The sequence below is a fragment of the Chlorocebus sabaeus genome, unplaced genomic scaffold (genome assembly GCF_047675955.1).
Source record: "Chlorocebus sabaeus isolate Y175 unplaced genomic scaffold, mChlSab1.0.hap1 unalloc_scaffold_576, whole genome shotgun sequence".
Lineage (NCBI taxonomy): Eukaryota > Metazoa > Chordata > Mammalia > Primates > Cercopithecidae > Chlorocebus > Chlorocebus sabaeus.
This window is the reverse complement of record NW_027327899.1, coordinates 1-125,202: the sequence shown is the minus strand read 5'-3', so window position 1 is coordinate 125,202 and position 125,202 is coordinate 1. Positions and strand designations below refer to the sequence as shown.

General features: G+C 50.9%; 1 protein-coding gene and 1 pseudogene across 18 annotated transcripts; one reads left to right on the top strand and one right to left on the bottom strand.

Annotated features, from left to right (window-relative positions):
- Positions 1–48,617: 48,617 nt before the first annotated feature.
- Positions 48,618–103,972, bottom strand: LOC119621356 (presequence protease, mitochondrial-like). Of its 18 annotated transcripts, XM_073014276.1 has the most exons (8): positions 64,208–64,223; positions 62,441–62,581; positions 62,051–62,229; positions 61,756–61,858; positions 61,505–61,594; positions 60,990–61,072; positions 60,589–60,786; positions 48,618–48,851 (listed from the first exon to the last, which is right to left on the bottom strand). In XM_073014276.1, exons 4-8 carry the CDS (start codon positions 61,854–61,856, stop codon positions 48,778–48,780), a joined length of 546 nt encoding a protein of 181 aa, XP_072870377.1. In that variant the 5' UTR covers positions 61,857–61,858; positions 62,051–62,229; positions 62,441–62,581; positions 64,208–64,223; the 3' UTR covers positions 48,618–48,777. The 18 variants fall into 18 exon arrangements, 15 of the variants coding, with proteins under 15 accessions (XP_072870377.1, XP_072870370.1, XP_072870378.1 ...); XM_073014269.1 differs by lacking the exons at positions 62,051–62,229; positions 62,441–62,581; positions 64,208–64,223 and adding exons at positions 66,918–67,030; positions 102,567–103,968; XM_073014277.1 differs by lacking the exons at positions 62,441–62,581; positions 64,208–64,223 and adding an exon at positions 102,567–103,966.
- On the top strand, positions 48,852–60,292 carry LOC140711308 (ATP-dependent 6-phosphofructokinase, platelet type-like; annotated as a pseudogene).
- Positions 103,973–125,202: the final 21,230 nt, after the last annotated feature.

Genomic DNA, 125,202 nt, shown 5'->3' with positions numbered 1-125,202 from the left:
CGCCATCTGAATGGTGTCCAGGGCTTGTTCCGCCGGAGAGGTGATGCGCGTAGAATGGGGGGTCAGGTCGCAGGCTCCGAGGTTGTTTGGAATCTGTCAACGGACTTCCTAAACACACAGGTGCTTGTTAAAGAGATGTTCCTGATTGGCTAAAACATCTCAACAGGACGTGATAGCTGGTGGTGGTTTCAAGACTACCCCCATTTTTCTGTTCCTTTTTCAATGCCTGTTGGATAGGGGAGGATTGGCATACTTTTCCTGTCTGCGTACTTGACACTTTGTTTATTTGTGTGCTTATGTGGGTGTGCAGTTGACAGGATTTCGAAGCGGTCTCAGCCCTGGGGAGGCTTCAGGGCAGCCTCAGTGAGCGCTGAAGGGAGGCAGGGATTTGGGGGCTACCTCCTCCACAGGACGGACACCAAGGGCCAGAGGTCAGCAATCTCAGTGAGGTCACACAGACGGGCACACCCAGCACCCTGGCCCCTGTGCCTCTCCTTCACGTTTGTCTCTGCTCCAAGCTGCTCTCCTGGGTCATCACGGGCGATCTCTAGGCGCGTGCTTGGTTCTTGCAGAAGTGGTGTCTGGCTGTGGTCCGTGTGGGCTCTCAGGACTTCCATGTTTTTGGCTCCCATCAATATTGGGCAGTGTGGTGTATGTTTGTTTTGGAGTGGTAGATCCGGGTGGATTTTGGCTTTGCCAACTCATTTAATACCTGTTTCTCCTGTTTCTGTATCGGGTGTTCTCTGGTTAGAAGGGGGATGACGGTGTGGTGGAACGGCTTCTGGCTGTTGAGCCCCTGCTGAGAGCTGTTTGGCGTGCACACATCCGTTTCGGCACAATCTCATGAGCAGCCCTGGGCAGTGCAGAAAGCGAGGCCCAGGTGAGGCTGTCGGACCCAGGAGGGCCCTGACCTGTGTGCTTTCAGCCTCTGAGCCGCCCCTCTCCTGACTGCTTACCAAGCTGTATCGATACTGCAATCTGAGCATTGAAAAGTCACCAGGGGAATGCCGTTTCCGGGGATCTTACTGTGAACCTTCTGTTAAAGGTTGGATGTCGAATAATGACTTGCCTTTGAATGCAGGTACCAAACGGGCTCCCTGGGATAACTCATTCCATAGAAACGTTTTAAAATAATGCTCCCAACTAGCTATCCTTTACATGCTTTCTACTAAGAGGTGCTCTGCTCTCCTGTGCGCTTTAGTGATATGCCGTGTTTGCTTTGCATGCACTTGGGTTTTCAGAAGAAAACCGTGTTTGCAGGTACACTTGGAGCACGACATTCTTCTTCCTGTTAGTGTAGATGCTCCATGAGAGGAGATAATGCTCATGCATTTCTGTGTGTTTTGTGGGGAATAAAAGTAGCCGCCGGCTCTAGCAAACCTAGAAGATGCCCAAAAGGTGATACACGTGAAAATATGCGGCCACTGCCATAAACCGCCTTGTATTATGTGTGGCAAAGTGCTGTGTGTGCGCTGTCTATGGAGAAAATGAGTCTTCCCTATTTTCCCAAGAGGTAACACTTGAATAGACTTCAGAAGTTGTCTTATCTGCAAACGGTACCCTCCTTCCATTGTTTTGAGACGTTGTCATAGGAACTCACACATGTCATTGTTTTCTCAGTTAGAACCTCCAGGGTTTGTCATAGTCCCTGTGTGTCATCACAGCGTCTGGCTCCACTTGATTTAAAGCAGGAAGAGGCCAGCCACGTGGCCTCGCTGGTGCTTCCCAAGCACAGGGTCTCATGAGGGCGGGAGCACTTGGTTGGGAGACGTGCTGTTCTTCCTGATAGAAACCCTGTGGTGCCGTTCGCTAGTCTCCTGCGGCGTTTCTTCCACCCTACATGCACCCAGTTTCTGTTGGTTTTTAGTTTATTTATATTTTCCGAGACAGGGTCTTGCTCTGTCACCCAGGCTGGCATGCGGTGGCGTGATCCCTGGCTCAGGCGATCCTCCCCCCTCAGTCACCCGAGCAGCTGGGACCTGGGGCACGCACCAGCATGCCTGGCTAATTTTCTTTTCTTTGTTGCAGGGATGGGGGGTCTCGTTGTGTTGCCCAGGTGTGGCTCTGTTTTCTGGTGAGTGTACAGTGGGTTTTTATGGGGAACCTCTGTATTTGGGTCGGGGGGTGTGGCATCCTGGTCAGGAAATGGCCCTCAGGCTTCCTTCCTGCCCAGCCAGGGTCACGAGTAGTGTCTGCACCTGGGCTGGTGTGTGTGTGCTGGCCAGTAGGGCTTAGTCCTGGACTGCAGACTGGTGCTGGTCCATGGTCTGTTAGGGACCGGGGTCATAGCCGGAGGTGAGTGGCGGGCGAAGTGAGCATGACCGCCTGAGCTCTGCCTCCTCTTGGATCAGCGGCAGCATTTAGATTCTCCTAGGCGCTGGGACCCTATTGTAAACGGCATGTGAAGGGATCTCGGAGGTGCTCCTTATGAGGATCCAATGCCTGACCTGAGGTGGAACAGTTGCATTTCAAAACCACCCCTCAGAAAAATTGTCTTCCGCGATACCCATCCCTGGTGTCGAGAAGGCTGGGGTCCTTAACCATCTGGAGGGATGTACCGTGTCAGACTCACTGTGGTCGACGGGCTGTAGGCCAGGTTTCGTGAGGTCACGTGTCGGCTTGTAGGACTTTCTCTGGCAGAGGTGCGAGTGACTTCTGTTCACTGTGAGAGGCTCATCTCAGGGGCTTCATGGCCTGGGGGATGGCAGCCTGTTTGAACTGATCGAGCAATCTCACGCTACCCTTATTTTCTGAAACACCCGTGAGTGACTTTTTCACACGTTCTTTGAAGCGGCGTCATGCCCGTGCTCCTTGGTAATGAGCGAATGCTTTTGTTGACCCCTCATCCCCTTTCTTTGGGGTGTGTTCCGGTCTCGGTTCTCACGCGTTCTGCTTCTACGGGAATCTCTGAAGCTGCTGAGTGTAGAAAGCACTGAGGAGGCTGTGCTCCCACCCCCGTGAGCCTTCCAGGCATCGTCCTCTCCCCTCAGCGAGGCGACGTCCATGGCACACCGAGGAGGCTGTGCTCCTGTCCCCCGTAAGCCTTCCAGGCGTCCTCCTCTCCCCTCCAGGGGGACAGGAGGAACCTTTCAAACCCTTCTTAAACTTGTTTCCATGTCTTTGTTTTAACAGATTTCTTTGCATCTTCTCCCTTATCCAGAAGTGAGGGTGTGAACGCTGAGTTATTCCCAGGAGTCAAGAAACCACACACAGCCCAAAGTGACATTTGTTTCCCCGAAATGATTTGTGTGTGTTCACCTTAAAATGCAGCTCAGTAAAACAGGTGTGTGTTTTGAGGAATGACTTGAAATTACCCTGGTAAAGATGTGACAGTTCCATTTCATCCAGTCTGTGCAGGTGTCCACAACCCCCTTCAGTGGTTGCGTGTGAGTTTATGTGACTTGGGGTTATTTATTTATTGATCTATTTACCTTTTATTATTTTTTTTTTTGAAGAACAAAAATCTTGTTGCTGGGGACTTCAGAGGGTGTGCTGGGATTGTGTGGGGCGGACATCGGGGGCTTCAGTGTGTGGCCTCCTTGAAAAGACGTTCAAATTCAGGCTGAGCGTCCCTACTCCAAAATGCTCTGAAACCTGAACCATTCCGAGCTCTCCCTCATATGACACTCGCAGGAAATGCTCTTCGGAGCACTTTGGATTTCAGGCTGGGGATGCTCAACCAGAAAGCGAAATACTGCAAGAGCCTTCTTGCCCCAGGAGCTTGGATGAGGACATGTGGCCTGTGCCGGGCATCCGTGGCGTGCGAGGCAGCCTGGGCTCGCTGCACTGGTTTTTGTAGGAGCCACAGAAGGGAAGAGAGGGTCAAAGTGGCCACGCCTCGCTCCTGAGAAAGGCGGAGCAGAGGGAGGTGGGCGCGGAGGGCAGCAGTGGAGTCCCCAGCGTCCGGGGCTCCTGTCCCTGGTGGAGTTGAGAGCCTCCTCTAGTTGTGGCCTCTGCCCTGTCAGCAGCCACTGAGGTCTGGAGGGAGCTGGGGGCTGAGGGGGAGGAGGAAGGGACAGGCCTGCTTCTGGAGAGGGCTGGCGTCAACCTGTGCTAGCCTCGTGTGCTACTCCTGCGTCCGGTGTGCACGGCCGTGCCTCGTGCCTCGTGCCTCGTGGCGCAGCGGTTCCCGGGGTGCGCAGCACTCTTGTCTTGCAGTAACGGCTTTGTCTCCAACCCTTGGAGGCAAGTTACCTTTTCCCCCTCCCCCCTCCCCCACCCCACACCCAGTGAAAAGAGGTAGAGAATCTTACAGAAATGCATTTGCTGGAATGTCTATTTTCCGATAAATCTGAAAGTATCTCCTAGTGAGTCTCGTGTGTAGAGTAAGGACAGTTCATGCATATCTTAAAGCAGGTACATCTAGCAACGGAGAGCATCCCGGTGCTAGGATGGAGTTTCCCACTAACTCTGGGAGTGGAATCTGTAGAGCCTCGGGTGCTTGCACCATGAGGTTAGCGAGGGTGCAGGTGCACCCACAGCCCTGCCTGTGCCGCGTCCCTTCTGCTATAGAGCATCTGCCGGGGCCTGCGGGGGTCGCCTGAGCGTTGCTGTTCCCTTTTTCACGTGAGCCTTTTTATCGAATACTAGGATAAACTTGACCTCACATACTTGGTGGGGAGAGAGAAAAGTATATATGGGACCTCTTTAATTCTATGTTGGAAAATAGATTTGGGCAAAATATTTCTGCATATGCGTGCTTGGTGGGCGTGGGGTTCCCTGCCGCACCCTGGGGCACGTTCGCCCGCACATTGTGATTTAATCTTGGGTCTATGGCAACAAAACTGTAGAAGTTGGCTATGACTGACTTTCTCAGATCTAGAAACAAACATACAATTGGAATCATCATCTATTGGACTTCTTTGTAAAACCTGATTTGAGCTATCATTTTTGCTTGGTATGTTAACAGTTTCAAACTCAAATGTCACAATGAGGAATTGTTACCATTTTGTTTTCGTATCAACATATTGCTTCGCCAAGTTTCTTCTCACTAATAGTTATCCTTCCTCTGAATGCGGCGTAATTGTTATAGAATTAAGAAAAAGGTTGGTTGGGCACGCTGGCTTATGCCCGTAATGTAATCGCAGCCCTTTGTGAGGCCAAGGAGTTCAAGAGCAGCCTGGACAACAGAGCAAGACACCCCATCTCTCTCACAACAGAAAAATTAGCTGAGTATGGTGGTGCGTGCCTGTGGTCCCTGCTACTCTGGAGTCCGAGGTGGGAAGAACACTTAAGGCTACGGTGAGCTGTGATTGCTCCACTGTACTCCAGTCTTGGTGACAGAGCCAAGACCCTGTCTCAGAAAGAAAAATGTAAAAAAAAAAAAAAAATCCAGAAATGTCATTTTCTTCTTTAATCATCCCAAAAGAGAAATCGGTTTTTTCTAAGCGTGTTAAAAGGGTAACTGATAAGATTCTTTCCTTGCATTGTTTCTCCTTTTCAAATATTTCCAGTATTCTGTCCACATCGTCTCTCATCATCTCGTTACAAAGGTGTCTTCGAGGTTAGTGGTGTTTCTGTGTTGCACCTTGGAGAACAGCCGGCATGAAACCTCTTACCACCACCGTGCGCATTGTAGTCCCAATTAAAATCCTCTCCAGAGACGCCTGTGCTGCTTATGAAAGCAGAACTTTGGTTGTGCTAACATGTGCATTCAGCTCATGGTTTTAAGTTCATATCTGAGATGATGCTGTAGAATTCATTAATCATATGGGATCAGTAATGATGGCAGGTAATTCTGGCTGATGTCATTTAGAGGATATTTTTCACTTCAAGTTACAGCTTCCTTTGTGATAGTCATTTTGGGATTCATTGAAATGTGTGCTTTATTTCACAGCTCAGATTTTCATTAGACATTTCATAGCATAGGATTTTGAAAGCCGATTTGGCAAAATCTTTCTAGCGAAATGTCTGACGTCAGAAGGAACAGCACTCAGAATTACTGGTAACTGTGGTCCATTTTCAGGCTGATGATAGAAGTCACTTGAACGGTCAGGGCTGCTTTGTGAGGCGGATGATGGGGTTTTTGAACCCTGACCCTCCTGACACGCCAGCTCTGGCCCTGGCCCTGGCCTTCTCTCCTCTCCACTGGGAGAAGAGAAGGTGCCAGCATCCACCTCACAGGCCATCGTGAGAACCCGGGACTAAGGGTTTGTGTTCCTCTTGCAGGTGGCGCCGCAGATGTGGGGGCCTGACGATATATACACACTGCAGGCTGCCAGTGTCGGGGTAATCCAGTTTTCGTCAAAAGGTGGGATTTGCTTTGCTCCCCTGCGGACCAGGTGCGGTGCTGCTGTTGCAGCAGGTGTGTGGATCCTCTTGGGTGGTCCTCAGGTGGACAAGGAGTCACCGATTCCGATTCCCAGGGTTAGATGTGAGCGGGGACCATGGACCTCATGTGTTCAGAGGGGAGAAGTAAAAAAGCTTCCCTTGTAATTCCAGGACCGTCTATCCCAGGAATGCCAAGCCCCACTGGCTTTCACCCGACGCTGTCGTAGGTGACGCCGCATGGAAATGAGGACCCGTGTGCCGCATACCTGAGCCAGTACCCGTCTCCCTCCAGGGCCGTGGCCGAGCCCTCCTGATTTCGCTGGGTTGCCAGCCTGGGGATCTGTAAGCCCAGCGACGCCTGCGGTCTCGGCCCCCCCTCCCCGTGGGGACAGGAGAGGTGGCTTCCAGGGGCTGGTGATGAATGCCTGAATGAAGCCGACTTGTGACTGCAGTTCTGTCTAAGGGCCTCCCCGGGTGTTAGATGTCAGTAAATGACACGTGTGTGTGTGGATCTCATGTGATGAGAGAAACAGTGGGGGAAACCAAAGCTTGTGGAGTCTGCAGGTGCTGGACTTGGGGATGTGTGCACCTGTGTACTTGGTGAGGGGCGTGAGGTCTGGAATGAGTGTGCACGTGTGTCACGTTTGTGCGTGTGTGGTGAGTGTATTTAGCAGGTGTGTGTGGAGTGAGCGTGTTCATGCGTGTGCCGTGTATGTTGGAGGGTGTGTGGAGTGTGTACACGCATCACATTTGGTGAGTGTATTTGAGGGTGTGTATGGAGTGCATAGAGGCGTTTGCGTGTATAGTATCGGGTGAAGGGGTGGCATGTGTGGAGTAAGCATGCACACGTGTGTGCTGTGTGTGGGGTTTCTACCTGCTCCTCCGCTGAGCCTGCTCCTGGGCCCTGCTGTCCTGGCAGCTTTACAGTTGGGTGTGTCTTTGATTCCGGAAGATTCTGGAACCCGATTCTGAAGCTGTGATCGCAAACTTGCAGCCCTGGGGGACGCTGGCCCGTGGAGCCGGCACGAGGATCTCTGTGCTGGCCTCTCCCTGGGCTGGGCTCCTCTGTCCACAGCAGAGCGTGTCCGATGATTGAACTGTGCGGGTCTGTGGCTCCCCAGCCTCGAGTCAGCCCTCGGTTCTGATCCCGCCTCTGTTTTTCTTGCTGAGGGGCTCCGGGAAGTGGTGCCTGGGATGACGTTTTCACCCTGGGGTTGCTTCGCCTGCTGCCCAGGTGCTGGCTGCCTGAGCCCTGCTGCCGTCCTGGGTGGACGGGGCTGGCGCGGGGACATCCCTGAGCACCTGCGGGAAGGCAGGTTTAGGAAGTGCCAGAGGTGAGGGGCTTCCTCCCAGGCTTGATTTTCTGGAAAGTTCTGGGCCTCCTATTTTTCCCTAAGGGAAGTTAGAAACTGAGTTTCTCTTTAGGGGAACGTCTTTGCAGCGTCTGTTGTTAGAATGTTCTCCAGGTGTGGAATACCCGGGGCCGTGTGTGTTTGGGAACCTCCGTGTCCTGAGCGAATTCAGTAGGGGATGGAGAGAGGCCTCCCTCCTGTCAGCTTGGCCTCTGTTTCCAGCTTGTGAGTTGTGAGGGTTGGCGGCTGCTGGCATCCCAGGGAGAGTCAAACACTGGGTGGCGTGGGATGGGAACGTTCGCTCTGACAAGGTCAGTGGGAAAGCGTCTAAGCAAACGTCGCTGTTCTCCGGGCTCCTCGGGGTCGAGCTTGTTTGGTGGTGGTGAGGGAAAGCTACCCTTGCTCCTGTTCCTCGCCATCTGAATGGTGTCCAGGGCTTGTTCCGCCGGAGAGGTGATGCGCGTAGAATGGGGGTCAGGTCGCAGGCTCCGAGGTTGTTTGGAATCTGTCAACGGACTTCCTAAACACACAGGTGCTTGTTAAAGAGATGTTCCTGATTGGCTAAAACATCTCAACAGGACGTGATAGCTGGTGGTGGTTTCAAGACTACCACAATTTTCCTGTACCTTTTTCAATGCCTGTTGGATAGGGGAGGATTGGCATACTTTTCCTGTCTGCGTACTTGACACTTTGTTTATTTGTGTGCTTATGTGGGTGTGCAGTTGACAGGATTTCGAAGCGGTCTCAGCCCTGGGGAGGCTTCAGGGCAGCCTCAGTGAGCGCTGAAGGGAGGCAGGGATTTGGGGGCTACCTCCTCCACAGGACGGACACCAAGGGCCAGAGGTCAGCAATCTCAGTGAGGTCACACAGACGGGCACACCCAGCACCCTGGCCCCTGTGCCTCTCCTTCACGTTTGTCTCTGCTCCAAGCTGCTCTCCTGGGTCATCACGGGCGATCTCTAGGCGCGTGCTTGGTTCTTGCAGAAGTGGTGTCTGGCTGTGGTCCGTGTGGGCTCTCAGGACTTCCATGTTTTTGGCTCCCATCAATATTGGGCAGTGTGGTGTATGTTTGTTTTGGAGTGGTAGATCCGGGTGGATTTTGGCTTTGCCAACTCATTTAATACCTGTTTCTCCTGTTTCTGTATCGGGTGTTCTCTGGTTAGAAGGGGGATGACGGTGTGGTGGAACGGCTTCTGGCTGTTGAGCCCCTGCTGAGAGCTGTTTGGCGTGCACACATCCGTTTCGGCACAATCTCATGAGCAGCCCTGGGCAGTGCAGAAAGCGAGGCCCAGGTGAGGCTGTCGGACCCAGGAGGGCCCTGACCTGTGTGCTTTCAGCCTCTGAGCCGCCCCTCTCCTGACTGCTTACCAAGCTGTATCGATACTGCAATCTGAGCATTGAAAAGTCACCAGGGGAATGCCGTTTCCGGGGATCTTACTGTGAACCTTCTGTTAAAGGTTGGATGTCGAATAATGACTTGCCTTTGAATGCAGGTACCAAACGGGCTCCCTGGGATAACTCATTCCATAGAAACGTTTTAAAATAATGCTCCCAACTAGCTATCCTTTACATGCTTTCTACTAAGAGGTGCTCTGCTCTCCTGTGCGCTTTAGTGATATGCCGTGTTTGCTTTGCATGCACTTGGGTTTTCAGAAGAAAACCGTGTTTGCAGGTACACTTGGAGCACGACATTCTTCTTCCTGTTAGTGTAGATGCTCCATGAGAGGAGATAATGCTCATGCATTTCTGTGTGTTTTGTGGGGAATAAAAGTAGCCGCCGGCTCTAGCAAACCTAGAAGATGCCCAAAAGGTGATACACGTGAAAATATGCGGCCACTGCCATAAACCGCCTTGTATTATGTGTGGCAAAGTGCTGTGTGTGCGCTGTCTATGGAGAAAATGAGTCTTCCCTATTTTCCCAAGAGGTAACACTTGAATAGACTTCAGAAGTTGTCTTATCTGCAAACGGTACCCTCCTTCCATTGTTTTGAGACGTTGTCATAGGAACTCACACATGTCATTGTTTTCTCAGTTAGAACCTCCAGGGTTTGTCATAGTCCCTGTGTGTCATCGCAGCGTCTGGCTCCACTTGATTTAAAGCAGGAAGAGGCCAGCCACGTGGCCTCGCTGGTGCTTCCCAAGCACAGGGTCTCATGAGGGCGGGAGCACTTGGTTGGGAGACGTGCTGTTCTTCCTGATAGAAACCCTGTGGTGCCGTTCGCTAGTCTCCTGCGGCGTTTCTTCCACCCTACATGCACCCAGTTTCTGTTGGTTTTGAGTTTATTTATATTTACCGAGACAGGGTCTTGCTCTGTGACCCAGGCTGGCATGCGGTGGCGTGATCCCTGGCTCAGGCGATCCTCCCCCCTCAGTCACCCGAGCAGCTGGGACCTGGGGCACGCACCAGCATGCCTGGCTAATTTTCTTTTCTTTGTTGCAGGGATGGGGGGTCTCGTTGTGTTGCCCAGGTGTGGCTCTGTTTTCTGGTGAGTGTACAGTGGGTTTTTATGGGGCACCTCTGTATTTGGGTCGGGGGTGTGGCATCCTGGTCAGGAAATGGCCCTCAGGCTTCCTTCCTGCCCAGCCAGGGTCACGAGTAGTGTCTGCACCTGGGCTGGTGTGTGTGTGCTGGCCAGTAGGGCTTAGTCCTGGACTGCAGACTGGTGCTGGTCCATGGTCTGTTAGGGACCGCGGGGTCATAGCCGGAGGTGAGTGGCGGGCGAAGTGAGCATGACCGCCTGAGCTCTGCCTCCTCTTGGATCAGCGGCAGCATTTAGATTCTCCTAGGCGCTGGGACCCTATTGTAAACGGCATGTGAAGGGATCTCGGAGGTGCTCCTTATGAGGATCCAATGCCTGACCTGAGGTGGAACAGTTGCATTTCAAAACCACCCCTCAGAAAAATTGTCTTCCGCGATACCCATCCCTGGTGTCGAGAAGGCTGGGGTCCTTAACCATCTGGAGGGATGTACCGTGTCAGACTCACTGTGGTCGACGGGCTGTAGGCCAGGTTTCGTGAGGTCACGTGTCGGCTTGTAGGACTTTCTCTGGCAGAGGTGCGAGTGACTTCTGTTCACTGTGAGAGGCTCATCTCAGGGGCTTCATGGCCTGGGGGATGGCAGCCTGTTTGAACTGATCGAGCAATCTCACGCTACCCTTATTTTCTGAAACACCCGTGAGTGACTTTTTCACACGTTCTTTGAAGCGGCGTCATGCCCGTGCTCCTTGGTAATGAGCGAATGCTTTTGTTGACCCCTCATCCCCTTTCTTTGGGGTGTGTTCCGGTCTCGGTTCTCACGCGTTCTGCTTCTACGGGAATCTCTGAAGCTGCTGAGTGTAGAAAGCACTGAGGAGACTGTGCTCCCACCCCCGTGAGCCTTCCAGGCATCGTCCTCTCCCCTCAGCGAGGCGACGTCCATGGCACACCGAGGAGGCTGTGCTCCTGTCCCCCGTAAGCCTTCCAGGCGTCCTCCTCTCCCCTCCAGGGGGACAGGAGGAACCTTTCAAACCCTTCTTAAACTTGTTTCCATGTCTTTGTTTTAACAGATTTCTTTGCATCTTCTCCCTTATCCAGAAGTGAGGGTGTGAACGCTGAGTTATTCCCAGGAGTCAAGAAACCACACACAGCCCAAAGTGACATTTGTTTCCCCGAAATGATTTGTGTGTGTTCACCTTAAAATGCAGCTCAGTAAAACAGGTGTGTGTTTAGAGGAATGACTTGAAATTACCCTGGTAAAGATGTGACAGTTCCATTTCATCCAGTCTGTGCAGGTGTCCACAACCCCCTTCAGTGGTTGCGTGTGAGTTTATGTGACTTGGGGTTATTTATTTATTGATCTATTTACCTTTTATTATTTTTTCTTTTGAAGAACAAAAATCTTGTTGCTGGGGACTTCAGAGGGTGTGCTGGGATTGTGTGGGGCGGACATCGGGGGCTTCAGTGTGTGGCCTCCTTGAAAAGACGTTCAAATTCAGGCTGAGCGTCCCTACTCCAAAATGCTCTGAAACCTGAACCATTCCGAGCTCTCCCTCATATGACACTCGCAGGAAATGCTCTTCGGAGCACTTTGGATTTCAGGCTGGGGATGCTCAACCAGAAAGCGAAATACTGCAAGAGCCTTCTTGCCCCAGGAGCTTGGATGAGGACATGTGGCCTGTGCCGGGCATCCGTGGCGTGCGAGGCAGCCTGGGCTCGCTGCACTGGTTTTTGTAGGAGCCACAGAAGGGAAGAGAGGGTCAAAGTGGCCACGCCTCGCTCCTGAGAAAGGCGGAGCAGAGGGAGGTGGGCGCGGAGGGCAGCAGTGGAGTCCCCAGCGTCCGGGGCTCCTGTCCCTGGTGGAGTTGAGAGCCTCCTCTAGTTGTGGCCTCTGCCCTGTCAGCAGCCACTGAGGTCTGGAGGGAGCTGGGGGCTGAGGGGGAGGAGGAAGGGACAGACCTGCTTCTGGAGAGGGCTGGCGTCAACCTGTGCTAGCCTCATGTGCTACTCCTGCGTCCGGTGTGCACGGCCGTGCCTCGTGCCTCGTGCCTCGTGCCTCGTGCCTCATGGCGCAGCGGTTCCCGGGGTGCGCAGCACTCTTGTCTTGCAGTAACGGCTTTGTCTCCAACCCTTGGAGGCAAGTTACCTTTTCCCCCTCCCCCCTCCCCCACCCCCCACCCAGTGAAAAGAGGTAGAGAATCTTACAGAAATGCATTTGCTGGAATGTCTATTTTCCGATAAATCTGAAAGTATCTCCTAGTGAGTCTCGTGTGTAGAGTAAGGACAGTTCATGCATATCTTAAAGCAGGTACATCTAGCAACGGAGAGCATCCCGGTGCTAGGATGGAGTTTCCCACTAACTCTGGGAGTGGAATCTGTAGAGCCTCGGGTGCTTGCACCATGAGGTTAGCGAGGGTGCAGGTGCACCCACAGCCCTGCCTGTGCCGCGTCCCTTCTGCTATAGAGCATCTGCCGGGGCCTGCGGGGGTCGCCTGAGCGTTGCTGTTCCCTTTTTCACGTGAGCCTTTTTATCGAATACTAGGATAAACTTGACCTCACATACTTGGTGGGGAGAGAGAAAAGTATATATGGGACCTCTTTAATTCTATGTTGGAAAATAGATTTGGGCAAAATATTTCTGCATATGCGTGCTTGGTGGGCGTGGGGTTCCCTGCCGCACCCTGGGGCACGTTCGCCCGCACATTGTGATTTAATCTTGGGTCTATGGCAACAAAACTGTAGAAGTTGGCTATGACTGACTTTCTCAGATCTAGAAACAAACATACAATTGGAATCATCATCTATTGGACTTCTTTGTAAAACCTGATTTGAGCTATCATTTTTGCTTGGTATGTTAACAGTTTCAAACTCAAATGTCACAATGAGGAATTGTTACCATTTTGTTTTCGTATCAACATATTGCTTCGCCAAGTTTCTTCTCACTAATAGTTATCCTTCCTCTGAATGCGGCGTAATTGTTATAGAATTAAGAAAAAGGTTGGTTGGGCACGCTGGCTTATGCCCGTAATGTAATCGCAGCCCTTTGTGAGGCCAAGGAGTTCAAGAGCAGCCTGGACAACAGAGCAAGACACCCCATCTCTCTCACAACAGAAAAATTAGCTGAGTATGGTGGTGCGTGCCTGTGGTCCCTGCTACTCTGGAGTCCGAGGTGGGAAGAACACTTAAGGCTACGGTGAGCTGTGATTGCTCCACTGTACTCCAGTCTTGGTGACAGAGCCAAGACCCTGTCTCAGAAAGAAAAATGTAAAAAAAAAAAAAAAAATCCAGAAATGTCATTTTCTTCTTTAATCATCCCAAAAGAGAAATCGGTTTTTTCTAAGCGTGTTAAAAGGGTAACTGATAAGATTCTTTCCTTGCATTGTTTCTCCTTTTCAAATATTTCCAGTATTCTGTCCACATCGTCTCTCATCATCTCGTTACAAAGGTGTCTTCGAGGTTAGTGGTGTTTCTGTGTTGCACCTTGGAGAACAGCCGGCATGAAACCTCTTACCACCACCGTGCGCATTGTAGTCCCAATTAAAATCCTCTCCAGAGACGCCTGTGCTGCTTATGAAAGCAGAACTTTGGTTGTGCTAACATGTGCATTCAGCTCATGGTTTTAAGTTCATATCTGAGATGATGCTGTAGAATTCATTAATCATATGGGATCAGTAATGATGGCAGGTAATTCTGGCTGATGTCATTTAGAGGATATTTTTCACTTCAAGTTACAGCTTCCTTTGTGATAGTCATTTTGGGATTCATTGAAATGTGTGCTTTATTTCACAGCTCAGATTTTCATTAGACATTTCATAGCATAGGATTTTGAAAGCCGATTTGGCAAAATCTTTCTAGCGAAATGTCTGACGTCAGAAGGAACAGCACTCAGAATTACTGGTAACTGTGGTCCATTTTCAGGCTGATGATAGAAGTCACTTGAACGGTCAGGGCTGCTTTGTGAGGCGGATGATGGGGTTTTTGAACCCTGACCCTCCTGACACGCCAGCTCTGGCCCTGGCCCTGGCCTTCTCTCCTCTCCACTGGGAGAAGAGAAGGTGCCAGCATCCACCTCACAGGCCATCGTGAGAACCCGGGACTAAGGGTTTGTGTTCCTCTTGCAGGTGGCGCCGCAGATGTGGGGGCCTGACGATATATACACACTGCAGGCTGCCAGTGTCGGGGTAATCCAGTTTTCGTCAAAAGGTGGGATTTGCTTTGCTCCCCTGCGGACCAGGTGCGGTGCTGCTGTTGCAGCAGGTGTGTGGATCCTCTTGGGTGGTCCTCAGGTGGACAAGGAGTCACCGATTCCGATTCCCAGGGTTAGATGTGAGCGGGGACCATGGACCTCATGTGTTCAGAGGGGAGAAGTAAAAAAGCTTCCCTTGTAATTCCAGGACCGTCTATCCCAGGAATGCCAAGCCCCACTGGCTTTCACCCGACGCTGTCGTAGGTGACGCCGCATGGAAATGAGGACCCGTGTGCCGCATACCTGAGCCAGTACCCGTCTCCCTCCAGGGCCGTGGCCGAGCCCTCCTGATTTCGCTGGGTTGCCAGCCTGGGGATCTGTAAGCCCAGCGACGCCTGCGGTCTCGGCCCCCCCTCCCCGTGGGGACAGGAGAGGTGGCTTCCAGGGGCTGGTGATGAATGCCTGAATGAAGCCGACTTGTGACCGCAGTTCTGTCTAAGGGCCTCCCCGGGTGTTAGATGTCAGTAAATGACACGTGTGTGTGTGGATCTCATGTGAGGAGAGAAACAGTGGGGGAAACCAAAGCTTGTGGAGTCTGCAGGTGCTGGACTTGGGGATGTGTGCACCTGTGTACTTGGTGAGGGGCGTGAGGTCTGGAATGAGTGTGCACGTGTGTCACGTTTGTGCGTGTGTGGTGAGTGTATTTAGCAGGTGTGTGTGGAGTGAGCGTGTTCATGCGTGTGCCGTGTATGTTGGAGGGTGTGTGGAGTGTGTACACGCATCACATTTGGTGAGTGTATTTGAGGGTGTGTATGGAGTGCATAGAGGCGTTTGCGTGTATAGTATCGGGTGAAGGGGTGGCATGTGTGGAGTAAGCATGCACACGTGTGTGCTGTGTGTGGGGTTTCTACCTGCTCCTCCCCTGAGCCTGCTCCTGGGCCCTGCTGTCCTGGCAGCTTTACAGTTGGGTGTGTCTTTGATTCCGGAAGATTCTGGAACCCGATTCTGAAGCTGTGATCGCAAACTTGCAGCCCTGGGGGACGCTGGCCCGTGGAGCCGGCACGAGGATCTCTGTGCTGGCCTCTCCCTGGGCTGGGCTCCTCTGTCCACAGCAGAGCGTGTCCGATGATTGAACTGTGCGGGTCTGTGGCTCCCCAGCCTCGAGTCAGCCCTCGGTTCTGGTCCCGCCTCTGTTTTTCTTGCTGAGGGGCTCCGGGGAGTGGTGCCTGGGATGACGTTTTCACCCTGGGGTTGCTTCGCCTGCTGCCCAGGTGCTGGCTGCCTGAGCCCTGCTGCCGTCCTGGGTGGACGGGGCTGGCGCGGGGACATCCCTGAGCACCTGCGGGAAGGCAGGTTTAGGAAGTGCCAGAGGTGAGGGGCTTCCTCCCAGGCTTGATTTTCTGGAAAGTTCTGGGCCTCCTATTTTTCCCTAAGGGAAGTTAGAAACTGAGTTTCTCTTTAGGGGAACGTCTTTGCAGCGTCTGTTGTTAGAATGTTCTCCAGGTGTGGAATACCCGGGGCCGTGTGTGTTTGGGAACCTCTGTGTCCTGAGCGAATTCAGTAGGGGATGGAGAGAGGCCTCCCTCCTGTCAGCTTGGCCTCTGTTTCCAGCTTGTGAGTTGTGAGGGTTGGCGGCTGCTGGCATCCCAGGGAGAGTCAAACACTGGGTGGCGTGGGATGGGAACGTTCGCTCTGACAAGGTCAGTGGGAAAGCGTCTAAGCAAACGTCGCTGTTCTCCGGGCTCCTCGGGGTCGAGCTTGTTTGGTGGTGGTGAGGGAACGCTACCCTTGCTCCTGTTCCTCGCCATCTGAATGGTGTCCAGGGCTTGTTCCGCCGGAGAGGTGATGCGCGTAGAATGGGGGTCAGGTCGCAGGCTCCGAGGCTGTTTGGAATCTGTCAACGGGCTTCCTAAACACACAGGTGCTTGGTAAAGAGATGTTCCTGATTGGCTAAAACATCTCAACAGGACGTGATAGCTGGTGGTGGTTTCAAGACTACCACAATTTTCCTGTTCCTTTTTCAATGCCTGTTGGATACGGGAGGATTCGCATACTTTTCTTTTCCTGTCTGCGTACTTGACACTTTGTTTATGTGGGTGTGCAGTTGACAGGATTTCGAAGCGGTCTCAGCCCTGGGGAGGCTTCAGGGCAGCCTCAGTGAGCGCTGAAGGGAGGCAGGGATTTGGGGGCTACCTCCTCCACAGGACGGACACCAAGGGCCAGAGGTCGGCAATCTCAGTGAGGTCACACAGACGGGCACACCCAGCACCCTGGCCCCTGTGCCTCTCCTTCACGTTTGTCTCTGCTCCAAGCTGCTCTCCTGGGTCATCACGGGCGATCTCTAGGCGCGTGCTTGGTTCTTGCAGAAGTGGTGTCTGGCTGTGGTCAGTGTGGGCTCTCAGGACTTCCATGTTTTTGGCTCCCATCAATATTGGGCAGTGTGGTGTATGTTTGTTTTGGAGTGGTAGATCCGGGTGGATTTTGGCTTTGCCAACTCATTTAATACCTGTTTCTCCTGTTTCTGTATCGGGTGTTCTCTGGTTAGAAGGGGGATGACGGTGTGGTGGAACGGCTTCTGGCTGTTGAGCCCCTGCTGAGAGCTGTTTGGCGTGCACACATCCGTTTCGGCACAATCTCATGAGCAGCCCTGGGCAGTGCAGAAAGCGAGGCCCAGGTGAGGCTGTCGGACCCAGGAGGGCCCTGACCTGTGTGCTTTCAGCCTCTGAGCCGCCCCTCTCCTGACTGCTTACCAAGCTGTATCGATACTGCAATCTGAGCATTGAAAAGTCACCAGGGGAATGCCGTTTCCGGGGATCTTACTGTGAACCTTCTGTTAAAGGTTGGATGTCGAATAATGACTTGCCTTTGAATGCAGGTACCAAACGGGCTCCCTGGGATAACTCATTCCATAGAAACGTTTTAAAATAATGCTCCCAACTAGCTATCCTTTACATGCTTTCTACTAAGAGGTGCTCTGCTCTCCTGTGCGCTTTAGTGATATGCCGTGTTTGCTTTGCATGCACTTGGGTTTTCAGAAGAAAACCGTGTTTGCAGGTACACTTGGAGCACGACATTCTTCTTCCTGTTAGTGTAGATGCTCCATGAGAGGAGATAATGCTCATGCATTTCTGTGTGTTTTGTGGGGAATAAAAGTAGCCGCCGGCTCTAGCAAACCTAGAAGATGCCCAAAAGGTGATACACGTGAAAATATGCGGCCACTGCCATAAACCGCCTTGTATTATGTGTGGCAAAGTGCTGTGTGTGCGCTGTCTATGGAGAAAATGAGTCTTCCCTATTTTCCCAAGAGGTAACACTTGAATAGACTTCAGAAGTTGTCTTATCTGCAAACGGTACCCTCCTTCCATTGTTTTGAGACGTTGTCATAGGAACTCACACATGTCATTGTTTTCTCAGTTAGAACCTCCAGGGTTTGTCATAGTCCCTGTGTGTCATCGCAGCGTCTGGCTCCACTTGATTTAAAGCAGGAAGAGGCCAGCCACGTGGCCTCGCTGGTGCTTCCCAAGCACAGGGTCTCATGAGGGCGGGAGCACTTGGTTGGGAGACGTGCTGTTCTTCCTGATAGAAACCCTGTGGTGCCGTTCGCTAGTCTCCTGCGGCGTTTCTTCCACCCTACATGCACCCAGTTTCTGTTGGCTTTTAGTTTATTTATATTTTCCGAGACAGGGTCTTGCTCTGTCACCCAGGCTGGCATGCGGTGGCGTGATCCCTGGCTCAGGCGATCCTCCCCCCTCAGTCACCCGAGCAGCTGGGACCTGGGGCACGCACCAGCATGCCTGGCTAATTTTCTTTTCTTTGTTGCAGGGATGGGGGGTCTCGTTGTGTTGCCCAGGTGTGGCTCTGTTTTCTGGTGAGTGTACAGTGGGTTTTTATGGGGAACCTCTGTATTTGGGTCGGGGGTGTGGCATCCTGGTCAGGAAATGGCCCTCAGGCTTCCTTCCTGCCCAGCCAGGGTCACGAGTAGTGTCTCCACCTGGGCTGGTGTGTGTGTGCTGGCCAGTAGGGCTTAGTCCTGGACTGCAGACTGGTGCTGGTCCATGGTCTGTTAGGGACCGCGGGGTCATAGCCGGAGGTGAGTGGCGGGCGAAGTGAGCATGACCGCCTGAGCTCTGCCTCCTCTTGGATCAGCGGCAGCATTTAGATTCTCCTAGGCGCTGGGACCCTATTGTAAACGGCATGTGAAGGGATCTCGGAGGTGCTCCTTATGAGGATCCAATGCCTGACCTGAGGTGGAACAGTTGCATTTCAAAACCACCCCTCAGAAAAATTGTCTTCCGCGATACCCATCCCTGGTGTCGAGAAGGCTGGGGTCCTTAACCATCTGGAGGGATGTACCGTGTCAGACTCACTGTGGTCGACGGGCTGTAGGCCAGGTTTCGTGAGGTCACGTGTCGGCTTGTAGGACTTTCTCTGGCAGAGGTGCGAGTGACTTCTGTTCACTGTGAGAGGCTCATCTCAGGGGCTTCATGGCCTGGGGGATGGCAGCCTGTTTGAACTGATCGAGCAATCTCACGCTACCCTTATTTTCTGAAACACCCGTGAGTGACTTTTTCACACGTTCTTTGAAGCGGCGTCATGCCCGTGCTCCTTGGTAATGAGCGAATGCTTTTGTTGACCCCTCATCCCCTTTCTTTGGGGTGTGTTCCGGTCTCGGTTCTCACGCGTTCTGCTTCTACGGGAATCTCTGAAGCTGCTGAGTGTAGAAAGCACTGAGGAGGCTGTGCTCCCACCCCCGTGAGCCTTCCAGGCATCGTCCTCTCCCCTCAGCGAGGCGACGTCCATGGCACACCGAGGAGGCTGTGCTCCTGTCCCCCGTAAGCCTTCCAGGCGTCCTCCTCTCCCCTCCAGGGGGACAGGAGGAACCTTTCAAACCCTTCTTAAACTTGTTTCCATGTCTTTGTTTTAACAGATTTCTTTGCATCTTCTCCCTTATCCAGAAGTGAGGGTGTGAACGCTGAGTTATTCCCAGGAGTCAAGAAACCACACACAGCCCAAAGTGACATTTGTTTCCCCGAAATGATTTGTGTGTGTTCACCTTAAAATGCAGCTCAGTAAAACAGGTGTGTGTTTAGAGGAATGACTTGAAATTACCCTGGTAAAGATGTGACAGTTCCATTTCATCCAGTCTGTGCAGGTGTCCACAACCCCCTTCAGTGGTTGCGTGTGAGTTTATGTGACTTGGGGTTATTTATTTATTGATGTATTTACCTTTTATTATTTTTTTTTTTGAAGAACAAAAATCTTGTTGCTGGGGACTTCAGAGGGTGTGCTGGGATTGTGTGGGGCGGACATCGGGGGCTTCAGTGTGTGGCCTCCTTGAAAAGACGTTCAAATTCAGGCTGAGCGTCCCTACTCCAAAATGCTCTGAAACCTGAACCATTCCGAGCTCTCCCTCATATGACACTCGCAGGAAATGCTCTTCGGAGCATTTTGGATTTCAGGCTGGGGATGCTCAACCAGAAAGCGAAATACTGCAAGAGCCTTCTTGCCCCAGGAGCTTGGATGAGGACATGTGGCCTGTGCCGGGCATCCGTGGCGTGCGAGGCAGCCTGGGCTCGCTGCACTGGTTTTTGTAGGAGCCACAGAAGGGAAGAGAGGGTCAAAGTGGCCACGCCTCGCTCCTGAGAAAGGCGGAGCAGAGGGAGGTGGGCGCGGAGGGCAGCAGTGGAGTCCCCAGCGTCCGGGGCTACTGTCCCTGGTGGAGTTGAGAGCCTCCTCTAGTTGTGGCCTCTGCCCTGTCAGCAGCCACTGAGGTCTGGAGGGAGCTGGGGGCTGAGGGGGAGGAGGAAGGGACAGACCTGCTTCTGGAGAGGGCTGGCGTCAACCTGTGCTAGCCTCGTGTGCTACTCCTGTGTCCGGTGTGCACGGCCGTGCCTCGTGCCTCGTGCCTCGTGCCTCGTGCCTCGTGCCTCGTGCCTCGTGGCGCAGCGGTTCCTGGGGTGCGCAGCACTCTTGTCTTGCAGTAACGGCTTTGTCTCCAACCCTTGGAGGCAAGTTACCTTTTCCCCCTCCCCCCTCCCCCACCCCCCACCCAGTGAAAAGAGGTAGAGAATCTTACAGAAATGCATTTGCTGGAATGTCTATTTTCCGATAAATCTGAAAGTATCTCCTAGTGAGTCTCGTGTGTAGAGTAAGGACAGTTCATGCATATCTTAAAGCAGGTACATCTAGCAACGGAGAGCATCCCGGTGCTAGGATGGAGTTTCCCACTAACTCTGGGAGTGGAATCTGTAGAGCCTCGGGTGCTTGCACCATGAGGTTAGCGAGGGTGCAGGTGCACCCACAGCCCTGCCTGTGCCGCGTCCCTTCTGCTATAGAGCATCTGCCGGGGCCTGCGGGGGTCGCCTGAGCGTTGCTGTTCCCTTTTTCACGTGAGCCTTTTTATCGAATACTAGGATAAACTTGACCTCACATACTTGGTGGGGAGAGAGAAAAGTATATATGGGACCTCTTTAATTCTATGTTGGAAAATAGATTTGGGCAAAATATTTCTGCATATGCGTGCTTGGTGGGCGTGGGGTTCCCTGCCGCACCCTGGGGCACGTTCGCCCGCACATTGTGATTTAATCTTGGGTCTATGGCAACAAAACTGTAGAAGTTGGCTATGACTGACTTTCTCAGATCTAGAAACAAACATACAATTGGAATCATCATCTATTGGACTTCTTTGTAAAACCTGATTTGAGCTATCATTTTTGCTTGGTATGTTAACAGTTTCAAACTCAAATGTCACAATGAGGAATTGTTACCATTTTGTTTTCGTATCAACATATTGCTTCGCCAAGTTTCTTCTCACTAATAGTTATCCTTCCTCTGAATGCGGCGTAATTGTTATAGAATTAAGAAAAAGGTTGGTTGGGCACGCTGGCTTATGCCCGTAATGTAATCGCAGCCCTTTGTGAGGCCAAGGAGTTCAAGAGCAGCCTGGACAACAGAGCAAGACACCCCATCTCTCTCACAACAGAAAAATTAGCTGAGTATGGTGGTGCGTGCCTGTGGTCCCTGCTACTCTGGAGTCCGAGGTGGGAAGAACACTTAAGGCTACGGTGAGCTGTGATTGCTCCACTGTACTCCAGTCTTGGTGACAGAGCCAAGACCCTGTCTCAGAAAGAAAAATGTAAAAAAAAAAAAAAAATCCAGAAATGTCATTTTCTTCTTTAATCATCCCAAAAGAGAAATCGGTTTTTTCTAAGCGTGTTAAAAGGGTAACTGATAAGATTCTTTCCTTGCATTGTTTCTCCTTTTCAAATATTTCCAGTATTCTGTCCACATCGTCTCTCATCATCTCGTTACAAAGGTGTCTTCGAGGTTAGTGGTGTTTCTGTGTTGCACCTTGGAGAACAGCCGGCATGAAACCTCTTACCACCACCGTGCGCATTGTAGTCCCAATTAAAATCCTCTCCAGAGACGCCTGTGCTGCTTATGAAAGCAGAACTTTGGTTGTGCTAACATGTGCATTCAGCTCATGGTTTTAAGTTCATATCTGAGATGATGCTGTAGAATTCATTAATCATATGGGATCAGTAATGATGGCAGGTAATTCTGGCTGATGTCATTTAGAGGATATTTTTCACTTCAAGTTACAGCTTCCTTTGTGATAGTCATTTTGGGATTCATTGAAATGTGTGCTTTATTTCACAGCTCAGATTTTCATTAGACATTTCATAGCATAGGATTTTGAAAGCCGATTTGGCAAAATCTTTCTAGCGAAATGTCTGACGTCAGAAGGAACAGCACTCAGAATTACTGGTAACTGTGGTCCATTTTCAGGCTGATGATAGAAGTCACTTGAACGGTCAGGGCTGCTTTGTGAGGCGGATGATGGGGTTTTTGAACCCTGACCCTCCTGACACGCCAGCTCTGGCCCTGGCCCTGGCCTTCTCTCCTCTCCACTGGGAGAAGAGAAGGTGCCAGCATCCACCTCACAGGCCATCGTGAGAACCCGGGACTAAGGGTTTGTGTTCCTCTTGCAGGTGGCGCCGCAGATGTGGGGGCCTGACGATATATACACACTGCAGGCTGCCAGTGTCGGGGTAATCCAGTTTTCGTCAAAAGGTGGGATTTGCTTTGCTCCCCTGCGGACCAGGTGCGGTGCTGCTGTTGCAGCAGGTGTGTGGATCCTCTTGGGTGGTCCTCAGGTAGACAAGGAGTCACCGATTCCGATTCCCAGGGTTAGATGTGAGCGGGGACCATGGACCTCATGTGTTCAGAGGGGAGAAGTGAAAAAGCTTCCCTTGTAATTCCAGGACCGTCTATCCCAGGAATGCCAAGCCCCACTGGCTTTCACCCGACGCTGTCGTAGGTGACGCCACATGGAAATGAGGACCCGTGTGCCGCATACCTGAGCCAGTACCCGTCTCCCTCCAGGGCCGTGGCCGAGCCCTCCTGATTTCGCTGGGTTGCCAGCCTGGGGATCTGTAAGCCCAGCGACGCCTGCGGTCTCGGCCCCCCCTCCCCGTGGGGACAGGAGAGGTGGCTTCCAGGGGCTGGTGATGAATGCCTGAATGAAGCCGACTTGTGACTGCAGTTCTGTCTAAGGGCCTCCCCGGGTGTTAGATGTCAGTAAATGACACGTGTGTGTGTGGATCTCATGTGAGGAGAGAAACAGTGGGGGAAACCAAAGCTTGTGGAGTCTGCAGGTGCTGGACTTGGGGATGTGTGCACCTGTGTACTTGGTGAGGGGCGTGAGGTCTGGAATGAGTGTGCACGTGTGTCACGTTTGTGCGTGTGTGGTGAGTGTATTTAGCAGGTGTGTGTGGAGTGAGCGTGTTCATGCGTGTGCCGTGTATGTTGGAGGGTGTGTGGAGTGTGTACACGCATCACATTTGGTGAGTGTATTTGAGGGTGTGTATGGAGTGCATAGAGGCGTTTGCGTGTATAGTATCGGGTGAAGGGGTGGCATGTGTGGAGTAAGCATGCACACGTGTGTGCTGTGTGTGGGGTTTCTACCTGCTCCTCCCCTGAGCCTGCTCCTGGGCCCTGCTGTCCTGGCAGCTTTACAGTTGGGTGTGTCTTTGATTCCGGAAGATTCTGGAACCCGATTCTGAAGCTGTGATCGCAAACTTGCAGCCCTGGGGGACGCTGGCCCGTGGAGCCGGCACGAGGATCTCTGTGCTGGCCTCTCCCTGGGCTGGGCTCCTCTGTCCACAGCAGAGCGTGTCCGATGATTGAACTGTGCGGGTCTGTGGCTCCCCAGCCTCGAGTCAGCCCTCGGTTCTGGTCCCGCCTCTGTTTTTCTTGCTGAGGGGCTCCGGGGAGTGGTGCCTGGGATGACGTTTTCACCCTGGGGTTGCTTCGCCTGCTGCCCAGGTGCTGGCTGCCTGAGCCCTGCTGCCGTCCTGGGTGGACGGGGCTGGCACGGGGACATCCCTGAGCACCTGCGGGAAGGCAGGTTTAGGAAGTGCCAGAGGTGAGGGGCTTCCTCCCAGGCTTGATTTTCTGGAAAGTTCTGGGCCTCCTATTTTTCCCTAAGGGAAGTTAGAAACTGAGTTTCTCTTTAGGGGAACGTCTTTGCAGCGTCTGTTGTTAGAATGTTCTCCAGGTGTGGAATACCCGGGGCCGTGTGTGTTTGGGAACCTCCGTGTCCTGAGCGAATTCAGTAGGGGATGGAGAGAGGCCTCCCTCCTGTCAGCTTGGCCTCTGTTTCCAGCTTGTGAGTTGTGAGGGTTGGCGGCTGCTGGCATCCCAGGGAGAGTCAAACACTGGGTGGCGTGGGATGGGAACGTTCGCTCTGACAAGGTCAGTGGGAAAGCGTCTAAGCAAACGTCGCTGTTCTCCGGGCTCCTCGGGGTCGAGCTTGTTTGGTGGTGGTGAGGGAACGCTACCCTTGCTCCTGTTCCTCGCCATCTGAATGGTGTCCAGGGCTTGTTCCGCCGGAGAGGTGATGCGCGTAGAATGGGGGTCAGGTCGCAGGCTCCGAGGCTGTTTGGAATCTGTCAACGGGCTTCCTAAACACACAGGTGCTTGGTAAAGAGATGTTCCTGATTGGCTAAAACATCTCAACAGGACGTGATAGCTGGTGGTGGTTTCAAGACTACCACAATTTTCCTGTTCCTTTTTCAATGCCTGTTGGATACGGGAGGATTCGCATACTTTTCTTTTCCTGTCTGCGTACTTGACACTTTGTTTATGTGGGTGTGCAGTTGACAGGATTTCGAAGCGGTCTCAGCCCTGGGGAGGCTTCAGGGCAGCCTCAGTGAGCGCTGAAGGGAGGCAGGGATTTGGGGGCTACCTCCTCCACAGGACGGACACCAAGGGCCAGAGGTCGGCAATCTCAGTGAGGTCACACAGACGGGCACACCCAGCACCCTGGCCCCTGTGCCTCTCCTTCACGTTTGTCTCTGCTCCAAGCTGCTCTCCTGGGTCATCACGGGCGATCTCTAGGCGCGTGCTTGGTTCTTGCAGAAGTGGTGTCTGGCTGTGGTCAGTGTGGGCTCTCAGGACTTCCATGTTTTTGGCTCCCATCAATATTGGGCAGTGTGGTGTATGTTTGTTTTGGAGTGGTAGATCCGGGTGGATTTTGGCTTTGCCAACTCATTTAATACCTGTTTCTCCTGTTTCTGTATCGGGTGTTCTCTGGTTAGAAGGGGGATGACGGTGTGGTGGAACGGCTTCTGGCTGTTGAGCCCCTGCTGAGAGCTGTTTGGCGTGCACACATCCGTTTCGGCACAATCTCATGAGCAGCCCTGGGCAGTGCAGAAAGCGAGGCCCAGGTGAGGCTGTCGGACCCAGGAGGGCCCTGACCTGTGTGCTTTCAGCCTCTGAGCCGCCCCTCTCCTGACTGCTTACCAAGCTGTATCGATACTGCAATCTGAGCATTGAAAAGTCACCAGGGGAATGCCGTTTCCGGGGATCTTACTGTGAACCTTCTGTTAAAGGTTGGATGTCGAATAATGACTTGCCTTTGAATGCAGGTACCAAACGGGCTCCCTGGGATAACTCATTCCATAGAAACGTTTTAAAATAATGCTCCCAACTAGCTATCCTTTACATGCTTTCTACTAAGAGGTGCTCTGCTCTCCTGTGCGCTTTAGTGATATGCCGTGTTTGCTTTGCATGCACTTGGGTTTTCAGAAGAAAACCGTGTTTGCAGGTACACTTGGAGCACGACATTCTTCTTCCTGTTAGTGTAGATGCTCCATGAGAGGAGATAATGCTCATGCATTTCTGTGTGTTTTGTGGGGAATAAAAGTAGCCGCCGGCTCTAGCAAACCTAGAAGATGCCCAAAAGGTGATACACGTGAAAATATGCGGCCACTGCCATAAACCGCCTTGTATTATGTGTGGCAAAGTGCTGTGTGTGCGCTGTCTATGGAGAAAATGAGTCTTCCCTATTTTCCCAAGAGGTAACACTTGAATAGACTTCAGAAGTTGTCTTATCTGCAAACGGTACCCTCCTTCCATTGTTTTGAGACGTTGTCATAGGAACTCACACATGTCATTGTTTTCTCAGTTAGAACCTCCAGGGTTTGTCATAGTCCCTGTGTGTCATCGCAGCGTCTGGCTCCACTTGATTTAAAGCAGGAAGAGGCCAGCCACGTGGCCTCGCTGGTGCTTCCCAAGCACAGGGTCTCATGAGGGCGGGAGCACTTGGTTGGGAGACGTGCTGTTCTTCCTGATAGAAACCCTGTGGTGCCGTTCGCTAGTCTCCTGCGGCGTTTCTTCCACCCTACATGCACCCAGTTTCTGTTGGTTTTTAGTTTATTTATATTTTCCGAGACAGGGTCTTGCTCTGTCACCCAGGCTGGCATGCGGTGGCGTGATCCCTGGCTCAGGCGATCCTCCCCCCTCAGTCACCCGAGCAGCTGGGACCTGGGGCACGCACCAGCATGCCTGGCTAATTTTCTTTTCTTTGTTGCAGGGATGGGGGGTCTCGTTGTGTTGCCCAGGTGTGGCTCTGTTTTCTGGTGAGTGTACAGTGGGTTTTTATGGGGAACCTCTGTATTTGGGTCGGGGGTGTGGCATCCTGGTCAGGAAATGGCCCTCAGGCTTCCTTCCTGCCCAGCCAGGGTCACGAGTAGTGTCTCCACCTGGGCTGGTGTGTGTGTGCTGGCCAGTAGGGCTTAGTCCTGGACTGCAGACTGGTGCTGGTCCATGGTCTGTTAGGGACCGCGGGGTCATAGCCGGAGGTGAGTGGCGGGCGAAGTGAGCATGACCGCCTGAGCTCTGCCTCCTCTTGGATCAGCGGCAGCATTTAGATTCTCCTAGGCGCTGGGACCCTATTGTAAACGGCATGTGAAGGGATCTCGGAGGTGCTCCTTATGAGGATCCAATGCCTGACCTGAGGTGGAACAGTTGCATTTCAAAACCACCCCTCAGAAAAATTGTCTTCCGCGATACCCATCCCTGGTGTCGAGAAGGCTGGGGTCCTTAACCATCTGGAGGGATGTACCGTGTCAGACTCACTGTGGTCGACGGGCTGTAGGCCAGGTTTCGTGAGGTCACGTGTCGGCTTGTAGGACTTTCTCTGGCAGAGGTGCGAGTGACTTCTGTTCACTGTGAGAGGCTCATCTCAGGGGCTTCATGGCCTGGGGGATGGCAGCCTGTTTGAACTGATCGAGCAATCTCACGCTACCCTTATTTTCTGAAACACCCGTGAGTGACTTTTTCACACGTTCTTTGAAGCGGCGTCATGCCCGTGCTCCTTGGTAATGAGCGAATGCTTTTGTTGACCCCTCATCCCCTTTCTTTGGGGTGTGTTCCGGTCTCGGTTCTCACGCGTTCTGCTTCTACGGGAATCTCTGAAGCTGCTGAGTGTAGAAAGCACTGAGGAGGCTGTGCTCCCACCCCCGTGAGCCTTCCAGGCATCGTCCTCTCCCCTCAGCGAGGCGACGTCCATGGCACACCGAGGAGGCTGTGCTCCTGTCCCCCGTAAGCCTTCCAGGCGTCCTCCTCTCCCCTCCAGGGGGACAGGAGGAACCTTTCAAACCCTTCTTAAACTTGTTTCCATGTCTTTGTTTTAACAGATTTCTTTGCATCTTCTCCCTTATCCAGAAGTGAGGGTGTGAACGCTGAGTTATTCCCAGGAGTCAAGAAACCACACACAGCCCAAAGTGACATTTGTTTCCCCGAAATGATTTGTGTGTGTTCACCTTAAAATGCAGCTCAGTAAAACAGGTGTGTGTTTTGAGGAATGACTTGAAATTACCCTGGTAAAGATGTGACAGTTCCATTTCATCCAGTCTGTGCAGGTGTCCACAACCCCCTTCAGTGGTTGCGTGTGAGTTTATGTGACTTGGGGTTTTTTATTTATTTATTTTTTATTTTTTTTGAAGAAAGAAAATCTTGTTGCTGGGGACTTCAGAGGGTGTGCTGGGATTGTGTGGGGCGGACATCGGGGGCTTCAGTGTGTGGCCTCCTTGAAAAGACGTTCAAATTCAGGCTGAGCGTCCCTACTCCAAAATGCTCTGAAACCTGAAACATTCCGAGCTCTCCCTCATATGACACTCGCAGGAAATGCTCTTCGGAGCACTTTGGATTTCAGGCTGGGGATGCTCAACCAGAAAGCGAAATACTGCAAGAGCCTTCTTGCCCCAGGAGCTTGGATGAGGACTTGTGGCCTGTGCCGGGCATCCGTGGCGTGCGAGGCAGCCTGGACTCGCTGGACTGGTTTTTGTAGTAGCCACAGAAGGGAAGGAGAGGGTCAAAGTGGCCACGCCTGGCTCCTGAGATAGGGCGGAGCAGAGGGAGGTGGGCGCGGAGGGCAGCAGCGGAGTCCCCAGCGTCCGGGGCTCCTGTCCCTGGTGGAGTTGAGAGCCTCCTCTAGTTGTGGCCTCTGCCCTGTCAGCAGCCACTGAGGCCTGGAGGGAGCTGGGGGCTGAGGGGGAGGAGGAAGGGACAGGCCTGCTTCTGGAGAGGGCTGGCGTCAGCCTGTGCTTCCTCGTGTGCTACTCCTGCGTCCGGGGTGCACGGCCGTGCCTCGTGCCTCGTGCCTCGTGGCGCAGCGGTTCCCGGGGTGCGCAGCACTCTTGTCTTGCAGTAACGGCTTTGTCTCCAACCCTTGGAGGCAAGTTACCTTTTCCCCCTCCCCCCTCCCCCACCCCCCCCCCCCCCCCAGTGAAAAGAGGTAGAGAATCTTACAGAAATGCATTTGCTGGAATGTCTATTTTCCGATAAATCTGAAAGTATCTCCTAGTGAGTCTCGTGTGTAGAGTAAGGACAGTTCATGCATATCTTAAAGCAGGTACATCTAGCAACGCAGAGCATCCCGGTGCTAGGATGGAGTTTCCCACTAACTCTGGGAGTGGAATCTGTAGAGCCTCGGGTGCTTGCACCATGAGGTTAGCGAGGGTGCAGGTGCACCCACAGCCCTGCCTGTGCCGCGTCCCTTCTGCTATAGAGCGTCTGCCGGGGCCTGCGGGGGTCGCCTGAGCGTTGCTGTTCCCTTTTTCACGTGAGCCTTTTTATCGAATACTAGGATAAACTTGACCTCACATGCTTGGTGGGGAGAGAGAGAAGTATATCTGGGACCTCTTTAATTCTATGTTGGAAAATAGATCTGGGCAAAATATTTCTGCATATGCGTGCTTGGTGGGCGTTGGGTTCCCTGCCGCACCCTGGGGCACGTTAGCACACACATTGTGATTTAATCTTGGGTCTATATCAACAAAACTGTAGAAGTCGGCTATGACTGACTTTCTCAGATCTAGAAACAAACATACAATTGGAATCATCATCTATTGCACTTCTTTGTAAAACCTGATTTGAGCTATCATTTTTGCTTGGTATGTTAACAGTTTCAAACTCAAATGTCACAATGAGGAATTGTTACCATTTTGTTTTCGTATCAACATATTGCTTCGCCAAGTTTCTTCTCACTGATAGTTATCCTTCCTCTGAATGCGGCGTAATTGTTATAGAATTAAGAAAAAGGTTGGTTGGGCACGCTGGCTTATGCCCGTAATGTAATCGCAGCACTTTGTGAGGCCAAGGAGTTCAAGAGCAGCCTGGATAACAGAGCAAGACACCCCATCTCTCTCACAACAGAAAAATTAGCTGAGTATGGTGGTGCGTGCCTGTGGTCCCTGTTACTCTGGAGTCCGAGGTGGGAAGAACACTTAAGGCTACGGTGAGCTGTGATTGCTCCACTGTACTCCAGTCTTGGTGACAGAGCCAAGACCCTGTCTCAGAAAGGAAAATGTAAAAAAAAAAAAAAAAAAGAAAAAGAAAAATCCAGAAATGTCGTTTTCTTCTTTAATCATCCCAAAAGAGAAATCGGTTTTTTCTAAGCGTGTTAAAGGGTAACTGATAAGATTCTTTCCTTGCATTGTTTCTCCTTTTCAAATATTTCCAGTATTCTGTCCACATCGTCTCTCATCATCTCGTTACAAAGGTGTCTTCGAGGTTAGTGGTGTTTCTGTGTTGCACCTTGGAGAACAGCCGGCATGAAACCTCTTACCACCACCGTGCGCATTGTAGTCCCAATTAAAATCCTCTCCAGAGACGCCTGTGCTGCTTATGAAAGCAGAACTTTGGTTGTGCTAACATGTGCATTCAGCTCATGGTTTTGAGTTCATATCTGAGATGATGCTGTAGAATTCATTAATCGTATGGGATCAGTAATGATGGCAGGTAATTCTGGCTGATGTCTTTTAGAGGATATTTTTCACTTCAAGTTACAACTTCCTTCGGGGTAGTCATTTTGGGATTCTTTGAAATGTGTGCTTTATTTCACAGCTCAGATTTTCATTAGACATTTCATAGCATAGGATTTTGAAAGCCGATTTGGCAAAATCTTTCTAGCGAAATGTCTGACGTCAGAAGGAACAGCACTCAGAATTACTGGTAACTGTGGTCCATTTTCAGGCTGATGATAGAAGTCACTTGAACGGTCAGGGCTGCTTTGTGAGGCGGATGATGGGGTTTTTGAACCCTGACCCTCCTGACACGCCAGCTCTGGCCCTGGCCCTGGCCCTGGCCTTCTCTCCTCTCCACTGGGAGGAGAGAAGGTGCCAGCATCCACCTCACAGGCCATCGTGAGAACCCGGGACTAAGGGTTTGTGTTCCTCTTGCAGGTGGCGCCGCAGATGTGGGGGCCTGACGATATATACACACTGCAGGCTGCCAGTGTCGGGGTAATCCAGTTTTCGTCAAAAGGTGGGATTTGCTTTGCTCCCCTGCGGACCAGGTGCGGTGCTGCTGTTGCAGCAGGTGTGTGGATCCTCTTGGGTGGTCCTCAGGTGGACAAGGAGTCACCGATTCCGATTCCCAGGGTTAGATGTGAGCGGGGACCATGGACCTCATGTGTTCAGAGGGGAGAAGTGAAAAATCTTCCCTTGTAATTCCAGGACCGTCTATCCCAGGAATGCCAAGCCCCACTGGCTTTCACCCGACGCTGTCGTAGGTGACGCCGCATGGAAATGAGGACCCGTGTGCCGCATACCTGAGCCAGTACCCGTCTCCCTCCAGGGCCGTGGCCGAGCCCTCCTGATTTCGCTGGGTTGCCAGCCTGGGGATCTGTAAGCCCAGCGACGCCTGCGGTCTCGGCCCCCTCTCCCCGTGGGGACAGGAGAGGTGGCTTCCGGGGGCTGGTGATGAATGCCTGAATGAAGCCGACTTGTGACCGCAGTTCTGTCTAAGGGCCTCCCCGGGTGTTAGATGTCAGTAAATGACACGTGTGTGTGTGGATCTCATGTGATGAGAGAAACAGTGGGGGAAACCAAAGCTTGTGGAGTCTGCAGGTGCTGGACTTGGGGATGTGTGCACCTGTGTACTTGGTGAGGGGCGTGAGGTCTGGAATGAGTGTGCACGTGTGTCACGTTTGTGCGTGTGTGGTGAGTGTATTTAGCAGGTGTGTGTGGAATGAGCGTTTTCATGCGTGTGTCGTGTATGTTGGAGGGTGTGTGGAGTGTGTACACGCATCACATTTGGTGAGTGTATTTGAGGGTGTGTATGGAGTGCATAGAGGCGTTTGCGTGTATAGTATCGGGTGAAGGGGTGGCATGTGTGGAGTAAGCATGCACACGTGTGTGCTGTGTGTGGGGTTTCTACCTGCTCCTCCCCTGAGCCTGCTCCTGGGCCCTGCTGTCCTGGCAGCTTTACAGTTGGGTGTGTCTTTGATTCCGGAAGATTCTGGAACCCGATTCTGAAGCTGTGATCGCAAACTTGCAGCCCTGGGGGACGCTGGCCCGTGGAGCCGGCACGAGGATCTCTGTGCTGGCCTCTCCCTGGGCTGGGCTCCTCTGTCCACAGCAGAGCGTGTCCGATGATTGAGCTGTGCGGGTCTGTGGCTCCCCAGCCTCGAGTCAGCCCTCGGTTCTGGTCCCGCCTCTGTTTTTCTTGCTGAGGGGCTCCGGGAAGTGGTGCCTGGGATGACGTTTTCACCCTGGGGTTGCTTCGCCTGCTGCCCAGGTGCTGGCTGCCTGAGCCCTGCTGCCGTCCTGGGTGGACGGGGCTGGCGCGGGGACATCCCTGAGCACCTGCGGGAAGGCAGGTTTAGGAAGTGCCAGAGGTGAGGGGCTTCCTCCCAGGCTTGATTTTCTGGAAAGTTCTGGGCCTCCTATTTTTCCCTAAGGGAAGTTAGAAACTGAGTTTCTCTTTAGGGGAACGTCTTTGCAGCGTCTGTTGTTAGAATGTTCTCCAGGTGTGGAATACGGGGGCCGTGTGTGTGCGGGAACCTCCGTGTCCTGAGCGAATTCAGTAGGGGATGGAGAGAGGCCTCCCTCCTGTGTCAGCTTGGCCTCTGTTTCCAGCTTGTGAGTTGTGAGGGTTGGCGGCTGCTGGTATCCCAGGGAGAGTCAAACACTGGGTGGCGTGGGATGGGAACGTTCGCTCTGACAAGGTCAGTGGGAAAGCGTCTAAGCAAACGTCGCTGTTCTCCGGGCTCCTCGGGGTGGAGCTTGTTTGGTGGTGGTGAGGGAAAGCTACCCTTGTTCCTGTTCCTCACCGTCTGAATGGTGTCCGGGGCTTGTTCCGCCGGAGAGGTGATGCGCGTAGAATGGGGGTCAGGTCGCAGGCTCCGAGGCTGTTTGGAATCTGTCAACGGGCTTCCTAAACACACAGGTGCTTGGTAAAGAGATGTTCCTGATTGGCTAAAACATCTCAACAGGACGTGATAGCTGGTGGTGGTTTCAAGACTACCACAATTTTCCTGTTCCTTTTTCAATGCCTGTTGGATACGGGAGGATTCGCATACTTTTCTTTTCCTGTCTGCGTACTTGACACTTTGTTTATGTGGGTGTGCAGTTGACAGGATTTCGAAGCGGTCTCAGCCCTGGGGAGGCTTCAGGGCAGCCTCAGTGAGCGCTGAAGGGAGGCAGGGATTTGGGGGCTACCTCCTCCACAGGACGGACACCAAGGGCCAGAGGTCAGCAATCTCAGTGAGGTCACACAGACGGGCACACCCAGCACCCTGGCCCCTGTGCCTCTCCTTCACGTTTGTCTCTGCTCCAAGCTGCTCTCCTGGGTCATCACGGGCGATCTCTAGGCGCGTGCTTGGTTCTTGCAGAAGTGGTGTCTGGCTGTGGTCAGTGTGGGCTCTCAGGACTTCCATGTTTTTGGCTCCCATCAATATTGGGCAGTGTGGTGTATGTTTGTTTTGGAGTGGTAGATCCGGGTGGATTTTGGCTTTGCCAACTCATTTAATACCTGTTTCTCCTGTTTCTGTATCGGGTGTTCTCTGGTTAGAAGGGGGATGACGGTGTGGTGGAACGGCTTCTGGCTGTTGAGCCCCTGCTGAGAGCTGTTTGGCGTGCACACATCCGTTTCGGCACAATCTCATGAGCAGCCCTGGGCAGTGCAGAAAGCGAGGCCCAGGTGAGGCTGTCGGACCCAGGAGGGCCCTGACCTGTGTGCTTTCAGCCTCTGAGCCGCCCCTCTCCTGACTGCTTACCAAGCTGTATCGATACTGCAATCTGAGCATTGAAAAGTCACCAGGGGAATGCCGTTTCCGGGGATCTTACTGTGAACCTTCTGTTAAAGGTTGGATGTCGAATAATGACTTGCCTTTGAATGCAGGTACCAAACGGGCTCCCTGGGATAACTCATTCCATAGAAACGTTTTAAAATAATGCTCCCAACTAGCTATCCTTTACATGCTTTCTACTAAGAGGTGCTCTGCTCTCCTGTGCGCTTTAGTGATATGCCGTGTTTGCTTTGCATGCACTTGGGTTTTCAGAAGAAAACCGTGTTTGCAGGTACACTTGGAGCACGACATTCTTCTTCCTGTTAGTGTAGATGCTCCATGAGAGGAGATAATGCTCATGCATTTCTGTGTGTTTTGTGGGGAATAAAAGTAGCCGCCGGCTCTAGCAAACCTAGAAGATGCCCAAAAGGTGATACACGTGAAAATATGCGGCCACTGCCATAAACCGCCTTGTATTATGTGTGGCAAAGTGCTGTGTGTGCGCTGTCTATGGAGAAAATGAGTCTTCCCTATTTTCCCAAGAGGTAACACTTGAATAGACTTCAGAAGTTGTCTTATCTGCAAACGGTACCCTCCTTCCATTGTTTTGAGACGTTGTCATAGGAACTCACACATGTCATTGTTTTCTCAGTTAGAACCTCCAGGGTTTGTCATAGTCCCTGTGTGTCATCGCAGCGTCTGGCTCCACTTGATTTAAAGCAGGAAGAGGCCAGCCACGTGGCCTCGCTGGTGCTTCCCAAGCACAGGGTCTCATGAGGGCGGGAGCACTTGGTTGGGAGACGTGCTGTTCTTCCTGATAGAAACCCTGTGGTGCCGTTCGCTAGTCTCCTGCGGCGTTTCTTCCACCCTACATGCACCCAGTTTCTGTTGGTTTTTAGTTTATTTATATTTTCCGAGACAGGGTCTTGCTCTGTCACCCAGGCTGGCATGCGGTGGCGTGATCCCTGGCTCAGGCGATCCTCCCCCCTCAGTCACCCGAGCAGCTGGGACCTGGGGCACGCACCAGCATGCCTGGCTAATTTTCTTTTCTTTGTTGCAGGGATGGGGGGTCTCGTTGTGTTGCCCAGGTGTGGCTCTGTTTTCTGGTGAGTGTACAGTGGGTTTTTATGGGGAACCTCTGTATTTGGGTCGGGGGTGTGGCATCCTGGTCAGGAAATGGCCCTCAGGCTTCCTTCCTGCCCAGCCAGGGTCACGAGTAGTGTCTCCACCTGGGCTGGTGTGTGTGTGCTGGCCAGTAGGGCTTAGTCCTGGACTGCAGACTGGTGCTGGTCCATGGTCTGTTAGGGACCGCGGGGTCATAGCCGGAGGTGAGTGGCGGGCGAAGTGAGCATGACCGCCTGAGCTCTGCCTCCTCTTGGATCAGCGGCAGCATTTAGATTCTCCTAGGCGCTGGGACCCTATTGTAAACGGCATGTGAAGGGATCTCGGAGGTGCTCCTTATGAGGATCCAATGCCTGACCTGAGGTGGAACAGTTGCATTTCAAAACCACCCCTCAGAAAAATTGTCTTCCGCGATACCCATCCCTGGTGTCGAGAAGGCTGGGGTCCTTAACCATCTGGAGGGATGTACCGTGTCAGACTCACTGTGGTCGACGGGCTGTAGGCCAGGTTTCGTGAGGTCACGTGTCGGCTTGTAGGACTTTCTCTGGCAGAGGTGCGAGTGACTTCTGTTCACTGTGAGAGGCTCATCTCAGGGGCTTCATGGCCTGGGGGATGGCAGCCTGTTTGAACTGATCGAGCAATCTCACGCTACCCTTATTTTCTGAAACACCCGTGAGTGACTTTTTCACACGTTCTTTGAAGCGGCGTCATGCCCGTGCTCCTTGGTAATGAGCGAATGCTTTTGTTGACCCCTCATCCCCTTTCTTTGGGGTGTGTTCCGGTCTCGGTTCTCACGCGTTCTGCTTCTACGGGAATCTCTGAAGCTGCTGAGTGTAGAAAGCACTGAGGAGGCTGTGCTCCCACCCCCGTGAGCCTTCCAGGCATCGTCCTCTCCCCTCAGCGAGGCGACGTCCATGGCACACCGAGGAGGCTGTGCTCCTGTCCCCCGTAAGCCTTCCAGGCGTCCTCCTCTCCCCTCCAGGGGGACAGGAGGAACCTTTCAAACCCTTCTTAAACTTGTTTCCATGTCTTTGTTTTAACAGATTTCTTTGCATCTTCTCCCTTATCCAGAAGTGAGGGTGTGAACGCTGAGTTATTCCCAGGAGTCAGGAAACCACTGGGAAAGATGTGGCAGTTCAATTTCATCCAGTCTGTGCAGGTGTCCACAACCCCCTTCAGTGGTTGCGTGTGAGTTTATGTGACTTGGGGTTTTTATTTTTTTATTTATTTTTTTATTTTTGAAGAAAGAAAATCTTGTTGCTGGGGACTTCAGAGGGTGTGCTGGGATTGTGTGGGGCGGACATCGGGGGCTTCAGTGTGTGGCCTCCTTGAAAAGACGTTCAAATTCAGGCTGAGCGTCCCTACTCCAAAATGCTCTGAAACCTGAAACATTCCGAGCTCTCCCTCATATGACACTCGCAGGAAATGCGAGTGTGTTTTTAAAACAGATTTGGATGAGTTGCTTTCTGTACAACACACCTGGACAGACGGAGGCTGGTTCTCCACAATGGCACCAGAGACTTTTGGGACAGACCCTCAGGGCACAGCACCAGCTCCCTGGGAGAAAACGGTGCCTGTGGGATGGAGGAAAGAAGAGGCAAACCGTGCTGAGGTGTGAACGGCAGTTTGCTCTTAGACATAACACACACGCCTTCCGGAAGTTTCCACGAAGCACCGTTAAAGCCACCAGTGTGGACGGGTCCTGAGATCAGGAGACCCAGAACAGACTTGTATTTGAAACCCTTCATGTGCTGCAATCTCTTTGAAGAGGACCACAAGTTGTCTGTTAATTATGTTGTAAAATTAATTTTTTATTAAGTGCCATGACGTTTTTGTGTGGGGGGTGTAGGGCTGGCGTGTGACAGTAAAACAGATGCAGTGACACAGCTGGTAGGTGTTGGTTCTGGGCCCCAGTTGGGCAGTTGTATGAAAACAAACAAAAAATTCTCGACAGTGGTATGAACCGAAACACCTGGATTTCGTGTTTTCATGTAATTAACATGAAGGCACACATTTGTATGTTAAACCCACATTTTTCTACATGTAGTAAAATTCACACCTTTAAGTATTTAGCATAGAAACAGCTGTGCAGCATCTTCTCCCTGCCCACAGCCACCCGGATGTTCTGAGTGGAAACTGCGCTGCCGTGGGCTTTGTGAGTGGTGAGCCGTACACAGATATGCACTGTTTGCTGTGTCCGCTGATGCGAGCCCTGGTCAGTTCTGTTTCAGGTGGATGCTTTCGTTTGTACTTCGCTTCTCTTGTTATGTTTGTAAGTTCAGTAAACTTGGGACCAATGGTGAGAGTAGGCGTAGAGGAGTGTGGTGTCATCAATTAAGGAAAATCCACGCTCGCCAGGCGTTGCAGAAGGAGGAGGCATGCAGGGTTCCACTGCCTGCATGAGCCATGACTGCTGAGGGCCTCTGGGCAGCAGCTTATCTGGGCTACTTCGAAATGCAGATTCCTGGGCACAGACCTGAGAGGCCCTGGAGTGACCACCCTCCAGGGATTCCACCCAAACTTGGCCATCTTGTCTCTTGGCAAGTCACCCGTGCCCGGCTGTCTCATTGACATGCCTGGCCATCACAGAGTTAGCTTAGTCATCTGCACAGTTGGTGTGGGTGTGCTGATGGGTGTACCGGGCTGACCCGTCTTCCTTTCTCCCCCTATGAAGTGTTTGAAAGTCTGTTATCCTACCCTGTCCTCTCCCTGTCCTCAGTGGGTAAAAACAGGAGGTTCATTTTCACTTGGAGATGAGGAAAATTCTGAAGTCTCGTAAAGCAGCCAGGACCATCTTCAGAATCATCTTTGTTCCAATCAGCTCTGATATTTTCAGTTGGAAAGACTTTTCCTCAAACACTTTGCATTCGTTCTGTATGAGAAGTGCTGTAGACTTTCCTGTTGGCTTAGTAATTAGTATCTGTTCTGTTGTCCATCACAACTGTATATATTTTCATTCTGAGACATGTTGAGTCAGCCTTTGCAGTCCAGAGGGATTTCATGTGTGTTCATAGAAGCTTCCATCAGAAACCACATTCCAAATAGCTGTGGACATAGAACCTGCTTGTGACTTTGGGAATTGGCAAAGTCAAATTCTATCTCGATTTGAGGCTTTAGGAGCTTTAGAAATTTTGAAATTAGAAAATGAAAATGTGACAAAATTAAGTGTATTTAAAAGAAAAGAGATGTTATGCTGCGGGTTTTAAGTGCTGTGATGCATTATTTGGTTACCTTTAAGGATGTCATGTTCCACCCAAGTTACAAATACAGGAAATAATTTAAATATAAGGTGACCCCTTCAGAACATCCTGGATTTGGTCTTGATCTTCTGCCCTTGAAAATGTGATTTGTGTTTTTTGAAAATATTGTTGTCCTAAACTGTGTGTCTAGACCATCTCATCTGAATTGCTTTGGAAACATCTGCAAGGGCATCTTTATATTCTTGGGTATAGAGTGATAGACACCATTATGCTTTAAAATAGTGAAAGTCCCGTAGAGCAGTTTTTCTTAAACTAATGAGCTATTGTTAGAAATCAAGGGGTGGGTGTAGCAAGTTACAGAATCTCTCAGTGAAAGTGATTATTTAAAATAGAAATTGAGAGAGTGCAATGCATTCTTAGTTTTTAAAGTAAAATGCCAATAGAGAACGTTTTGTTCGCAAGAATGTAAAATGTTACGTCTTTGTTTAGGATTTAAGGATAGTAATTTGTTTCTGAGATCTTTGTGACTGAGATTTGAAATATTAACTACGGTTTATCATCAGTGTTTTATACACATGCACGTATACATATATATGTAAGGTATGTAAAAGGAAAATAAGCATATATGTATTTACATTTATATACCCTTCTATAATGTGTATACTTCTAGTCACATATAGGTCTAAGTGACTATGACTTTATTTGATGACCCTGAGGGTAATTAAATAATTTTCCTGCTCTTAGCCTTGCTTTTGCATCTGAGCAGGGACCCTGCGAAGTGTGCCTACCGCGTTCCAGGCCTTACACAGCCTGTGCCAGGTTTTGGAAGCTGAAGTTTGTCTGCAGCCACTTCGGGAAGCAGGTGGTTGCCAGGATTGCCTAGAGCTCCAGGCTGTCTCCAGTCCCAGCCTCCCTGGGGTAGAAGCTGCCCCACCAGGGGCCTGGACAGGGACGTTAGGACCTGGAGCCAGGGACTGCTCCGGAAGGAGGGCTTCTGTCACTGCTGGGCATGAGAACCGAGGACAGGAGGTGGAACCAGCCTCAGGCCAGTGCACGGCCTCCCGGGAGTGCTTGCGGGAAGCCCTAGCCACCCTTTTGCGACCCCACAGTGAGCACCAAACTCGGTGAGATCCCCTTGGCCCACCCCTCAGGTTCCTAAAATGGTTAGAGTTTCCTGGGCTGTGAATTTTTAAGTCTAGGCTAAAAAGTGCTGGGACAGACTCACAGGGTTCTTTACGTAGAAACGACGGGTATGCTGGTGACTCAGAGCAGGCACTGCATCCTCACTCCAGGGTCCTTTGTGCCAGGTGGAAACGAGCGTGTGGGTCACACAGAGTCCCTGCATCCTCACTCCAGGCACTGCTCTTTGGTTTCTAATTAATAAGCCTTGATAATGAAAATGTGTTCTCCCCAGAGTAGAGTTTCCGGTTATGGAGGCTTACCTGTAAATGCCGTGCCAGGTCAAATATGCTGAGATCTGGGCCAGGTCCTGCTTCCTGACCATGGCCAAGGCGGGTACTTCATTTGGGAGGTGACCCAGAGGGACATCTGAGAGGCCTGCCTGTCCCTGAGGGATGAAGCCGCTGGCCTTCACACGCTGCTCCAGCCTCCATCAGTTCCTTCCTACCTGCAAACTGCCTGCTTTTATGTTGCCATCATTGGAGATGTGTTAGGGACTTCGTATGGAGCGACCCCCATAGGACGAGCAGATCGTGGAAAGGTGGGAACCAGGGCTGGGAGGGTGGTGACCACGGCCAAAATGAGAACCGTGTTGGGCTGGGAGGTCCATCTTCTGTCTAAAGTGTTTTTTAAAATAAAACTGTCTCAGGAGCATGAGAGGGCAGGCCACAGATGGGGAGAACGTATCTGTAAAAGACTCATCTGATAAAGGCTGTTATCCAAACCGCGCAAGGAACTCTCAAAATGCAACAAGAAAATGAACAACCTGATTAAAAATTGACCAAAGACCTGGACAGATATACCCCAACAAAGAAGATACACCGATGGCAAATCTACACGTGGAAAGATGGCCTGCGTCTTATGTCGTAGGGCAAGGCGCCACTGCGCACCCAGCAGCCTGGTCAATACTGGAACTCAGACACCATCTCGTGCTGGTGGGTGTGTGGGCATCAGGACCCTCACTCATCGCTGGGGAAAGTGGGGCAGCTGCGGCGGGAGGCAGCGTGGCAGTTTTCTGTGGAATTAAGCACTCTGACTGCAGAAGCAATCACGGTCCTGCACGTTTACTCAGAGGAGCTGAAAGTTTACTTCCGTGCAGAAATGTGCACACAGATGTTGACAACAGCTTTATTTATAATTGCCAAAACTAGAAAGGAACCAAGATGCGCTCCAGTAGGTGAATGGATAAACTGTGTTATGTCAAAACTGGGATATTATTCAGCACTAAAAAGAACTGGACCACTAAGCCATGAAAAGACACGGATCTTGAACGCATGTTGCTAAGTGAGCCTCCAATCTGGAAAGGCTGCCTGCTCTCTGAGTCCAACCACAGGACAGTGTGGAAAAGGCAAAGCTGTGGAGACAGTAAAATGGTCAGCAGCTGCCAGGGGTTGGGGAAGGGAGGGATGAATGGGAGGAGCATAGGGGGATGTGTAGGGTGGGGAAGCCACTCCGGGTGGGGCTTTCGTAGGGGATCCATGCCGTTCCACATCTCTGAAACCCACAGAGTGAGCAGCAGCAGGCCAAGCTCTCGTGTGAGCTGTGGACTCGGTGGTGGTGCTGTGTTGATGCGGGTCTGTCGGTCGTACAGACGTGCTGGTCCGGTAGGGGCAGGAGAATGATGGAAGCTTTGCCTGTGCTGGGGAAGGAGATATGTGAGGACTCTGTACTTTCCTCCTGATTTTGCTATGAATTGAAAACTGCTTTTAAAAACATCTCTTGAAAAGGCAAAGTGCTAGCCAGATAGCATCTGTGTGAAGGTGTGGCCTATGTTCTACTCTCAGGATTTCCCTGTTAGAATACACATATCTAAATTATTCAGAAGTTAAACCTTTGCATTAAGTAACTCACTACAAAGTTAATTACAGCATCAGCTTGAGCACTGCCAGGATAGCCAGGATCCTGTATATTGACCAGCTTCTCTAGGAGTCAGGCTTTGGGGGGCAGAGAGGAAGTGAGATCTGTAAGCCTGTGGCAGGGAGCCGGCAGGGATGTTTTTTTTTTTTCTTACATCAGTTTTCCTTATCACTGTGGCCTTCATAGACTTGGGGAGTCAGGAGTCCCCACTTTTGGGCACCTCAGAAACCAAAGGCTGCTCCTAATCCTCATGCTCCAGATGCCTCAGGGGGAGGTACCTGGGTTGTTGGGTGCAGTTCCCTTATTTGCTACTCAGTGGAATTGGCCCACAGCGTTTCTGGTTGTTTTTAAGAGCTGATGCTTGAGCTGCTTAAAATCACATATGGATATTGATTTACCTGTAAAAGTTAAGAATGGAATTTGAGCTCAAAGATTTGTGAAAATGCTCAGTTTGTGTACTGATACATACATTACATTTGTGAAAACATCTAAAAGTCCAGGATTTATATTAAACACTTCTTGATTTTTGTAATATCTACCTGTCATATTTCCATTTGATTAATAGATGTCAGAGGGCTTAAATTTTGAGTGCCTGAATTCACTGAATTTAAAACTTCTTACATCAAATGTAATTGAACTGAATGTAGCCAACAGTGCATGCTTTTGTAAGTATTGATTAAAAAATATATAAAAACACATATGAACATGCAGATGGGGGCAACATCTTTGTTTTCTGAGAAGACAAATTTTTAAAAAGCTAAGGGGTCTTATAACTTTTTAGTTTCCAACTTATTTGCCCTAAAGTTGAAAGTTTGGCAGCAGCAGATTGACAGCAGCAGAAGAGGAGATCCTGCGCAAGCGCAGGCTCTGGGAGCAGCGGGGTGAGTGCCGGAAGGAGCTGGCTGGAGGCAGAGCAGGGAGGTGCTCAGGCAGGCCAGGATGGCCTCAGGGCACGCGGCTCAGCCAGTGAGAAAGGGCTCACATTTCCTGGAGAGCCCTTGTCTCTGCCCACGGAAAACCCAGACTCCTTCCAACTGGGATGTGCATCTTATATAAAAGTTGTTACTCCCAGAAAGGAAGCCAGTGGATATAGAATTTTTTTGTATGCAGAAATTACTTTACATTTGTTTCTAACTTTATCCTTTTCTTCCCTCGTCTTAGTGTCTAGTAACTTTCTGCAGGTAACACGCACATCTTAGGAGAGAGCTGTATTTCAGTTGCTGTTGGCTCTGATGTGACTTTGTGGTGTCTGAGGTTCTGCCCAGAGCGTGGCGCTCTCTGCTGAGTGTTGCCTGTTGAAGGCCCGTGTGGAAACTTTCCCTGTAAGCTCGTCGACCCCAGCAGTCTTTGTTCAGAAACCTTTGGACTCGCTGAGACTTCACACAGCCTTCTAAATTTTCTTTTCATTTTAGTGTTCCCCATTCATTCAGATGTTTTCCAGAATGTAAGTAAGCTGCTGAATGCAGGGTGGGGGGTGCCCTCCGTTGGCCCTGGGGAGAAGCATCGCTGTTTCTCCGGACGGAGCTTCCCGCCCGCCATGACGTGCTCCAAGATGGAGCGGGTTCTTTGGCAGAAGTAACCATCAAAGGCCCACCTCTCAGCGGCAGGGTGGCTGTGGGTATGCGACCTCACGGCCATGCCGGCCCCTTCCCGTCAATGGCACCAAGGAGAGGAGCAGGGGGAGGCCTGGGATATGTGCTTCCGAGACTGTGTCATCCGTTTGTAACTAGACATGCAGAGATAGTGTTGGAGATAAGCAGGACACAGTGTCTCTCCCTAATGAGCGCAGGCGTGCCCTTGAGAGGGTCAGGTTTCTGTGCGGTTGATCCAGACTCAGCCTGGCTGTGGCAGTGCAGGTGACTGCTGGGCTGTGGCAAGGCTGCACCCATTGTCCATCTGAAATGGCCCCATTCCCAGGCTCGCTGTGCCAGCTGGGTGCCCAGGCCTGACTTCCTGCCAGGACGGAGGCCCCATGTATGTGGGGGACGGGGGGAGGTGGGGGTCCTGCTTTATTGCCGTATCCAATACCACACAGGGTCAGCACTCAGGAAACATGTGCTATGTGGGTCAGCGATTGAGTTCAGAAACCTGGAAAACTCAGCAGTGCAGGCTTCGGGTATGACCCGTCCAGCCCTCGGGCTCTTTCTCTGAATTTCTTTCCATGACATCCTCCTCATCCCAAGGACCCCTGTCCCCGCGTGACTATTGGCAACTTCAGAGCTTCCTCTGCCTCCCCTCCCAGGCCCTGGTGTGGCTGGGGCAGCTAGTGGCTGTGCAGACCCCACAACCAGTAGATCGTAGGTGCCAACGGCTTGGTCCTGGGTTACCTGAGCCAAGGACTCCAGTGCACGGCTGGATCAAAAGGCCTTGGGTTGCAGAGAGGGTGGTTGGATATTGAAGGACAATCTGGAAAGGAGAAAGGGAAATGGGTGTGCTGGATGGGCAACTGGAGAAGTCTGCAGAGCCTGGGACCCGGTGCAGTTGCAGAGCTGGCATGGGGAACCTGGTGACACAGCCAGCGTGCAAGTGGGCAAAGTCAAAGGCTTCAGACCGACATGGAGGGGCTGGTCTAAAACGATCCTCCTTTTCCTTTAATCCTAGCGACTGCTGGCTTACTGGGTGGGGGAATGAGATCTGTGGTGGCGGCGAGGAGAGACAGGGATTTTAATTAAACCCCTCTTTCTGGGAGAGGGGAGTAGCCGTCTCCGTAGAACGGTGAAGCATTGTCATCTCAGGCAGCTCAGGCTGCTGTAACGAAACACCATTGACTGAGTGGCTTATGAACAACAGGAATTTCTCACAGTTCTAGAGGCTGGAAGGCGGGATCAGGGTGCCACACAGGTGGGTTCTGGTGCGGGCCACTTCCTGGTTCATGCACACCTTCTCTCTGACCCAGACACAGTGGGAGGGTGACGGATTTGCTGGGCTCCTTTCTGAGGCACAAACCCCATTCATGGGGCTCCAGCCTTGGGAACTCATCACCTCCCAAAGACCACCTGACAGCATTGCATTGAGGGTGAGGATTTCAACCTGTGTTTTGGGGGACAGGCAGGCAGTTCCTAACCATCACTCTCTTTGTGTATTTCTGACTCAACATTGAGTCTGCATTCGGCTCTCTGCGAGACAGAGCCTGTAAGCATGTCCACATCGGGGGCAAGGTAGCTGCCAGGGGTGCGAGAACGGGGTTTCAATGTCAGTCGGAGCTGCTTTCCTGGCACATGTACTCATAAGCTATCCTGGCAACATTTGCTCTTCACGAAGAGTCGATCAGGCAGTGGGGGCAGCGGGCGTTGTTGCCAGAAGCTTGGAACTGATGGGCAGCAGAGAAGGGGCAGAGGTCACGACCTTGGGGGTTCAGTGCCAGGTGTCTGCCCTGTGTAGGCCTCACACCTGTGACTGTGCAGGGACTGAGCAGACCGGGGCTTGCTGTCCAGTGTGGCTCTCATGCAGATGATTATCGGGGTGTGCTTTCTATATAATGTTCCCTCAACCCCATGCCCACCCCACCAGTTTCTGTGCCTAGCAGAAATCATGCTGCATCTCTTTGATAGGAAGCTCTGAGTTGTCTATCGAGGTGTAGGAATAGCACGATTTGGCTCAAGTCAAAATACTTTGCAGTGAAGATGCATGGAAGAGGATTCTAGGCTTCCATTTGACGTTTTAGACTGCCTGAGTGTTACAGGACTGTCTTGCTTGTTAAAAAGCACCAGATGGGAAAGGGTACTGGTTAATAAAGGAGACTTTTTACATTAGCACAGAGAGGGTGGCTTTTGAGACAAATTCAGTGTAACGTAGGTGTGTTTGTGAGCCGTCAAAGGGACCATCTCTGCTGGCGACACATGTTTTCTGGTATTGGTTTTGTTCTGAAAAAGGATGAGTGGCATTCGGTAGAGTCATTCCAAAATTCACCTGGAAGGCGTCCACATGGTACCTTGTTTTCTCCTGACATTCGGGCACCACGAGGAATTATTCTTGTCTTCAGCACAAGCAGGAGACTTTTCCTGAACACCTGCTCCTCTTTGGCATTGTGGGTGTGAAGGGCTCAGAGTGACCCTGTCTTCATGGAGCTTTCAGACACCACGGGGGACAGTGTGGCATGAGTGTCAGGCTCGGGTGGGACAGAGGCTTTCCCCAGAAAACAGCTGTGGATTCCAGAACGGCCCTCGACCCCTCCTCCCTCTGTTCCTCCACGTCATATTTGAATTAAGGCTGTTCTATCATAGCGGGGGTGTCATGTTAACTGGAAGTGTGCTTTTCTTCTGGGCAGCAAATAAATTAGTGGTATGTTTGCCAAGGACAGCGAGATTTGATTTGATGAATCCAGTGGGGAAAAGGAGAAGGAGCTTGGCTGGGTGGGGACTGGTTTGAGCACACACCATTCTTGGTGCCATCACTTTCTGCAGCTGAACCCTGCGTACGTGTCCCATTAATCTTGCTAGTCCAGTGTTACTGGGTACTGGGAGTGGTGCCATCTTGGCTCACTGCAACCTCCGCTTCCTAGGTTCAAGCAGTTCTCTCTGCCTCAGCCTCCTGAGTAGCTGGGATTATAGGTGTGTGCCACCACGCTTGGTTAATTACAAAAATGTTTAATATAGGCAGGATTTTGCCATATTGGCCAGGCTGGTCTCGAACTCCTTACCTCAAGTGATCGGCCCACCTTGGCCTCCTAAAATTCTGAGATTGCAGGCTTGAGCCACTGCGCCCGGCCCGATCCTGACATCTTCTAAAGCTGCCTTCATGAACCAAAAGCCAGTCTATGTTTGAAAATCAGACTTGAAGAGCCTAGGAGGAGAGGGATATACTTCAGCTAAGTAAGTAACTATGCATATGTTAAAAATATGGGCCAAAACCTACCCCAAATGTTAACTTTTCTGCTTTGTGTTTTGTATCCATTTATGGTTATTCTTTCAGTATTAAGATTTTTAAAGATTCTTTTGATAATTATGGATGAATTACTATTAAAACTGAGCTGCATTTGTAACACTTTAAAGAACTAATTGGATGACATTATTTTTCTCGGACGCATTTTGGATAGTTACATAATTAATGTTTATCTCTTTGCCAGAAATCTTTTTTTTTTTTCCCCAGAACAGAAACCTGAAAAGAAACATTCCTTTGCAGTAAGTGCTATTTCACTGTGTGACAATCAATTTTTGAATGTGAGAACACGATCGTGTATTTTTGGGGTAATTCTTGCTTAATAGTGATAATGCTAAGTGTTGAAATTATGGAACAATTTGTTTCTTTGAAAATTACTATTCGCCTGCTCACCAGGTGGGAGCTGATGAGAACGTGGATGTAAAAATTAAATTATATTTAGCTTGTATAAAATAAGTTAAAAAAAAAAAAAACTTTTTTGTTTTGTGCTACTACTGAAGTTGCTTAGCTGTGGAAATGAGGTTATTGCAGGCACCTAGAATTGTATCTCCTTCACTTCCATGATGGGAAGAAATTCTCCAACAAGCACAGGAATCTGACTTTCTGATACTGAGACTCCTAGGCATGAAGTCCCATGGAAGGGGTGGTGATTACGTGAGTGTTGGCGTTGATGTGGGCACCCTCCAAGCCGGACGCGGGAGTAGGGATAGGTGAGCGTTGGCATTGATGTGGGCGTCCTCCAAGCCGGACGCGGGAGTAGGGATAGGTGAGCGTTGGCGTTGATGTGGGCGTCCTCCAAGCCAAGAGCAGGGAAGGGCAGAAAGAACAGGCCCCTCAGGAGCCATGAGAAAATAAAGTGTTGGCAGCAGTGGTAAGGGTTGGTGTCAGGGGCCAGGAAGAGGTGGCGAAGGGGGCATGTGCCTCAAGGCAGCCCTGGAACCCACGGTCCCTGCGGTCCCTGCAGTGAGGTCTGATCTGCAGGGGATGTGAACGGCCACACGGGGAGGCCCACAGACAGCCTGGACTTGGCTGCCTCAGAACTCTGGTGGACGTTGCAAATAGCCCCACAGGGTTGCAGTGCACATTCCTCGGACAGAAAGAAGATGCTTGGAACTGTTCCAGGCACGAAGCCAGTGCCCTGTGAATAGTGGCCGCTGCTGTCGTGACTGAGTGCCATCCAACTGGGGCCATTTGCTCTGCTCAGTTCACTTAATTGGGCCAGGAATGGGGTTGCCCTGCCTTCAACAACCTTGACGCATTGAACGAGGACTCAGTTGATAATATACTCTGTAAAATACGCTCTCTCGGCTAGAGTGAGCAAAGCCCAGGGAGCGGGTGGTTCTTCAGTATTAGACAGGTGTTTGTGGCAGGGCCAGCTGTGCGGCTGCCAGAGCGAATGTGACCAGGAAGCCTCTCCCCCCGGAGGTGGCCAGCATTCCTGTTAAACGTGGCGTAGGCAGAAGGTGGGCGCTGCTGGGGAACTTGCTCATGTTCCTGTTTTCTGATTGGAAATTCAAGGTTTCTGCACATCCTACATCGAAGTTGTACATTGCTAAGACTGTACACATTTCAACACTTGTGTTTTTTTTTCTGCTTTTCGGATCTATACAACCTGGCATTTGGCCGTGGCTTCCAGGACAGGCTGGATGCAGAGTGAAGTCCTCTCTGCACTGTCGATGTTTGCAGATGTCTTTTTGTATAAACTTTTTCTTGAGACTTTCAATTGCCATGCACATAACTCTACCAGTTACAATCGTGAGCTAACAGGGGTTTTTGGTTTTACTTGGATGAATGTTTAACATTTGTATGCTAGATTTGGGGGTGGAGGTCATTTATCTGCTTTTCATTTCCTCCTTGGTTATACTTAGTGACTTTCAGGTAAAGTGTGGAAGGCGTGGTACAGTGTGAATTGCAGGTCGCACTGTGGTGCAGTGGACGAGAGACGCGGGCTGCAGTGGTGTGCACAGTGCATGAGAGAAAAGAGACTTCCATCCTCAAGGGAAACACACAACAATTTAAAAAACTGATGATCTAGCTTACATGAGGTCCAACAAATTCAGTTTGCAAAGTTTAACTTCTAAGTTAATTTAGTAATTTTTCCCCTAAGTCATTAAGTTAGTAGCTTATGTTCAAATATATTTTTTTGTCTAAAGCAAGTCATAAATTCTAAAATGAATGACTAAAGATGTAATAATTTAGGCATACAGCACCTGAAGAGAAAATTGACAGTATGCTAAAATATTGGATACAGATGCTTAAAAAATATAATGTAGCATTCTTCCAATGCATGTGCTTTTAGCATGTAACTTGGTGAGTGGTTTTGAGCTATGTTTGTAGGAATGTGTATCTTTGAATACTTCAGGGCACCACTGCAGATGTGTGCGTGAGATGTGTAAATACTGAATGTTCTTCTCCCTTCCCTTAAATGAAAAGCATTAGCTCTCTTTTTTGTATTTTTATTTTATTTTTATTTTATTTTTATTTTTGGAAGTAGACTCTTGCTCTTGTTGCCCAGGCTGGCATGCAGTGGTGCAATCTCGGCCCACTGCAACTTCTGCTTCCAGGGTTGAAGTGATTCTCCTGTCTCAGCCTCCTGAGTAGCTAAGATTACAGGCACCCACTACCATGCCCGGCTAATTTTTGTGTTTTTATTAGAGATGGGGTTTTGCCATATTGGCCAGGTTGGTCTCAAACTCCTGACCTCAGCTGTGATCTGCCCACCTCGACCTCCCAAAATGCTGAGATTACAGGCGTGCACCACCGTGCCCAGCCAGTTCCCTTCTGTACTGATTTATACAGTTTTTGCTTTTTTTTGAGAAGTGGTCTCACTCTGTCGCCCAAACTGGAGTGCAGTGACGCAAACCTTGGCTGACTACAGCCTTTACCTCCTGGGCTCAGGTGATCCTCCCATCTCAGCTTCCTGAGTAGCTGGGAATAGACACATGTCACCACGCCCAGCTAATCCTTTTTTTTTTTTTTTTTTTTTTTTGTAATTTTAGTAGAGACAGGGTTTTGCCATGTTTTCCAGGCTGGTCTCAAACTCCTGGGCTCAAGCGATCTGCCTGCCTCGGCCTCCCAAACTGCTGACATTACAGGCGTGAGCACCACATCTGGCAGTTTTTTTTTTTTTTGGTCCTTCCAGGATTAGAAGTCGATTTTCAGAAAACCCTTCACACTTGCAAACTTAATTTTCCATAATAATATGCCTCTAGGATAAAAACAAGACAGAAACAAAGAAGTATGTGTGGACTGCAGTTAAAAATTTTCAACACAACATAGCTTACGAGAGGTGACATTTACAAAGAGCAGGAGGGCCCGTTCAGTGCCTTCCAGGCATTGGCAATGGCGGTCTGTGGGCGACCCTAAAGTGTGCAGCGTCCTGAGATGTGATCGTGGTGCTCACGCTTTTACCGAGGGCCTCGCAGGAGTACCGGAGGCGGCTCTTCTGCAGGCGGCCAGCCAGGCGGCAGCTGCTGGAGAAGGAACAAACGGTAGAAGACAGACGTACACGATGTTATTGTGGCAGAGAGGTTAAAAGCAGGCTCACTTTGTTCTTCAAGTTTTAAATAACTAATAATGAAGTCCTTAAATATGTATTGCGTTTCTGGATTTTACAGCAGTTGTGGGTGTGTCTGTCTCTCTAGCTCCCGTTTGGGTGCTCCCTGTGAAGAGATCTCAGAGATGCCACCTTTCTTTGTTGAGGTGACAGTGTCTGGAGAGCTGTGAACCCCGCGGTGAGGGGCGGGTGACTGACCTGGGGGGAGGCTGGGTCAGCGTGGGGATCCACCCCCACTCCACCTTCCTGTAGGGAATCCAGTTGTAAGTCTTTATGATATGGGTAAAAGGAACCTGGAAGAGGTGTTATTTTTTAAGAAGTAAGTGCCATGCTCTTTTTTCCTCATTCTTCTCCGTGTTTAAGCAGCATTGAAGGATAAGGCACTACTAGCATGTTTGTTTGGAAACGATCTTGTTGGTTATTTTACATTGAATATGATACTAAGGTTGCCTGGTAACAGAAGTTTCCCTTAACAACATGGAACTCTGTTGAATCTATTGTCCCATTGGCTAAGCCTTCTGAAGTCAGTGCGGTGGCAGCTGAAGAGGCCGCTTCCCCTTGGAGGAAGCCCCTGGATTGGCAAGAGGCAAGGCCCTTGACTGAGGGAGTGAGGCCAGTTTGCAGGGACCCCACATGGCACCTGCGGCTCTCTCCTGCCCCCTGCTGGCTGGCCAAGCAGCCTCGCGACAGTGTGCTCAGTGTGAATGTTCACTGGGCAGGCCAAGGTTTTTGTTCCAGAAACACTGACTTCAGAAACGGCCGGCCGTGTGTGTGGAGCATGGCTTACGTGTGTCTTAAACCTCTTGAACAAAGCAAGTTGATGTTTCAAATGCAAGAAACATCATTTCCTCCCATTGCTTTCTTTCATTTATTTTAGCAGTGTGTTTCTTCTGTGTTAAGAATGAGCCAGATTTCCCCCTCACCCTTTTCTAGCTTGGCTTTATGTCAGTCACACTGGCCAGAACAGGGTAAATTTTTTAGCTTCTCTGCCTTAGGAAGAACCTGTCTTTATTGATTAAAAGTGAGAGGATATATCCAGTCCTTGGGGTCGTGTTTCTATCCCTGCTAGACTAGGGGAGTGGTGAGCACCATTTCTCTGGAGACTGCCTCTCCCGCCTGCGTTGAGTAGCGAGGCCGCAGGGTCAGCTGTGGGAGCCTGCAGGAAGGGGTTTGAGTGCCTGGTACGTACGAGCTCTGGGACAGAGGCGTGCCCACTGGGGGCCACTGCCTGGAACCACAGCCTTCCTGGTGAGACGAGAGGTTCTGAAGAGAGCCGAGATCATGCCCTCCTGGGCAGGCAGTTTCACCAATATGTGCTTTGGAAGGAGTGGATTCTGCCAGTCATGGGCGTGGTGCTGACACCCTCATGGTGGCCCCCTCCGGTCCCTGATAAGCTGACCCAGAGAGGGTCCTCATCTGCAAATGGGACAGTGGCCCCCTTGGCACATGGGGTTACATCAGTGACTTGGCCGCCTGGTGCCTCCTGGAGAGCAGCCGCTGGCCTTTACCTTAGATGTTCACGTCCAAACCAGCTCCAGAGTTTGCATGAAAACTCCCAGCCCTGTTGGAGACTCCTTAGTTCAGCTTGGCACAGAACCTCGGAAAACAGCAGTTCTGTTCCGGGTTCTTCCTTCAGAACTGAGTTCCAGTGCAGGGAAGGGAGCAGAGGGGCCGTGAGGTCAGCTGCAGCCTCCTGTGCCTCCCACTCGAGCTGAGGGCCATCTCTCTCCTGGGCTTCTCCCTGTCGTGTTCCCTGGTGCTCTACTGGCTTTGCAGAGGTTGGCAACGGCTCGTTCCATGGACTTCCTTGGGCCCCGCGCTTGACTCCTGTTCACTGAATGTCGTTAGGGTCCGGCCATCGCTGGCTTTGCTCTCCTTTAGCAGTTTCTAGATGTCCAGGCTTGAAACACTGCAGGCAGGCAGGGCCATGCTTGGGATCAGCCTTCTTCTTGTCAGTACTACTTTGACTAATTGCCTGAGGCACCGCCGGAGGGACTTGCTATTTTTAGAAGCTAATTCAGGTTTAAGACACCATCTAGGTAATGAGAGAGTTCAGGAAAGCTGTATCTGAGCTCCAGTAAAGGCGGACTCTTCCGTCCCAGCTGTCACTGTGTTTACACTCAGAGGAGCACACGATCGGGGGCGTGGCTCAGGTGTCAGCGCTGCGCTGTTCCACGCACCCACAGCAGCAGCCTGGTGGGACTAGAACTCAGACACGCTCGGGCACAAATCAGCCTCTTGGGAGAGCTGCTTACCTGCAGAATTCTTTTGTCATTAAGTGGTTGATGTCATTCTTTGAATGAGTGACAGTAATTCCCCACCTCAGGGTGGGCTGCGGGGGAGATTCAGTTGGAAAAATAACCCATAAGGCTTTGTGGCTCTGGGGGTCCTGATGCCCCACCCACATTTTCCTTCCCATGCCCGGGATTCTCTAAGACAAAGGGTAAGTCTTAAAGCCTTACGACATCCTAAGTCTTAGATCGCAATTAGAGAGAGAACCCAGTACAGGTGGAACAGTGACACCCTCAGAATTCTGCACTGGCCCTTCAAGAAGGCAGTTGTGGGCTCTTTGGACCCTTGACGGGCTTCTGTCCTCTGTCCTTCCTAAGCACAAAGATGGGAATTCTTCCCATTGCCTGTTTCTCTCCCCATCTCGGCTTCTACACAATGCAAAGTGGCCCGCTAACTAGAGCCCGTGTTCACTTTTGAACACATCAACCAATTATTTTGGGAGGAAAAGAATCTGCCAAAGAAACGAAGTATAGGTTGGAATGGTTTAATGAAGCCTGTGTTTATTCAACAAAGTGTGTTTTAAAATTTCATCCGAAGATCTCAAGTGAAAATTTCCCAGTGGGTGTTAAACTTTGGTGCACAGACTCTCATGTGGCCCCCAGTCTCAAGTCCACACCCCCACTTCATGCTTTTACTCTTGGCTGAGTCCCATGGAGGCCGGTTAGGGAATCCTGCAGGATCAGCCCTTGACCAGGATGGCTGGCTGGCTGGAGAATACTGTGCTTATGTCATTCAGAGACAAGCATTTCTTGAGCGCCTGCTGTGGGTGCTTGGCCGGGTCCTGCTGATGGTGCAGTGGTGGAAGTCCAGCCCACAGTTCCTGCCCTCATGGAATTTGTAGCCTAGTGAGGACTACAAGTCAAATAACCACGAGCTAACTGCAGGGAGAGACTCCAGGGTGATTTCTATGAAGAGAGGACATGGGGTGCCCCGAGAACCCCTGACAGACGAACTTTGCCATTAGAAACCAGGCGGCATTTTCGTGAGAAAATGACATTTCCCTCCTGGTCAGAGCTGAGGAAGGTGCCTGTGTGTGTTCCGTGGCTGCTGTGACCCTGACCACACACCTGGGGCTGGAAAATAATACTCACTGTCACACAGTTCTGGAAGGCAGGAGCCATGGACTGAGGCCAGTGTTTGCTCCAGGAGAGTCCCTCGTGGCCCATTCAGGTGCCCAGAGCTGCGGGCCTTGCCCGCCTTGTTCCCCGGTGCCGCCTCCTCCCATGTAGGTGTGCAGCATCCTGCTCCAGGGCCTCTACACCCCTCATCTGCTGATGCAAGTGGTGGCACTTAGGGCGCACCTGGATAGTCCTCAGGATTCCTTTATCACCGCATGAGGGAACGTTCTCAGGTTCCAGGCATTAGGACCGGGATTCTTTTGGGGGCTGCTCTCCCGCCCACCACTGTACCTGAATGCACACAGCAGCCAGCATATCCAGAGGCCCCAGGAGGACCTGAGGTTGCTGGATCTAGAGCGGGACCTGGTATCAGAAGCAGGCGGGGCCAGGGATTCCCGAGAAAGTCTTGACGTGTACTTGAAGTGAGCCAAAGGGTTTTGAATGACTGGATCAGATTTATGTTTTTTATAGATGGGTCTCCAGTCTGTGTGAACAGATTGGAGGGTGCCGGGATGGGAGCTGAGGCCCAGGCAGAGGTTTTGCAGAGTCCCAGGAGAGGGCGCTGCAGCCCGGACTCGTGTGTGGGTGGGAAGGTGGCCGATGCATTTCTCTGCTGCTTTTCTCCCCACTGAGCTTGGGTCCTCGTGGAGGGCGGATGGCAGACATTTCACTTGGGGACCTGATGCCTATGCATCCGAAAGACTCCCCAGGCACCTGGGTCTAAGAACCACCGTCTGCCTTTGAGTAGAGTTTCTATAAACGTAACATTCACTGATGAATGGAAGATGGCCACAGATCTAAAATCACAGGGAGCTTTAATGGAAGAAAATAGAAGATCACAGCTGTTCCCATGGACTAAGCTGGTAGGTGAGAGCCCCCTAACTTCTCAGCTCACACCTAACGGTGTCCGTGTCTGGTGAAAGCTGCTTCAGCAGGGACAGAGAGCAGCGTGGAGTGAGCTGGCTTGTGGGGTCGTCTTTTCAGTCTCCTCTTATGGGTCCTGGGAGAAGGGAGCGGCAGATGGCCAGGCCCCCACCACAGGTCATTGAGGTCATCTCCAGGTGGCTGCCACGGTGGGGTGGGGGGGTTGGGGGCATGTTCACACCCACTCCAAGGGCACATCCCGGCTGCTGTACACCCTTCACCTCTGCGATGCTGGGACCGCATGCTCAGGCGCGGTGGGGGCCCTTGCTGCACTTACTCGTCGGGGAGCTCTGGGATGGTGGGTGCACCCTGGCCCTGGGCTGGAGTGACTGATCTCTGTGACCAGACCTGCGACCACATCAAGCAGTCCGCCAGCGGAACCAAGCGGCGCGTGTTCATCAAGTCCATGGGCGGCTACCGTGGCTACCTGGCCAACATGGGGGGCTCACGGCCGGAGCCGATGCCGCATACATTTTCGAAGAGCCCTTCAACATCAGGGATCTGCAGGTATGTGACGGGGGCTGGCCTAGGGGGACCGTCCCCTTTGGATCCACTCGGTGCTGTGGAGTGAAACATCGTATCTAGGGTGGTTTGCTTTTCGAGGGGGCATGGAGACAGGTACTACAGAACACGCCATGCTTGATGCCCTTCGCATTGCCCAGATGCCTCTCCCATGTGTCAGGTGAAGGCGGACGTGCCTGGTTGAGGACACCTTCTAGTCTCTTGTGTGAAACACGAGCTTGTTTTTTTGATGTAGTCTGTTGTGTAGTTAATGTTTTCTCACTTCTGTCACAAACGATTTGAGCGCCTCCGCTAACAATCACCACCCACGTCTGCAACTGGCTCTGAAGCTTGCTGCAGCTTCTTTTAAATCTTGAGGCCTCTGATGCTGCGTCTGCCTCTAAACTGACACACACACGGCCGTGGTTTTTTGGCATCTGTGGCTCTTTTAGGGAAGAGTGTCACCGAGCCCGGGGTCTGCCCCTGCTTGGATGGCACAGCAGAATCCAGGCCTGGACCCTGCAGTGTTCAGTTAAACTCCATGCAGGATGACAGGCCTTGGCAGATAAAATGCAACTTGAACAATTGTCTTTAGTTAGTTATATAAATAAATATATAATGTTATATATTGCTCTGCAACCCAGGTTGGAATGCAGTGGCATGATCCCGGCTCGCTACAACCTCCGATTCCCAGGTTCCAACAATTCTCCTGCCTCAGACTCCCGAGTAGTTGGGATTACAGGCACGTGCCACCATGCCCAGATAATTTTTGTATTTTTAATAGAGATGGGGTTTCACCTTGTTGGTCAGGCTGGTCTCGAACTCCTGACCTCGTGATCTGCCCATCTTGGCCTTCCAAAGTGCTGGGATTACAGGCGTGAGCCACTGTACCCAGCACCATTGTCTTTTAAAAGGTTAGGATGTTACTTGTTTCTGGGCCAAGTAGATCAAGTAAAAAGGGCCTTGGCGTTGTCACTAATTATGTGACATGTGAATCACAAATTTCTTCACTATGTCATATTAAATACTTGTGGAGTCATTCACTTCATCATGATGTTTCTGTCAGCGGTGGGTCCCATAAGATGATATTGGAGCTGCCCCAAACAGGTGCACTGTTATTTATCTTTTATAGAAAGATTATATATATTAAAAAACATATGTTATATACATATATATATTTTTAACTGTGCTTTTCTACATCTAGACATGTTTAGATACACAATTGCCTGCAGTATTCAACAGTCTCAGACATTTAGGTTTGTAGTCAGGAACAACAGATATGTGGCAGGCCCTGCCTCCTGGGTTTGTGAGAGTTCACTGTAGGATGTTTGCACAAGGCTCAAGTCACCTAGCAATGCATTTCTCAGAACATATCCCCCTGTTATGTGACTCATGACCGTATTTCAGAAATCTGTCCAAAGATCCTGCCTCACCAGCATTCAACCTGGCAAGAGCTTCAGAAGAGAAATTATGATTTGTTGTTGTTGTTGTTGAGATGGACGCTTGCTCTGTCACCCAGGCTGGGGTGCAGTGGCACAATCTCAGCTCACTGCAACTTCAGCCTCCTGGCTTCAAGTGATTCTCCTGCCTCAGCCTCCCAAGTAGGTGGGACTACAGCACCTGCCACCATGCCCGGCTAATTTTTGTATTTTTAGTAGAGACGGGGTTTCACCATGTTGGCCAGGCTGGTCTCAAACTCTTGACCTCAGGCAATCTACCCGCCTTGGCCTCCTAAAGAGCTGGGATTACAGGCGTGAGCGACTGCGCCCAGGCTCCTACTTTGTGAAATTCTGCCACCGTGCCCAGTGACAGATTGATTAGATGTAAAAATCTCCATTTTCTTAGGATGAGTCATTAGAGAATTACCTCCCTCTTGTAATCCTCCCAAGATGATCTGATATAGGATGTTACCCTTTTCTAAGACAATCTGTTCCTTAAGAAATCTGTGTGTCGATGAGAGTTTACAAAATTCTCTGATCAGACACTGTTCATCAGGCCGTCATAGGAGATTCCATTGAAAGGCCACAGGTCGCTCTTTTCCTCTGAGAGCGCCGAGAGAACATCGTCATGAAAATAAGGAGCAATAGAGCCATGAATGAGCACTAGGCCAGTCACGGAATTATCATCTTCAGAGGGACCCTGTTGATTCCGGAAGGCGTTTCTAGTGGCCGCTGTGAGGGCTGCTCACATCAGTGCCCTGTGCTCAGCATTCATTGCTGCAGACGTGCTCTCGCCGCCTGGGGAGGCTCCCCGAGACCCAAGCTGTGAGAGCTTGCAGCCTCCTTGGCCACGCTCACCACCACGTGTGGTTGGCACTTCCCGCCCTGCAGGACCTGGCACACAGTAGGTGCTTAGCAGAAGTTTATTGTCTGATTAACAAAATGCTCTTTTCCAGTCCAATGTGGAGCGCCTGACGCAGAAAATGAAGACTACTATCCAGAGGGGCCTTGTGCTCAGGTGAGTGAGAGACCAGGGCTGATCTTATGGTCACCGTAACACTGCGGTTCTTAGATTCTGCTCTGTGACTTTGGGCTGGATGAGTGGTAATTTCTTTGCCGCTGGAGTGCACTATACGCTGAGCAGTTGCAGAACAGAGTCGTGGTGTGTTGCTCTACAGACTTGCCCGCATTTAGACAACTAAAATTTTTGCTTTATAGTCTTACTCTTTTAGATATCTTAAAATCATTTCTCTAATTAGCACCTGATGTTTATGAAGGAAGAAGGAAATAGTCATCCCTCTTAGCCTCAGGGAATGTGTCCCAAGTCTCCAGTGGGTGCCTGAACCTGGGGATAGTACCCCGCCCCCTGTATACATGAGGGGGTGGGTACTGATAACCATCTGATAACCAAGGCGGCTACTGAGTGACTCAGGGACAGGAGGCACAGACAGCATGGAGACTTAGGGCACAGGGATGATTTGCGTTCTGGGTGGGAAAGAGCAACACAGCACGAGATTTCATCACTCCCTGTTAGCTGGGCTTAGGTGAAATCGACATCCTGTGTCAGTCTGTTGTGTCACATTATGTGTCGCGTGTGTTGTCACTATACAACAAAACGATCTGCAGTATATGCATACACCCAGTTAGCTGGGAGACATTTTTTTTTTTTTTTTTTGAGACAGAGTCTTGCTCTGTTACCCAGGCTGGAGTGCAGTGGCGCAATCTTGGCTCACTGCAACCTCCACCTCTTCCAGGTTCAAGAGATTGTCCTGCCTCAGCCTTCTGAGTAGATGGGAGTACAGGTGTCCACCACCATGCACAACTAATTTTTGTATTTTCAGTAGAGATGGAGTTTCACTGCGTTGGCCAGGCTGGTCTCAAACTCCTGACCTCAGGTGATTCGCCCACCTCAGCCTCCCAAAGTGGTGGGATTACAGGCGTGATCCCCACCATGCCCAGCCAAATCATCTAAACTTTTAAGTCATGCCAAACATCACCAGCTTTAGGATTCTTTTGTTGGTGAGGTTTGAGTAATGGGGATTTTAAGGGAACTGTCAGCTTTCATGAAAACAGTGACAACCCCACTACTTGGAAATGCTTATTCAAATTAAACACTTCATCGAGTTAAAAACTGGAGCTTCCTAAGATTTAAAATGGATTATCAGACATGTAATATACTTGACACTCACCCCAAATCAGAATGACCTGGAATGAGCTGCATGCAGGCACACACATGTCATGAGCTGAGCCTGGGACACAGCGGTCCAGCATTCCTAACTCACACACACTCCTTCCTCACAACCTCCTATTCTTTATACTTTTAAACCAGAGCCCGTGAATTTATTCCAGAGAGCTGATGAATCCCCTGAAATGATGATGAAATAGGAGGCGTATGTGTGATTTTGTTAAAGAATCCACAACGTTTATCAGATTCTTAAAGCTGCGACCCATCCCCACCCCAGATGAGTTTATGAAATCCTGATTGAAGATTTTAAAATATTGGAGATTGTTAGTTGACTCATTCCATTTATTAAAATCCTCCTCTTACTGGGCAGGGGGAACACTTGACACTTTTGCTTAACAGGCTGAGTTCAGGCTACAGGAAACAGAGATTGTGTTTTTTTCTGTTCCAGCTATCCATAAAGACCTAGAAATAAAAACGTGAATTCTGTGAAATAGAAATCGTCATTTCTATTTAACAACAAAGTGTTACTGTATAACTGATATTTCATATGACTCTAACCACCAACAGGGTGGGGCACCCTCTCCATTTGATAGAAACTTTGGAACCAAAATCTCTGCCAGAGCTATGGAGTGGATCACTGCGAAACTCAAGGAGGCCTGGGGCAGAGGTAAGGGGTCCGCGGAGGGAGGCCGTCTGCCTTGGTGAAAATGCTGTCCTATCGGGGAGAAGTAGGGTATACTGGTTCCTTCTTCAGTCCAGTACTGAGCTGCGTGTGATGTTCTAACTCCTGCTGGTCTCTGAGCGTTGCTATTTAACCAACCTTGGATTCCTGGGATAAGGTCAGCTTGGGCGTGGGTAACATGTTCTCTTTTATCACTGCTAGATTCAACCTGAAGTTCTTTTGTGCAGGCTTTTTGCTCTGGAGATCTTGAGCATCAGCCCGCAGTTTCCCTCACAGTTTAAGTGGGGCCTTCTATTTTTTGGATGTATGTTAGGACAACCTCCTTGCAACTCCATCTGTCAGAACTTCCAGTTTTGAGGAAGATTTGGCTGCTGAATGAATTGTTCATGTTTGTAGAACTATGCATGTTTTTCCTTAAATCAGTTTTGTAAGTTACATATTCTAACAAATCTTTAGATAAACTGAAAAGTTTTAAAAAACATGACATTTTGTATAATACAATTGTTAATTGTTCCAATGTGGCTGGTCCCCACTCATTCCTGAGTGGCTGTTTGTGCCAGCATCTTTCTTGCCCCCACCCCCCTCAGCTTTCTTCAGTCATACCAGGTGTGTGCTTTTTTAGGGCAAACCATTATCACTGCCAATGTGCAACGTAGAAGAATGACAGTCTACAAAAAACAGTGATGTGAACAGTTTCAATTGGTTTGTCTTTTTGAAGAACTGACTGATTCTTTCTACATCGATTTTCTTTTGCTAATTTAGCTATGGATGTTTCTCACTCCTCTGTGTGTGTATTCGTGGGCATCAATTTCTTAAGGTAATTTCCCTATTCCACTATTTAGTGAAAAATTCTCTCCACTGAGAGGAAAAACAAAAGCTGCTTTCCAGGAAGCCATCAGGGCGATCCCACAAGAGCAGAGCTGCCCAGGCCAGGCGCTGGCCACACTGTGCAGTTGTTCTCAGCTGTTCTCGGCCGTTCTTGGCCATTCTCAGCCTCCCCCAGGCTTCCAGGCCAGGTTCAGGATGGTTGCCAGGAATCTCACTTCTCATCTCGCCCCATGATTCTGCTCTCCCACCTGCCCATGTGACAGGGTGTTGTTAATCTTTTTTAAAATCTTTTATAGGAAAAAAATTTACCACCGATGATTCCGTTTGTGTGCTGGGAATAAGCAAAAGAAACCTTATTTTTCAACCTGTGGCAGAGCTGAAGAAGCAAACGGATTTTGAGTAAGTTGGGGTCTTATTGCCTTAGCAAACCCAGCCAACGTGAGTACAGGACAGGAGAATGGCCATTGCTGTTGCTTTCGGCAACTCATTCAGGGGTTTGAGGAACTAGATTTTCTGAAGCTCAGTTAAAAAATACTAGGTCTTGGCCAGGCATGGCGGCTCACACCTATAATCCCAGCACTTTGGGAGGCCTAGGTGGGTGGATCACAAGGTCAAGAGATCAAGACCAGCCTGGCCCACATGGTGAAACCCCATCTCTACTAAAAATACAAAAATTAGCCAGGTGTGGTGGTGTACACCTGTAGTCCCAGCTACTCAGGAGGCTGAGACAGGAGAAATCGCCTGAACCTGGGAGGCAGAGGTTGCAGTGAGCTGAGACTGCACCTCTGCTCTCCAGCCTGGGGACAGAGCGAGACTCTGTCTCAAAAGAACAACAATAAGAAACCACCACTAGGTCTTTGGGAAGAATTTTTAGAAATATAAAAGCAATGGTTTCATTTGACCCTGAAATTGGCTTTATTATCTAGTTGATTCAGCCGACCCTACAAACCCCGTGTTTCTGGCAAGACGGCTCACTGTGCTGGCCGTGGCATCTCCCAGCCTCACTGCTGTCCCCCCATCCCTCCACAGGCACAGGATTCCCAAAGAACAGTGGTGGCTCAAGCTGCGGCCCCTCATGAAGATCCTGGCCAAGTACATGGACAACTATGATGTGTCGGACTCAGGCCAGCTAGAGCACGTGCAGCCCAGCCCTGGAGCGTCTGACCCAGTCCTGCCTGCATGTACCTGCAACCTGGACTCACCGTGGACCATCTGTTTTTGTAACACTTAAGTTATTTATCAGCACTTTCTGAAAGTATTTATTGACATTAATACCTAACAAGCAAGCACCTGTCACCGACCGTGTGCCCCACCAGCTCCAGTGCGTGCTGTCTGGACTGTGTCTCATGCTTTCAGATGTGTGTATTAAACGTTTGCCTACAACTCCAACAGTCCTCCGTTTTAGTTTTTTAAGTAGGAGATTAAAACCTCAATCTATGGGTGGCTACTAATGGTTTTCTCAGCACTTTTGTGGGCAAAGATTATAAAAATATTTTTAGTAGGGATCACTGAACTATGCACAAGTCATAAAAGGAGAACAAAGCCAGTAGTTTACACAGGCCAAGGGGAATGCCATGTTTATTGCCATGTGTCAGTTTCCAACCACAGCAGCAGGCCAGGACCCTGGGCCTTGACCCCAGGCTCCTGCTCTCCTTAGAAAGTAAAAGAGAACACATGAATCTTACCTACTCGGCCTCTTGATTGCAATCCTAGCTGCATGTTAAAACCACCAAGGTGGGGGTTTGAAAAATCTGATAGCCAGTTTCTCGTCCAGTCCAAGCCACGGTCCTTGCTGGGACCTAATTTGGAATTCTCTGATGACTCTTGCCAGAGTAGACATGGGTGCTGGCGTGACGGCCCTGCTGCCCTCGTGGGCCCACCTCCTGTAGGGACAGCGTTTCTGCCTCTTAGCTCTAGGTTGCAGGAGACCACAGCTGTGCCTCAGAAACGGCGGTGGAGAGCTGTGTGGAGGGAGAGGAGACCCCAAAAACAAGCTGTTTGGGAAATCAGAGTCCAACGGCCAAGAAGAGCTGGCGTGGTGGCTCTCCTTTCTGGCTCTGTGAAGACGAAGCGAGCGCTTACTCACCCCAGCCCACCTGCTTCTCAGGACTGCTTCCATCCGGCCGCCCCGTTGAACTTCCGTCTGTTAGGAGGACGCTCCCACAGGGCCTCGGTGTAATCGAGTTTCATGAATCAGCACAGGCAGACACGGGACACCTTTGTGTACCTTTTCATTTTACTTCTGTTTTTTAGTAAAAGCCCTAAATGCTACTTAAGATAATGACTCAAGCAGAGGTTAAATCAGAGTTGCCCTTTATTTTTAGATTCTTAAATATTCTAGAACTAATGAGGTAAAACAAGCCTTTCAGTCAGTAGAAAGTGAAAATTCTACGTGGTGCATCTTTGGCATTTCGTGTATGACTATTTCAATGGACATCTTCCTGGTCGCTCTTAAGATTGACTTGCCAGTCAGTTGGCAACACTTTAAGAATGATATAATATTCTTGGAAAAGCAGTAGCATTTCTGACTTTTCATATTCAGCTCTAGAGGCCTATTGTCTCAGGGGCTCCTGCACAGTTGGGGGCACCAGGGCCGCTCACCTGATGATCCAGGATGGGTCCTTGGCGATTTTGGGATTCTCGGGTCTGAGTATGGCCAGGCCATGCGTGCTCTTCCCAGTGCCGAGGTACCTGAGAGGAAGGCAGGCGAGGTCAGTGAGGACTGGCTTCTACTTCAGTGCCGTTAAGGTCTCCAATCCCGGACGCTGTCTCCCCCACTCCCCGCTCCCCACTCCCCGCTCCCCACTCCCCACTCCCCACTCCCCACTCCCCACTCCCCACTCCCCACTCACCTATCGCTCATGGCCAGGAGCTTCTTGTGGCTGATGGTGAAGAGCTGCTCCCTGTGGGCCTGCTTCATCTCATCCGAGAGGCCGTACAAGAAGTGGTCCATTCCTAGAAGACAAACCACAGGCACAGGGGGGCTGCCACCCAGGAGCTCGCACAGTGGGCTATGCCCTCGTGTCCCAGAGGGGACAGGTGCATCTCACTGTTACTTCACATACGTGTTTCAACCACAGGGTCATGTCTAACAGCCCAGAGATCACACCCTGACCTCTAGCTCCCACGAGCCACGCTGACTCTTACCAAGGCCTGCTTCTGCAGCGTGGATGCATTCAGGACCGCGTGAGGCTGATAATGCTGTGAGCAAAAGTGGCTCTACAGTGTAATGTGGCCAGGCCTGGGCCGTGGTCACGTCATCCTTCCACACGAATGAGCCCAGTCACTGCCGTGGGTTGGCCCCACTGGGCCTCAGGTCAGTAAAACTGAAATGACAGGATGCACTCTTCTCGCCCAGATGTCGGGAAGCGTGTTTCCAAGGCCAATATTTAGGGTGTCAGACGTGGAAATCGTATCACAGGCAAGGACAGAGGCGCCAGAAGCTGGTGCTCCTGCCTGTGCATGAGGGAACTCGGAAAACAGCAATGTCATCTGCGAGGCTGTGGACTGAGATTCTCACTGTTACATTCACAATACCTTTGTATGAAGGAGCGACAGGAGCATCTACGGTTGAGAAGACAAAGTTTGCCTTCGTCAATGTCTTGCTGCGTGAATTTTCCAGATTTTGCCCAGTAAACCTTCCCAAAAGATTGGAGTGTCTCTATTGTTTTTGGGTCCCTAGGAAACCCAGAGAAATAAATAGGCAAGCATTTTACCAAAGGACAAGTTTATGACAAACCTGTGACTTAACAGTTCAACATTTTCTATGGGTTAACAGCTCTATTTTACATCTGATCTAGTCCAAACAGCCCCCTGACAAATTGCTCAATTACTCTCAGTGGAAGTTTAAATCCGATCACATAAGACTTTCAACACGTTCTCCCTCTTAGACAGGGTCTGTCTGCATAAAGTCCTCCCCAGATGATTTAAATCCACCTCTCTGTGACATCAGGAGAGGAAAGATGTGGAGGGTGGGGGCAGGTCAAGATTACGAGGAAATTACAGAAGACTCACATGGAAAAATCAAGCAAACAAAGGTTTTCCTTTAATCTCCCTTAAGGACACACCCAGGGCAGTACAGGAATCAGTCTGAGGGGGCTGATCCAGACTTCCCTTTGTGTAAATGGAAAGAGCCCAGCCCTCCCTCCACCCTGACTCAGAGCTGCAGAGGGGTTGTGAGCTGCTTCCCCATCCTTGTCTAGAAGAGTGGCTTCCAGCACAGCAAATGGGAGAACTCAGCAGGGTGGCAACGGCTACCGACTTCTCTACCTACGTGCCTGCTTACCTACCTACCTACCTAATCTATCTCTGCATCCACGAGCCAGGCTCTCATTCGCCCAGGCTGGCGTGTGGTGGCACAATCTGCTGACTGCAGCTTCAACCTCCCTAGGCTCAAGGGATCCTCCCGCCTTAGCCTCCTGTAGCTAGGACCACAGGCACTTGCCACCATGCCTGGCCAACTCCTTCTTAAAAAGTGTCAGAATACAGGTTCTCTTGGGCAGCAAAGCCATACACAATCAAGAATTTATTATTTTAGAATAACGGTGTTATGTTTATGAAAGCTAACAGTTGCATCCACATCAGGCACCTCCAAATGAAATGAGCTAAGAATGTTCTCAGGCTATATCGCGCCCCTCACCTGGGGCCTGTGTCCCAGGTCCCCCAGAGCAGGGTTGCAACCTCAGACAGCCACTATGGATACTGTGTTTTTCTCCTATGCCTATGAAAAAGTCTATAGATTAGGTGCAGCAAGATATTAACAAAATACAACAATTATACTGTAATAAAAGTTATGCTAAGTAAAACAAGCGTTCTGTGAACAGAAGCTCTTGGACACCCACAGCGTATCTGATGACCTAGACGGCTACTGAGTGACCAACAGGCAGGTACCGTAGACAGTGTCAGCTTTCATCCCACTGCTTAGAAGAATGGTGTACAATTTAAAACTTTGGAAGTGTTTATATCTGGAATTCTCCATTTAATATTTTCAGACCAAGGGTGACTGGGTAATAAACCGTGGAAGGCAAAACCATGGATGGAGGCACTACCGTGTTTTGCCAAAATATGCTGGCTTAAGCCAGGGTTTACTAAAGACAGAATGCTTCCCGTTTACGCTGCTGGCCCCAATCCTTGCACCAGAAAGGACATTGCTGGGTGTGGCTAAGTGCTCGAGAAGTGAAAAGCAGCACATAGAACAACTTTTGTCTAAAGTTCACTGCAGTAGAAGAAAATGACACTGATAATCATGAGTAGGAGACTAAAACACAGTGTGTGTCCCAATGTGTGAACTAGAGCAAAGCTCACCTGTAAGAGTAAAGGGTGAAAACCCCACTGTGGCTGAGTTTTGCGCCTCCACTGTAAGCACCACCTTTTTCTCGAATTTCTGTATGTAGGAATTTAGCAGTCATCAAACATGCAAGGATTTTAAGACTGAAATTAATGATTAAAAAATGCAAGTTTAAAACACCATGGCTGATAAAAAAACATAGACAATGAAGTAATTATTGGATTCAGTGAAAATGAAAATAAAATCAAGTTGTACAATAATGCCACATAAATTATGGTCCCATTTTTTTGGTCTTGTTTTTTAAGAGACGGGATCTTGCTCTGTCGCCAGGCTGGAGTGCATAAGGGCAATCACAGCTCACTGCAGCCTTGAACTCCTGTGCTCAAGGGATCCTCCCACCAGTCTCCTGAGTAGCTGGGCCTACAGATGCGTGCCACCACGCCTATTTTTACAATTTCTGTAGAGGCAGGGTCTAGTTCCGTTGCCCAGGCTGGTCTTAAACACCTGGCTTCAAGTGATCCTCCTGCCTTCAAAGTGCTGGGCTTACAGGCATGAGATTTTCTTTTTAATTAACAAAAACTAAAAAGCACAAGGAAGCACAATTTTCAAGCAGTTGTCTTGGATTACATGGTTGAAAGCAGTGGTGGTGGGGAGGGAATCTAACACTTCCAGCACCACACTGCTTAACTTGTTCCAATGCATATGTGGCATTTTTTAAATCTGGTGAAGTAGAAAGATGTTATTTCTATTGTAAAGGCAAATGTGCAAATGAATATTTAAATGTCTCACATCAGGATACCAAAAAAAAAAAGGAAACTGAAGTCAAACTCTTTGAGTTTTATAGGAATCCCTTAAGTAAACACACACTCTCCGATACATCACATTTCCAGGAACGGGGCTGATTTCATCTGCCTTCCACTGCGAATGGTGACATCACATTCTAGATGATTCCAGAACACATCCTCCTCCGACAGAAGGCAGGGCAGACAATGATGGTAGCGTCTGCAGCAAAGACACAGGCTCCTTAAAGGCGCCCGTGGCGAGATCAGCCCCGGGTCACCACTTCCACAGATGGGCCATTTCCCAAAGCAGATGAAGGGAGTCAAATAGGCCAGGTGGGAAATCAAGGAAGGAGTGGGCATGTTCCCAGGGGCTGTGCTGGGAGAAGTCATGACCATCTCGTGTGGGCCCTCCAGGAGAAACCCAGTGCCACTCGGGTGGCTGGGGCGTCATCAGTTGGGACCAGCGAGGTTGGAGCCAGACCCTGGGGGATGGAGCCTCTACAAGCACCAGCAGGGATGGCCTTCAATCCATCCATGCATCCTCCTCCTTGAGAAATTTCTATTACTTGTATATTAAAAACACATGCTCACTGTTGAAAGATTATAAAATACAAAAAACAAGGAAAAAAAGATCTAGACTCCCCCTGGCCCAGGGGGAACCTCCACATTTTTAGCGTTTTCTGTCTGCATTTTCCTATTGGATGGTGGAAACAGACCACTCTTCTGCTGGCACAGCAGACAGATCTGTTTATCTCCTACAAATATGGAAATTAATGAACAAAACAGCTGACCACACACCTCTTTTCTACAGAAGAGCTCTTTCTGGGCCCCCACTGCAGCCCCACATTTCCTCCCACCTGGCTACACACCTCCCCATCTGTGGTCCTACTGTGACACACGTACACCCTGGAGGCCCGGCACCTTCTCCTATCAGGATAGACTGCCCAGGCCTAAGCCTGCCTTCCCCTCTCTACCACTCGGGTGGCTGAGGCACCATCAGTTGGGACCAGTGAGGTTGGAGCCAGACCCTGGGGGTCTCCTCCTTGGTTTAGTCCCTCATGGGGGTAGCTGCCTGGGACAAGGATACAGGAAGTGAATTTCCGGGATATAACATTTTTGCACAGATCTGTGTCATCCACACCCAACTGACAGGTCCCCAAAAGTGTATGTCTGTGAGTCTGTCCTCCTGGTCTGGCCAGTTTCCACAGATGGGATGAACACAGCCGAGGGGCAGCCACACTTTGGAAGAAAGGGCTGGAGGGCCAGTTCGTAGGCTGCAAACTCCCTCGCCCCACGCCACTTTGGGAACAGGCCTGACCCTCACTCTCGGCCGTGGCTTCGGCCGCTCAACCCCGGGCCTCCTTCCCTGAGCTTCTGACTTGGTGGGGAGACAGGGGAGGCAAACTCCTCAGAGGGACTGTGAGGCAGCCTCCAGCCCTGCCATCTGCAGGGCTCTGCAGGACCACCTGGTTTCTCCCCACTGCCCTGTCCCTCTGTGGCCCCGGGTCAGGCACCCCCCACCCACCCATCCACAGTCTGGCTCATGAGGTTCTCCTGCAGCCCCCATGGCTGCCTGGGTCACCTCCCACTCTCCCTTGTGGCTTTGTGTCTTGATCTACCTTTGCTGTCGTTCCATGCATCTGTCCTCACGAAGGATTAATCTACCATGTTTATCAGAGGTCTCAACCTAAATTCATTCAATTTCCACCTAGAGATGAGGGGAGTACATGGGGCATTTTGAAAGGAGTTTGTGGTTAGGGCCTTTGTTCATAAAGACTCTGCTGTTTAAAGAGGGCTGCTCGTAGACTCACAAAGCCCCAGGTCCAACACTCAGAGTCAGTGCAGACTCTTCCTGTGCTAAAACATGCCCTGTGAACTCGAACAGGCTTGACAAGCTGCTTCTGTAAGGCTCAGGCCTGAGAGATCCCAACCTCCACCCTCCTACCTGGCAAGATCTGGGTCCGTGTAGGGGACAGTTCGGATGCATTCGCCCACATAATTCACCGGGAAGTGCATCAGGAAGTGAGTCTTCATCTGCCAGGGCTTGAAGGTGGGTTCCTGAGGGATAAGGTGCGGTCAAAGGTGGCTGTCCTATTTTTATTTTGGCCTTTTCTTAGTGTGTGTTTTCTGTAACTACTGCTGTGTAGAACTTCTATATGAGTTTTAGGTTGTGAATCTTGCCCACCCAGAGTTCCCCCACCCCAGAGAGCCTCCACTTCGGCCCCCCTGGGCTGGTCCTGCCTGTGCTCCGCTTGGTGTGAATGTTGAGTGTGATCGGTCCACAGGGCTGCTTGACCCTGCGTCTCCTTCCTTCTTGGTGCTGAGGCCAGTTCTGTTCTCTCTTTCTCCACCTGAACTGCATTTGAAGCCAAGATGAAGGATGAGAAGTGGTTGCTAAGAAGGACCCTCCTGCAGCGAATTCGCTGTGAGGAGGCTGCACTGGCCCAGCCTGTCATTTCCTTCTCTAAGCTCCTTCCAGAGGTCGGCAAGGGGCAGCCTGTCCCTGCCTGCTCTCGTGGCCTGCGAATCAAGAATGGATTTTACATTTCCAAATGATTGAACAAATAAAAAACTAACACTTCTGTGGGGAAAAGAAAGAGAGATCAGCTTGTTACTGTGTCTATATAGAAAGAAGTAGACATAAGAGACTCCATTTTGTTCTGTATTTGAGATGCTGTTAATCTGTGACCCTACCCCCAACTTTGTCCGTGCAAGAGACACGTGCTGCGGCGACTCAAGGTTTAATGGATTTTGGGCTGTGCAGGATGTGTCTTTGTTAAATAAGTGCCTGAAGACAGCTTGCTGGTTAAAAGTCATCACTATTCTCTTAATTTCAACTGCCCAGGGACACGTACATGGCCAAAGTCGCAGAGACCTCTGCCTAGAAAAGCTAGGTATTGTCCAAGGTTTCTCCCCATGTGATAGGCTGAAACAATGCTGCTAAAAGGTTTATGGAGATGTTTGCATATGCATCTCAAGGCACAGCATTTTCCTTTAAACTTATTCATGTCACAGAGATTTTTGTTCATATGTCTTACTGCTGATTTCCTCCCTACAATGATCCTATTGTCCTGCCACTCCCTTATCTTTAAGATGGTAAAGATAATTATCAATAAATACTAAGGGAACTCAGAGACCGGTGCCAGTGTGGGTCCTCTCTAAGCTGAGCGCCAGTCCCCTGGGCCCACTTTTTCTTTCTCTATACTTTGTCTCTGTGTCTCATTTCTTTTCTCAAGTCTCTTGTTCCACCTAACGAGAAACACCCACAGGTGTGGAGGGGCAGGCCACCCCTTCATCTGGTGACCAACGTGGAAGCTTTTCTCTAAGGTGAAGGTACACCAGAGCGTGGTCATTGAGGACAAGTCGATGAGAGACTCCCGAGTACGTCTACAGTCAGCCTTGCGATAAGCTTGTGCACTCGGAAGAACCTAGGGTAACAATGGGGCAAACTGAAAGTAAATATGCCTCTTATCACAGCTTTATTAAAATTCTCTTAAAAAGAGGGGGAGTTAAAGTCTCTACCAAAAATCTAATTATGCTATTTCAAACAATAGAACAGTTTTGTCCATGGTTTCCAGAACAGGGAACTTTAGATCTAAAAGACTGGGAAAAAATTGGCAAAGAATTAAAACAAGCAAGTAGGGAAGGTAAAATCATCCTACTTACAGTATGGAATGATTGAGTCATTATTAAAGTAGCTTTAGAACCATTGCAAACAGAAGAAGATAGCGTTCCAATTTCTGATGTCCCTAAAAGCTGTGCAGTAGATTGTGAAAAAGAGGCAGGGATAGAATCCTGGAAAGGAAAGGAAAGTTCACACTGTAAATGTGTAGCAGAGCTGGTAATGGCTCGGTCAATGCAAAACGTTTATGATAATCAATTACAGGAGGTAGTATATCCTGAAACGTTAAAATTAGAAGAAAAGAGTCCAGAATTAGCAGAGCCATCAGAATCTAAACCACGATGGCCAACTCCTCTTACAGCACCTCAGATGCCTGTAACTTTACAACCTCAAATGCAGGTTAAACAAGTACAAACTCCAAAAGAAGATCAAATAGAAAAAGAGTCTCTGGCATGGCAATGCCAATCCAAATACAGTGTCCACAATATCAGCCAGTAGAAAATAAATCCCAGCCGCCAGTAGTCTATCAATACTGGTTGCCAGCCGAGCTGCAGTATCGGCAGCCCCCAGAAAATCCGTATGGACAACCAGGAACATTTCCACTGCCACAGGGCAGGGTGCCATATCCTCAGCCGCCCACCATGAGACTTAATCCTACAGCACCGCCTAGTACACAGGGTAGTGCAGTACATAAAATTATTGATGAGGCAAGAAAACAAGGAGATATTGAGGCATGGCAATTCCCAGTAATATTAGAAGCAAGACCACCTGGAGAAGGGGTCCAAGAGGGAGAGCCTCCCATAGCTGAAGCCAGATATCAGTCTTTTTCTATAAAAATGCTAAAAGAAATGAAAGAAGGAGTAAAACAGTATGGACCCAACTCTCCTTACATGAGAACATTATTTGATTCCATTGCTCATGGACATAGACTCATTCCTTATGATTGGGAGATTCTGGCAAAATCATCACTCTCACCCTTTCAGTTTTTACAATTTAAGACTTGGTGGATTGATGAGGCACAAGTACAGGTCCAAAGAAATAGGACTGCCAATCCTCCAATTAACATAGACGCAGATCAACTATTAGGAATAGGTCAAAATTGGAGCACTGTTGACCAACAAGTAATAATGCCAAATGAGGCCATTGAGCAAATCAGGGCTATCTGCCTTAGGGCCTGGGAGAAAATCCAAGACACAGGAACCACCTGCCCCTCCTTTAATACAATAAGACAAGGCTCTAAAGAGCCCTACCCTGATTTTGTAGCAAGACTTCAAGATGCTACTCAAAAGTCAATTACCAATGAAAATGTCCGTAAGGTCATAGTGGAGTTGATGGCATATGAAAACACCAATCTTGATTGTCAATCAGCCATTAAGCCATTAAAAGGAAGGGTTCCCGCAGGATCAGATGTAATCTCAGAGTACGTTAAAGCCTGCAATGGAATTGGAGGAGCTATGCATAAAGCTATGCTTATGGCTCAAGCAATCACAGGAGTTGCTTTAGGAGGACAAGTTAGAACATTTGGGGAAAAATGTTATAATTGTGGTCAAATTGGTCATCTAAAAAAGAATTGCCTAGTCTCAAGTAAGCAAAATGTAACTACTGAAGCTACTACAACAACAGATAAAGAGCCACCTGGCCTATGTCCAAGATGTAAAAAGGGAAAACATTGGGGTAATCAATGTCGTTCTAAATTTGATAAAAATGGGCAACCAGTGTCAGGAAATGAGAGGAGGGGCCAGCCTCAGGCCCCGCAACAAACTGGGGCATTCCAAATTCAGCCCTTTGTTCCTCAGGGTTTTCAGGAACAACAACCCCCACTGTCACAAGTGTCTCAGGGAATAAGCCAGTTATCACAATACAGCAATTATCCCCCGCCACAAGAGGCAGTGCAGCAGTAGATGTATGCACCATACAAGCAGTCTTTGCTTCCAGGGGAGCCTCCACAAAAAATCCCCACAGGGGTATATGGCCCATTGCCTGAGGGGGCTGTAGGACTAATCTTAGGAAGATCAAGTTTAAATCTAAAGGGAGTTCAAATTCATACTGGTGTGGTTGATTCAGACTATAAAGGCAAAATTCAATTGGTTATTTGTTCCTCAATTCCTTGGAGTGCCAGGCCAGGAGACAAGATTGCTCAATTATTACTCCTACCTTATATTAAAGTTGGAAAGAGTGAGATAAAAAGAACAGGAGGGTTCGGAAGCACTGATCCGGCAGGAAAGGCTGCATATTGGGTAAGTCTGGTCTCTGAGAGCATACCCGTGTGTAAGGCCATTATTCAAGGAAAACAGTTTGAAGGGTTGGTAGACACTGGAGCAGATATCTCTGGCATTGCTTTAAATTAGTGGCCAAAAATTGGCCTAAACAAAAGGCTGTTAGAAGACTTGTCGGCGTAGGCACAGCTTCAGAAGTGTATGAAAGTACATGATTTTACATTGTTTAGGACCAGATAATCAAGAAAGTACTGTTCAGCCAATGATTACTTCAATTCCTATTCATCTATGGGGTCGAGATTTATTACAACAATGGGATGCAGAAATCATTATGCCCGCTCCATTATACAGCTCCACGAGTCAAAAACTCATGATTAAGATGGGATATATACCAGGAAAGGGATTAGGAAAAAATGAAAATGGCATTAAAGTCCCAATTGAGACTGAGAAAAATTAAGAAAGAAAAGGAATAGCGTATCATTTTTAAGGGCGGCCACTGTAGAGCCTCCTGAACCCATTCCATTAACTTGGAAAACAGAAAAACCGGTATGAGTAAATCAGTGGCCGCCAGCTAAGCAAAAACTGGAGGCTTTACATTTATTAGCAAAGGAACAATTAGAAAAGGGACACATTGAGCCTTCATTCTCACCCTGGAATTCTCCTGTATTTGTAATTCAGAAAAAATCAGGCAAATGGCATATGTTAATGGACTTAAGAGCAGTAAATGCTGTAATTAAACCCATGGAGCCTCTTCAACCCGGATTGCCCTCTCCAGCCATGATCCCGAAAGACTGGCCTTTAATTATAATTGATCTTAAGGATTGTTTTTTTACCATTCCTCTGGCAGAGCAAGATTGTGAAAAATTTGCCTTTACTATACCAGCCATAAATAATAAAGGATCAGCCACCAGGTTTCAGTGGAAAGTATTACCTCAGGGATTGCTTAATATTCCAACTATTTGTCAAACTTTTGTAGGTCAAGTCCTTCAACCAGTTAGAGGTAAATTTTCAGATTGTTATATTATTCACTATATTGATGATATTTTATGTGCTGCAGAAACAAGAGACAAATTAATTGACTGTTACACATTTCTGCAAGCAGAGGTTTCCAGTGAAGGACTAACAATAGCTTCTGATAAGATCCAAACCTCTACTCCTTTTCATTATTTAGGGATGCAGAGAGAAAATAGAAAAATGAAGCCACAAAAAATAGAAATAAGAAAAGATACACTAAAAACATTAAATGACTTTCAAAAATTGTTAGGTGATATTAATTGGATTCGGCCAAGCCTAGGCATTCCTACTTATGCCATGTCAAATTTGTTCTCTATCCTAAGAGGAGAGCCAGACTTAAATAGTAAAAGAATATTAACCCCAGAGGCAACAAAAGAAATTAAATTAGTGGAAGAAAAAATTCAGTCAGCGCAAATAAGTAGAATAGATCCCTTAGCCCCACTCAACTTTTAATTTTTGCTAGTACACATTCTCCAACAGGCATCATCATTCAAAATACTGAGTAGAGTGGTCATTCCTTCCTCACAGTACAATTGAGACTTTTACATTGTACTTGGATCAAATAGCTACATTAATTGGTCAGGCAAGATTACAAATAATAAAATTGTGTGGTAATGACCCAGACAAAATAGTTGTTCCTTTAACCAAGGAACAAGTTAGACAAGCCTTTATCAATTCTGGTGCATGGCAGATTGGCCTTGCCAATTTTGTGGGAATCATTGATAATCATTACCCAAAAACAAAAATATTCCAGTTTTTAAAATTGACTACTTGGATTTTACCTAAAATTACCAGACATGAACCTTTAGAAAATGCTCTGACAGTATTTACTGATGGTTCCAGCAATGGAAAAGCAGCTTACACAGGGTCAAAAGAGCGAGTAATCAAAACTCAATATCAATCAGCTCAAAGGGCAGAGTCGGTTGCAGTCATTACAGTGTTACAAGATTTTAATCAACCTGTTAATATTATATCAGATTCTGCATATGTAGTACAGGCTACAAGGGATATTGAGACAGCTCTAATTAAATATAGCATGGATGATCAGTTAAACCAGTTGTTCAATTTGTTATAACAAACTAAGAAAAAGGAATTTCCCATTTTATATTATTCATATTCGAGCACACACTAATTTACCAGGACCTTTAACTAAAGCAAATGAACAAGCTGACTTACTGGTATCCTCTGCATTCATAAAAGCACAAGAACTTCATGTTTTGACTCATGTAATTTCAGCAGGATTAAAAAACAAATTTGATGTCACATGGAAACAGGCAAAAGATATTGTACAACATTCCACCCAGTGTCAAGTACTACACCTGCCCACTCAAGAGGCAGGAGTTAATCCCAGAGGTCTGTGTCCTAATGCATTATGGCAAATGGATGTTACACATATACCTTCATTTGGAAAATTATCATATGTTCATGTAACAGTTGATACTTATTCACATTTCATATGGGCAACCTGCCAGACAGGAGAAAGTACTTCCCATGTTAAAAAATATTTATTATCTTGTTTTGCTGTAATGGGAGTTCCAAAAATAATTAAAACTGACAATGGACCAGGTTATTATATTAAAGCTTTCCAAAAATTCTTAAATCAGTGGAATATTACACATACAACAGGAATTCCTTGTAATTCCCAAGGACAGGCCATAGTTGAAAGACCTAATAGAACACTCAAAACTCAGTTAAACAAAAAGAAGGGGGAGACAGTAAGGAGTGTACCACTCCTCAGATGCAGCTTAATCTAGCACTCTATATTTTAAGTTTTTTAAACATTTGTAGAAATCAGACTACTACTTCCGCAGAACAACATCTTACTGGTAAAAAGAACAATCCACATGAAGGAAAACTGATTTGGTGGAAAGACAACAAAAATAAGACATGGGAAATAGGGAAGGTGATAACTGGGGAAGAGGTTTTGCTTGTGTTTCACCAGGAGAAAATCAGTTTCCTGTTTGGATACCCACTAGACATTTAAAGTTCTACAATGAACCCATCGGAGATGCAGAGAAAAGCACCTCCACGGAGACGGAAACACCCAATCGAGCGCCATTGACTCGCATGATGAACCAAGTGGTGATATCAGAAGAACAGATGAAGTCACCACGCACCAAGAAGGCGGAGCTGCCGACCTGGGCACAGTTAAAGAAGCTGACACCGTTAGCTGGAAAAAGCCTAGCTAGCACAAAGGTGACACAAACCCCAGAAAAAAATGCTGCTTGCAGCTCTAATGATTGTATCAACGGTGGTAAGTCTCCCCATGCCTGCAGGAGCAGCTGCAGCTAATTATACCTACTGGGCCTATGTGCCTTTCCCACCCTTAATTGGGGCAGTCACATGGATGGATAATCCTATTGAAGCATACGTTAATAATAGTGTGTGGGTACCTGGTCCCACAGATGATCGTTGCCCTGCCAAACTGGAGGAAGAAGGAATGATGATAAATATTTCCACTGGGTAACGTTATCCTCCTATTTGCCTAGGGAGAGCACCAGGATGTTTAATGCCTGCTATTCAAAATTGGTTGGTAGAAGTACCTACTGTCAGTCCCACCAGCAGATTACTTATCACATGGTAAGAAGAGAAGATAATCTCACTTTAGACATTTCTAAATTAAAAGAACAAATTTTTGAAGCCTCTCAAAGTCACTTAAATATTGTGCCTGGAGCTGAGGCGTTAGATCAAGTGGCAAAAAATCTTTATGGATTAAACCCAACGACTTGGATTAAGTCTATTGGGAACTCTACTGCAGTAAATTTTGGAATTATGTGTCTCTGTTTAATCGGCTTGTTTTTAGTGTGCCGGACCAGCCGAAGAATCCTGCGTCAAATCGAGACAATGAACAATCCTTCATCGCCATGGCACATTTATATAGAGGAAAAGGGAGAGAGAATGTTGCGGGAAGTCAGGGACCTTGAATGCAGGGAATGGCTGAAGCCACGGCAGAAAAACATAAAATATGAAGATTTCATGGACATTTATTAGTTCTCCCAAGTTAATACTTTTATAATTTCTTATGTCTGTCTTTACTTTAATCTCTTAATTCCATCATCTTCTTTGTAAGCTGAGGAGGATATATGTCACCTCAGAACCCTGTGATGATTGCCTTAACTGCACAAATTGTTTGTGGAGCATGTGTGTTTGAACAATATGAAATCTGGGCATCTTGAAAAAAGAACAGGATAACAGCGATGTTCAGGGAACAAGGGAGATAACCTTGAACTGGCCACCGGTGAGCTGGACGGAACAGAGCCATATTTCTTCTCTTTTCTTATGCAAATAGGAGAAATATCGCTGAATTCTTTTTCTCAGCAAGGAACATCCCTGAGAAAGAGAATGCGCTCTGAGGGTAGGCCTATAAACAACCCCCTTGGAAGCGTTCTGCCTTTTACGGTTGAAGCCGAAGGGATGAAATAAGCCCCGGCCTCCTGTAGCGCTCCCAGGCTTATTAGGATGAAGAAATTCCCACCTAATAAATTTTGGTCAGACAGGTTGTCTGTTCTCAAACCCTGTTTCCTGATAAGATGTTATCAATGACAATGAGTGCCCAAAATTTCATTTTTAATTTTAATTTTAACACCATCCTGTGATCTCATCCTGCCTCCACTTGCTGGGTGTGGCGGCCAGGAGCCCGAACGCGAGGGGTGCCGGCACCCCCGGCGATGGGGCTCCCAGAAGCCAGGAGGGCGGGCCGGGGGTGGCGGCCGGGAGCCAGGGGGGCGGGCCGGGGGTGGCAGCCGGGAGCCCGACCGCGGGGGGTGCCTGCACCCCCGGCAATGGGGCTCCCAGAAGCCAGAGGGGCGGGCCGGGGGTGGCGGCCAACACGGTGAGACCCCTGTCTCTACTAAAAATACAAAAATTAGCTGGGCACGGTAGCAGGCACCTGTAATCCCAGCTACGTGGGAGGCTGAGACACAAGATTCTGTTGAACCCTGGAAGCAGAGGTTACAGTGAGCTGAGATTATGCCACTGCAATCCAGCCTAAGTGACAGAGCAAGACTCTGTCTCAAAAATAAAAATAATAAATAATAACAAAAGAAAAAATACATATGCATTCCTAGTCCCTTGGAGCTGCAGCAACAAAGCTGGTGATATATTTTGGGTGCTTCTAATCAATGTTTTCCATGAGCCACACTGCAAGTCTCAACCTTGCCCCTGCTACAGTAATTATCTATTACAAATTAAAACAAGAGCCATAACTCTGTCTCCTACTAAAATATTCTAATTGAGACATGTTAACAGAATACATTTCTTTGGGTGATAAAGTATCCACCAGGGTGGGGAACAGACGGCCCACCGCTTGTGCTGTGGCCCTAACCACCAAGGACTCATGAATCATCCACAGCAAGGCTGGGGACTCAAAAAGAACACTAAATTGCTCTTTGACATTAATTCTTAAATCTTGAGAAACCAAAGTTCTCTTTGTAACAGACTTGAAAAAGGATGAAGTCAGAAGTAGCTCAGCAGAGATGCACCAACTCTTACCTGAGAGAGACACCCCTTGCTAATCACGTCTGGATTAACGGATGTGCTAAAAGCATCTCTTCCAACAGAGACACAGACTGCAAACAGGAATGCCATGAACACCTTCCCCAGATAACCCAGTCCTGACCCATCCACCCCTCAGGAGGTCCCCAGACAAGTCCAATAAGGAAATGACCCCACAGCAGATTCAGGTGCAGGCAGTGAGGGTAGTGGCGTCAGGGAATTCCGCTGTAAACCTTGGCAGCACGCAGGGAGGTGTACCCAGCTGGACAAGTGAAGTCAAAAGTGCAGGATGATCTGGCCATTCCAAATATGCAGGGCATTCCAATTTTGTTAAAAAGAAACCCAGCCTTTGAAAAGGCCCGGACTTCCCACAATGTGTGGTATTTATAGTGTGGAGGGCACTGTAGAGAAGTTATCAGAGGGTTCATGACGGCAAGATCCACGGAGGCTCTGCCATGTGCCAGGCATGAGACAAAAATTTACACAAAACACCTCATTTCACCCTACACAGAGTCCACAGACTGCTCCACAGTCTCCCAGGTAAGAGTTAGTGCATCTCTGCTGAGCTACTTCTGACTTCATCCTTTCTCAACTGCTTCATGTGTCACCCTACACAGAGTCCACAGACTGCTCTACATTTCACCCTACAGAGTCCACAGACTTCTCCACATTTCACCCTACAGAGTCCACAGACCTCTCCACATTTCACCCTACAGAGTCCACAGACTGCTTCACATTTCACCCTACACAGAGTCCACAGACTGCCCCACATTTCACCCTACACAGAGTACAGAGACTGCTTCACAGAATACTACCAAAGGGGACCATCAAATGATCCCCAAGAAGTAATGAGCGCCTTAAAAGTAAGAAAGCCAACCTCCTCCCCCTCTCTTAACTCCCTCTCCTCATTTCCGCAGAACCAAAGAAATATGAAGGGCCAGTGACGCCCCACTGAAGAACGCTCTCATGGTGGTTACACTCTGTACATAGGGAGCACAACACTGCTCCGTGCTGCATGAGGCTACTATTCTATACTACACTAGTACGATCTGTTTGTTCTATTCTATACTATTCCATTCTCTATGATAGAATACTACAGCTTCATTCCATACGATAAAATACTGTACTATCTGTTCTATTCTATTCTATTTTCTTCTATACAGAAAGGAGTTAGCCAGCTTGCTTTAGGCAGACAGTAAGGGAAGGGTCCCAGAGAGCCTCCAGCCCATGTTTTGTGCAGATAGGGGGACTTGCACGGGGGGGCTCGCCTAAACATGCTCACAGCAGACTAAAGGTCCCCATGCACACGAGGGAATGGGGTGGAACCACCAGATATTTGCCCCTTAGACAGCGAGCCCAGCCCCATCAGCTTCTACATAAAAGCCCTTGTAGTCAACTGGGAAGGGAGCGACCAGCAACCTGCTCTCAGGACCCCTCTTTTCGCTGAGAGCTTAACTTTTAGCTTAACAAGTTCCACTGCACTCACTCTTCGATGTCCCCGTGCCTGTTTCTTCCTGGTCATGAGACAAGAACCTGGACCCAGCTGAGCTAAAGAGCAAAACTCCTGCATCAGTGCTACAGAACACTATCCTCTCTGTTCTGTGCCATGCGACTCTACTATTCCACACCACACTACGTAATATTAATACTATGCTGTGTGTTCTAATCTAGATTGTATTATGCTATGCAATACTACGTCATTAGTTCAACTGTATACTCTACAATACTATCCTACTTGTTCTATTCTAGACCATGTAATACTATTTGTCCTATTGTATACTACACTACATAATGTTACACTGTTTCTTCTATTCTATGCTACCCTATATAACATTATGCTATTTGTTCTATTCTGCGCTACTCTATATAATTCTATTCTGTTTGTTCCATTCTATACAATACCTTGCATCATTTTACCATGTTCCACGATACAAGAGTAGAGTCAGTTATACTTTCATAATCTCTTTTCCAAGCTCTTACCCAGTAAGAAATGTGATGTTTTACTATGCCTCACATAAATGCACATTTCATGATAATCAATGCCATTTCCTATGGTTGTAGAATTCTGTCTCTATGATTCTACTGATACGGCTTCTTTGGGCTTTTCTTTAAGTCCCTTGCAGTGTCTGGTTTCCTAGTGAAAAGATGACTAAGGTCCCGATAAGATCCTACAAAACCAGCATTCACACAGGCTCACCTGTGTGCACACTGCTGGACTCCGTGTTGAAGGAGTGACAGGAAGACAGATGGCTGTCGGTGGATGGAAGGCAACAAGCACAGAGTAGATTCCAGAACTGAGACGTGTACCAAGGCTCTGGCACAGCTGAGGGTCGATCCCAATTCTAGCCTCTCACAGAAAGGCAGAGGAGACTTAGCACAAAGAGCACAGAACTTTGCTTTAATAAAGCAAATGCTTACCATCCACTGTGAGGAGCTCAAGGAGAAATGGCAGTAGGCTCTACTAATGATACTGCTTTAAAAAATGGAAGGGAGAGGGTACATTTTCACATGGGCCATGTGGAAAGTTGGATGGACCTGCCGCTGGACCTGCCCCTGGACCTGCCGCTGGACCTGCCGCTGGACCTGTTCCTGGACCTGATGCTGGACCTACCGCTGGACCTGATGCTGGACCTGACGCTGGACCTGCCCCTGGACCTGCCACTCGGTCTGCTACTGGACTGCTAACAAATGCTGCAGATTTTTATGGAGAGAAAAGTACAATGCGTCTGAGAGCAGCTGTCCCAGCTCTGGATGAAGCCGGCAGAAAAAGGAAGCAGCAGAGACGCTGGTATCATTCAGTGGGCAGAGTCAATGACCCTCCTCTAAGTCCAGCAAATCTCAACCTGCATGTCTGCAACTAGAAATACCAATCACAAGCCAGACCTCCTGGCAAATACCATTGACCCACTGTAATTCTCTGTGGTGTATTATGTCCCATGTACAGGAAATCATTCACAAAGCCTTTAACCAGGAAGTACTAACATGACTTTTAATGCAATATAACAGCTTTGCACCCATTTAACATATATTTAACCCCAGTGGTATATTTAAATATATATTTTATAGAACATCAGGCATGTTTACCTAATGGCTCGAACTTTCACAATGTCTCTCTCCCTGAGAGGACAGCGGAGGATCCCATGCACTGTCTCCAGGAACATGCCCCTCCCAGAGAGGATTCACAAATCAAATGTGCACATGCATGCATGCACAGACACATATCACACACACACATACACATGGACAAGCACACCTACATGCAATGCATACATTCACACATGCACACACATTCACATAATCACGTAATACCACCAAACACATGCATACACATACAACACTCAAACACACACGCACATACAACACTCAAACACACATGCACAAGCATACACACAACACTCAAACACACATGCATATACATACACATTCTGACACACATACATATGTAAATGCGTAGACATAACGTGCACAAATATACATGTATAACTATATACACACGAGCATCCATGCATGTCTACTTGCACATATGTGCAGTCGTGCCTAAACATGTAACAGATGCACACACATACATGCAACACAAATACACATGCACACATATACACATGCATGCACATGTACATTACACACAAAGGCACACATACATGCACAACACATATACATGCAATACACATTTTCATACACATAAATGCAAACACACATACATATATACATCCCTCAAAGACCCCATTATTCAATTCTAAACAAAGTAGTTTATCCCCCAAATGTACCTTCTCGTAATTAATAAGCTCTACTGCACATTTCTTGTTTCAAATAATGAGGTCTCACACACAGCACACACACATTTATACTCCAATACGTGTGAACATATAAATAGAAATAGGCACACGGGCACGAAGACCCTCTTCTGTAAAGGTATTCTCAAACTTGAACTGAACGAATTCTGCTAATTATAGTCAGAGTCAGCAAAGATATATATTTGACCTCGGAATGAATATACTCGTTCTTTTCGTTACCCCTGGCAACAGCAAGAATGTAAAACAGAGTTGTGCGATACCATGTCACTTATTCAATCCCACTTCCTGGGATCTGACCCACTTGGAATAGCGTTTCTGTCTGAGTGATTTCCTTCTGACTAAAATCATGAGACAATTCCTTCTCTTCCTGCTTTCTCTTTCCCAGGCCTTTTCACTGCCCTTTCATCATCTCGGAAACTAAATCATACTTGTCAAAATGGAATGCAAAGAAACAGCCTTAGGAGAGAATCCCACAATGGAATGGACCCCAGAGAGGAAAAAATATTCTTTTTGAAAATGTACAAAAGGAAAAGTCAAGAGGTCTGGGTTCCCTCTCATGACAGAAACAGACGTTAGCATAGCAGGTCGCTCAGCACAGTTCAGCTCTGTGTATGAAACAGAGATTCTAGTCCTTGTCCCTGTTTCAAGCTCTGTGTTTGAAACAGATTCTAGCCCTTGTCCCTGTTTCATGATGTTGCAGTGAAGGTAACAAAACAGACAAAGGGCACAGGCTGCAGAAAAGGATTTTAAAAGGATGACTTTTAAAATGTGAGCCTGCTTTTCAAGGGCACAATGAGGACATTTTCAAGTATATTAAAGCTGATATATAAGAGATGGGTATAAAGACTCTACAAGGTCATTAGACTTTAGACTTACAAAGAAAACAAATCACATTCTCCTAGCATCACCAGTCAGGTGTTCCACAAATACTAAGAATAGCCACTGCAATGGGGTCCACTATGAGGAGTCAAAACACAACCCATGAAGCATGGCCGAGAGCTCCTATAACCTGATTTCTAGGAATCTAATTTTAAACATCCTCACAGCTAGCACATCACAAAAATGCAGAGCTCCAAATGCTGTAACACAAGTGCTAACAACACCTACCCAAAAATATACGAGGCATTTCAGGCAAAAATCCCAGAATCAGAAGAACACAAGTTTTATAATTTCTTCAAGAGCTGGTGCTGGTTGAGGCTCTTCTGCAGACTTCAACAAAAGACACGCTAGAATTAGCCATTGACGGTAACCCTGAGTCAACACGCACAGTGTTCAGAAAAGCACAAGGCCTGCTCCGACTTGAGACCCCTGGGAACTTTCTCTGGACCACACCGAGTGGACGACTTTGAGAACTCAAAATAACCAACAACCAGTCCATGAACAGAAAAAGAAGACTGCAGCCTCCCTGGGGACCTGGCTCCATGCCTGCCCCCTTTCTTCTGGATACCTTTGCCCTTCCTGGCTCCCTCATCCACCTGGAGATGCTCTGGGTTCAGGCCCCTCTCCAGTTGTGTCTCGGTCCACAGCTGGCTACCTGTGTGAAGCACCAGGCCTTGAAAGGCCATCTCCACCTGCTTCCTGCACTTCCCACCCACTTCCACCATGACGCCCAGGCTCTGGCTGCTCTCAGGGATCAGGGCCGCCAGGCTCCCCTCACAGGCTCCAACTGGAGTCCTGCCCCCTGGTTTTCAGCAACACTTGGGACTCTCCTGGAAACTCTCGGCTCTGGGCTTTCGTGAACTGCACCATCCAGCTCTTCTCTGGACTCTAAGCAGGGCCTTTTCTGGGTCTTCCAACCCTTCCTCCATTTCCAAATGTGGGCTTTCCTTTGGCCTCCTCTCTCCAGACGTGCATGCCTCACACTCTGGCTACTTGACCTGCACTTCTACCTAAGAGGCTCCCAAATGCTCCCTGCTCCAGATTTTCCCCAAGCCTCCTCCTGTATTTCCAAACTTGCAGCTTGCAGTGGTGTCTCTAAGTATCTCTGAGTCAGGTCCACAGTTGCTTCTCCTGATTTCCGGCAAAGCGCAACGGCGACCTCGAGGTGCAGACTCGCAGCTTCATCCGCCTTCCTGTACTCCCTCTTCCCCTCCTGACCCAGGCACCGAATTGCTCAGCTCACTGGCTGCCTTCTCTCCTCCTCCGGCCACGGCGAGTGCCCTGCATGAGCCTGCCCTGTCACCCCCCGGCTCCACGGCATGCTGCACATCAGAGACACGATTCTCTCCGAAATCCACAGTGGTTCCCTAGTATCCCACAGGTAAGGACTTCCACATTCTGGCCCCAATCAAACTTTCTGGCCTCAGATATGCACATGCATATTTTATCTATGCAAAGAGAGTACAGGCCTCACACCTGCTATCATTCCTGGGCTCCTAGCTCCTCTTAAAGGTGCTGTATGAGGTACCTATGCACTTTCCAAACACTAACTGAATATGCGCTTGGAGAACACTTACTTGATAATTTTGTGGCCTTGTCGGATAACGTGGACAAAGTGAGAACTATGCAGGTGTGTGGATGCTGCCTTGCCCAGACCTCACTTACCCAGACACTCCCAGATGCTCAAGGTGACCAGCCCTATTGGCGCACAGGCAGGCACAGGCTGCACCCCTACAGCTGGGCCCCGCGAGCTGAACTATAATTACGAAGCAGCTGTTTGCTCCTAAATCTGTTTATGCTGGTGCATTTGTTACACATTACTGAAACCAATAAAGTATGACTCCAAAGAGAGAATAATTGTATGAAAACTAAGTTGGATGCCTTTCAAAGACTTAATATAGGGGATTTTTTTTTCATTTTAATCTTTTTAAAATTGCTATCAAATTAGGTATGGGCAAAAAATATATACAATGTTTGAGGAAATAATTTTTAATGGTTTCATATCTAACATACCTTGCTTCTCTTGTGTTGCCTATTCTCTTCTAGAAGAACAAAAACTGTGGCAGGCCTGCGATGGCTGTGGTTGAGGAAAGGGGCCACAGCCACAGCCAGCAGAACCATGCTCAGCAGCAGCCTAGCCCCGTGTGGAAGAGGCGTGAACACTCTCGGGAGAGGTGGATGTGCACTAACGGTTCCCAGCTCTGACCTCTTTGATTAACTGAATGCGGTGATTGGTTTTATCTGAACGTCAGACAAAAGGGTTTCTACGTCCAGGAAAGACTCTAAACACTCTGGACGCTGCTGGGGCAGATGGTGACCGTGACCCAGTGATACCACTCTCCAGTGGGCAGCCAACCCAGTCTCCTAATCGTAAAGGACATTCATAGCAACACTACGAAAAAGAAACACTACTGTTCTGACCCAGAAAAGTGAAATTTAAAACATAAAATACACAGGTTCTAACTAAGAGGCAGACAGACCGGGCACGGTGGCTCACGCCTGTAATCCCAACCCCTTGGAAGGCCAAGGCGGGTGGATCACTTGAGGTCACGAGTTTGAGACCAGCCTGGTCAACATGGTGAAACCCCATCTCTACTAAAAATGCAAAAATTACCCGGATGTGGTGGCGGGCACCTGTAATCCCAGCTACTTAGGAGGCTGAAGCAGGAGAATTGCTTGAACCTGGGAGGTGGAGGTTGCAGTGAGCCGAGATCACGCCACCGCACTCTAGCCTGGGCAACTCCTTCTCAAAAAAAATAAAATAAAATAAAATAAAATAAAATAAAAATAAAATAAAAGGCAGACAAACAAAGGAGATTTCCTCTGATCTTAAAAACAGAAGTATTTAGGCCGGGCACGGTGGCTCAAGCCTGTAATCCCAGCACTTTGGGAGGCCGAGACGGGCGGATCACGAGGTCAGGAGATCGAGACCATCCTGGCTAACACGGTGAAACCCCGTCTCTACTAAAAAGTACAAAAAACTAGCTGGGCGAGGTGGCGGGCGCCTGTAGTCCCAGCTACTCCGGAGGCTGAGGCAGGAGAATGGCGTAAAACCGGGAGGAGGAGCTTGCGGTGAGCAGAGATCCGGCCACTGCACTCCAGCCTGGGTGACAGAGCCAGACTCCGTCTCAAAAAAAAAAAAAAAAAAAGAAGTATTTGTTTCACAGTGTGGATAATTGAAGATCTGCATAGAAATCACCTAGGGTCCCGCCCTCCCTCACAACAGACTGGGATAGAGGGAAGGAGGGCAGGAGGTGAGCCCCTTGTCCACGAGAGCCTCCTCCCACCCTATCCCCTTCCTCAGGAGGGCGGCCTGCCCAGTGCAGGCTCCCTTCTCCCCAGGTAAGACCCTGGCGTCTCTACAGGAACACCCACCTCCCTTCCCTGCAATCCACTCCAGCTGCTCACGGCCAGTCAAGGGGGGCGCTCTTCAGAGAGGAGCAAACGGTTTCAAGGACAGCCTGAACTCCAACGTCCCAGGTGTGGCCTGCCAGGAAGCACAGAGGAAGGATGCAGGTCCCGAGAAGGAGGAGGCGCAGGAGGACGATGAGAGAGAAGAGAGAGAGACAAGAGAGGCAAACTGCCCAGCGGGGGGTTGAGCACAGGACCTGGCTGAGGCCTCCTGGGGAGGGGCAGAGGCAAACAGCCTGCTGCTTCTAGGCTGCTCGGGAAGATACAAGCTCGAAGGGGCTGCAAGGCAGGACTCACTGAGGAGCAGTCATGTGGATGCCCCGCCTCTCACATGGCACACACTGACAATATGCAACTCACATGCAACACAACACAACACGCATGTATAATGCGGTTATACAACACTGACAACACACACTGCACACAAACACACACAACCTATACAACACATACCCAATATCTGCGACTCACAACACAATATGCATTTATAACACACTTATACGACACATAACCAATACATGCAACTCACAACACAACATGTGCGTACAACACACTCATACACACATACAGCACACGTAACCTACATACAACACAACACACACGTACAATGCACTCATACAGCACACACAACACACAACTCACATACAACATGCACATGCAACACACTCATATGCAGGGGCCCTTGAAAACAGTATGCTAAGAATAGATAGGGCTCAAGGACAGTATCTCCAATTGAACTTTTAATGAACTCCCGTAGGCGCCAAGAAGGTGGACAAATAAGGAAGAGCATAGAGACAAGGAACTAAGCAGAAGGTTACATCTGGGTAAAGAAAGTTTGTTTTGCATTGTGTTCTTTCTGCTGACGTGGGGTTTATGGAGTATAAATAAAGTGAGGCGGAGGCTCTGAGCGTGGAAGCCATGTATTCTTGTCCTGTGTTGTCTTGTGTGTACATTCTTTTGTTTAGGAAACACGCGGACTCCAACACTCATACAACACACAACACTCATACAACACACAACACACATAACTCACAACACAACATGCACACACAACACTCATACAACATACATACAATACACGCAACTCACAACATACACATACAACACACTCAAACAGCTCACGTACAACACATGCAACTCACGTTCAACACAACATGCACGTACAACACACACAACACACGCAACTCAACACAACATTCACATACAACACATTCATACAACACAACACTCATACAACGTACACACAATACATGCAACTCACAACACAACATATACATACAATACACTCATACAACACATGCAACTCACGCACAACACAGCATGCACGTACAACACACTCATACAACATATAACACATACAACATACACACAACACACGCAACTCAACACAAATACATGTACAATTCACTCACAACACACAACACTCATGCAACACACAACACATGCAACCCATAAACACATGTACAACACACTCATACAACACACAACACTCATACATCACACACAATACATGCAACTCATATACGACATACACATACACACATACAACACACAACACTCATACAACGTACAAAGCATGCAACTCACAAATACATGCACAACACACTCATACAACACACAACACTCAAACATACAATAAGTGCAACTCAACACAATATGCACATACAACACATACAACCCATGCAACTCACATACAACACAACACACTCATACAACACCTTCATACAACACACACTATACATATTCTAAGTATGAAATAGAAAACAGCACACACACAGTTTCTAAATTTGATGAAAACTTTTTTCAAGAAAGTCGTCTAACATCCAAACTGGTACCATGTCCTCATTTTCAGTTGCTGTTCAGATTCAAGCATTTTTATCATCTACTCTATGAATTACAATAATACAGCATAAACCCATTTTTCATTTTACACCCAATTTGGTGTGGGGTGCTCCAAAACAGGGGCCAGGAGCCTCAGAGTCGTCCCTCGGAACAAAACACAACCGACACTCAGAGGCCAGAAAGGGAACTCGGGGGGTGACATACACTCTCTCATCTGCAGAGCTCTGCTTCAAATACTTTACATGTAACCAGGGCTGGAACGGGTTGGTGAGGGTACAGACATGGCAAACTGAGAAGAAACTGGCAGGTGGAGAAAGATCAGTCAAAATCCAAGGAAAAATGCTGAACATTTTCCACAAATAGTTCACACAACAGATGATACTCAGGCTACTGAAAGTTTATTGAGAGAGGTCTTGCTCCAAAGAAAAAGTTCTCTCCCAAAGTTATCAAAGATTCAGAGCAGGCACCTGCACCCAACACACCATCTTCCGAGGGCCTATGAGTCAAAAAGAAGGTAAGACAGTAGTAAGGGTACAGGGGGAGGAGAGCGGGAGGGGACCGAGAACTCGGAACCAAGAGATGGGCGGACACTGAATGCCTGACTCCAAGGTTATCACCTCAGAAAACAAGTCTGTTTAAGTCCGTAGTAACAGTGTTAGTACTTTCACTGAACCTGCACTCAACACTAGAGAACCTCCCTGTGTTATGAAGACGATCTGAAAAATAACATTAATTCACAATGTAGAGTGATGATTCAGCCACAGAAAATAAAATTGATATAATTCACTACAAGTCACACTATGTCTTTCTTTAAGACTGGTTTATGATGCAGAAAAGAGGCAGTTTGAGATCTAAAATACTTAAACTGGCAAACACCTTGTTTCCCTGAATTCTCACAACCGTGGCACCAGCTAGAGTAAGACAGAGTGGTTTTCAGAGCTTCCAGAACAGCAGAACAGATCAATCATAAATATGCAAAAGTGATCTGAAGACAGAATTAATTAATATTCCACGTTTTGGCTTAAACTAGTCATGTGATTTCCAATAAGTGGGAAACATTCACACCAATTTTTATAAGAAAGTTCAATGTGGGCCGGGCGCGGTGGCTCAAGCCTGTAATCCCAGCACTTTGGGAGGCGGAGACGGGTGGATCACGAGGTCAGGAGATTGAGACCATCCTGGCTAACACGGTGAAACCCCGTCTCTACTAAATATTACAAAAAAAAAAAAAAACTAGCCGGGCGAGGTGGCGGGTGCCTGTAGTCCCAGCTACTCGGGAGGCTGAGGCAGGAGAATGGCGTGAACCCGGGAGGCGGAGCTTGCAGTGAGCCGAGATGTGGCCACTGCACTCCAGCCTGGGCGACAGAGCAAGACTCCGTCTCAAAAAAAAAAAAAAAAAAAAAAAAAAAAAAGAAAGTTCAATGTGAACACATAGTACAGAACATTGCCTTTGTTTTGCAATTTATTTATTTAATATGACAATTTCATTTGTATTTAGTTATTCTTGATGTTGAATGCTCATCTTTATTAATGATGAGCTACCCATTTTCTGACTGAGGAAACAGAAAGTTGTCACTGCCTAACAGCAATACTCAAAACAGCCTGTATGAAAGGGGAAGGTATATCTGTGCGCACACAGATGCATACACATGCATACACGTACCTATACATGTACACACACGTTTACATATGTGCATACACATACACACATACACGTGTATGCACGTGCACACGTGCATGCACATGTACACGTGTGTGCATGAGCACACATGCATGCACACATACGCACATACATGCATACATACGCATATGCACAGACACGTACACTCATATACACACGTACACATGCACACACATACATGCATATGCACGTGCACATGGACACGTGGACACGCACATACACACGCATACACACATGCACACACCTGCATGCGTACATGCATACGTAAGTATCATCTCAGGTACATGGATTCAAAATTCTGATGCAAACAAGAATAATTACAAAACAGGGTAGGGTGTCAACAAGTGAGAATTGAGATGAAAGTTCTGATATGTTCCAGAGACAATACGGGAGGTCGTCACATCACATAAATATCTTACCCATTTTAAACGTGACAATTCCTGCCAACATCGGCCTGGATTAAGATGATTTCATTGACATAAGGAACAGAAAATATAATATTTATTCTAATGAGATTCTGTAATCATTACATTATTTTCACAATTATAAGTAATCACTAAATAACTTCCTCCCAAGGGTCTAAAAATAAAAATAATATAACAAAAGAAAGTCACAGTCCTGACAGCTTTATCATGCAAATCACAACTGTGAAAATCAAGCATGTTTTTGAGACTATGCCCTCCTCAAATATCCTTCATGGAATTTTGTACTAGTAATGGCTGGTAATTAATTGTTATACCAGCTGGAAAGTATATCATTTGGGGTATGTGAAGTAAACATGTAAAGAGAAATGACCACACACACCTGAAACCAGACCTCATTTCACAACCGTTTCCTACTTTCGATTTGCTTAGTTTACTTCATGAGGTACCTCGAGGAGAGAAAGCAGAGCTGGGATCTGCCCCCAGGCTGCTTCGGGAAGAGCTGGGTGGGCACCAAGACCCTCAGACCGAGGGCTGAGCTGCGTGGCTATGACCCCATCACTGCAGCTCCCCAAGCGTGTGTCCCTGTGTGTCACGCAAAACCCTGCCACACAGGTGACACACGCCACATGCCTGACACAGGCTCAGCACACAGGGAGCGATCAGTAAGTGGTGACTAGAGAGAAGCGACGGCCTTCAGCGTGGACGGAGAAAACAGGCCACAGACTCACAGAGGAAACGCCACAGATCCACAGACGGAGAAAACACCACAGACGCACGGACGGAGGAAACACCACAGACGCACGGAGGGAAGAAAAGCCACAGACACACGGAGGGAGGAAAAGTGCCACAGACGCAGGGACGAAAGAAACGCCACTGACGCACGGACAGAAGAAACATCACAGACGCATGGACGGAGGAAACGTGCCACAGAGGCACACACGGAGAAAACAGGCCACAGATGCATGGACGGAGGAAACAGGGCAGAGACGCCCACACACCAGTGTGGAACATCGGACAGGAACGTCCCGGCCATGCACTGTCCACTCCCCCTAGAGACTTCCCACCCCCAGAGCACTCAGGATGGCTGTGGAGCTCCTGCCATGCACCCCAGAGGCGAAGCTGGGGAGCAAGAGATGAGCAGGTTCACGTCCATCAAATGCAGCTGCAATCCCTGTAATAACTGGAGGTCACTATTAAACAGAAGGGCACTTCACTTGGAATAAAAGCACTGTGCATAAAAGAACTAAAGATTGGCTGGAGACAGCTTAGAAACCGTCACCATTATTCTTGTTAGTGACAGCGAAGCTTCAAGAGTGGTCATTTTTCCTGTAGAAATCCCACAGAGGTGATTCCTGGAACTCATTTAGAATATTTCTTTCCCAGAAACCACACAACCAAGAACTTAATGTGCCGTCTCTTGACCAGAAAGATTCAGATTTCTGATGGAACTAAATCCTGTCCAGCCTCCTGATTCTAGAAGATGCTATACAGAAAAGCTAACTCAAAGGGGTCTCATTTCTTTTGTCGTCCATGACACATATAAAAAAAATTTTAAATATACAAAAAATGTAGGAATTGTACAGTGAATACCCATGTGTCTACCCCCTGGATCACAGATTAGATTTAAATGTAAAGTTCTAAAGTTCCCAGCTAAGGAAATGTGCAGTGTAAGCCTCTACCTGGTTAGAACCAAGGGGAATGGAATGAGCTTTCCCCAGCCTTGCTGCTCAGCTGGGAGGGGCTGCCACAGCTCAGCCACCCCACCCCAGAGCACCCAGGATGGCTGTGGAGTTCCTGCCACCCACCCCAGGTATGAGGCTGGATCCCCAATCACGGTGTTAAGAATGAGCCAGCCTTTAGAGGCCATGTGGTCTATACTTGAATAGAAAATGTTCCAGGAAACTAAAGATTCCAATGTGTGTGCTGAATTCCTAACCATTTGAAACCCAGGCTCCTCATCTATACACGAAAAACAACGCTCTCTCCTGGGAAAGCATTTCAGAAGGACGAAAAAGGATCCACATGAGAGCAGCTGAAAACTACAAGGCATCATGCAATTATAAGCCTTTTTCTATATCTTTGTTTCAAGGAATGTCAGCATTCTAAATATTGCAGTTCATCCCACATCACCTTTCAGGAGCAAATCATAACGATCAAAACTATCAGCAGAATCACTACCAGCTCATTCGCCACGTGCTTCTTCTTCCTGCATGACAATTTCTACAGAACGATGGGACCATCCAAGAATGGCTCCCTGCCATCATGTGCCCATTCTCCTTCCCCAGGGAGCTATTCCTGTACTCATGGGGCATGGGAAACCTGTATAACGCCACCAGAAAGTCCTTGTTTGACTTACACACTTCCCAGAAGGGCTGATTTTATCCAGAATCCTAACAGTGTCAAACACTAAACCTAAGAAATCATCAAGAAACCAAGGAAATGTAAGGCCATGTCCTGCCCCGGGTGCATGGTTACTAGGGGAGAAATAGAAAATGAGACATGAAAGGAAACTTTTAAGATATTCAGACCATCACTGGATGATTCCAGGAACCCATTACAGATCATTGCTCTTCCTAATAACAGGAAAGAAATTCTAAAATCCCAACAGGCATGGTGAGTCCCTCACTTGCATGAAGTCAAAATAATAATCCATCACTCTCTTCAAAAGGACAACAGAAAAACTCTACTTCCTCTTCATATTAATTTGTGTACAAGCACCTTAAGTGAGAAAATCTTAATGTCTGGACTGTGATATCAATAGCAAAATAATCCCAAGATTCCCAATTAAAAGATACAGACGGGTTGAATGAATTTAAAAGAAGAAAAACCGACTATATGCTGCCTACAAAAAACTCAGTTCAGCCGCAAAGACACACATAGACTAAACGTGAAGGGATGGAAAAACACATTCCACATTAATGGAAATTAAAAGTGAGCAAGAGTAGCCATATTTATTTCAGATCAATCACAATTTAAGTCAAAAACTGTAAAAAGGAGACAAAAAGGTAATTATATAATAAAGAGATCAAAATAGCAAAAGGTTATAACAATTACGAGTATATGTGCACCCAACAACAAAGCACTCAGATATATAAAGCAAATATTAGTAGATCTAAATAGAGAGAGAGGTCGGGCATGGCGCCTCACGCCTATAATCCCAGCATTTTGGGAGGGATGTGGGGGCAGGTGGATCACCTGAGGTCAGGAGTTTAAGACCAGCCTGGCCAACATGGTGAAACCCTGTCTCTACTAATACAAAAAATTAGCCCAGCATGGTGGCATATGCCTGTAATCCCAGCTACTTGGGAGGCTGAGGCAGGAGAATCACTTGAACTCAGGAGGTGGAGTTTGCAATGAGTTGAGATTGCACCTCTGCACTCCAGCCTAGGCAACAACAGCAAAACTCTGTCTCAAATAAATTTATATATACATATATATATATACATACACACATATATATATGTGTGTGTGTATATATATATATAGAGAGAGACAGAGAGAGACAGGGAGATACCAACACAACAATAGTAGGAGCTTCAAAATCCCACTGTCAGCACTGGAGGTCATCTAGACAAAAAATAACAACAAAACATCAAATTTAAAGTCCAGTGTAGACCAAAGGAACCTAACAGACATTTACAGAACATTTCATCCAACAGATACAAAATGCACATTCTTCTCCTCAGCACATGAAACATTCTCTAGAATCCACCACATGCTAGGCTACAAAAGAATTCTCAATACATTTTTTCTAAAATTGAAATAACATCTAGGATATTCTCAGACTCTAACAGAATAAAGCTATAAATCAACAATAAGGAACAGACACTTCTCAAAAGAAGACATTTATGCAAAGAGACATGAAAAAATGCTCATAATATAGAAGGAGACCACCACTTCTCCTGCTGTCTTTCCCAGCTTTTCCCCATCTCCCTTTTTCCCTAGTTTATAAGACAGGAGAAGGGGGAGAAAACAAAAAGTTGGAAGGAAACAGAAGTAAGATAAATAGCTAGATGACCTTGGCACCACCACCTGGCCCTGGTGGTTAAAATAATAATAATAATATTAACCCCTGACCAAAACTACTAGTGTTATCTGTAAATTCCAGACATTGTTTGAGAAAGCACTGTAAAACGTTTTGTTCTGTTAGCTGATGCATGTAGCCTTCCATCATGTTTTGTCTGCGGCTAGTCCTGCTACAATAATCACTCGCCATCAGAGAAATGCAAATCAAAACCACAATGAGATACCATCTCACACCAGTTAGAATGGCGATCATTAAAAAGTCAGGAAACAAGTGCTGGAGAGGATGTGGAGAAATAGGAACACTTTTACACTATTGGTGGGACTGTAAACTAGTTCAACCATTGTGGAAGACAGTGTGGTCATTCCTCAAGGATCTAGTACTAGAAATACCATTTGACTCAGCCATCCCAATACTGGGGATATACCCAAAAGATTATAAATCATGCTGCTATAAAGACACATGCACACGTATGTTTATTGCGGCACTATTCACAACAGCAAAGACTTGGAACTAACCCAAATGTCCATCAATGACAGACTGGATTAAGAAAATGTGGCACATATACACCATGGTATACTATGCAGCCATAAAAAAGGATGAGTTCACGTCCTTTGTAGGGACATGGATGCAGCTGGAAACCATCATTCTCAGCAAACTATCGCAAGGACAGAAAACTAAACACCGCAAGTTCTCACTCATAGGTGGGAAATGAACAGTGAGATCACTTGGACACAGGAAAGGAAACATCACACACCGGGGCCTGTTGTGGGGAGGGAGGAGGCGCGAGGAGGGAGGGATAGCATTAGGAGATATACCTAACGTAAATGATGAGTTAATGGGTGCAGCATACCAACTTGGCACGTGAATACATATGTAATAAACCTGCACATTGTGCACATGTACCCTAGAACACAAAGTTTAATTTAAAAAAAAAAAAAATCAACAACAAGGTGAACTTTCAAAACTGTATAAATACATAGAAATTAAACAATATACCCTTGAATAGCCAATGGGTCAATGAAGAAATGAAGAAGGAAATTTAAAAATTTCTTGAAATAAATGAAAACAGAAACACAACATATCAAAGTTTATGGTATACAGCGAAAGCAGTATTAAGAGGAAAGTTTATAACAATGAACTCCTACATTTAAAAAACAGATTTAAAATAAACAACCTAACAAGGAACTGCAATGAGCTAGAAGAGCAAGAACAAATCAAATCCAAAAGTGGTAGAAGAAATAACAAAGATCAAAGAGGAACTAAATAAACTTGAAACTAACAAATATAAAAATGAAGAAAGAAATGTTGGTTTTTTGAAAAGATAAATAAAATAGACAAACCATCAGCTACACTAAGCAAACAAAAAGAAATCCCAAAGAAATAAAATTAGAAACAGAAAAGGAGAATGATAGTTGATACCGCAGAAATACAAGGGATCATTACAGACTATTTTGAACAACTGTATGTCAACAGATTGGAAAATCTAGAAGAAATGGATAAATTCCCGGACACGTACAACCTACCAAGATGGAACCAAGAAGAAACGGAAATCCTGAAGAGACCAATAATGAGTAACATGTATGACTAAGTAATAATAAAAAGTCTCCCAACAAAGAAAACCCCAGAACTAGGTGACTTCACAGCTGAATTCTACACATTTTTATTTCAATTCTTCTCAAACTATTCCAAAAGTAATGAAGAGGAAGGAATTCTGCTAAGTTCATTCTTCAAGACCAGCATTACCCTGATACCAAAATAAGACAAGGACACAATAAAAAGAGAAAACTATAGGTCAATATCCCTGATGAACACAGATGCAAAAATCCTCAACAAAATACTAACAAACTGAATCCAACAGCAAATCAAAAAGATTATACACCATGATCAAGTGGGATTTATCCCAGGATGCAAGGATTGCTCAACAAACACAAATCAATAATCATGCTACATCACATCAACAGAATTAAGGACAAAAACCATAATATCATTTCGATAGATACAGAAAAAGCATTTGATAGAATTCAACGCTGCTTCCTGATAGAAAGTCTCAACAAACGAGGCACTGAAGGAAACATACCTCAACACAATAAAGGCCATATGTGACAAACCCACAGCTAACATAATGGGGAATGGGGAAACACTAAGAGCTTTTTCTCTGAGATCTGTAAAAGACAAGGACGCCCACTTGTGCCACTCCTATTCAACACAGCACTGAATGTCCTAGTCAAGAGCAGTCAGGCAAGAGAAAGAAATCAAGGGCACCCAAAGTGGAAAGGAGGCACTCTAATTGTCTGTTTTCAGACAATGTGCTCTTATATATTTTAAAAAAAAAAGACTCCAGCAAAAATCTCTTTGAACTGATAAACAAATTCAGTAAAGTTACAGAATACAAAATCAACATATAAAAATCAGTAGCATTTCTATAGACCAACAACGAGCCAGTGAAAAAAGAAATCAAGAAAGCAATCCCATTTAACTACAAAAATATAAAATAAAAATAAAAATACCTCAGAAGAAATCTAATCAAGAAGGTTAAAGATCTCTATGAGGAAAACGATATTCTACCCTCTGAAGGTAGAACAGTGGCTTCTAGAGACAGGAAAGGGCGACGGGAAGGCAGAAAGGGAGAGGTTGGCTAATGAATACAAAATTACATCTAGATAGTAAAAATAAGGGTTAGTGTGCTATAGCCTTGTAGGGTGACTATAGTTTACAATTTATTGTATATTTTCAAGCAGCTAGAAGAGAGGATTTTAAAATATTCCCAGCATTAAGAAATTACAAATGTTTGAGATGATGGACATGCTAATTACCCTGAGTTGCTAATTACACACGAAAAATATGTATTGAAATATCACACTGTATCCCACGGATATGTACTACAATGTGTCCATTAAAAATAATAATTGTTAAAAACCCAAGGGTCATTTCTCATTTGTCCTATGTCAGTGTTGTGGCCCATTGATGGAGACCTAGCCATTTGCAAGTAAGACTATAGTCACTTGAGCTGAAAGCAAATGAATCGTCACAAAAATTACCACTGGCACCAAGTCTTCTTTCCAGAATTTCCTGCCCACAGCACTGTCAGAGTCACTGTGGGCAGGAAAGACACACTAGCACTCAAGTTTCAACCCCAGTACAGTTGATGCTTTTATTTCTCTGGTTTGGAATAGGTGTGTGTTCATAATTTACGTTTACTCCAACTGTCCCCTTGCTTAAATAGCTTCTTAAGGATAACTTCCTCTTACTAAATTCCAACAGCTTCTGAGCATCCATTATATTCTCCAAAGTAAATAAAAAGAGAAAATGTGTTGAAAGCCTGATAATGTTCACTTAAGAATCCAGCATGATGTACAGCTTGAAATGGCTACTCCACCTTGTTCCTTTACATGACTTTTAAAGTAGCCCCAGTTATTATACATAATTGAAGTCATAATTTCTGCAATACCATTAGGTCCACGAACGGTGGGGCCAGGGGACTTCAAAGTCTGTCTCCGATTTTTTTTTTTTTTTTTTAAAAGGAAAGCTCATGAGAGTAGGTAATGAAAATAAATATTCACACAACTCGGAACAGGGGATGGTGAAACATAAAGCTCCAGCCTGGCACAGGTGTCCAGCCAGTGAGGGTGGGGACACAGACTCATACGGTCCCCACAATCCCTCAGAAGTGCCACAGACAGGTGGGTGGCCTGAGACAGAGCCAGGCTCCGAATTCCGGGAGCTGTCTGGCTCATGTGCACCCCATGTGGTCCACAGTGCATGAGGATACCCAACATCACCAGTCCCGGTGCAGAACACAAGAATGCCCCATGGCATGAGCCCCCGCTGCACAGCATAGCCCGAAGGTGCCAGCTCAGACTCCTACACACGCTGGTCACCAAGGCACTGCCCTCCAGGAAGGAGGACCCCAGAGGTCGTGGCAGGGTGAGGTTTTGCTCTTCATCATCCCCGAGCAGAGGGGAAAGTCCAAGCAGACATTTGGGGAGCCTCTACACGTGGTTCTGGGACTCTGAGTGGAGGTTCAAAGATGTCCCCAGGTACGCCAGACTCAAACCTAAAAGAGACCCATTCTTCCAGATATGCCCAGACTGGAACCTATATAGGCCATCCTTCCTAGCTTTTCTCTGGAAAAGCAGGCTTAAAATAGTATCGACTAAAAGGGGCCACCAGGAAGACAGAAGTACTATCTTTAAAAAAAGAATTTTTTTTTTTTTTTAAAAAGAGGCACTGAGGCTCTGACCCATCTGAGCACAGAGTACATGCTCGGCAGCATCTGTCAGAGCAGAGCAAGTACACATATGCTCTCCATGACCTGTGCTCCCAGCACCCATGCTCCCCACACCCATGCATCACACGCCCGTGCTCCCCACACCTGTGCACCGGGCATCCGTGCTCCCCACACCCGTTCTCCCCGCACCCGTCCTCTCCATGCCCATGCTCCCTACACCTATCTGTGCTCCCCATGCCTATGCTCCCTGCATCCGTGCTTCACGCACTGTGCTCCCTGCACCCATGTCTGCTCCTCGAGCTCTCTTCCACTGATTTCCTCTGTACATCCCTCTTGATAGTCACTGTCACCTCGAATCACCTGGCTAAATGGAGGTAAAGAAAAAGTCTAGAGTAGCACATTGGAGGACAGAGTGGAAGTGGCTATTTACCAACAGGGCTATGAGATGAGCGCATCTTATCCCCATTAATCCTGACGGTCAGTTGATTAGCCCTGTTCAACAGCTGGGGACACTGAGGTGTGGAAGGGCGGGCTTGCTTACCCCAGATGATGCTGACAGTGTGGGCCCAGCCCAGTCCCACAGCCACCAGGAGGAGGCTCCTCACTGGGCAGGTGCGGAGGTGCAGCCCAGAGAACGCTTGGGACCCTGGCACAGACTCCTCAGGAAGGAAACAGAGAAAGGCCCACAGAGACTCAAGCAGCACAGAAGAAGGTCACCCACAAGTTAAAAATAGATGTTTGTGCTTTACCGTCCCAGAGTGCTAAAAATCCAACCCACTCACACGCACAGCCTGACGTGAGCCTGGCCTCCTGCAGCACTGGGCTAAGCGAGAGACGTACCTGCCCCTCTCCCGACAATAGCAGACTCGGCAGCTATTCTTCAATGTACTTGACACCCTTCCGTGAGGATTAAGCAACACTCTGTCGACACTGGCTAAGTTTAATCCCGACACAGCCAACCATCTAGATCTGCAGTGAAAAAACAACTTACTTTGGATGATTCTGCCACTGAAAAAGACCCTGAATCTCCCAGCAAAGTTTAGTGACACGACTTACCTTTCTGTTTTCACTTCAGGTACACTGGCCCACATGATCTAATTTACCTGCTGATAATGCCTTGGAAAGACCACCAGGGGGCCCCACACCATTTTCAGCTTTAGAGGATGTGAATTTCCCTTTGATGAGAAAAGTGATGGGGAAAGAAAACAAGGATCCAAAACAGATGCCTGTGTGTTTCCTGGGAGTGATAAAGTCAGGAACTGCCTCTCTGTGTCAGGCGAGGGAGTAACAGAGACAATGGCACCAACTCCTGAGACAGAGGACCTGATGCATGGTGCAGCCACCGCCTGTGGCCAAGGAAATTCCAGGGAATGTAGACCCCAGTTGCATGGTACAGCCACCATGTGCGACCACAGAAATTCCAGGAATGTAGACCCTCAGTCACATGGTACAGCCACTATCTGCAGCCACAGAAATTCCAGAGAACGCAGACCCTCAGACACATGGTACAGCCACTATCTATGGCCATGGAAATTCCAAGGAATGCAGACCCTCAGTCACATGGTACAGCCACCATATATGGCCACGGAAATTCCGAGGAATGCATACCCCAGTTGCATGGTGCAGCCACAGCCTGCAGCCACAGAAATTCTGGAGAACGCAGACCCCAGTCGCATGGTACAGCCACCACCTATGGCCATGGAAATTCCAGGGAACAGAGACCCTCATTCCCATGGTACAGCCACCACCTATGGCCACGGAAATTCAGGGGAACGCAGACCCTCAGTCACATGGTACAGCTACCACCTGTGATCACAGAAATCCTGGGGAACACAGACTCCAGTCGCATGGCGCAGCTACCATCTGTGGTCACAGAAATCCTGGGGAACACAGACTCCAGTCGCATGGTGCAGCCACCACCGGCAGTCACGGAAATTCCAGGGAATGCAGACCCCAGTCACATGGTACAGCCACCGTCTATGGCCACGGAAATTCCAGGGAACATAGACACCAGTCGCATGGTGTGGCCACCACCTGTGGCCATGAAATTCTGGGGAATGCAGGCCCCAGTCTCTAAAGTATGAACTTCACTGCAGTGAATGTGGAAGAGTTTCTCTCTGGGCAGAGCTCAGTATCCAGAAGGGAAGTCGGCCCTAGGAATGCCTTCCTCCTCTTCAGAGCTCAGGGCCTAGGGCTGACACCCTTGGGAGGGGTCCTTGTTCAGCAATTGTGCCTGTGGAGGGTCCCCCAACACTCACCGTGCACCTCCTAGGAGCGGAGGCTACAACAGGAAGCCAGAGACCAAGCTCTGCTCAGACAACAGTGAGCTGATGGCCTTCCACTCTAAGTTCAACAGGGACCCAGGGACCAAGCTCTGCTCAGACAACAGTGAGCAGATGGCCTTCCACTCTAAGTTCAACAGGGACCCAGGGACAAAGTTCTGCTGAGACAACAGTGAACTGATGGCCTTCCACTCTAAGTTCCAGCTGCATGGAATGTGTATTCCATGAATGCCTGTTAAATGAATGATTCATATAAGGTCATCTGTGCTGACCTTTGCTGGTCTGCTGACTGTAAGCTTCAGAGCATAGGCCTCATTCCTGGAGCAGCCAGCTCTTCCCAGAGCGACGGCCGCTGGAGGGCAAAGCCCAGAGCTTCTGTCCTGCAGCAACGCACTCAGGACCCTGCGCTGGGCACGCTGGGGGCCTCTCCAGCAGAAGATCCCCAGCCCTGACCTTGCAATACCAGTGAACCCCAGGGGAGTCCCAAGTGCTCAAAATCAAGTAAATGTCCATTGTGATTTAACATATCAATTTTAGAAGAAAGGGCATATTGCCACCTTCCTCCTCAAACTAGGGACTATAAATCGATCCATCACCCTAACTGAGACTCTGCCTTAAATTCTGCTAAAACTACCATCCAAACACTGAAATTTACATTAGCGTTAAGGGAAAAAAAAAAATTAAACCAAACACCTGTAAGAAACAGTCAAGTGACCTGTGATACATCAACCCAAAGATTAAACATGAAAATAATGAAGTAGCAAGATATTAAAAGAATATAAACTCTATGTACATCATGGCCCAAGGTTCTAAAATTACACAGAGACAAAGACTGGAATGGAAGGGGGATATGTTTACAGATACATTTTTTAATTTTTAATTTTTAATATTACTTCTCTAATGTATGATTTGACTAACCAGATAATTCAGCAAAAAATAAAAAAATCAATTATGCCTATAGATAAATATGTAAAGAATCCTTCTCTTTGATGCCAATGGAATTAGTTTGGGTCTGACCCACAGTCTTCAATCTTTTAATTAAGACACAAAAACCATCTTTCAAGCTGTTAGAAAAAAAAAAAAAGAAAAAGATTGAAAACCAGGAGCCCAGAAGAAAAGGACTCGCTATGTATCACAGCGTCTCTCCACGCCTCTCCACCCTGGACAGTGCTCCCTCTTTCTCCATTTTCATACCTACTGCACAAAACACTTAGCAAAGAACTATCTCAATTCATGAGTCACACAGCACAAAGGGCCAGTGTCGCTGCCAAACATACCCTGCAGCCCCAAAACGAAGAGGCAACTGGTTCCTTCCTTCCTCAGTGAAGGAAGAATGAGAGGCTGCTGGTTGTAATTTTAAATCTCACACCTCAATGTCTTAGCACTTTCCTGCTTTGTTGGTTTCCAGGGCTTATTAAAATTAACCACCCCCCACCCCCCGCGGATACTGAAGAAAGAAAGCAGGACGGTTGTGCAGGCTTCCAAGAGGCAGAGCCTTCCTTCCATGGCCACCTCTGTCTGTCTACCCACAGCAGCAGGGTTTACCAATTAGTCTCCCTTAAAGAGCAGTTTATGCTCATCGTGAACAAATGGATGCAATTGCTTCTTTTGAGATGCAGCAAGTTTTGGGCCCTCAGCAAAAAAAAAAAAAAAAAAAAAAAAAAAAGAAAGAAAGAAAGAAAGAGAAAAAACAGGGCAGTGGCACAACAGTCATAACCTCTGCGTGGCACACACACAGAAGGAAAATTAAAGCCCTGGAGGCGGAGGCGTTCAGAAAGGGAAGGTGGAAGCAGGAAGGACGCCCACGGGATAGAGTGGTCAGATACAGACCACCTCACCAAAGGGCGCCTTAGATGTTCCAGAGGACAAAATGCCCCTCTTTCCAGGGTAAACACCCATTTGCCAAACTCAGCCAGTGACGGCAAGCAGGAGTTTGCTTTTTTTTTAAGGCGTCTGAGAAATGATGAGAAGAGCAAGAAAAGAGCTTAATAATGGGACTGACAGGGCCCTGGGCTGGTGACTCAGCTGATGTGCACAGCATCAAAACCCAGTTCAGGACAGCACTACAACTCACCCCAGCAATCACTGCTTTAAAAATCAGTTATAAAAAAAGACGACCCATTTGAAAGCAGCCAGAGGAGGAAGACAGAGAGTGTCTCACAGAATCCAACCGCTTGTAGCCTCGGAACCATAACAAGAATATGAAACTAGCGGGTCCAGTGTGAGGCAGAACAGAGACGCCGTCAGGGCTCTCAGGAGGCTGAGCAGGAAGCGCATGGCTCAGGCCCTGCAACGCCCTAAGGGCGCCTGGAGCAGCCCACAGGCCTGTGTCCTTCGTGTGGGTTCACCTTCCTAGTTTCCTGGGTAAATTCAATGTACAGCATTTATTCGCCAAGAAAAGAACATTCAAATCAAACTACTGTCATAACTCTGAGGGGCTCTTAACACTCCAGTCCACACGTTCAAAAGCCCACAAATATCAGTGCTGCCACTGTGCAGGTAACAATGTTTTGGATGCATCATGCATGTAACCAGTAACGATGTTTTCATGTTTTCCGTAGCCATCTCATTCAGGATACTAAAATGATCTGTGACGACTTGATACTTAGTTATCTGTGATTTTCAGATAGATTTAACAAGGCTACCTGGCCAAGAAGGCCTCACCCTCCTGAACCCGGGCACCGGTGCCCTTACGTGCACCCGGGGCCTGGGGAGCGAGTCTCCACCACCTCCCGCTCTTCAATGTTAAATGTCCTCCCGGCGCGCCCGCGTCGTGGGCCCAGGCTCGGCCCCCACTGGAGAGCCCTTTCCACATTACAGGACAGGGGAAGCCCAGAGCCCGCGCTGCGGCGCCGCTGACGTCCCAGAGTCCCCGCTTCCTGGTCCTTCCCGTCCGCGGAGGCTGGCGGGGAGGGCCTGGGACCCATTTTAGTTTTCGGTTTTGTCACGAACCGGAAGGCGACAGCACATGCGAGCGCAGGAAACCCTTTTTTAAAATCTTCCAGCGGAAACGCGAGGGGCTGCCGGACCGCCTCGGAGACGCTAGGCGGGAACCCAGAGCACCCCGGCCATTTCCTGCTTTGCAGCAGCCGGGACCCTGCCCACGCCGCGCGGGGCCCGAGGCGACAGGAGGCCCGCGGGCATCCGGCCGTTTCTTCCTCGACATGCTGGGGGGTGGCGTGGGGCGGAGTTGGGGGGCGGGGGCAACTTAAGAAGTGATCGCGCTGTACCCAGGATTCGGAGGGGAAGCCCGGCCCCATCCTACAGCTCAGAGGCAGAACGACCCCGGAAGGTGCTCCAGGCGACCCCCTCTACCAGGCTCAATTTAAAACATAAACCGGAGAGGGTGGAAAGCTCACTATTTTCCGGATGGAGGTTCCTACCGCCATGTCCCTTCCTCCTCCGCCCCACCCGGCAAGGACCCCGGGGTTGCCTTGCCGGCTCCCGCCGCCCCGCAGGTACCCCTGCCGCTCCCGGGCACGGGCTTCTCCCCAGTTCTTCCCATCGCTTCGCCGCTGTTCTCCCCAGTTCTTCCCATCGCTTCCCCACCTTTCCCCGGGTCCTCCCATCGCTTCCCCCTCTTCTGCCCCGTTCCCCCATCCCCTTCGCCCTGTTCTCCCCTTCTCCCTCTTCTCTCCTTCTCCGTCCGTCCCTCCCTCGCCGCCCGGAGCGGGGCGCGCACCTTGAGCATGTCCCCCGCTGGTCAGCACGCCGATGGCCTTGCCGGACCCGGAGAGGTGCTCCAGGAACTTCCGCAAGGAGCCCTTGGGGGCCCGGGAGTCGTCCGCGTCCAAGGCGAGGAGGCCGAGGGCAGTAGCTAGTCCGGTTGCGCAGCAGGAAATGGAGACGCTGCGGGCGCGCGCCCGACTCGGAAACGCTGCCCCGCCCGCGCCCCCGCCCGGCCCTAGCGCCAAAGGGCCTTGACGGGCGGGGCCCAAGCGCACAGGAGGGGCTGCGGGGGTGGGGGCGCGGCTAGGGGCAGGGGCAGGGAAAGGGGCAGAGAAAGGGGCAGGGGCTGGCCGGGGGCGGGTGTGGGCAGGAGGACCTACGCGGGGGTCGTCGTAGGTGGCTGCCGCGCCAGCGGTGGGTGAAGTCGCGGAGGCGGGGGTAGCACCACAAGTGGGCGGGGTCCCTGCGGGTGGGGCCGCGTTGCTGGTGCGCTAGCCTCGCGGGTGGGTTGGAAGACTCTGGTTGGGGCCTTTAGAGATGCCCGGAGCGCCACAGGTGGGGGCAGGGGCAGCGACCGGGGGAGGGGAGACCGCAGGGGGGCGGGGTCACATCGTTCGCTGGGCGGGCCAAGGCAGGGCGGAATAGAACGCCGGGAGCATCTCCGGGTGGGGGGGCAAGGGAGACCGTGAGTGGGCGCGAACGCAGGGGCCGGTGGAAACCCCGCACTTGCGGGGAGCGCCGATGGCGGGGCGGGGTGGAATTGGGGCGCGGAGACCCCACCTGGACGCGGAGGCTCGCGGTAGGCCCGGTAGATCCGGCTGTTGTCAGCACCGAGCCCGGCCGTGCGCACAGCTTCTTGCTGGCGGCAGGATTCCTCCTGGGGCTGCGCTAGGAGCCTCTGCGCGAGGCTTCCTCGATCCCCGCCCCCAAGTTTTCTCTGCAGCCTGAGGTCGGGAAGGACGCCCGGAGAGTGGATCCTCCAGGTGGTGGGAAAAGCTGAGCGCGGCGAGCTTAGCTATGACGAAGCTGCGATTTCCCGGGTCCACGGGGTCTGTGGCGCTCCTGGGCCCCCAGCCCGTCCCGTGGGGAGAAGAATCCTTGGGGTGGGGGAGAGTGTCGGGGCGCTACCCTCAGAGACGCCTGGGCGCGCGAAAGTCAGAGTGGGACAGGAGGAGGCGCAACGGGACTGACCTGGCGCGGAGGCGGGACGACCCTTCCTCCCTACGTACACTGTGCTGACCTCGGCTGACTTCACTGACCAACTCCACGTGCTGAAATACGCACATCCAAAGCACTGTGCCAGTTGCCCATCCACAGCTTAACAGCCTGGTGCCAGTTACCTGCGATGGGAGAGGGAGCAGCCCCCACAAAAGCACGGGTTTATGGGATCCCGGTTCCTTCAGTGCTCACCCCACGAAGAAGGGCTCCCAAACGGCCCCACTCGAGGGCTTTCCGGAGGATGGTCCTGCGCAGTGGGTGTTTGTTGAACAGATAGGAAACAACAAAAGAGACTAAGAAGAGGTTTGTTCTATGAACCCGGGAAAGTGAAGCAATCGCAAAGGAGAGTCTCACCAAAGGGCAATCCTGGGGAAAAGATGGAGAGGCATGGATTTTTCTTGGATGTGTGCCTCATCCTGGGCCTCATCCCGCTGAGCATCAAATATTCATTGCAAAAGAGGAAAAAAAAAATATGCTGCGGATAGTGCTGGATAGTCTAATTGCTCCCTTGGCCAGAATTAACGGCGAAATTCCTAACCCCTTGTGGTCCTCTGAATCACCTGTCCTATGCACACCCCCATTAAACCACTGAAGTCCAGTTTCTGGGAACTCAGCCAGGAAATGTGTATTTTTAAACAAACCACCTTGGTTGTCCTGATGAATGCAAAGTCAGAGAGCGCTGCTCTCATGCAGTGAACCTGAGCATTATTCTATTAAATAAAAGGGAGAGGAGAATCCTGGCTGTCTTAAGGTGGCAGTTGAGTGGCCTTTGCCTTCTGGTGGGCAGAAGAGCAGACTGAGGCTCTAAGCACCTGTACCCACAGCTGGGCTCAGGATCTGTGCTGGAGAATAGAAGGACTAATATAATTATTCATGCCTTTTTAGAACATGTTACATGTGGAGAAGGTGGGCCACACTGAATTTTATTTTAGCCAAATACCCGTTATCTCCTTATGCAATTGATATTTTTATATTGAACATTAGGGGATTGGTCATTTGTCATCAAATTGTCTGTAATACAGAAAATGATAGATATAACCTAACAGTTCAAATATGATGAGTTAAATAAATGATGGTAAAAATATGCGCTGCAATAATATTTAGTTGCTGTTACCACTACAAAGATATGTGTCTACTGACATGGAAATATGTTCAGGACATACAAATAAGTGAAAAGGCAGGCCTAGACACAGTGCGAGCCTGTGCATGCGTGCGTGTGTGTGTGTGTGTGTGTGAGTCTGCATACATATGTAAATGTTTCTGAGCATTTTATTTCCTTTCTTTTGCTTAGTATAGGCAATGCCATTTTTCTCTGCGATGAACAGGTATTGTTTAGGGAATAGAAATAGTTAATGAAAAACAATAAAATTTCGAGTGTCAAGACCCCCAAGGTTACGGATTATGTTCAAAAGTCTGTCTGTGTATAAGGGCTGGGACTGGGGTCATGGTGGTCACTGACGGTCCTCACACATCTGTTCTTATGAGTTTGGCCCATTGCTCAGTCAGTCAGGGAATTAACATATATTAATATATACCTGTAGCAAAGATGGAAAAGAATAGCTATGGCTTTTTTTTTTGAAAGTCATGTATGTCAATGTTGCTACAACTAGAGGTTTTTTTGTTTTTGTTTTTTTTAACTTTGGCCTTAGCAATGAATCTTCTAATTCAAGAGGAAGATATTACATGCCGTGCTGACCATACAGCTTCCACCCAGTAGGACCTGAGGTGTGTGTATGTTCTTTATTGTCCCTTGACAGATTACTCCAAAGGCCCACACCAGCACACACTTATACCCCAGGAATGATTACTCCTTGGGCCAGGAGTTCAGGCAGGCTTCACTGGGCCCTCTGCCCCAGGGGCTCTCCAGGGCTGCAGCAGCTGTCTGCCTAGGGCTGCTGTGTCTTCTGAAGGCTCAGGCTCATCAGGGGAGGAACTGCTTCCATGCTCACTTCTGTGTTGCTGGCAGGATTCTGTTGCTTGCAGGCTGTTGGACTGAAGGCCCCAGTCTCTCTGTGGCGTCAGCTTCAGGTTGCCCTCTGCCCTGGGTGCGTGACTGGCTTTGCCAGAACTAGCACCTACCAAGAGCCAGGGGGAGAGTTCCAGTGGACAGAACCTCAGCTCCTCCCAATCCAATCTCAGGAGAGACCGCCATCTCTTTTGCCTGGTTCTATTCATCAGAAGTGAGCCACTGAGTCCAGCCCTCTTCTAGGGTCTGGCTGTGAACACTAGGGGCAGCGGACAAGGGGAGCCACTTGGGAGGGGAGGTGCTGCCTGGGACCTGCCTAGGACAAGGTGAAGGAGAACATGCATAGGGACAGCTGCCCTTCCCACTTCCCCTCAGTGTTGAGCGCAGGAGTTGCCGATGTGCCCTAAAGGAGTTCTGGCATCCCAGGAGGGAAGCAGCTCCCAGCCATGAGGACACCATGACCCAGTGCCCCAGCATGTGGAGCTGCACATTCCAGGGCTACCTGAGCTGCAGCCTCTTCCCCTTCTCTGCTGTCTCAGCCTGTGCATGGAGTGGGCATCTCAAATCTGCAGGGGCCAAACTGAGCTCAGGCCTCTGCACCCCCCACACAACCCCCCACCGCTCAGTCTTCCTCACCTCAGCTCCTGGTGACTCCATCCTCCCACGGGCTCAGGCTGAAGCCTTGCAGTGCTCCTCCACCCTGGCATCTAAGTCCCTCAGGAAAGTCCCTATTGGCTCTTCATTGCATCTGGAGCCACTGGGGCCAGGCCACCACCTTTGACCTGGACCGGAACAGGCTCCCTCCTCATCCCCTGCTCTGCCCCAACCTCCACCCCACCTCCATGTCTCGGGTGTCCTCAGCTTCAAAGTCAGGGTGCACCTATCAGGATGTAATTCAGGCACCTTCTCTGCTGACTCGGTGTCACAGACACCACACAAGCCACGCTGTCCTGTCCTCTGGTCCCTTCAGATCCTGGTGCTGCCCAGAGGCCCATGCAGGCACCCGACAACCTCAGACCCATTCTGCTTTTTCCTCAAACCAGGCCCTCCTCTCCCTACCGACTCTGCCCACTTTCCACAGGTCTGTCCTGCAAGGTCTCCTGCATGGTGAGGCCTCCCCAGATCACCCTCTTAGAAATTTTGGGCTCCATGCACACTCCTGTTCTCTCCCTGCTGCTCTTAAAACATCCTTGTCAGTGTCACACATGGGGCGTTTCACCTATCTGCTGGGCTTCTCGAAAGGTCCCCTGGCTGAACCCTGAATGCCGTGGATTCAGAGATCTTTGACTATTCCCTGCTGCAGTCCCAGGGCAACAGCAGAGCCCAGGACAGAGTGAACCTGTCATGGGTGCTGCTGAATGAATGAATGAAAGAGGGAGTGAGTGAGTGAGTGAAGGAGTAAATGAGAGAGTAAATGAGTGAATGGGTGAGTGAGTCAGTCAGTCAGTGAATGAGTGAGTGAGTGGATGAGGGAAGGAGAAATGAGTGAGTGAGTGGGTAAATGACTGAATGAGTGACCGTGAGTGAGTGAATGAATTGCCAAGGGAGTCAATGAGTGAATGAGTGAGTGAGTGAATGGGTGAGTGAATAAGTGAGTAAGTGAATGAATGAGTGTCTTAGTGAATGAGTGAGTGAATAAGCAAGTGAATAAGTGAGTGAATGAGTGAGTGACCGAGGGAATAAATGAGTGATGAGTGAGTGAGTGAATGAATGAGTGAGTGAGTGAATGAATGAGTGACTTAGTGAATGGGTGAGTGGGTGAATGAGTGAGTGAACAGATGAGTGGGTGAGTGAGTGAATGGGTGAGGGAAAGAGTGAGTGAATGAGTCAGTGAGCGAACAAGTGAATGAGGAAGTGAAGAAGTGAGTGAGTGAATGAACGAGTGAGTGAGTGAATGAGTCAATAAATGAGTGAGTGTGTGAGTAAAGGATGAGTGAATGAATGAGTGAAGAGGTGAATGAGTAAGTGAATGAGTGAATGATTTGAGTGAGTGAATGATTGAGTGAATGAATGAGGAAATGAGTGAGTGAGTGAATAAGTGCATGAATGAGTGAGTGAATGAGTGAATGGATGAGTGAGTGAAAGGGTGAGTTAGTGAATGACTGAGTGAGTGAATGAGGGAATGAATGAGTGAGTGAATGGGTGAGTGAATGAGTGAGTGAGTGAGTGAATGGGTCAGTGAATGAGTGAGTGCATGAGTAAATGAATGAGCAAGTGAGTAAAAGGGTGAGTGAATGAGTGAGTGAGCGAGTGAAGGAGTGAATGAGTGAATGAGTGAGTGAGTGAATGAGTTAATGAGTGAATGAATGAGTGAGTGAATGAGTGAGTGGGTCGCTCAGAGGAGATGAGGACAGGAGTTGCCCTCTGACTGCTACAGTAGACAGGAGCTGAAGGAGTCTGAAGGGTGGGATGTGCTCACTCGGTACATACACCCTGCTCCACACATCCCCAGAGAAACCTAGTCTCACCAGAGTGGTCGCTTGAGAATTATTAGTAACAACCTTTTTCCCAATATTTCATATATGCAGGATGATTTCTTACTTTCCTTGAAAATGCCAATCGTTTTTTGGACTTGGAATTCTCCACTGCTGGTCCACGCCACTGTATTCTCCCATAGGGACATCCCTCGAGTTGGAGAAAGAGTCATTCCCAGGAATGGATAAAAGCCAGAAGGGCATCATCAGGTGGGGCACCTTCTCCTAACATCCTCCTCTTCCTGTCTGGGTTACCCTGAGTGACTTGGTTTGGAGGTCTACAAAATGTGGACATATCAAATTTAGATAAAAGCCTAAGCAGTTTAAGAGGTTGCAGTGCTAGCAGGAAGGTCTTTGGCTCCTGGCACCCTCCTCCCCTCCAGTCTCTGCTGGACCCAGGACTCTGACTCCACCTTCGGCCTTGGGGGTTTCCTCCCTTCCTTCCCAGCCACTGAGCTGCCTTGGGCTAATCTGCAACCGCAGAGGCGCAGCACTCCTCCTTTCCTCCTGCCTCTTCCTCTCTTCTCACTTTCCTTCTTCTTCTTTCAGGACTTTGGAAAGTCCAAGAATAAGCAAAACTGTAGACCAGAAAACGCTGCCTTGAGCCCATTCCCCTCCCAGCAGCTTCCCTTCAGACTCCTTGATCTTTAAAACTTATTTTGCTTCGTATCTAGATGCTAAACTTTATATAGAAAACAGGTGGAGTTGGTTTCTTGGCCGGGTACAGTGACTCACACCTATAACCCCAGCACTTTAGAGGCCAAGGCGGAACGATTGCTTGAGGTCACATGTTTGAGACTAGCCTGGGCAACACAGGGAGACCTTGTCTCTACAAAAATTCAAAAAAAAAAATTGCCTGGAGCGATGGCACATCTGTAGTCCCAGGTACTTGGGAGGTCGAGGCAGAAGGATCACTTGAACTCAGGAGTTTGAAATAACAGTGAGCTATGATTATATCACTGCACTCCAGCTTGAGTAAGAGAGTGAGACACTCTCTCCTAAAAAAATAAAAATAAAAAGTGCTGGAGTCCATATCCAAGCCCACAGCCAATTGCGACATGTAGATCTTTTATTTTTATAATCCGCCTCTCTTGTCTAAGTGCCAAATGACACTTTCATTGTGTGCAACTACTTCCACTTTTGACTGGCTTCTCTTTCCTTATGTATTAAGAATCAGGTTGCATAGAGTTCTGAGAAAATAAAATAATAAATCAGCTGCGTGCCATGGCTCATGTCTATAATCTCAGCACTTTACGAGGCTGACACAAGGATTGCTTGAGACCAGGAGTTTGAGACCAGCTTTGGCCACATAACCAGATCCTGTCTCTACAAAAAATAAAAATAAAACGTTAGCAGGACATGGTGGCACACCTGTAGTCCCAGCTACTCAGGTGGTGGAGGCCTGAGGATTGGCTCGAGCCTAGGAGGTTGAGACTGCAGTGAGCCGTGATCATACCACTACACTTTGGCCTGAGTGACACAGTGCGACTCTATTTCTAAATAAATAAATAGTATAATATAATATAATATAATATAATATAATATAATATAATATAATATAATATAGTTTAAAAACAAATGGAAGCTTCCCAAGACTTTGATACAGAAACAGGTTGCCCTGAACCAATTAAAATTAATGTCCAAAAACTGGAAAGAAATGAAAGAAAGAAGTTGGATTATTTCTGTAAAGTATGAGGCCACTACAAGTTTTACTTTCTCTAGGACATTTTCTCAGTGGTGTCAACTGAAGTCCATTTCACAGAATGACTTCATCTCCTGAGCACATTGGAGAATGATGATTAAAGAGACTTCCTGGCACTCCTGATATTTTTAGTGTCACATGGAAGCAGCAAGAGTCATATGTGTGAAATAGGTGGTATTAAAGCGGAAGACATTTGTTTGTTCTTTCATGAACATCATCGGAACATTTCTCTAATGACTAGCGTTATGTCAGAAAATGGGGAGAGAGAGATGGTTGTTTATTGGCAAATAAGTGACATAAATTTCCCAGTTAGAAAAACAATCATGATTTTAGCCTTGTCAGATGAAGTCAGATATGCCCTATGCTTCAGTTATGGAATGCTACCTCTGAATATTGATTGACAAGTATCTTCCACAGACCTGTGACCTGTTGCTGTGTATAAGCTTGAATTCATAACTACCAGTCCTTGAAGCTCCCTTGCTGCCTGCGCTGAACTGAAGTGGCTCCCGACTGAGGCATTCAAGGGAAAACCCACTGAAATATTTGAAACCACCGCCATGAACAAGAATGCTCTTCCTGTATGCTAGGATGTACACCCAGAGCGTTATCTCGTTAGTTGTACATGCCAGCATCCCACAGGATCTTTTACCTTTTTTGGGTGTCAACTTCGAGATTCTGATGTAAGCTGCAGACCTCTTCCTCTTCCAGGTGGGCTGGAGGAGAAGGCTGGGCTGGAGGGGAAGGCTGGGCTGGAGGAAAAGAGTGGGCAGGAGGGAAGGGTGGGCTGGAGGGGAAGGGTGGGCTGGAGGAAAATGGTGGGCAGGAGGGGAGAGAGGGAACCTGTGGTCTTCCTCAGGTTGCAAGAGAAAGAGAGCAGATGGGGAAGGATCAGTTACGTCTTCATCTCACATGCAGTAAATCAGTCCTCTACATAAGCCTTTATATAAGATAAGGTGAACGTAGACCAGCTTCCTGTGGAGATGTAGCTATCTGTAGCTATCTGCTTAGGAACAAAAGGAAAGGCAGTTTCTTGCATGATTCAGCTTCCAACTTAATGATATTTTTCCGTTTTGGCTGTGAGTTGGGGTCCCGAGGCTTTGTTTTTCCCTGTACACTATATTGTATGTGAAAATTGTTGTTTGGGACCTAAAGTTGTTTACTTACTCCACCTGTATCCGTTAGCTCAATTTCCATTTGGAGTGGCTTCTGGAAGGCTGGAATTGAAATCCACCAGGGCCCATTTCAAGGTGTTCCCAACATTGCCTGGGAAAAAGGAGCCCGGATACGCTTCCCTGTGGATGCAGGTCAGTCATCATAATGCACAGAAACAGCACTGACCTCAGCCTGGAGCCATCATCCTGAAAGGGGATTCTTCTCAGCTCGGGCCCAAGACTGATCCCCGAGAAGTGGCCGCTCTATCCCTGAACCCTTCCTGCTTATGTCTCCTTACTTCCTAGTGATCACGGCATTCTGGCTCAGAACGCCGCAGGCCTATCCCACTGGAAGCTGCCGAGGTGCCTCCTGTCACTCAGGACGCCCGGCACAGCAGCAGGATCAAGGGACCAGCAGGGAAGAGGCTGCAGTGATTTGGGGCAACAGCCCGAAAGTCACCTGGAGCCTGGTGGGAGGTGATCCCACCTCCTCCCCAATATTAGGTCCCAGAGAAAATGACAATATGAGCAGCTCATGTCATCATTATTAGCAGAGTCTTTTTATTCTTTCCTTAATTTTTTGCCATTAAATGGAGCTCTATAGGCCCATTTTCCTTTTCCTTTTTTTTTTTTTAGACAGAGTCTTGTTCTGTTACCCAGGCTGGAGTGCAGTGAAGTGATATCGGCTCACTACAAGCTCTGCCTACCGGGTTCACGCCATTCTCCTGCCTCAGCCTCCCAAGTAGCTAGGACTCCCAGCCGCCACCCCCGGCCCGCCCCCCTGGCTTCTGGGAGCCTTGTGGACTCACAGCCTCTTTCTGATATTGTGAGTAATATCATCTCCCCATCTGAAAATTTTCAACTCCTTCTCAGACGATTGTACACCCACAGTGTGCACACCCTCAGAGGGAGTAACCCCCTCTGTATTAGGAGTCATATCAGCCTCTTCTCCCTGAATATTCAGAACAGTATCTCACAGGTGTTTCTACTTCCAGTGATACTGATTGTCATTTCCTCCTCTCCCAAGCAGAAGATCGAAACACTATCACGGGGGGGGGTGTACACCATCTGTGATATAGAAATTAACACCATTCTCTCCCCGGTGGATATCAGGAACAAGTATATTAATCATTAATATTAATAAATGTATTAATAATAATTATTATTATTGATACTAATGATCACAATAAAGAGAGTAAAAATTAATACTGGCTTAAAATGGTAACGATTTGTAATAATTATTCTTAGTAATATAACTATTAATAATAATATTATGATATTAGCAATTAATGTGAGTTAAATCAATATCCAGTGACGCTGGGAATCAAATAATAATTAGTATTAGGAACTAATAATATTATTGCATGACATTAATATTAATAATTAATTGAAAACATGCATAATCATGTGTTTAAATAATTATCCATCATTAATAATGGTATCCTATGAATTTTTAGTATCATTGATAATTATTAAAATCGATCATTGATGATTAATAATCATATTATTATTCCTAATACCACAGGAAGTGTAAACCTACTTGTGATGCTGTTCTTCATATCCAGGGACGGAAAGCAGGATTTTAGTTTTAATATCGCACTAGGTGTACACTCACCACGTGACACTGATCCTAATATAAAGGAGGGTAGAGTATCACATGACTCCAAATATAACAACTAATGGATAGCTACCCGGTAATATTACTGGTAATATTCCTGGAAGATGCCTATGCCATGAGTCCGAATAAGGCACTGAGGGTACAGCTCTTCTGAGATATTGTTCCTAGTATAAGGAGGGGGAGAGGATGACAATAATTCGCAGGCTGTGTGCTCCCGCCCAGTGATATTGTAACTACTATCCTGGGAGGGAGAAGATGATACTGCACTCTGTACAGCAGGAGGCGTACACCCAGTCTGGGATATTGTTTCTAATATCCACGGAGGGGACAGGGTGATATTACTCGCAATGTGGCACAGGGTGGACATTCATTCAGTTATTAATCTCAGTATCACACATACTGTACAATCCCATGTGATACTCTTCCAAATATCCCCGCGATCGGGCTGCGAGCCGCCACCCCCGGCCCGCCCCCCTGGACTCTGGGAGCCCCAACGCCGGGGGTGCAGGCACCCCCCGCGATCGGTTCCCAGCCGCCACCCCCGGACCGCCCCCCTGACTTCTGGGAGCCCCATCGCCGGGGGTGCAGGCACCCCCCGCGATCGGGCTCCCAGCCGCCACCCCCCGGCCCGCCCCCCTGGCTTCTGGGAGCCCCATCGCCGGGGGTGCAGGCACCCCCCGCGATCGGGCTCCCAGCCGCCACCCCCGGCCCGCCCCCCTGGCTTCTGGGAGCCCCATCGCCGGGGGTGCCGGCACCCCCCGCGATCGGGCTCCCAGCCGCCACCCACGGCCCGCCCCCTGGCTTCTGGGAGCCCCATCGCCGGGGGTGCCGGCACCCCCCGCGATCGGGCTCCCAGCCGCCACCCCCCGGCCCGCCCCCCTGGCTTCTGGGAGCCCCATCGCCGGGGGTGCAGGCAGCCCCCGCGATCGGGCTCCCGGCCGCCACCCCCCGGCCCGCCCCCCTGGCTTCTGGGAGCCTCATCGCCGGGGGTGCCGGCACCCCCCCGCGATCGGGCTCCCAGCCGCCAAGCCCGGCCCACCCCCCTGGCTTCTGGGAGCCCCATCGCCGGGGGTGCCGGCACCCCCCACGATCGGGCTCCCAGCCGCCACCCCCCGGCCCGCCCCCCTGGCTTCTGGGAGCCCCATCGCCGGGGGTGCAGGCACCCCCCGCGATCGGGCTCCCAGCCGCCACCCCCCGGCCCGCCCCCCTGGCTTCTGGGAGCCCCATCGCCGGCGGTGCAGGCACTCCCCGCGATCGGGCTCCCAGCCGCCACCCCCCGGCCCGCCCCCCTGGCTTCTGGGACCCTTGTGGACTCACAGCCTCTTTCTGATATTTTGAGTAATATCATCTCCCCATCTGAAAATTTTCAACTCTTCTCAGACAATTGTACACCCCCAGTGTGCACACCCTCAGAGGGAGTAACCCCCTCTGTATTAGTAGTCATATCAGCCTCTTCCTCCCTGAATATTCAGAACAGTATCTCACAGGTGTTGCTACTTCTGTGATACTGATTGTCATTTCCTCCTCTCCCAAGCAGAAGTTCGAAACACTATCACGGGGGGTGTACACCATCTGTGATATAGAAATTAACATCGTCCTCTCCCTGGTGGATATCAGGAAGAAGTCTATTAATCATTAATATTAATAATTATATTAATAATAAGTATTATTATTGATACTAATGATCACAATAAAGAGAGTAAAAATTAATACTGGCTTAAAATGGTATCGATTTGTAATAATAATTATTAGTAATATCACTATTAATAATAATATTATGATATTAGCTATTAATGTGACTTAAATCAATACCCAGAGACGCTGGGAATCAAATAATAGTTAGTATTAGGAACTAATAATATTATTGCATGACATTAATATTAATAATTAATTGAAAACATGCGTAATCATGTGTTTAAAATCATTATCCATCATTAATAATGGTATCCTATGAATTTTTAGTATCATTGATAATTATTAAAATCGATCATTGATGATTAATAATCATATTATTATTCCTAATACCACAGGAAGTGTAAACCTACTTGTGATGCTGTTCTTCATATCCAGGGACGGAAAGCAGGACTTTAGTTTTAATATCGCAGTAGGTGTACACTCACCGCGTGACACTGATGCTAATATAAAGGAGGGGAGAGTATCACATGACTCCAAACATAACAATGAATGGATAGCTACCCGGTAATATTACTCGTAATATTCCCGGAAGACACCTATGCTATTAGTCCGAATATGGCACTGAGGGTACAGCTCTTCTGAGATATTGTTCCTAGTATACGGAGGGGGAGAGGATGATAATAATTCGCAGGCTGCGTGCTCCCGCCCAGTGATATTGTAATTACTATCCTGGGAGGGAGAGGATGATACTGCACTCTGTACAGCAGAAGGCGTACACCCAGTCTGGGATATTGTTTCTAATATTCACGGAGGGGACAGGCTGATATTACTCGCAATGTGGCACAGGGTGGAAGTTCACCCAGTTATTAATCTCAGTATCACACACACTGTACAACGCCATGTGATACTCTTCCAACTGTCGCCGCGACCGGGCCCCGAGCCGCCACCCCCCGGCCCGGCCCCCTGGCTTCTGGGAGACCCATCGCCGGGGGTGCAGGCACCTTCCGCGATCGGGCTCCCAGCCGCCACCACCGGCCCGCCCCCCTGGCTTCTGGGAGCCCCATCGCCGGGGGTGCAGGCACCCCCCGCGATCGGGCTCCCAGCCGCCACCCCCGGCCCGCCCCCCTGGCTTCTGGGAGCCCCATCGCCGGGGGTGCAGGCACCCCCCCGCGATCGGGCTCCCAGCCGCCACCCCCGGCCCGCCCCCCTGGCTTCTGGGAGCCCCATCGCCGGGGGTGCAGGCACCCCCCGCGATCGGGCTCCCAGCCGCCACCCCCGGCCCGACCCCTGGCTTCTGGGAGCCCCATCGCCGGGGGTGCAGGCACCCCCGGCGATCGGGCTCCCAGCCGCCACCCCCGGCCCGCCCCCCTGGCTTCTGGGAGCCCCATCGCCGGGGGTGCAGGCACCCCCCGCGATCGGGCTCCCAGCCGCCACCCCCCGGCCCGCCCCCCTGGCTTCTGGGAGCCCCATCGCCGGGGGTGCAGGCACCCCCCGCGATCGGGCTCCCAGCCGCCACCCCCGGCCCGCCCCCCTGGCTTCTGGGAGCCCCATCGCCGGGGGTGCAGGCACCCCCGGCGATCGGGCTCCCAGCCGCCACCCCCCGGCCCGCCCCCCTGGCTTCTGGGAGCCCCATCGCCGGGGGTGCAGGCACCCCCCGCGATCGGGCTCCCAGCCGCCACCCCCGGCCCGCCCCCCTGGCTTCTGGGAGCCCCATCGCCGGGGGTGCAGGCACCCCCCGCGATTGGGCTCCCAGCCGCCACCCCCGGCCCGCCCCCCTGGCTTCTGGGACCCTTGTGGGCTCACAGCCTCTTTCTGATATTTTGAGTAATATCATCTCCCCATCTGAAAATTTTCAACTCTTCTCAGACAATTGTACACCCCCAGTGTGCACACCCTCAGAGGGAGTAACCCCCTCTGTATTAGTAGTCATACAAGCCTCTTCCTCCCTGAATATTCAGAACAGTATCTCACAGGTGTTGCTACTTCCGGTGATACTGATTGTCATTTCCTCCTCTCCCAAGCAGAAGTTCGAAACACTATCACGGGGGGTGTACACCATCTGTGATATAGAAATTAACATCGTCCTCTCCCCGGTGGATATCAGGAAGAAGTCTATTAATCATTAATATTAATAATTATATTAATAATTATTATTATTATTGATACTAATGATCACAATAAAGAGAGTAAAAATTAATACTGGCTTAAAATGGTATCGATTTGTAATAATAATTATTAGTAATATCACTATTAATAATAATATTATGATATTAGCTATTAATGTGACTTAAATCAATACCCACAGACGCTGGGAATCAAATAATAGTTAGTATTAGGAACTAATAATATTATTGCATGACATTAATATTAATAATTAATTGAAAACATGCGTAATCATGTGTTTAAAATCATTATCCATCATTAATAATGGTATCCTATGAATTTTTAGTATCATTGATAATTATTAAAATCGATCATTGATGATTAATAATCATATTATTATTCCTAATACCACAGGAAATGTAAACCTACTTGTGATGCTGTTCTTCATATCCAGGGACGGAAAGCAGGACTTTAGTTTTAATATCGCAGTAGGTGTACACTCACCGCGTGACACTGATCCTAATATAAAGGAGGGTAGAGTATCACATGACTCCAAACATAACAATGAATGGATAGCTACCCGGTAATATTACTCGTAATATTCCCGGAAGACACCTATGCTATTAGTCCGAATATGGCACTGAGGGTACAGCTCTTCTGAGATATTGTTCCTAGTATACGGAGGGGGAGAGGATGATAATAATTCGCAGGCTGCGTGCTCCCGCCCAGTGATATTGTAATTACTATCCTGGGAGGGAGAGGATGATACTGCACTCTGTACAGCAGAAGGCGTACACCCAGTCTGGGATATTGTTTCTAATATTCACGGAGGGGACAGGTTGATATTACTCGCAATGTGGCACAGGGTGGAAGTTCACCCAGTTATTAATCTCAGAATCACACACACTGTACAACGCCATGTGATACTCTTCCAACTGTCCCCGCGACCGGGCCCTGAGCCGCCACCCCCCGGCCCGGCCCCCTGGCTTCTGGGAGCCCCATCGCCGGGGGTGCAGGCACGCCCCGCGATCGGGCTCCCAGCCGCCACCCCCCGGCCCGCCCGCCTGGCTTCTGGGAGCCCCATCGCCGGGGGTGCAGGCACGCCCCCCGATCGGGCTCCCAGCCGCCACCCCCGGCCCGCCCCCCCTGGCTTCTGGGAGCCCCATCGCCGGGGGTGCAGGCACCCCCCGCGATCGGGCTCCCAGCCGCCACCCCCGGCCCGCCCCCCTGGCTTCTGGGAGCCCCATCGCCGGGGGTGCAGGCACGCCCCCCGATCGGGCTCCCAGCCGCCACCCCCGGCCCGCCCCCCTGGCTTCTGGGAGCCCCATCGCCGGGGGTGCAGGCACGCCCCCCGATCGGGCTCCCAGCCGCCACCCCCGGCCCGCCCCCCTGGCTTCTGGGAGCCCCATCGCCGGGGGTGCAGGCACCCCCCGCGATCGGGCTCCCAGCCGCCACCCCCGGCCCGCCCCCCTGGCTTCTGGGAGCCCCATCGCCGGGGGTGCAGGCACCCCCCCGCGATCGGGCTCCCAGCCGCCACCCCCCGGCCCGCCCCCCTGGCTTCTGGGAGCCCCATCGCCGGGGGTGCAGGCACCCCCCGCGATCGGGCTCCCAGCCGCCACCCCCCGGCCCGCCCCCCTGGCTTCTGGGAGCCCCATCGCCGGGGGTGCAGGCACCCCCCGCGATCGGGCTCCCAGCCGCCACCCCCGGCCCGCCCCCCTGGCTTCTGGGAGCCCCATCGCCGGGGGTGCAGGCACCCCCCCGCGATCGGGCTCCCAGCCGCCACCCCCGGCCCGCCCCCCTGGCTTCTGGGAGCCCCATCGCCGGGGGTGCAGGCACCCCCCGCGATCGGGCTCCCAGCCGCCACCCCCCGGCCCGCCCCCCTGGCTTCTGGGAGCCCCATCGCCGGGGGTGCAGGCACCCCCCGCGATCGGGCTCCCAGCCGCCACCCCCCGGCCCGCCCCCCTGGCTTCTGGGAGCCCCATCGCCGGGGGTGCAGGCACCCCCCGCGATCGGGCTCCCAGCCGCCACCCCCGGCCCGCCCCCCTGGCTTCTGGGAGCCCCATCGCCGGGGGTGCAGGCACCCCCCGCGATCGGGCTCCCAGCCGCCACCCCCGGCCCGCCCCCCTGGCTTCTGGGAGCCCCATCGCCGGGGGTGCAGGCACCCCCCGCGATCGGGCTCCCAGCCGCCACCCCCCGGCCCGCCCCCCTGGCTTCTGGGAGCCCCATCGCCGGGGGTGCAGGCACCCCCCGCGATCGGGCTCCCAGCCGCCACCCCCGGCCCGCCCCCCTGGCTTCTGGGAGCCCCATCGCCGGGGGTGCAGGCACCCCCCGCGATCGGGCTCCCAGCCGCCACCCCCCGGCCCGCCCCCCTGGCTTCTGGGAGCCCCATCGCCGGGGGTGCAGGCACCCCCCGCGATCGGGCTCCCAGCCGCCACCCCCCGGCCCGCCCCCCTGGCTTCTGGGAGCCCCATCGCCGGGGGTGCAGGCACCCCCCGCGATCGGGCTCCCAGCCGCCACCCCCGGCCCGCCCCCCTGGCTTCTGGGAGCCCCATCGCCGGGGGTGCAGGCACCCCCCGCGATCGGGCTCCCAGCCGCCACCCCCGGCCCGCCCCCCTGGCTTCTGGGAGCCCCATCGCCGGGGGTGCAGGCACCCCCCGCGATCGGGCTCCCAGCCGCCACCCCCGGCCCGCCCCCCTGGCTTCTGGGAGCCCCATCGCCGGGGGTGCAGGCACCCCCCGCGATCGGGCTCCCAGCCGCCACCCCCCGGCCCGCCCCCCTGGCTTCTGGGAGCCCCATCGCCGGGGGTGCAGGCACCCCCCGCGATCGGGCTCCCAGCCGCCACCCCCGGCCCGCCCCCCTGGCTTCTGGGAGCCCCATCGCCGGGGGTGCAGGCACCCCCCGCGATCGGGCTCCCAGCCGCCACCCCCGGCCCGCCCCCCTGGCTTCTGGGAGCCCCATCGCCGGGGGTGCAGGCACCCCCCGCGATCGGGCTCCCAGCCGCCACCCCCGGCCCGCCCCCCCTGGCTTCTGGGAGCCCCATCGCCGGGGGTGCAGGCACCCCCCGCGATCGGGCTCCCAGCCGCCACCCCCCGGCCCGCCCCCCTGGCTTCTGGGAGCCCCATCGCCGGGGGTGCAGGCACCCCCCGCGATCGGGCTCCCAGCCGCCACCCCCCGGCCCGCCCCCCTGGCTTCTGGGAGCCCCATCGCCGGGGGTGCAGGCACCCCCCCGCGATCGGGCTCCCAGCCGCCACCCCCGGCCCGCCCCCCTGGCTTCTGGGAGCCCCATCGCCGGGGGTGCAGGCACCCCCCGCGATCGGGCTCCCAGCCGCCACCCCCGGCCCGCCCCCCTGGCTTCTGGGAGCCCCATCGCCGGGGGTGCAGGCACCCCCCGCGATCGGGCTCCCAGCCGCCACCCCCGGCCCGCCCCCCTGGCTTCTGGGAGCCCCATCGCCGGGGGTGCAGGCACCCCCCCGCGATCGGGCTCCCAGCCGCCACCCCCGGCCCGCCCCCCTGGCTTCTGGGAGCCCCATCGCCGGGGGTGCAGGCACCCCCCGCGATCGGGCTCCCAGCCGCCACCCCCGGCCCGCCCCCCTGGCTTCTGGGAGCCCCATCGCCGGGGGTGCAGGCACCCCCCGCGATCGGGCTCCCAGCCGCCACCCCCGGCCCGCCCCCCTGGCTTCTGGAGCCCCATCGCCGGGGGTGCAGGCACCCCCCGCGATCGGGCTCCCAGCCGCCACCCCCGGCCCGCCCCCCTGGCTTCTGGGAGCCCCATCGCCGGGGGTGCAGGCACCCCCCGCGATCGGGCTCCCAGCCGCCACCCCCGGCCCGCCCCCCCTGGCTTCTGGGAGCCCCATCGCCGGGGGTGCAGGCACCCCCCGCGATCGGGCTCCCAGCCGCCACCCCCGGCCCGCCCCCCTGGCTTCTGGGAGCCCCATCGCCGGGGGTGCAGGCACCCCCCGCGATCGGGCTCCCAGCCGCCACCCCCGGCCCGCCCCCCTGGCTTCTGGGAGCCCCATCGCCGGGGGTGCAGGCACCCCCCGCGATCGGGCTCCCAGCCGCCACCCCCGGCCCGCCCCCCTGGCTTCTGGGAGCCCCATCGCCGGGGGTGCAGGCACCCCCCGCGATCGGGCTCCCAGCCGCCACCCCCGGCCCGCCCCCCTGGCTTCTGGGAGCCCCATCGCCGGGGGTGCAGGCACCCCCCGCGATCGGGCTCCCAGCCGCCACCCCCGGCCCGCCCCCCTGGCTTCTGGGAGCCCCATCGCCGGGGGTGCAGGCACCCCCCGCGATCGGGCTCCCAGCCGCCACCCCCGGCCCGCCCCCCTGGCTTCTGGGAGCCCCATCGCCGGGGGTGCAGGCACCCCCCGCGATCGGGCTCCCAGCCGCCACCCCCCGGCCCGCCCCCCCTGGCTTCTGGGAGCCCCATCGCCGGGGGTGCAGGCACCCCCCGCGATCGGGCTCCCAGCCGCCACCCCCCGGCCCGCCCCCCTGGCTTCTGGGAGCCCCATCGCCGGGGGTGCAGGCACCCCCCGCGATCGGGCTCCCAGCCGCCACCCCCGGCCCGCCCCCCTGGCTTCTGGGAGCCCCATCGCCGGGGGTGCAGGCACCCCCCCGCGATCGGGCTCCCAGCCGCCACCCCCGGCCCGCCCCCCTGGCTTCTGGGAGCCCCATCGCCGGGGGTGCAGGCACCCCCCGCGATCGGGCTCCCAGCCGCCACCCCCGGCCCGCCCCCCTGGCTTCTGGGAGCCCCATCGCCGGGGGTGCAGGCACCCCCCGCGATCGGGCTCCCAGCCGCCACCCCCGGCCCGCCCCCCTGGCTTCTGGGAGCCCCATCGCCGGGGGTGCAGGCACCCCCCCGCGATCGGGCTCCCAGCCGCCACCCCCGGCCCGCCCCCCTGGCTTCTGGGAGCCCCATCGCCGGGGGTGCAGGCACCCCCCGCGATCGGGCTCCCAGCCGCCACCCCCGGCCCGCCCCCCTGGCTTCTGGGAGCCCCATCGCCGGGGGTGCAGGCACCCCCCCGCGATCGGGCTCCCAGCCGCCACCCCCCGGCCCGCCCCCCTGGCTTCTGGGAGCCCCATCGCCGGGGGTGCAGGCACCCCCCGCGATCGGGCTCCCAGCCGCCACCCCCCGGCCCGCCCCCCTGGCTTCTGGGAGCCCCATCGCCGGGGGTGCAGGCACCCCCCGCGATCGGGCTCCCAGCCGCCACCCCCGGCCCGCCCCCCTGGCTTCTGGGAGCCCCATCGCCGGGGGTGCAGGCACCCCCCGCGATCGGGCTCCCAGCCGCCACCCCCGGCCCGCCCCCCTGGCTTCTGGGAGCCCCATCGCCGGGGGTGCAGGCACCCCCCGCGATCGGGCTCCCAGCCGCCACCCCCGGCCCGCCCCCCTGGCTTCTGGGAGCCCCATCGCCGGGGGTGCAGGCACCCCCCGCGATCGGGCTCCCAGCCGCCACCCCCGGCCCGCCCCCCTGGCTTCTGGGAGCCCCATCGCCGGGGGTGCAGGCACCCCCCGCGATCGGGCTCCCAGCCGCCACCCCCCGGCCCGCCCCCCTGGCTTCTGGGAGCCCCATCGCCGGGGGTGCAGGCACCCCCCGCGATCGGGCTCCCAGCCGCCACCCCCGGCCCGCCCCCCTGGCTTCTGGGAGCCCCATCGCCGGGGGTGCAGGCACCCCCCGCGATCGGGCTCCCAGCCGCCACCCCCGGCCCGCCCCCCTGGCTTCTGGGAGCCCCATCGCCGGGGGTGCAGGCACCCCCCGCGATCGGGCTCCCAGCCGCCACCCCCCGGCCCGCCCCCCTGGCTTCTGGGAGCCCCATCGCCGGGGGTGCAGGCACCCCCCGCGATCGGGCTCCCAGCCGCCACCCCCCGGCCCGCCCCCCTGGCTTCTGGGAGCCCCATCGCCGGGGGTGCAGGCACCCCCCGCGATCGGGCTCCCAGCCGCCACCCCCGGCCCGCCCCCCTGGCTTCTGGGAGCCCCATCGCCGGGGGTGCAGGCACCCCCCGCGATCGGGCTCCCAGCCGCCACCCCCGGCCCGCCCCCCTGGCTTCTGGGAGCCCCCATCGCCGGGGGTGCAGGCACCCCCCGCGATCGGGCTCCCAGCCGCCACCCCCCGGCCCGCCCCCCTGGCTTCTGGGAGCCCCATCGCCGGGGGTGCAGGCACCCCCCGCGATCGGGCTCCCAGCCGCCACCCCCGGCCCGCCCCCCTGGCTTCTGGGAGCCCCATCGCCGGGGGTGCAGGCACCCCCCGCGATCGGGCTCCCAGCCGCCACCCCCGGCCCGCCCCCCCTGGCTTCTGGGAGCCCCATCGCCGGGGGTGCAGGCACCCCCCGCGATCGGGCTCCCAGCCGCCACCCCCGGCCCGCCCCCCTGGCTTCTGGGAGCCCCATCGCCGGGGGTGCAGGCACCCCCCGCGATCGGGCTCCCAGCCGCCACCCCCGGCCCGCCCCCCTGGCTTCTGGGAGCCCCATCGCCGGGGGTGCAGGCACCCCCCGCGATCGGGCTCCCAGCCGCCACCCCCGGCCCGCCCCCCTGGCTTCTGGGAGCCCCATCGCCGGGGGTGCAGGCACCCCCCGCGATCGGGCTCCCAGCCGCCACCCCCGGCCCGCCCCCCTGGCTTCTGGGAGCCCCATCGCCGGGGGTGCAGGCACCCCCCGCGATCGGGCTCCCAGCCGCCACCCCCGGCCCGCCCCCCTGGCTTCTGGGAGCCCCATCGCCGGGGGTGCAGGCACCCCCCGCGATCGGGCTCCCAGCCGCCACCCCCGGCCCGCCCCCCTGGCTTCTGGGAGCCCCATCGCCGGGGGTGCAGGCACCCCCCGCGATCGGGCTCCCAGCCGCCACCCCCGGCCCGCCCCCCCTGGCTTCTGGGAGCCCCATCGCCGGGGGTGCAGGCAACCCCCCGCGATCGGGCTCCCAGCCGCCACCCCCCGGCCCGCCCCCCTGGCTTCTGGGAGCCCCATCGCCGGGGGTGCAGGCACCCCCCGCGATCGGGCTCCCAGCCGCCACCCCCCGGCCCGCCCCCCTGGCTTCTGGGAGCCCCATCGCCGGGGGTGCAGGCACCCCCCGCGATCGGGCTCCCAGCCGCCACCCCCGGCCCGCCCCCCTGGCTTCTGGGAGCCCCATCGCCGGGGGTGCAGGCACCCCCCGCGATCGGGCTCCCAGCCGCCACCCCCGGCCCGCCCCCCTGGCTTCTGGGAGCCCCATCGCCGGGGGTGCAGGCACCCCCCGCGATCGGGCTCCCAGCCGCCACCCCCGGCCCGCCCCCCTGGCTTCTGGGAGCCCCATCGCCGGGGGTGCAGGCACCCCCCCGCGATCGGGCTCCCAGCCGCCACCCCCGGCCCGCCCCCCTGGCTTCTGGGAGCCCCATCGCCGGGGGTGCAGGCACCCCCCGCGATCGGGCTCCCAGCCGCCACCCCCGGCCCGCCCCCCTGGCTTCTGGGAGCCCCATCGCCGGGGGTGCAGGCACCCCCCGCGATCGGGCTCCCAGCCGCCACCCCCGGCCCGCCCCCCTGGCTTCTGGGAGCCCCATCGCCGGGGGTGCAGGCACCCCCCGCGATCGGGCTCCCAGCCGCCACCCCCGGCCCGCCCCCCTGGCTTCTGGGAGCCCCATCGCCGGGGGTGCAGGCACCCCCCGCGATCGGGCTCCCAGCCGCCACCCCCGGCCCGCCCCCCTGGCTTCTGGGAGCCCCATCGCCGGGGGTGCAGGCACCCCCCGCGATCGGGCTCCCAGCCGCCACCCCCGGCCCGCCCCCCTGGCTTCTGGGAGCCCCATCGCCGGGGGTGCAGGCACCCCCCGCGATCGGGCTCCCAGCCGCCACCCCCGGCCCGCCCCCCTGGCTTCTGGGAGCCCCATCGCCGGGGGTGCAGGCACCCCCCGCGATCGGGCTCCCAGCCGCCACCCCCGGCCCGCCCCCCTGGCTTCTGGGAGCCCCATCGCCGGGGGTGCAGGCACCCCCCGCGATCGGGCTCCCAGCCGCCACCCCCGGCCCGCCCCCCTGGCTTCTGGGAGCCCCATCGCCGGGGGTGCAGGCACCCCCCGCGATCGGGCTCCCAGCCGCCACCCCCGGCCCGCCCCCCTGGCTTCTGGGAGCCCCATCGCCGGGGGTGCAGGCACCCCCGGCGATCGGGCTCCCAGCCGCCACCCCCGGCCCGCCCCCCTGGCTTCTGGGAGCCCCATCGCCGGGGGTGCAGGCACCCCCGGCGATCGGGCTCCCAGCCGCCACCCCCGGCCCGCCCCCCTGGCTTCTGGGAGCCCCATCGCCGGGGGTGCAGGCACCCCCGGCGATCGGGCTCCCAGCCGCCACCCCCGGCCCGCCCCCCTGGCTTCTGGGAGCCCCATCGCCGGGGGTGCAGGCACCCCCGGCGATCGGGCTCCCAGCCGCCACCCCCGGCCCGCCCCCCTGGCTTCTGGGAGCCCCATCGCCGGGGGTGCAGGCACCCCCGGCGATCGGGCTCCCAGCCGCCACCCCCGGCCCGCCCCCCTGGCTTCTGGGAGCCCCATCGCCGGGGGTGCAGGCACCCCCGGCGATCGGGCTCCCAGCCGCCACCCCCGGCCCGCCCCCCTGGCTTCTGGGAGCCCCATCGCCGGGGGTGCAGGCACCCCCGGCGATCGGGCTCCCAGCCGCCACCCCCGGCCCGCCCCCCTGGCTTCTGGGAGCCCCATCGCCGGGGGTGCAGGCACCCCCCGGCGATCGGGCTCCCAGCCGCCACCCCCGGCCCCGCCCCCCTGGCTTCTGGGAGCCCCATCGCCGGGGGTGCAGGGCACCCCCGGCGATCGGGCTCCCCAGCCTGGC

Bases quoted from the DNA above. Each gene is read 5' to 3' on its own strand.
- LOC119621356 (XM_073014269.1), bottom strand. From the start codon at position 66,969: ATGTGGGCGAATGCATCCGAACTGTCCCCTACACGGACCCAGATCTTG. The intron at 61,073-61,504 runs GTGAGCGGCCCT...GATTACACCGAG, and splicing joins GACCCATCCTGGATCATCAG to GCCCTGTGGGAGCGTCCTCC. The intron at 60,787-60,989 runs GTGAGTAAGCGC...CTGTCCCTACAG, and splicing joins TGAGAAGCAGGTGGGCTGGG to GAGGTGGGCCCACGAGGGCA.